The sequence below is a fragment of the Malus domestica genome, chromosome 16 (genome assembly GCF_042453785.1).
Source record: "Malus domestica chromosome 16, GDT2T_hap1".
Classification (NCBI taxonomy): domain Eukaryota; kingdom Viridiplantae; phylum Streptophyta; class Magnoliopsida; order Rosales; family Rosaceae; genus Malus; species Malus domestica.
Window position 1 is genome coordinate 5,241,033 of NC_091676.1, and position 139,650 is coordinate 5,380,682.

A 139,650-nucleotide genomic window follows, 5' to 3' on the forward strand; every position below is an offset into this window, starting at 1 on the left:
AGAAAAATAGCCCCAAAATCTTATCCTTGGCTAATTTTAAACTGTTGATGGGTCACCATATATATATTTATATACTCATTAGGTTTCACGTCCTATCACTTCAATATTTGTTTTTTCTCGTTTTAACTTCTTTTATATGTAAAAATAAAGCTTCTTTAATTCTGTCACTCTCAAATCTCAAATATATTATTTCATTTTTAATTTGCCTTATTAGTGTCCATCTATGTCTTTACCACACCAGCTACCAAATTTTTGTAGTTGTAGACTAACTATAATGTTTACAATCTCAATTATGAAAATGACTTTTATGAAACGGGTTTAACGTTTAGTCACCGTAGCGTCTGGTTCTATGGAAGTCGTCTTCCTTTATCACAAGACCAATTGGTAGACGTGCTGCTCAGAGTTTGGGAATTGGAGTCTTGGAGATGAGTTAAATCATAGCAATTAATTAATCACATGTGATTACAGCATGATTAACTTGTGATTTTCACTTATCGTAAACATGCATGTTCAAAGTTGGTTTTGAGTAGGCTGGTTGCTGACATGCATGGCCTACGCATGGCTGGTAAGTGGAGACCGAATATTTTGTTCATAAACAGGGTCTGCACGTCAATATCCCGTAAGCCCACATGCATTTTATAGCCTTCGGCTGTGGGGGAACGTCTGTTTTTGTTAGCCCCATATTTTCTGCTGTATACGGTTTCTTTTTTCTTACTTGTTTTCTTCTTTCTTTTTTCTTAGTATCATCACGCGACCGTGTCTTGCTGGCTCGATCGATGTTTTATTTTACAAGGCCAATGAGAATTAAAATTCCATGTAGTAATTGGGTGAAGAAAAGAGACATCAAACATGATCTTGCAACTTGATTTGTGACTCAGTTATAGTGCTCCTTGGGGACCCAATGGGGACTTTGCGAGGGAATCATTGATTTTCACAGACGTGAACTTCAGTTATAAATAAACTTTTAAAACCCTCAATCAAATAAACCAACTGGGATACTCAATTACATACATGAATGTATGTGGGAGGAGCTATGAAATTTCACAGGCTCTGACAAAAACTCATAAAAAGTTGAACACGGCAAAAAAGTGAGCAATCATCCAACACAACCAACAGTGTTCATATCCCCAGGCTCCTGCAGCAGTACTTAGAGTTTAGTCCTACAATCCCCTTCTTTGTTTGAGCTTGTCTGTCACCAGTCACCACCAGCATCGATCTTTACCTCAGCTTTTAATATTCCCTCATCCACCAGGAATAATGAGTGACACGAATCGAGTGGGGTTGAGGATGTACGATCTTTGGAGACCTTTTCTGAAGTTTCTCAAATATGATCAAGAATTAAGATCTTAATTAATTAGTAAAACTTCATTAGCTAGCCCTAATTAATCCTTGGTTTTTTCATGACGTCTTCACCCATGCATGCCAGCATTTCGACTAGCATCCATCAACCATGCATGTATCGTAGGACACATACGTAACCAAGGTGCACCACGCACATATGTACATACATATATGGCATGCCGATCGACTAAGCCAGAAATATGCGAAATATATATTATACATGGCAAGCAATATATATGTAAGCATTTTTGTTATGAAGTAAACCAGTTCTTTTGAAAAAAGATTGTTAAGGTAGCTTTAAAAAATATTTCTATATTTGAGAACATGACAATGCATGGAATTTCAATTTGAAATATTGTGACAGTGGAAGTGTGCATCACTCTTCACTCAATGCCATTGGTCTACCAATTAAGGTCCTAATCCATGGCTACCAAATGAAAGCAATACATTATGGTCCCTAGTAATAATAATCGACACTCCCAATCTAATCTTTCAAGAAAAATAATCCGTACTCCTAGTAGGGTTTTTTTGTAGGACAGCTGACACATTTTGCCAGTTCGATTTATTTAGTTTCTATATATTATTGAGACTTTTCAGTATACTTGGAATTCTTCTACATGGTGCTATTATTTTACTTAAATTATAACATGTATATTTATTTTTATTAATATATTCTAAAAGTAAAAAATATTAACAATATCACTCATCCATATTATATATAATATGTGAAATGGTACATTATAAACAAAAATTTCTCCCATAGCTTTGTCATATCCCTACATGCTCGGGCGGGTCACAAAAGGAACTGATCATCAAGCTAGGGTTATACTGCTCCATTGGAAAACTTTTGACCATATAGATTGCAGTTCTCTCTTCTTCTTTTTCTGCCATTTCTCTTGATTTGGTTTCCTCAGAAAAAGCAAACACATGTATGAGTGTGGGTTTGGGGGGTAAGGATCCGAAAGAATGAAAGAGTTGTGGAAGGTGGTGTCAAGTCGCGAGGCAGAAGGAGGACCTCCCAGTTAGGTGAGCAAAGCTCCTCTCTGAAAAAACACCATCTTTATTGAAAGAAGCTAAAGAGAGAGAGAGACCCCCATTCCTAATTATATATGACAGAGTGTGCTTAACCCTCAGGTCCCCTTTAGCCCTTTGCAGGTTTTATTTATATATATTGGCCACACTTGTTTCTGAATCTAACAGTAGCTTCACATTTTTTCATGATCAGGAACCAACTTCCTAAATTCATTTTTGTTAGCAACAAAACATGGATAAGTTCTTCCGAATAAATAAGCCTTATTTATGCAACGTAGTAAACAATGGAAATTTAAAAAAGGAAAAATTAGTATCCGGTCCCTAGTTCTTACTGTTCATTGACTAAGACCTTATTAGTTCTCAAATTTTGATTCAAGTCCCTAGCATTAATGTGATAATGAATTTACATGTTTATTATATAATTTTTTAATATAAAAATTAGTAATTAATTTAGGATTTAATACTCACACCTCTATTAAACTTCTAATTAATTTTCAATTCAAACATTTCCAAAATAATAATAAATTAAATTAAATTAAGTTTGTACCTATTAGTTTTTTTTATATATATAAAAAGATTCTCAATTTTTAATCTTAAATGTACCCATTCATATAATTTTTCAATTTTTTTAATCTTAAATGTACCCATTCTCAAATATATCAATTTGTTATATTTAAAATGTACCCTTTTTTTTAATATAAAATCCTTTCAAATTTTTTAATCCATGTTTAAACTTATATGGGTACATTCTTTTTCGTTGATTTGAGAATGTATCCATGTTTTGGTACAATAACTTTTTTTGTTAATTTTGGTTAATGTACCCATACATATATGTATATACACACACACAATATAATAGAGGGTATAATTTATATTTTATTATTTTTAATCCCATAAATTATGGGTTTTATTTAAAATCTCATTAATATAAACAATTACAAATTTAAATTTTTAATTTTTAATTTAAAAAATATAGTAACTTACATTATTACATTAATGTCAGGGACCTCAATAAAAAACTAAAAACTAACAAGGTTTCAATCAATGAATATTGATAGTTAAGGACCACATCCAAAGTGTCCCTTTAAAAAATAATCTTAAAACATAGAAATGAGGTGTCCACTGTGAAAAATATGAGAGAAACCTCAAAGTTTAACATTAAATGACAATCGTAATAGCAAAGTTAAAGATGTTTATTTAGCTACCTAAAACACTAACATAACTTGAAACCTTTCAGTTTTGACCTAATAAATTAAAGTTGTGGCCTCAAATGCATTGTCCATATATCACGACGAAGCTGCGAGTTGGACTTAGTCATCTGTTCTACACATAAAGAATCCCACCAAAAAAATGTTTAGCATATATATAAAAAAAAAACTTATCATTTAGTTTAGTGGCATCTATCTTTACTTTGTTAGATGAGAAAATTTCATAAACAAAAGTTGTTTATATAAAAACAAAAAGGATTTGAAAGTTAATGCCACATTGCCACGTTAATGAGAAATTTTTCATTGTGACGGGAACATGGGTGATACATCACGTGTTTTTATATAAATGGTGGGAAATTGTATTTTTTAAGTTATTAACTTTTTAGCACACATATTCCACCATTGATATAGTGACACGTGATGTACCACTCCATATTCCAGTCACAGTGAAAAATCTCTCCACATCAATGGAGAAAGCGCACGCACAAACACAAGGAGTATTATTCTAATCGAAATACTCATTAGTTTGTCAATCTAGTATTTCCACAAGTTCCAGGCCCACTTTTTTTTTTTTTTTTTTTTTTGAACAGCGTTCCAGGCCCACTTAGACGAGAGATTTTTCAGTGTAACTGTTACACGAGGTGGTGCACCACGTGTTTCTATATAAATGGTGTGTTATGTGTGTTAAAAGGTTAATAACTTAAAATTTAAAATTTTCACTACTTGCATAAAAACACGTGATGTACCATTCATATTCCTGTCACAACTAAAAATTTCTCCACTTAAACACACTCCAACATTGTGGCGGGAAATTCAAGAAGTGGAGCTGTGGGCTTGACTAGAGCAACCAAATCCTTTTTTGATTAATATGAATTTCTACCTTAGATTACAATATCATCCAAATCACAGGGGGGCTGCAATTCAAATCAAACTGGTCTTAGTCTTTGTTTAGCACCTAATTTCCTAAATATCTTAAATAATTAGACTCTGAGGTCGATCATATATATAGCTAGGTAGGTCATCAAGCATCTCTAATTCTCCATCATGAATCAAACAATGGGTGTTAAATAAATTAAGACTAAAGAAAAGCTCATAGCTTCATTTCATTAATTAAAATAAAGGTAACACTTCAATTTAGTGCATTAAGCAGTGAAACTTGTTTAATCTATATCTGGTGTTGGATTGCATCGATCATTTACGATTATCATGAAATGGTCAAAACATTAAGTTTGAACTATAAATTCATTAACCTCTAATAAGTTTAATTAGGGAAAATAGTAAGTATTCAAAGAAACCCTAGCTATACCAATATGTAGAATTTTATAGAATGAGTATAACATAGGCATGGGATGGGAATCTTGTAATCTTAAAAAGGATCAACTTTGGATCTCTATGTTAGGAGTTCACGGACCGAGGGATCCATATCACTCAATTTCAATCATGCGGCTCCTATTAATCCATCTCACTGACTCACTTCATAAAAATTCAAAAACTTGAACAGTCCGGATCTCTTTCTGCTCTCTTGAATGGACCAAATCTCTTAATAAGTTGGTCAGCAGGCTCTGGACATATAGATCCGGAGTGGATCTCATTCCCTTAAAAGGGACATAGCAATAAGAACCAAACTATGGGAATATAATTAAGGAAGGGCATAGGATTCCTGAAACCCTTTCTCTTCACAAGAAAGCATAGTTTATGTTAAAGATACGGAGAGAAAGTGAGGGAAGATAAAATCCAGAGGCTCTCTTGAAAAGGTGGCTCTAATATCCAAAATGGGTTCCCACAGCACACAAGCATGTAGGAATCCCAAGCAATAAGAACCGCAACGTTCACATAAAGCTAAAAATAGATAAAATTTTTCCATATGCTCCAAACTTTTTCTTCCGCACATGGGGCCTTTGCCCCTGTGTTTTTTCCTTTTCATTTTACATGGGATCGGCAGTCAAGGACTATTTTGCCACCCATGAAATAGTATCATCCTTTAGTTGTTATTTCAAAAACAAACCCTAGAAGGTGGTAGATATGCATGCTAGACCTTAATGTTTACTGTATTTTAAGAGTCAAAGTTCCCCAAATCATATTAATTTACTAACTGATTAACACTTGAGTGCTCTTATATATATATTTATATATATATGCGTGTATGTTTTTAATTTATCGGGAACTTGTTTGCAAAATTGGCAACATAGGATTCAAGAGCTCTCTTGATATCTGCATTCAAAGTTCTATATTGAATGCGCGGCTCCTACTCATTACAAACTGGAGAAAGCAACACGACACTACTGCAAATATTGACGTAATCAATTAAGACCAGGGAATTTTGCTAAGAAGTAAAGAATGAAATTATAAAGGACAAATTGTAAAAAGTTATTTTGTACTCTTTCTTGGTGCTTTTGTTGATTAACTATTCAACATCAAACTTTGTTTGTAGGGTAAATCACTCTCTCTTTTTCAGCCTTTTTCAACCTTCATGTCATCTTTTCGATAAGTCTAGCTTGATTTAGTTAAGAAAATACATTAAGGGAGCGCTAAGCCAATCCCAAATCGGGCCCTCTAACACAAACAACAAGACGAATTAACATGTACTTAATTACCAAAGAATTAAGCACGGTGCGTTTTATTGAAAAGGGCAAGCAGTTTGGCAAGTCAAGTTGTTTGACTAATTACTTTCCGAAAAATATTTAGACCAAGTGACAAAGGGATACATAATGTTTCAAGTGCACACGTCTTTACTCATGCCGAGGGGCCTAAACATGTTTAATTATAATTAACCTTCTTATATATGTACATTATCTATATATCCAACTTAACTAGTGTTTGTATTATATATTATTACAAATTGTTAAATATTAATAAAGTGTTTTAGACGAACTTCTTTCTTTTTTAGTGTTTTAAAACCTTTTTTTTTTTTTGGAGAAAAGTGTTTTAAAACTTTTTAAATTTGTTTTCTCTTTCCTTTTCTTTTCCTTGCCTTTTCTTTTATATTCTTTGAAAATGGAGACTAAAAGGATTGATTATGGACCCTTTTCGTGGGAGGTATGTAGAAATTGTTTAATCAAAATCGAACTTTTAACCCGGCAAAGGGTAGAAGAAGAAATCGGAGATGTAGTTTTAATCAGGAGCAAACGAGCTCAACAAACCCATAAAGCAAAGTTAGTAAATGTTTTGCCCCTCTTTTGGTGTTGGAAAGTTCATATATATGCTAGTGTGAGGATGTGAAAATTAAAGAGTCTCACATTGATAAAAGGAGAAATTTTGTAATTAATGGCTTATAAGAAAGTTGGGCTACTCCCCAAATTGTTAGTTAGTTTTTTATGGTGGAACTCAACTTTCTTCATGGTATCAAAGCAAGTTGTCCCTTGTGTAAAGCTCAACAGCCATACATGCTTTCTGTCACCTGATATGTATTGTCCATGTGCTAAGCTTGAAAATTCGTCACACGTAACGGCCCGGTGGTTGAGAGTATGAATCCCATATCGGAGGAAAAAGGGATCTTGCATGTGCTTATAAGTAATTTAACTATTTCTCATATTGCCAATTGGTTTTATGGTGAAACCCCAACTTTTCTTATAAGTCTTTTAAAGTTTCTTCTTTCACCAATGTGACTTTTTAACTTTCACATCCTCACACGCAACCTCACGAATTGAGTGACATGGAGCATGTGTAGAAGTTAAGTACATGCAATACATGGAGCATGTATGGAAGTTAAGTACATGCAATATTCCTTTTATTCTCGATGTGAGATTTAAACTCTCAATCGCTACTACACAAAAGTAAGGAATATATAGTTTCGTTTTTTTATACACGGTTATGTGAAAACTCAAATTATATACAAACTCGTTTATATGTACGTCAAAAGAAGAGGAGGACGAGATAGCTAATAACATAAAATGAAGCGAACTGTTCCACATGCATATTTTTTTTTTCATCTGGACAACCTATTTAGTTGATTAATGGATTTTAATTTAAATGTCAGAAGTAATTAGTATTTTTAAGAAGAGAAAAGAGGTGTGAAAAATTAATTTTTTAAGAATATTTAATAATGTAAATACGTATACGTGTGTGTGTCTGTGTGTCTGTATACAATTTGCCCATTTTAATAAAATTAAAATCAGCATTCTTAGCGAAAATAAAATGAAATGATGCAAAGCATAACAATTTAAAAGCTATAGAATAGCTCTCCCTCTTGACACGGCACTGTAAGATAAGGCCAAAGCAAAAGTAAGTTATGATAAGCTCATTGAATCTTTAGTAGCTAATGATTCACCAAATGCCCTTTTGTTGAGAATGGGAGCCTCAAAATTGGCCCATGATTTTCATTTTCTATTTTTTTTGCTTTGAAGGGGAAAAAGACTTAAAGCAGGGCAGGGAGAGCGGGGGGACACTTGGCGCGTAGTAATTGATTGGGTGGCCGCTCAGTTGGGATGACGGTGATGACTAACGAGTAACGACCCATATATGATGAGAGTTTTATGAAAATAATATGCAAAATATAATGAAGGGGTAAGGGGGAAGCCCTAGTGCCCACACCCCATCTAATCAAATATCTATCTCTTTGGGAACTTGGGCCTCTCTTCCCTACCAAATTAAGCTCCACTGCAGACAACATTATACCTTGCAAGATTTTGGTTTTGGTTTATGTTAAGGTTTAAGTGCCCTAGTGGAATGAGTATAATTAGGGTTTATGAAACGAAAGGAAAGTCTTTCCTTCGATTTGATATGTTTTATTTGGCTATTTGTTTTGTATAGTTTGGTAGCATAAATACATGTTTGTTTTTGTTTTTTTAAACAAAACTATAGATTTTATTTAGACAATGTATATGTAAGTTTGTGAGTGTCAAAGGATGTGGTTTTATGATTTCTTGACGCCCAAGTAGCTCGGTCAAGGAATTGTGGTGTTGAGGAAATCAAGAGACGTTTTGGTTACACAAGAATTCAATACCATATAGGACTATAATATTATCCTGTAATTTAGCAATCCCTAATAATCAGTAATAGGTCAGATTATATATAGGGATCTTAATCACTATAATAGGAGGTCCTTGCTACAAACCCACTTGTTAGCTAGGGCTCTCGGCAGTTTGAGCATAGAAGACTATACTCGAAACTCTAGCTGCCACGGCTGTTTCTTCCTCAGGTAAGTCTTCGACTTTAGTCACGAAGCATGTACTCTCTAACTGTAACTGTAACTCTATACATGGTTATGCTTATAACTTCTTACAATATATAGCATTTTAACCTTACTCATAAAAGAAATGAAGAATATAATATGAGCATTTTTTATTATACAAATGAGTGCATTGGTTAATGATGAATAAGGTAGAAGTGTTTAATTTAAACTTAAATAACAAAGGAGAGATATGTTTTTTTTTTTTGAAAGAATGTTATTGTAATTATGACTTTTGATCCTCAAAATTCATATCTATCAATAAACTATTTTATTTGTTAGATTATGAATGTGGGGAAAGGCAAATGCATAGACTTTGTCAAATTCAGTTTTTTCATCCAAAGTTTTCTAGGTTACCCGCAGGGCATTGAATTGAGAGGGACGAGACCACCTATTGTAATGTGCAACGTTGAAATCGTAACCATTCATACACAAACACATACCATCTTCAAATCTAGTATATATATATGATGTGCCAAAGCATGCCCTACTGGTTTCAGATTTGCAATAGCTTAGAAATTAAACGTATAATATTAATAAGGTAATTGACGACCAAAAACATAAGAAGGCATACATGCATGCTGAACTTTTTTTTACATGCATCCCATGAAGATGGGACCAAATGGACCTAAATTCTGATAAAACCGCGTGAAATTTGTCAAAGGTGACGATCATACCAGCATAACAGTAACCTAGCTAAGCGTCAAAAGATAATAAAGTGATTATATATGAGCCACGCACATATAAGTCGAGGCAGACAGGCCAAGAAAAAAATGAACTGTTTCACTTTCAAGTTTCAATCAAGGCTGAAAAATGACAAAGTGGAGGCACGATGGTGGAAGATGATCGAAGAGGGAGGGGATCTTTTCTTTTTGAATTCAAGCATGGTCGTGGGATTGTACGTTACATATATGCACGTACGTATTTGTTCTAAAATATTTAAAACTTTTAAAGGGTACCTAATATATTCATGTAGCGATATTGCAAATGTTTTTACATAGGGGTCCACAAAGGTCGGTCTTTTTTTCCTTTTCTGGGTCTTTGCCCATCAATTTTATGGCTGGCTGTGGGACAAATATTACCGACCCTCTAGGGACTCTACCCAGCTAAGTAGGGATGACAATTCTAACCGTTAAACCCAATAATCGTGGATAACCATCTGAATAGATTGGATTTAAGTATGAAAATTCGGGTACATTTTGGGTATGGGAAAAAACCGTGAATATTATTCGGTTATGGTTTTGGATATGGTTATAGGGGTTCCCAATCCATATCCGTACCCGAATCCGAACCGAATAATATATAATATAATTATATGTATATATATGTATTTCATTATTCACCGAATTCATTACCTTAGGAATACAAAAACTACATTGTGTGAGTTTTATTTTGTGGCCAAGTTCAAAAGTTTTGATATGAATCAAAATCTATGAGAATTTAATAGTATTTATATGAGATATCAAAGATCAACCAACATTATCAATGTTTAGCTTTAATTTTTATGTTTCACAAGATCCATTAATTAAATCATTTTATACATCAAATATTTAATGACGAAATTAATATTTACTAAATTATCATGCGTCAATTGGGTGAATATATATTTTATATTAATGAAGATGGATATAACCGTTAACCGATGGGAAATCCATTATCCGGTGGGTATGGTTATGGATAATACTCGATGGTTAGGCCATCTCCAACTGATGGCTGGCCAGATGGCTCGTTTTAGCCCTTTGGCCCTCCAAGATCCTCCAAGATATTAATATTTTAATTAACAGTACATAACCATATTTCCCTCCATCTCCAACCGAGGGCCAAAGGGCCAGAGGACTCGTTTTAGCCCTGTCACAAAAAACCGTCTCCAACCAAGGGCTAAAAGGCCATAGGGCCAAACATAATTTATTTTTTATAAAACTACAACTTAAATGTTGTTTAACTTTCATGTTGTTAAATGTTTTTTTTATGTTGTATAATTTTTATGTTGGTTAATGTTATTTAATGTTGTTTCATATTGTTTAATAATGTTGTTTTATGTTACTTAATTTAATTTAATGTTGTATAATGGCTTAGGAAGTTATAGGAAAAAAATAGAATTAAAAAAAATACGAAACAAATTTTGTGAAATAGAAGTTATAGGAAAAAATGGATATGGTTAATTTTCGTGGTTATGAGAATGGATATAGCATTTCCGTTCCCAAACTGATCCGTTGCCATCCCTACAGCTAAGCACATTCTCCCACTATCTCCATTTTACATGACCATTTTTAGATTTCGCTTCCAAAAAGTTTATGTCTAACTAAGTGATTTCCGTATTCTCCCTTTTAATTCTTTCAAATGATCCTTTTTTATTTGTTAAAGTGAGAAAAATGGTGTACAAAATCATTTCTTTGCGTTTAAATGTATTCATAACATATACGTGTATCCGCTTCTGCATATAAATATGATACATGTCTCACATCCCCTTCTTTGACTCTGATTGCACCATTATTCTCAAACAGTATGCAGAATGAGTAGCATGGGCATTCTTCCTTGAATCAATAGCATGTTTTTGGCGGGAGACTTCGTTGTCAAGAAAGAAACCATTGATATGCCCATTTCTGGTTTTTTGCCGTTTGTAGGGCTCCACTAATTGAAGATTTCAAAAGTCCGATAGGATTAGGCATTTATCTTTTACTGGTCCACGTGGTGGATCGCGGACTTGCCCACCTGGCAAAGGCTAGCAAGTAGAAAAGGTCAGTTGGGTTAAAGGAATAAGTAAAAGTTTAGTCTGTATAATATATGGAGAAATGTTTTCCTTTCCTTAGACAAAGGAATAGATGGATGTTTATACTTTGCAAAAACAACGTAAAATCAGAATAGAGAAATGCTAATTTTACTCTCAAAGTGAGACTTTCTATGGAATTTCTATTATTTCACAATTTATCATTAATTTTTATGTTAGCATTATAATACATTGGGCTAAAAACATAAGATGACAGAAAATTCATAAATAGTCTCACTTTTAAGAAAGTCTTCTTAGTATCTCTCATTCAAAATATTATTTGATCAATTTTTGGTTTACAACAAAATCTTATACTAGTGTGATTAAATTATGGTTAGAGCAGTCGAGTCGAATACAAAATTTCATAATAATATCTTAACCACTTATGTTAGAAGTTCAGCAACTCCTATACGCCAGCAGTACAGTGATCTTATCAATTTTCTATTAATTAGAGTAAGATGCTATCAAAGTAAAATGTAAGCGTGATATGGAAATGTGGAACTATTAGTTTAATGTGTGATTTAATATGATCACCTGCAATCAGTCGGCTACTTAATTTGAGGCCCACATGGATTTTCAGTCTAAAATAACAAAGCTTAAATCTAAAATTAGATTTAGCATGGATATGGTTAGGTTTCTGTCACTTCGCAGAGAGAAATGTGTGGTTATATTTTTCTGATTTCTCTCCTATTTTTCTCATCAATTTGAAATTGTTTGTCCTAATTCATGGAGTACTTATAGAAAAGGGTCCAAATTAACAGCAACTTGGTGGCTGCTGCCCTTTGGCTTTGATGATGACCCGTTCCTGGTTTTTCTTTTTGACTTTGTGTACACACACACATACACACACATATATATATATATATATATATATATATATATATATATATATATATATATATATATTGCGTGAGACGGTGCCCAATTTCTAATTAATTTGCATATACAAATTATGGTGTAAACTAGTCCTTAGGGCTAGCTGTATGATGAACTCTAAATTTAATTTAACGGTTTGTTAATTGCATTGATAATTGACAACACTATTGAGTTAAGTTGGAGTTGCATCATTTGCACATTCAATGATAGATATTAATATATACAGGGTAAGTTGGGGAGATTAAAATTTTTTAACTAAATGATATGGAAGTTGATAATTAGATTATTAGTTAAATATTGATCAACGTGCTTAATTCTTGTTGACGACACGTTATTTAATTTGTAAATTTAGAGTACACATTTAATCTACCTAGTATTACCCATATATATCATAAAGAGGGGTTTGGTTTGCAGGAAAATGGACTTGGGAATGAGAAATCATTTATTTTCCCATGTTTGGCATGTCCGGTCTTGAGAAAAGCTTCCAAGCTCATGGGAAAAAAAAAAAGGGGGGTGGGGGAAAGCGAAACCCTCCGTTCATCTTGGTTCATTTTTCCTTCCCATAGGAGACCAAGAAAAGCAGTAATTTCTGTTTAATTACATCTTCTTATGACAAATTTGCCCACTTTAATAAATAATAATGAGACTGTTAAGTAGGGGTATATTGGGAAAGATAAATATTTTTTATTATTATTGTGCCAATTAAATTAAACATGGAAAAATAAATAAAATTATACTTCCTAGCTACTTTCCCATGATTACCAAACAAGAAATAATCTTCAGATTTCCCATCCCCTAGAAAATTACATAGGGATTGATTTCCCATCAATTTCTTCCCGCGTACCAAATGGAGCCTAAGGAGAAAGAAATGGTGAGTTTGTCACGTCTAATGGCTAAAATAGCGCTTGCATATTGTACTTTGTTCTGTATAGCACAACATGTGTCATACAAAGTGTATTTGTGGCAACACACAATGCAACAGTGTATATGTACAACATAATGAATATATTATGTAATATTATTAGGATACTCCATCACATTAAACCGTATCTTTTTTAACTTATAAATACTTGGTTCAAGAGTAATTATGTAAGTAAACCTTTTTGATCAGAACAAATTAGGGGAAATCTATTGATGCAATCAAAATCCTCTGATATCTGATTAAAAAAACCTTTAATTAACATGATTCGTGAAGCATGCGTGCATACTTCTAGACAATTCCTACGAGGATATAAAAAATAATTCAAATTTTAATTTTCAAATTTTCAAAACGAATTCGCCTTTAATATTAAATGTGGAGTAAAAGAGAAACCAAAGGAAGCTGCATGTCAAGCCATTGAGAAATTTTTTAGCTTGCTGAAAACATAGTTTGTTATATCAAGTGTCATAATATAAGTGGTTAAATTTTTTTCAAGTATTCAACCAATTGTATTTGACACTTGATATATCGAATCGTGTTTTCGACACACTAAAAAATCATTTGAGGCCAACGTAAAACTGAAGTTTGAGTGCTGGGACACGTTCCCATCGGTACACACGCATGTGGGGGTTGGAAGTTTGGAACCAATGGAAACAGAAGGTTGTGGCACGAGTCTAACAAAGGCGTGGGAATGAAGAAAGGCCAATTGAAATCACAGTAAAATTGAAGGTGGTGGGAAAAGAAATAGCAAGATTTATGTGATGAAAATAATAAAACGAAAAGAGGAAGCATTGAATTGAAATAGAAATTTGAGGCTGCCCTTTTGAGTGAGAGTAAATAGTGTGTGACTAAATGGGAAGGTTAGGTCACGAAGATGGTCACGTCCCCTTTATAAAAGAAAATGCATTCAAAAATTTGAAAACAAATAAAAACGCTTGCAAATAGTCATTTACCACAGTGCTGGAAATATGTTGTGTCATTGCATGACTGCGTGGGTTCGAACCCCGTCGGTGGCTAATCTAACATTTAACTTACTAATGTTATCGTTTATTTCAAAAATAAAATAAAAATGCTTTGAAATTTTTAAAAAAATGAGTGAAGCGTGTGTAACATTCAATATTTCGCACTGGGTCTACAACATTGAATGGTGTCAAATTGTAAAAGGTGAAGGTAATGAGCTCGCCTCTCTAATGTAAACCAGAAGCTTAGATGTCAATGACTTGATTGAAATGAAAGTAAGAATTCATATCCGAAGTCATTGTTTGCCTCTGTTAGACACACTTACAAAAGTATAGGGGCCAAATTTGTATTTAACTCCTAAATACAAATACATAATGATATGAATAAAAAAATTAAAAAAATAATAGTGTGGTCGTGTGTGGCCCTGTGGGCTTAAGTCTACACCAGCATCACTGATGCACTAATGTCATCTCCTGGAATTCAGCGTTATTTTTCAAACTTGCGCTCATACCCGCGCACTATAAACTAAAGCAACCAAACAATCCATTGGTTTTTATTTATTAAAATATACGGTCCTTGAAAGTTTATTAGTTGTTGTAAAGATACAGAGAAACTTTGAAAAAAGCTCTCGCCCTCTCCTCCTCTCTCCAGTCCACCCTCTCACCGTTATGTCCAGTCCAGTCCAGTCTCATCCCAAAACTCGCACGACCCCTGATCGTATTTTCATCCCAAAATCTCTGTAAATTGTTTGAAATCGGTACAAATACGAATACCCGGATCCAATCCAATCTGTTTTTACAAGTATATGCACTGTTTGAGCATATATTTGTGATATAAACTCCGAACTCCAAAGGGGGTGCGGCTGAAAAGTTAGAATCCGAGGCCACTAAATCCAATCCCGGAAGGAGATTGGATAGCTTTTGAGGTGTGGCTTTCTATTGGGGTTTGGCTATTTTATTATATAGCTGAAAAAGACTCTGGCTTTAGTAGTATTATGCAACTTGGTTTGGATAAAGGGGTCATCTGGGAGCGTAAGAGAGAGAGAGAGAGAGACTGAGGAGTGAGCAACTGTGAGATAGAGCAACTGTGAGATAGAGTGAGAGAGAGAGGCGAAATTAAAAACCCAAATGCCGCAGGAGGAGTCAAAGAAGAAGGAGCGCCATATCGTTACTTGGTCTCAAGAGGTGGTCTTTTCATCTCTCTCTCTCTCTCTCTCTCACATTGGATTGTTTTGAGTTCTGGGTTTTGATCAAGACACCCAATTATGTTTCTTTGGTTTATTTCTGACATGGGTTATGGTTGTTCTTTTGAGTTGCAGGAGGATGACATACTGAGGAATCAAATAAGCCTCCATGGAACAGAAAAGTAAGTTTCTTGTTTTTCTCACCTGGGTTGGTTTTACAATTTTTCTTTACATTTATTCAATTAAATTATCATTTTATTGGTAGAAAATTAATTGAAGGCTATGTTTTTGTGATCAATTTCTGTGCAGTTGGGCTGTCATTGCATCTAAATTCAAGGATAAAACAACCAGACAGTGCAGGAGAAGGTAATTTCAAACCCAATGTTGACGTTTGAGTTGAGTTCTGCTGAGAAATCCTCTGTTTTTTCATTACCTACTCAATTATTGAGGTCTAATTGTTTTGACTGCTAATTTTTTATTTTTGGTCTGAAATTTGACAAATAATGTTCCAGATGGTACACATACTTGAATTCTGACTTCAAGAAGGGAGGATGGTCACCAGAGGAAGACATGCTCTTGTGCGAGGTACTTGATGACAGTAGCTTAGAATATCGTTGTGCGCTGTAGATTAGAGTAATTTAGAATATTGTCTCGTCAAAAAGATGAAATTCTTCCACTTTATGCATGCTTAAATGGTTTAAGGAGAAAGATAAATCATCAAAACTTGATTGTTGAGAAGATTTAATCATTTTCTGTAATGTGACCAAGTAGGCCAGGCCTGGTGATTGCACTGCATGTCTTTCCTAAAGTTGAACAGAAAAAACCACCACTGTTTATTCAGCATTAAATATTATTACCCTCATCATTGGATCATTGGATGTGGTAGAAACCTAATTGCTCAAGGTGATCGGATTGCAGGCTCAGAAGATATTCGGGAACAGATGGACAGAAATAGCAAAGGTGGTTTCAGGAAGGTATATTAGCTTTCTTTTTTCTCCTCCTGAAATACCTTAGCTCGATCTAACGACACAATTAAGATCATAAATTGTCCTCCTTATGCAGAACTGACAATGCCGTGAAAAACCGGTTTTCAACTTTGTGCAAGAAGAGAGCAAAATATGAGGCCTTAGCTAAAGAAAATGCAAATTCGTACATTAATCAAAATGACAAAAGGGTCATAATACGAAATGGATTCAATACAGATGGAACAACAGAAACAACAGCACCACCTAAGAAGATGAGGTAAAATTACATCTTTAATCTATGTACAAAAATGTTGATTTGGTTACTGCTCAATGTAGTAGAACTCATTCTTTGTGCAACGCAGGAGAAGCCACATCCCTATTCTCTCCAAAAATTGCACCTCTGGGGACAGACTACCTGATCAGTGTGGAAAGATAAATCAGCAGCTAAGACCTCCGTTTACTGTGTTGATTCAGAATGCTCACAATGTAGAGAATCTGCAAGACCAGCATAACGGGCATAGCACCAAGGAAGTCCCCGGGAATGGTAAATCACCTCAAATTGAAACTTGTTCGGCAACTCATCAGATTTCTTTACAATGCCTGAAAAGAACATTGCAGGAAATGTGTGAGAACATAAGCAAATTGTTTGTATTGGGTCAGCAGAAAGTTGGCCTATTTATCATTTGAAAATTCATTATGCATTGATTTATATGTTTTCAACTACAAAACTCTAAGGTCACTCTTACGTTCATTTATCAGCAGTACAAAATAGCAAGTTTCAAGGATCATTTCTCGAGAAGGATGACCCGAAGATAATTGCTTTGATGCAACAAGCGGAGTTGCTCAGCTCGCTGGCATTAAAAGTTAACTCAGAGAACACAGACCAGAGTCTTGAAAATGCTTGGATGGTGAGAAATAATTATCCATTTGCTGTGGTCCTGTGGACTGAGCAATTAACATTTAATTGCTTGGTTTTTAAAAATCGTAGGAACATATAAATATACATATAACTCACATATATTGCGACTGTGATATTCAGATGCCTTTAGTACTAGATTCCTCCATATCTAGTTCAGAGAGTAAAACAGATTCAAGTCTGGTGCCAAATTGAGTATGCATATCCTCTAACATACATCAAATGTGATATTCAGGTGCTCCAAGATTTCTTGAATCAAAGCAAAGATAGTGACATCCTCAGTTATGGAATTGACGATTTTGATTTTCAACTCGAAGATCTTAAATATCTGTTAGAGGACTTAAGGAGTACTACTGAGGGAAGCCGACCATCTTGGCAGTAAGAAATGTGACTTAGACTACTATTCTTATATGAGCATGTTTAAACCACTGTACACCATCTAATTGGTGACATATATATTTCAGGCAGCCAGATCTATTCGACGACTCTCCAGGAAGTTCAGAATACAGTACAGGGTCAACTCTTCTGTCCCAAACAGAATGCTATCAAGTGGAACAAAATGAAGTTGAAATAGGTTCACCGAATCAGGAGATTCGACTAGGGTCACACTCAATTCCTATTGAAGGGCAAAATGATGTTGGTGATTGTGAGAAAGGGATTGTTTCCGAAAAGCAAGGTAATGGATTAACATATAAGATATGTTGGCTGATCACATTTCCTACTCAATCAGATTTGCTGATAACCTATTTAATATTTCTTTCCGCAGAGATATTTCCATCATGTGATGAAGGAAGAAAAGACTACGCAGTTGTTTCTGCGTTGTCAAATACCGAGTTCACTTCTCCTTTTAAAGTTGTCCCATTGTTCAGATCCTTGGCAGCAGGAATTCCTAGCCCAAAATTTTCTGAAAGTGTAAGTTGTCTCAGAAGTTCAACTCTATTAAACAATAAGCTATTAGTTTTAATGGTTGCAGAAGAAGTGGTATTAGTAATGATGCTTAACGTTGTTTCAAGTCACCCCGCTGGAATCTAGGTGAAGCAATGCAATGCTTAACCAATGTCCAGGTGATGCTAACAAAACATATAGCAGAACACAAATATTCGATTCTAGGCATCTTAGACAGACGCGTGTTTGCATCAGTTAGAAAAAAAATAGGAGCTACAAAACTATGCTTTCATTTACAATATGCACCACGAACTATTGAAATCCAAGTACATTAGAATAGTTTGGCCACCATGCTCAGCCAGCCTTGTTCCAAAATTCTACCCGCAAGCTTAAATTTGGAAACCTCAGTCTCTGTGGCTTCTTATTTGCCTCATAGAACAAGTTCTTAACTTCTTATGGTACGAATGCATGACATTGTATGGATTAAGACTGACCACTTATGTGTTGAATATTTCAGGAGAGGAATTTCTTGCTCAAAACGCTTGGAGAGGACTCCCCCTGCCCCATCCCAAGCACCAATCCTTCACAACCGCCACCCTGCAAACGATCCCTCCTCCAAAGTCTATAACCAACCTTTTTGATCCACCACCTCATATATAGAAATTTTACATGGCCCATTGAGTTCGTGTCCATTTTGGATTCCTCTTTTCTTTGGATTCCTCTTTTCTTAGGATTGCAGCCATTCCAGCCTAAAATTTTACAAATGGGCAGGTAAAGATCTGCTTCCCAAAACCCAGATCTAGAATGCAATGGTGCATTTTAGCATTTGCAAACGTATCTAACATAGTTTTCTGCATTATTTTGACCTATGCAGAGTTACCTCCTTCAGAGTTCCTAATCGGTACTCGCTTTTTGTGTGTTTGGTGTGTCATTCTTTAGTTTGCCTCTCATCATCCGATATGTTTTCCGAGTGTTCCATTTTTTGGCCTTGATTTTTACAGTTGTACAGAACCTGCTATGTCCCTAGTCATTCAAGAGTGTAAGACTACTGTAAGTATACATAGTCAGCTTGCCTATATTTTCCGCTAGAGTACATTATCAAAACAAAACAGAGAGAAAGAGAAGAAGAAGAAAACAAGAAAAAAAATGAGAGAGGATTAACCAGTTCCAGTGGATTCCTGTTTATCGTTTTTCTGGCGTGGAAAACGGGTACATAATAGGTTGATATTTTTTCCTTCTTTGGTTTGATTTCCCCCCATGATTTCTGATGTAACAAAACTTAATGTAATTGGAGTGAAAATGGTTTTGGTTTTGGTGTGCACTTCTTTCTTTTGTTCTACTCTTTCTTCCTAGAATTAAGACATGAACTGATGAACACATCTCTAATCAAGCGGCTCGTAGCTCAGTTGGTCAAGATATTTACCTTTGCATCTGAGGTGCCGAGTTTGAATCTCCCCTCCCCCACTATCGCTTGTGTCAAAGATGAACACATCTAGGAAGTGTGAAGTAATGTTAGAACATTCAGCATCAGAAAACTAAGAAACCGACTCGCACACAGATGCAGGATGAATGAGTTTCATTCAAAATAAGGAACGGAACAAGAAATCCGAAAAGAAAATGGGCGTAAAAGTAGGCAAAATTTGAGCCAGGAAGAAGGAAGCCATTGGTTTTACTTACCAGAGGGTTATGGCAGGCGTGAAGGAAGCTCCCAGTCTTCGGTTCTTCTGTCTTGATAGTGTGTTGAAGTGGGGAAGAAGGGTAGCGAGACCAAAAACTGTGTTTGGTGGTGGTGGTGGACAAGTATGATTAGGAAGAAAGGAAAAGCAAAGTGGTAACAGAGGGAGGGAAATCTCTACAAAATAAAGGGCACTTGTAATCATTTGCTGTAAACTTTCTCGAGTGAAGGTATACGAGCACAAATTGGCACCTTTGACCTCTCAACCCCAACATAAAATTGTTTGATCTCAAGGATAAACCAGTAATAAAATTAATAACCTTAGTTAAATAATCCTTTTGGCCAGTCCTGATTTGGGAATAACGTGCTAAATTAATAATTCGCTAAATTCATAAGACAATACATTATAGAAAATTTATATAGGTCTCCCGTAATATATAAATTAATAATTTTCTGACACATAGTGCTTATGTTTCGACTACGAGGCCTTCCTAAAATATGACTCAATCATTGTTTGTTTATTTTTGAAATTGATGTCACCTTTGATCTCATCTCTAACTTTTCTTAACATGATAAGAAGGTATGGTGTGGATTTTTCATCTCGAATTATTCAATGTCATCGCCGCTCTGAGAGCTTTTATTTTTTGCGAAACGGGCTCCATAGTAGAACCATCGTCTTCGACTCCATTACCTTGATCACTTCCCACGACGCTCAATAGTTTGTTCGTCAGTCAACATCTCTGAAGTTGTGTTTACTCCAGGGTAGTTCAAGATGTCCTCGACATCCATCCCATTACGATAATTCAACTCTTTGATTGCCACCAAAACATTACTAATGAGAAACCGTACAAATATAAGGGGTGGCTACTACTACCTTGCAACTTCCATTACAAAAAGTTTAGAATACTCTCTCTATAGCTATAGAGGGTCTGTTCAATTACAAATTGCTTGATACGACTACGGAGGGAAAGAACAAGAGATGTAAAATTTGGGAAAGAAGGGTTGTGAATATGTAAGATCAAAATTGTTATTACATTGGCTTTCTCTTCTTCGGCGCTCTCTGCGATTTCCTCCACTTGTGGTAGATGTGATACGACAGCCCAGAAAACACCATGACGACAGACCCCCATTGCTTAGTTGACAGGGGATTGCCACTCAGCAACGAAGACACCACGATGCTTACAAACTTGCGGGTTGTGGTAATGGTGGTGTTAGCTAAGGAACCGAAACGACTTATGGTTAGGAAAATGAAGTTCTGCCCAACTGCACCACAGAGACAATAGAGAAAAATGTCCCAAGCTGCTTCCGGATGCTGCTTGCAGAACTGAACCGCCTCAAATCCGCTGCCATGTGGCCAGCCAAACATGTAGATCATGTTGTATATGGTACCCCATAAATTCATGCCTAGCATTATTTCCCAAGCGCTCGTCTTTGGATACCTGGGCAAACACAAAGCTATGACATTTGAGACTGAATTCTCCATATCAATCATGTACGGATGGCTCAACGTAACAATTTCACAGATCTATTTCTATAAACAATATATAGAGGATCGGCATAAAAACTCCCTCAAGCATTCTCGAAAGCAGGGGGTTGCAAATGTTGATAAACAGTTTAAATAACGCCAAGAATCCAGTCAGTGAATAACAGAAAGGCAACAACTAGTTAAATGGTAGGAGAAAGATGATGTTGTTCTGAAGTATACCTTGCTTTTATTGAATCCTGGGTAGCATTTGTGAATCCATCAAAAGCAAGATTGAGGAAACATAGTCCATATCCAAGGGGAGCATTTGGGTGTGCCAACTTGCTAATCGTCTTTGAGCTAGTCTGGAATTGACCGAATGAGAAAAACATAATAACAACAACATAAATTGCATAAATTGCATGAAATTCATTGAGGACAATTTATAGAAGGAAAATTGAAAGAGAAAACGTAAAAATTATTTAATTCTCGTTCCATTCTCAAGAAATACACACAAGCACACACACCATCCCTCACCTTCAAGAGTGCAAATATGGATACCCCTCCGGCAACAAGGAGAGTACAAACATATTCAGGAAAGCTGTATCTTTTGCCGTAGACTAGAGTACCCATCAGCATCACTGCATACAAATAATAACCATTTATTACTTATTTATGTACGAAATTTAAAGGTTGATCTAATCAGTATGATATTCCACAATCTTAATTGAACTTAATAATGAGTAACATGCTTGCTTTAGTAAGATATAGAAGAGTAATAAACTTGAAAATATCTGACCTGGAATCATTTTTGAGGACTTTGCCAAGACCTGCAAGTAAACAGAACAGCTTAAATATCCAAAACTATAGATCCTTTTAATTGGCGTTACTTAAAAACCACAAGAACGAAACTTTTCACAAAACTCCATTCTCCTCAATCCTTCAACAACCAATTCAACACCCTGATTAACTCAACTCAACTAGTCATTAATCCAAAATAACAGGGTCGGCCCTAAACCATTTTCTGCCAATGATTTTATCCAGAGGAAATGAACAGCTCCATAACATATATGACAATCATTTGCTTCCTCGCTAATTAGATCCTAAGAAACTCAAATCAAGTAAACTAGACCTAGGACACACAACCATCAATTCTTCCTATAACCATTACTATATTCTCTAATGTTGACCATTTACTATATATTCTCTAATGCTACCCATTTGGGCAACTGGATCCAAATTGGAAAGCAAACCTGAGCCGGGTAACTGATATACTTCAACGCTTCGATCCCCATAGCGGGTCCAATCGTGTTAGTAATCCCGGCACTCCAGTACGTCCACATAGGCGCACCTCCAGCATTACCGCTAGACCAAAGCTTTAACACTATTCAAAGAAACCCACATGACAATATTATCACCCAATTCGTTTCTTCAGCTCAAATCAATCCACAATACAAGAAATTCAAGATTTTTCAGGGAGATTGAAACTTACTTATATATGACCAGATTAGACAAACCACATTTTGGGCTAAGTTGAGGAACGCAAGGTGTTCGAACCTATTCCCATCTGGCCCGAATCGCTTCGTGGACCTAAAAACAAAGATCACAACATCACCAATTTTGATTAACTTCATCGATCAATTCGGAAAACAATTTCAGGAGCTGAAAATCTCCAAAACAAGGGTGCGTGATCTGGGAAATCCCCAAATGCAGATAGAAAGAAAAAATAAGACTTACAGGGTTTCCTGAAGCACGCCTTGGTAGATATAAGCAGACCAAATTCCGACGACGCAGAATCCGAACACCAACACGCGCCGGAGCCCCGATCCGTGCGTTTCCATTTCAGCCCCCAATAAGTAAATGTGGCCGGAAATACCTCCTGATCCGGCCTCCTCTCTCTTCCCCTCTTTTTTTTCAAATGAAGCAAGATAATTAGGGTTTCAGATGAGAAGGTTTAAGAGGAAGCCAGAAGAATATTAGCAGAATGATTCTGGGTAAATAACTCCCACAATTCAGGAAAGGCGAAGAGACCGTTGATATAGGCGGGAGCGCCAACTCTACGTGGCTTTGTCTACGTGGAGGGTTTCAATTGGTTGGGTGACACTGCGTCGCTTCTCATTGGCTGCGCAAACGCGGACCCTGGCAGTTGGCCGGTATTGCTACTTTCTACTATTTAACTCCTCAGGCACTGTATTACTTTTTACTTAAGTAAGAATGTCTTAGGTTCGATTCTCTTCAAGGGTGAAGCTAAACCGCATCATTATGCAAACTCATTGTAAGACTTAGCCCACTCTTCCATTTCTTTAATATAGATATTATCGTTTGTTAAAAAAAAAAAATCCTCCTCAAAAGCTAGTCCCTCTCTCAAATTACCGATAAATTACGTTGTTTTTTGGAGTTTTAACGAAACACTTCCTGTACTGTTCATTTTTAACGAAAGAAACATTTTTACTCTAAAAAGTCACTTCTTATACTATTCATTTACAACACATTTTTGTCATTTTGATTAAAACTCAAAGTTTTTAAGTCATTTTCATTAGTTTTCCTTTGTTTTTTTCTCCTTTGTCCTTATATTATAAATAGTAATTCGTTATTTAATTATATGTGCAAACAATTTTAAGTGACAATGTTTGAATGTTATATAGCGAGTGGTTTTTTATGATTAATCTAGTTGGAGCCATCCATTTGCACGCCACATCATCGTACTAGCAAAAAAATTGACAGAAAGACAATAGATAGAATGACGAAACAAATTTGCACAAAAATTTCGTTCCTCCCTACTATCGTTTGTATATTCACGAAAGTTCTTTGAATTTTCGAAAAATCACATTGTTTCTCCCTACCCATTTATTTGTTGATGCCAAGTATTCAAGTCGATACTAAATACATAGCTCTCGTAGCTCGAGAAGAACTTACATACACCATTGGAACACCATGCGTTTTAACTTTTTTACATAAATCGCTCGAGATAATAATAAGTTTGTGACACCGTCATTTCATGCAAATCTTTCTCCGGTAACTCGGTTGAATAGACTGAATAGAGCAGCAGGCCGGAGAGTACGCCAAGCCCTAGTAATGTGGCCCGAAACGCTTCATGAACCTAAACACAAACATCTCTGGGCCCAGGCGCCATCCTGCTGCAGTTCCTTCTTCTTCTTCTTCTTCTTCGAGGAGGAGGACCTAGACCCACGGAGGTGACAGGTCAGGTCAACATTCTTTGGCTACTAACACCGCCATGTGATTGGAGTCCGCTACTTGGAGTATCCGACACGGCTATGTGTCCCATGTTTTGGAGACTCACTTACTGTTGTCATATGACCATTCAAGCTAGAAAGTTAAAAGGGATGTGCTATCCACACATTTCTTTTTACTTCCTACACACTCTTTGTTAATTTTTGTCCCTTGATCTTCTTTAATCCATCTGATCCGATGGCTAAAAATTAAAAGAGTGTGTAAGAAGTAAAAAAAGATGTGTGTATATCACTTCCCGAGTTAAAATACATAACTATCATATGGAATGTTGTCCAAACGACATATCAATGTACATATACTTATTTTTATAGTTGTTGTTGTGACGTTCTATGTTAACAATACATTATTTGTTTTAAGTTTATTTTATATTTAACCATATATCATTAGTGGGGAATGTCATATTTTCGATGTTAGGTCATGTCTAATGGAGAGCACTAAAGGTCTCAAAGCTAAACAAATGACATGATTTGTTAAAAACCTCATATCAACCGATGACTGGGTTATAAGTCTGTGGAGCCTCACTAGACCATTATTTGGCTAAAGGGGCATCAGGTTGGCCAAATGTAGCCTTCTCCTTAGCCTTTTTCGGGGCTCGACTCCTCAGGTGCAATAATTGATTCAAATACAACAGCAAAGATATTTTAATTAACCAATAAACTTAAAACTAATAAGTTATTGAGGAGTTATGTTTAGTTTATTCGATTGTATATGATATATAAGTATGGTTTGACACGGTTAATTTAAAACTAATTTTTTTACAAGATTATAATTTTGGACGGGACCATGTTTAATCATTTCTGATTGAAATGGCTTTATAGTGACGTCATAATCATAGACACAATAACATGACACATGTCCTGGTTCTGGTTGGGCAGGTGGGAGAGGTGGTTACGGGCTGCTTTCCTCATCTACTCCTCTGAGTCCCCCCTATCACCGTCTTTCCATGGTACTTTCTTCCTCCTGCAGTAATCAGCACAACTGGACAAGTAACATTTCCCTCTTCCTCTTCTTTTTTTCTTTCTTAAATTGCACTTTCCAATTCTTTCTTTTTAAGACAACGGATAATAAGTTACGATTATTTATCTTTTTGGAATGCTAGAAAAATTAATATAGGTATTTTAGTCTTTTTTGGTTACAAGTATAGCTTCCACATCAGTAGCAGGTTTCAAACCTGAGACCTCAAGCTTTTAATTTGAAAAAAGCCTTGAAATCCGTTTTTTACCATTGAGCCACCAGCTCGTGGTTACTTTCCCATTGTTTTAAGGAGGCAGATTGTCTGCCCTCCTTTTACCATACCCTTCTCATCCCCTCATGTGTTGTGTGGTCACAGTTAAATCATGTCAACATTTTATATTGATTTTTTTATAAAAATAATAAGATAAAAAATAATAAAAATATAAAATATTGACGTGATTTAAACGTGACCGTACAAATAGGAAGGGATGAAAAATGTATGGTATTGGAAGAGCACTTGTTTTAAGATGTAGAAAAAAGTAGAACACAGAATTATCTGAAGGAAAGCATCTACCTACTATATTAGTAGTGGCAGTTAGGTCGAGTGTGAAAACGGTTGGCGCATGCAAAGAATTTGCAGTCAAGGCATATATCAAATTTCTACGCCATCAAGTACCTTTTTTTATATTTCAATTTGTCACATGTTGCCTCCTCTCTAATTATTAGCTATTGATTCTCGTTGGCCAACAGCCTTCACACGGCCCATTATTTACATTCCCAAAATACCCCCAATGATTTGTTAATTGATCCTATGTCCAGTTATATAGTTCTTTTATTTTTTTAAGTGCCGATTAAAGAAATGGGGAGACTTTCTTAAAAATATGACTTTATATAATTTTTTGTCACTTTATATTTTTAACATAATGTTTTATAATATCAATAAAAAAAATTAGCATTAACTTATAAAACGGCAAAAAATACTTAAAGAATCATACTTGAGAGCGTTCGACTAGCATTTTTCGTGCTAATGATTAACACAATTATTATATTTGAGAAGGTATCAATCCCAAATAAACAAATATAAAAAAGGGAATTGTTATTAGCACCTCAAAAATCTCATTCTACACTCCTCACAAATGTATTTTTCTTTCTAGTTATATAAAGTTTAGAGTGCCAAATGAGATTTTTGGAGTACTAATAACAATTCCCTAAAAAAATAAGAGCACTAACTGTTTTCATTGACTAAATAAAGAATGAAAATCAAGATACATTTTTAATCAACTAACACTTTTCTATCTCACACATACTTTATGAATTAGTAGTGTGAACTTGCAATTTGGGGTTGTAAAAGCTTTGTGGGGATCCTAACCGTTCATTGTACATCGTGTCGTTATTTTTTATCAAATACTGTTTGTGTTTAATTTTATATAAAAAAATCAAATTATTTATAATCTCACGATACACGATAAATAACTAAGATGTGGGGATTCCTAAGATCCTCACAAAGTAGATCCGGATGGGATCCAATTCCGTAAAAGCATATTAGATGTACACTATTTATTAATTAAGCACAAGTGGATGAAGAATATGTCGGATGAAATGTCATTTTCGTGATTATTTTGACGAGAAATAGTATCTCTTATAAGTAGTGCTACACTTACAATTTTTTTTTTTGTCGAAGCTACACTTATCATTTACTTATACCATCTTTTTAATAGAGGTAAGGTTTGTCAACGCAAGTAGATCCTATCTCTGTTAGATAGATAATACAAATAGCTGATAAGACTAACATTTTTTATCTCTTATATTTGGATTCTACATGTTTCTATCTCGTTTTATTTGTGGTAATACATTTTTGGTCAGAGCAATCACACAAATATTACCTAATTCATGAGCTAAGATCTTGAACTCCATGATTTTCACAAATGATTAATGTAGAATACATAAATTACATTTCTCGATAATTTGTCATGAAATGTCTTCTACAACATCTATCTTGAGCGGTCTGTAAACAAGCCATCAATGTGGAGGAAATTAGATTTTCTCTCTCTAACCTTACTTGCATGTTAAAACCCTAATATGTGTTTTTCTCCGGGATACACATTAGATGAGTATGTGCACTCTTATAAGCAAAGAGAAGACTCATTTCCTAATGTAGCCCATCATTAATTACTACCCATAACGATAATAAAATAGAAAACCATTTCTCATAATTTGACCAATAAGTTTACTTTCAAAACAATATTCATTAAACCGAATACATCACACATAAACCTTGTTATGTGGACCACACTAAAATATTAAAATATTCTTACAAGTCTACCATAACCACTTTGTCTATGGTGGTGAGCCTCCTCCTCTTGTGGATAGGTTAATCTTTGAGGATGATATTGGGTTTCTTCAAACGCATTTTGTAAAGAGTTAGTTGCTTTTCTTAGAACTTTTGACCCCAATTTTACCAAAAACAATTTCATGAGTGTTGTTATTTTATATTAAATATATATTTTACTTCACTATCAAAGTAAAAGGGATTATTCTTTTCTTCTTTGACTATTACAAAGTTGACTAAAGAGAGTTGAATTAATTAAGAGAACTTTAACGAAAAACTCTCAGTATTATTTATTTTAACGAAAAGTAATATTTTTACACTAAAAAGTCAATCTTGGTACTATTCACTTTATCATTTATTTTGTCCTTATCATTAAAATTCAAAAATTTCAAACAATTTTCATTAGTCTTCCTATTAATTAAAGAGTTGCACACTAATGCAAGCCATGTGCATACATATGCACTCAATCACTTTCCCACTAAACATGCCATGACATCCATCTAGAATAACACTTGTAGTTAAAAATCATATTATCATTCCTACAAGTTATACATTACTATAATATTTAATTTTTCAAGTGTCTACCAATCACAAATAGGTATTTAAATATTTTAGTGTCAGGCAGCCTATATACGCATGTTACTAATCGATTCTATTATAAGTCAACACTAACCAATTATCATTGACATTGTGAATAATTTTAATAAAAAAGGTTGTCATTTTAGAGTTCGTTTTGAAGTACTTTTAAAACGACTTGGAGAGAAAATATTTTTTTTTTAGGATTCCCTTACGTTTTTAATAAAAATTGATTTTAAAAATATTTTCACATAAAACGTTTTCTAGTTACCGTCAAACGTGTCCTCAATTGATCAATCTCATAACATTTCATTTTGGGAGGGGGAGGGTGTTACTAATGTCTGAACTCTGAAGATGAAGTATTCATGACGGTTGGACCACGTCAACCGATGTGGTACATGGATATAAGCATGACAGAGTTCAATGAAAGTACACAAAGGGTATTTTCGTTATTTTGATTAATGATGTCAATCTTGACATGGTACAAGTCCACACCACACAAGGGTACAAAAGAGAATTCACACACAAGTAAAGTCGCGTGCACGTCACAGCCCCCACGCGTTTGTCGCGTCTCTTAGTCAAGGGGAAGCAAACAGAGACACTCATTCCGCCCCCCCTGCCAATTTCTTCTCAGTTGCCATTTCTCGCATTGACACGCTCTTTCTCCTTCTTCTTCTCCTCACATTTTTCTGATTTAATTTTTTCCAACAAGGTCAGCTCGATCGAAGAAAACCCAGAAGAAGAAGAAGTCAGCTGCAGTTTCTTATACGGATTGAAATTTGTTTGCAATGACTTGCTGATTGTTCGGCTGGTGTTTGATAAAAGTCAGTAAAAGAAGAGCGCCTTTGAGCTTTTGGAGTGGCAAATGGGCAACTGTTTAGATTCTTCTGCTAAAGTCGACACCGCACAGAGCTCCCTTGGAACTTGGGGTAAGTTTTCAATGCTTTGCTATGAAAAAAACCTTGATTTTCATAAGCTGGTCTTATGTTTTGATGGGTATATATGTTACTTTGATGGGTATTTTTAGTGACTTTCTGAGAGTTTGTATTAGTTTAAAGCAGTGAAATTTTGGTGGGTTCAGTTGGTTTTTACTGGATTAGTAAGTGGTGTTCTTTTTGGGTTCTGGGTAGCTTAGTTCATCTCTGGAGTAAAATTCTGCTATGTATTGAAAGAAGTCTCTCTCTCTCTCTCTCTCTCTCTCTCTCTCTCTCTCTCTGTATTTCTGGAGATTGGTTAATTTGTTCTTCTTTTGTTATCTGTTAATTATTAATTCTTTGTTTTGTATGTTAGTTTTTGCAATGGATTATTAATTTTGAATATCATTTAGAAAGGTGGAAAATTTTCAGGGTTTTTTAATGTGTAAATCAATATGATATTTTGCCCTTTTGAGGAGAATATAGGAACACGTTGAAGACAGCTTTATATGATTTTGTCATTATTTGGTGATGCGCAATGTGCTTTTAGTAAATTTTATTAGCTGATAATTGCTACAATTTTACTCGGTTTGCATTTGCCCTGAAATGGGGGCAAACTGTGAAAGTGATTTAGACATTCATTTTGTTCTTTTACGATGATCATGTAAAGGATAGGCGTCAATGGCACGCTAAGGTCTCTAGAATCAAAGACTTTAGCAACAATTGGGCCCTGAGGGGAAAAGTTTGGTGGTCCTTTGTACGAAACAGAATTGGTTTTTATGCTTCACAAGATTCGTTCATCGTTTACTAGTGATCATTGGAACATGGAGCCAAGATGCTTAATTTAAGGTGTTTGGTGAGCCAGGCCAGCTGGTATCTTTCTTTGAGACCACCTGATCACTCAAAACCCTGTACCTTGATCGACAAGTTTACATTGGTCCTTTTAGAAACATTAAAAGAATTTACAATCAATCGTTTCATTTTGTTCCTCGAAAATTTTGAATTAATTTGCTTAAGTATCTTAATACTCTAGTAGATTTGTACTATATATGACATTTCTTAAGGAATGCTATAAGTTGGTGTAGGTTTACATCCTTTTCCCCACAAACTGATTATTGATTATTGATTACTTGACCTGGCAGGATCAGGGGCTTCCAAAGTTTCCAACAAAACTAGCCCTTCCTCAGCTCCCTCCACTTTGACCGTCCCGTCATATAATGGAAGGAGCAGTGGTTCAAGTCTTCCTACCCCAAGGACTGAAGGAGAAATATTGTCATCTCCAAATTTGAAAGCCTTCTCATTCAATGAGCTAAAGAATGCCACCCGAAACTTCCGCCCTGACAGTCTTCTCGGTGAAGGAGGATTTGGTTATGTTTTCAAAGGATGGATTAATGAGAACACGTGGACAGCTGCAAAACCAGGGTCCGGAATGGTTGTTGCTGTCAAGAAGCTCAAACCTGAGGGTTTCCAAGGCCACAAGGAGTGGTTGGTAGGTTTCTTCTTTAACAATTTTCTGTATGTCTGTTGCGTTTCAATTCTCATTCTTGGCTTATGTACTGATAGCTAATGAATTTCAGACAGAAGTAAATTATCTTGGTCAACTCCATCATCCAAATCTGGTTAAGCTTATCGGGTACTGCTTGGAGGGTGAGAACCGCCTTTTGGTGTATGAGTTCATGCCGAAAGGAAGCTTAGAGAATCATCTGTTTAGAAGTAAGTGATGTATTTCTTCTAGTTCTAACATTAATAGGAAGCATAGTTCCCCAGCCCCTCCTCTCACAATTGTTTAGTTATCTGGAAGAGTCCACTTTTATGCATATTTTCTTGCAAATAAACAACAGTTGTGTTGCCAATTTTAAGAAGAAACTCCTTTGTTTTGGCCTTGAAAACTTTGTAATGTTGAACTTTTCTATATGTTTCACAGGAGGGCCGCAACCACTTTCATGGGCAACAAGAATGAAAGTAGCCATAGGCGCTGCAAGGGGGCTCAGTTTTCTTCACGAGGCGGAATCACAAGTCATATATCGTGATTTTAAGGCTTCCAATATTTTACTAGATTCGGTATGTTAAACAAATAGGAAATCTAGCTCATCACATTAGTCATCATGTTTAATAATCATATGATTAGATTGGATAAATCATTGACATAAATGTTGCATTGTGGGTGCAGGAATTCAACGCGAAGCTTTCTGATTTTGGCTTGGCCAAGGCTGGTCCCACTGGTGACAGGACTCATGTGTCTACTCAAGTCATGGGTACTCAAGGCTATGCTGCACCCGAATATGTAGCTACAGGTATGTTTAATTACTATATGCAGTATTATTGGGGTTTTACTTTTGTTATATATGACCAGTGATCACTGTCAAACATCCCTGAGTCATAGTACATACTATATATCTTGTTGGGAAAGCTGATATTGCGAGTGTCTGAGTATGCTATAACTATGGAATTTTGTACGTGAACCTCTGACGTTGTACCAAATTACCTATAATCGGGATTGGTCATCTTTAACCTTTTGATTAGAGGATATCCACCTTGGTGCCCATTTGACTGACTAATAGGAGGTTGTTTCAATACTTTCTCTGAGGTGAAAGAATAATGATTCTTTGGACCTATATATAAATAGTGTGATTTCACATTGGGAATTTTTGCTCATATATTAATTCACAAGGTTGAGAAAGAAAAAGTTAAAGCTTTTGAGTTGCATCTGATAGTTGAACGGCACAAATTTGATTAATCTAAATTATTTGTCATTAAGATTTCCTTAAGGCAGAACTTTGGTAAACTGGGCTATGTAATGTAAGCTATTGTTGTAGCAGATACGATGCAGAGAATCTTAAGTGCTTGAATTCACTATGTTCGCAACACATTATAATGCTTCTGTAGATGTCTCACACGCATTTTCACTGTTTAACAGGTAGGTTGACTGCTAAAAGTGATGTCTATAGTTTTGGGGTTGTACTGCTGGAACTATTGTCTGGAAGGCGAGCTGTTGATAAAACAAAAGTTGGTGTGGAGCAGAATCTGGTAGATTGGACGAAACCATATTTGGGTGATAAAAGAAAACTATTTCGGATTATGGATACCAAGTTGGAGGGCCAATATCCCCAGAAAGCAGCTTATACAGCTGCTACTCTTGCTTCACAATGCCTATGCACCGAATCTAAACTCAGGCCTACAATGTCAGTGGTATTAGCCACGCTGGAACAACTTGAATCCCCAAAGACTGCAGCCAGAAACTCTCAATCAGAACAGCACACACTTCCTGTTCCTCGGAAGTCGCCAATGCGACAACACCATTCTCCTCTCAATATGCCACCAAATGCATCCCCATTGGCATCCCAAAGGCAATCTGTACGTGTTCGTTAACAGAGATGGTGTCTTTCTGTAAATTACTTGTCTCTTGATCCCATATTATGTTCACAGAATCGAGTTTGGGCATGTATTTTTCTCAGTTTTGAGTCATTCTGAAGAGGTTACTACCGCCTGTAATATCTGAAGCTATGTAGCTATTTTGTATTGGTAATCTGCTTGATGGTATAGTGTAAAAAGTTGGCTATCAGTTTAATTCTGCAGGATGACCGACGTTCTTGTCCTGTCACAACTGCCGGCGTCAAATTATCCTGGCGCCAATACATGCTAGTCTCGCGCTAGTAAATATTGTGTTATCTGTAATTATAGTTTGCTAATTCATGAACAAGTGCTGCCTTTGCTTTCACCATATAGTTTTAGTGGACATTCACGCATTTTAGGATAGCACTACGAAGGAAAACAGCTATCTATATGCCTGGCACCCATTTCGTAACATGGCCTGAAATCCGATTGCTGCCTGTGTTTTCATGCAACTCCTCCAAATCAGCTACGACCTCAGTCATCGTTGGTCTGCTCTTAGGGTTTGAATCGAGGCATCGGAGGATGAGTTCAGCAAACTTGTGAGCTTCTTCCACCGGGAAGTTGTTTCCAAGTCTCTGATCAATCACACGATGCAGTTGTAGCCGGTTGCGAAGATATGGTTCAGCCCACTTGGTAAGATCACCAGTCATCCCATCCGAATATTTCTTCACGGCGCAGGAGCCTGAAAAGATCTCTAAGAGCACCACGCCAAAGCTGTATACGTCGGTTTTGAGTGTTACATGCCCTGTAAAAATGAAAACCAAATTAGCCCTCTGGAGAAATGAAATGTCTGGCAGCATGTACTAGGTGTATAAAATGCCCTCTCGCGAAAGCTGATCACATGACACCAACTACGTGAGGTGATGAGAGGAACGCTGTGTTACACCGGTTGTATGTAGGAATCGTTGTACATTTAGTAACTGGTTGAATACCTGTCGCTATGTACTCAGGTGCGATGTAGCCTTTGGTACCAAGAACCCTTGTCATTATGTGGTCCTGGTCATCTTTGGGTCCATATTTTGCCAGGCCAAAGTCTGATAGCTTGGCATTGAAGTCCTGCAGTGTCGATTATCATCCTAAGGTTAGATTAATTATTGACAAATACATATGAATAGGACCCTTATGACTTTCGGTTACAAATAGAACTGGAGGAACACTATATTGACCAACCATATAAATCATGGTTCAGTGTTCCATTTTATCGACGTCTAAGTATTCTTACGCTTCAATTAAAATTATATATTGGTACGTAACTATTTGTGTATATTTTGCACAATTAATGTCAAAAAGTATGATGACATAGCCTCACATCATCCAACAGAACATTTGAAGCTTTGAGATCACGATGAATTACGGGCGCCCCGCGAGTGTGAAGACAATGCAGAGCCTTGGCTACGCCGAGTGCTAATTTGGTTCTTCTCCTCCCCTGTAACTGTGTAGCATTTTTCGCCATCAGTTGGGCCTCCAAGCTTCCTCCTTTCATGTACTCATAAACCAACATTCTGTGCTCACCTTCGCGGCAGTACCCTATTAGTTTCACTATGTTTGGATGACTTAGTTTGCTCATAAATTTCCTCTCATTCTGCACCACCAACATAAATCTCACACTCGCAGAAAGATAGATATTGAGAGAGAGAGAGAGAGAGAGACAGAGAGAGAGAGTGAAAAATGACTAATTATATTTAGACCCTCCACACTTCGGTGAATTTCAAAAGAGTTATGGGTTCCAGTTTTCACACGTTGCACCCTCCACACTTTTAGTAAACTGATGATGTCACAAACGTCAAACATGTTTCTAGGCTGAGTATAAGCCACAATTACAACAATGAGACTAAATTGTGTGATTATTTGTCAATTGAGGAGACGATGAAGCTCCATGATGATTAATTAGTTTTGGTCTCTATGCGCGGGAGTATACGCCAACTCCTAGTTGGGTCCCACACTTGTCACTTAATTAATTTAAGAATGATGATATAGCAAAAGGCATAAATTGATAAGATTTGAAACTCATGGTGTAATGTGAAAAAATTAAAACATCGTGGTCAAATTGAAAACTGTTCCAAACCTAAAGGGTGAAAAATGTATTTCTCATTGGAAAAAAAAAGAAGAAAAAGAAAAAAAGATATAATAACTTGCATCTTCCTTGGGAATGAGCTCATTCTCCTATTTGCAAATAACGTATCTTCATTGTACAAAATTTCATAATGAAACTGTTCAATTTCTTAAGATCATTTAAATTAGCTATCATTTAGTTATCCAAATGTATCGAATAAATTAAACGGTCTAGGTACCAAATATTATATGAGTTTTTTTTTAAGAATGACCTTCAAATGAATCCTAAGAAATTGAATGGTTTCGATTACAAAATTTCTACAGTAAAAATATGTTATTCATAAGTAAGAGAATAAGCTCATTCCCCAGGGATGGAATGCAAGGATTATTAAAAAATAAATTAGAAAACAACTGACCTCCCATTGTTCATCGCCTTGTAGTGCTGTCTTTCTGAGCCTTTTGACAGCAATTGGAAATCCCTCACTTGGTTTTGCGGCAGCATTCACATTACAATAACTTACATACCCTTTGTAGACATCACCGAATCCGCCTTGCCCGATCAAGTTCTTGCTGCTAAACTTGCGTGTAGAAGCTTTCAAGGCACTGTAACAGAAGCAGTATAGCCTGTAATCTCGCAACACTCCGTCCTTCTTGTTCACTCTCTCCAAATTCCAATCTTTTGGACTCGGAGTATTGGAGTTTGTCGTGGCCCTTGCATTTTTGCTACGTTTTTTTTCTGCACCTACACACCATCAACAAAAGAAGAGGAGAACAAAGTTTCTTAATTAGGGTTAGCAGAGGGAAGGTAACCAGCTACATGCTTTTTGGATTGCATGCATGCAATAACCATACCTATGTCTGAGACCGAGAAATTCCTCTCTTGAAGTGGTGATCTTCGTTTCTCACGTTTACTGATCATATTTTCTGTACCCAGAAATATATAAAACTAACCGAATGAATAAAGAAAAATTTATACAAAAGTCCCAAATATATTTTTTTTCAGCCAACAAAATGGAATATTCATATATGTACCTTGACCTTGTAAGGAAGTTGAGGAAACAGTTGGAGCTTTCTCTCGAACTGCTTTGTTAGTTTTCTTGGGTAGAGAAATTTGCAGCCGAATGTCTCCTTAGTTACCAAATAGAGAGAAAAGAAGAATTTTACTTTCAGAAACATTTTGCCTATAAATGTTCAACTTCTGATCATTAAAAAATACACAGAAATTAACAGTATGAGTGCAAACCAATGGGATGAGGTTGAACAACTGATGAGACGTCTGTCTCGCCATGGTGTTTCCTCAAGCAGCAGTTTCCCATGAGACCAGCTGATGACTATTACGCTAGAAGAACCAGAACCGAAAGATATGAATTAAGACTGTAATTATGAATATGTGTGAGGAAGCTGATGAGAGAAAGGGAGAGATTATAGAGATAATTAGATTAAGTGGTAGTAAAAACATGAGTAGTACTAGTAATACAACCTAGTAAGAGATGATTAATCAGGTGATGTGGGCTAGGTGGACAAACTATATATGTCCGAAGTTTCAAGAAGAAATATCTGTGGTGATTAGTACAAGAAATCTAGTCCCTTGTCACAAGTGTAAAAGGGGGATTGAATACAAAAAACAATACGTCCAGGTGGTTGATCTATGCCTCTAACAAACAGCTTAGATTGATGAGAGATATTGATCTTAACTTCCAAAGATATTGGTTGGTGGATTTATTGGAATATTAAAATCTTTACAGCTGGAAGAGGTGGTCTGGTCGCAACTTCACAGGGTCAGGTGGAGGGAAAAGACAGAAATTAAACTGTTCTAGTAAAAGGCGAGATGAAGATTATAGTAAATCAACCCAACTTCAGCTCACCATATTTTTTTCATTTTCTAATTGTTTAAGCAGGATGTGGTTCCACATCATTCGGGGTTCCTGTACTATTGAAAAAGTTAGAAATCTGTATAGCAAATGACAATATATGAAGTGTTAGTCATTGGGAAACCAGACAAAAATTTCCAAATTCATTTGTTATTAGGCGGTATCTGTTCGTACGCTTCTATGAACAACAGGTCTTGTATTTAATTTGAAATTTGCATATGTAGACTGTAGTACATGTATACGTCTTGATAATGGCGAAAATGTTATGTTTATGCCGAAAAGGGCATAAACTGTCATGAGAGATGGAAAGAGGCAGATAGACACGCGTATATATATATATCTCAGGCGCCTTCTTTGGACTCATTTGGTATTTGAACACATACTAAACAAAAGAAATTTAACAGAAGTTTATATCTGGTTCATTGGGCTACTAAGCCAGAAGAGTAATGGAAAAGTTTTTAGGGATATTGCTGTGAATAAGAAAACTAACCTTTTTCCAAATAAGATAAACAATAAAGCATGTTGATTACCTTGAGAAGTTGGGAATTGAGAAAATACAGAAAGAAGGCTAATAATAAACTCAAAACCCTATGCTGCCATGCATATGCTAATCTATTAGAGAAATTCATATTTGTTGCAGAGAGTCAATAACAATAACTTAAAACCTGGGTAGTACTTAATTAGTTACTGTAGTCATCAATTCCAAGCCATCACCTCCAGTCAGTTTTGTTGAGATATGATCAAATGACACCCGGAGTTCCCCCAAACACTTCAGTAGAGATGGTGCAATCATCATTTAATATACAAAGAACTTATGCATCGATCTTAATGAAGTGTTCGGGGGAACTCTAGGGGACACCTGATTCCAGATGTATACGCACAATAGTATTTAATTTATTTACTACGTACTGTTTTTGATTGCTTGGGTACTTATGAAATGTAAACCATGCATGCTAGCTATTTATAGTGGTAAAGCTGCAGCATTTGTTATGTTTGAGCAGAGACTGGAGAGGACGGCAATAATAGTAGTACTGAGCAGTGAACCTAGACATAAGTGTGGGTTAGATTGAACTTGAAGTTACGCACGTAATTAGGAAAAGAATCTTGAGGTTGTGATGAGACTGAGAGGCCATCTCATGTGCCAAAGTTCTTCCTTTTTTGCTAGATGTCCATCCATCTGCTTGTCCAAGTCTTTCATTTTCAGATATTGTTGGAACCAAATTTGCTCACCACCGTGAGTGGTGGAGATGCCCAAACTCGTTAACTTGTAAAAGAAACACACAATTGTACGCAAGCCAAAGACAAGGGGTGTGCTGGTCAAAGGCTCTTCGACAATCAAGTTAGTAAGTAATATTAAGACTCAAGAGAATAAGTATGCAGAGATTGCGTTAGATATAAGGGTGTATTTATACCAGGAGAGGACTTTTAGGATAGTAGAATCCTTATTAAACCAATAGAATCCTAGAGAATATCTAGGAAGTAGGCATTGCATTCTCTTAGGAGTGTGACTACTTGCGACGTACACCAATCCTTTGATTGTAATAAGGACTCCAAGATTATAGGAAACATGTTGATTCCTTGCTGGATTAAGTTCCCGAATCTTGCGGAACAAGCATGGTCTATCACAGCAAAGTCGACAGAATTCGCCCAATAATTTTGAAATAGAATGATGGTGGTATCGCTAATCCGTTTAGTCACCTCCGCAATGGAGGCTGTTAAGTCCATGATCGGACTTCTAAAGTTGGCATTTTTCGATCTGCTTGATTCCTGCCCTGAAAAAATCATAGTCCCACATGTATCTTTACCAAAATCTTGTAATACTGCGGGCATGTGATCATAAACCAAGGGCTTCTTATTCTTAAGATTAACCTAGAATACCACTTTTTAGGTAAGCACTGTAAAGTTTCTCCTTGTGGCCCACACGCCGATTCCTTCGCCATCTATCCATAGCTTAGCTTAAGATGATCATAGTTTAGCACAAGAAAAAATTGCTATGATGTTTGATATATCCGCTATTCCATCATTATATATCGAACTAACTCACATGTCCTTAAGGTACTAGCTAGCTAATGAGCTAGGGCACCAATTTTGCAAGTGTATATTGAAGATTTTATTTTGAATTTGTATGACCTTAAATTGATATTATGGGATGAAAGTGACTGAAGAGGATGTGTGCGCAAGAATGGAAGGGATGGCGATGGGGAGAGCTTATGACCACTCATTGAGTGCAACTCAACAATATTCCCTCCCTCTCATCTTCCCCACAATTCCGACCAGGTTCATCATCAATAGATTTCTGGGGATATCATGTTTCTAATATAATGGCTCTCCTTCATGCCAGAAACCCCAACAAAGTAAGAAAGAGATTATAGGCCAGTTAGCTACAAACTTTGTGATAAATAGTAATTAATTTCCCTAAATTGCCTTGCCAAGAAACCACAAAAACGAAAGAAAGAGATTATCAACTGTTCCCTGGAGTTCCCATGATCGCTTCATTTGGGGTAGTTCATATGATCAGTGCCCTTAATTAACTAACTTACCAGATTAAGGTTGCATAGCTTCTTTTTAATCATGCATCTGAAGTGTTTGGGGGAACTCCGTATGCCATTTGACAGTGATCAACATGATCCACAGCAGAAAAATAAATACTTTGATTATAACCTTGCTTTTTTTATTATGGACCTTATGGTATAAAATGTTGAACTAATTGGAATTTGGGATGAACTAATCGTCCTTCCCTCACTGCTTAACCATTTTTTTTATCAAAGAAAATTGATTTGTCATATTGGAGAATGATGAATTATACCGCTGCTGGGCTCTACTAATTCCAGGCTATTTTGTCAAGGCTCTCTATAAGTTTCTGGAGATCTAAAACTATTATTGATTGTAGCTTTATGGCTGTATTTTTCAGGCCGTTTTAACTTAACCTTGGTTGATTTGACGGAGCAACTGAAGAAACTTATTTTTCCACAGCCTCCCATAGCCACCAAATCGGCAAAGAGGAAGTAAGAAATAAAGAGAAGTTTGAGGATATTGTTTTGGTATTCGTCCAAAAAATAAGAGGATTTTTGATACAGGTAATTTGGTTTAAATTTTATTGTATTTCATTAGATTTTCTTCTAGTATTGCATGCGTTGGTGACATCGTGGTGGAATTCTCAATCGGTTTTAATTTTAGGGCATGCGTAGAATTTCTTTTAAAACGGTTAAAATTATTTTTTAATAATTGAAAATGTTTTTGGGAAAAAAATTATAAGTGTTCCTCTTGGTGATAGAAGCGCTTTAGAAGAAGCATTTTTTGGATGCTTGTTAGTTGTTATACAAAAGTGTTTTTTCAGGAAGCATTGAATTTGTAATAAAAAATTTAACTTGCTTCTAATGAAAATACTTCATAACAAAAGTGTATTTCTTAACAAAAGTATTCCCTACATAAGCAAATCCTAAACGAATCACATCTTTTGTGTCATTGGATCCTACCCGCGACTCGCAGCCATCTATCAATAAACCCTATATTAGCACATTTATTGCACTATGGTTCCGTAATTATTTCGAAATTGGGTAATCTTTACAATTCTAAAAGGTAATGCACCAAATTTGAAGACTAAATTTGCAAATTAAATGATGTATCACCAATAAGAATAAACACGTTCATCAACGTGTAAGTAATAAATTAATTATCAACTTCCATGTCCTTTTGTTTTCAAAACTTTGTTTACAAATTTATTCTTTCCGACATTACTCATTCTAAAACCAAAACAAATTAAAGTCGGTATCCCATGACGAGAATGAGACAAAACTTTTCAACGAAGAAACTCAAGTTGAAGTCGGTCATTCGTTACTTATTGAGAAATTTTATTTGAAGCCATCTAACCTCTTTCTACACCCAACTTAAATTCTAAATGTGAATTGTCTATTTTATCCTAATGCATAATTACCATCAAGTACAAGACGAAATTAAGAATAAAACTAAAATTTATCAATAAACCCATCAACCATATGTTTCTGAGCATAATCCAGTGCCTTCTTCCCACCCATCAGCCATATGTTTCTGAGCACATAGAACATATCAAGGATTTGATAACACATGTTTTCTGCTTGCTTTAATGCTTATATATTATGTCTTTGTGATGGTTTCTTGTTTGTTTTATTTTTATAGGCCTGCAGTTTCTCTCTGATGATTGTTGTATCATGCAGATTATTAACAACGAATATGCATATGTGGTTGGCGGGGATGTAGTCTTTGCTGTTGATGAATTTCCAAATTATGGCCAGTTATCTGGACAAAAATTGGAACACAATCGGGCTGGTGAACGAGTTGTTGTTGATTCAAGGAAGCGTAATCCAGCAGACTTTGCATTGTGGAAGGTCTGAAGTCCTCAACCATTTACCTCGTTTTTGCGGTTTTTTGTTTGTATTTTTAAATTAATGAAACTTCAAAAGGAATCTGCAGTCTGCAAAGCCTGGTGAGCCAAGTTGGGAAAGCCCTTGGGGACCTGGTAGACCTGGATGGCACATTGAATGTAGTGCAATGAGTGCACATTATATGACATTCAAGTTTGATATTCATGGCGGTGGTATTGACTTGATTTTTCCACATCATGAGAATGAGGTTGCCCAGAGACTACACCAGTAGGGACAACGATAATTTCCGAAAGGGCAAAAAGGGCAGGGTGGGAGGTGACTTTTGCGACGAGGGGGCCGAGGGCGGAGCCATCGAGTGATGAGGCTTGCTTCACGAAGTGATCAATGACCTCCTCTTGCTTTTGCTTTCTAAGGGTGTAAAGATAAATTTTTATATATTGAATTGAGTTTGCGAGGGTAGTTTAGATAGTAAATTTGAGTTTAAAGAGAGATTGATTCTTTAATTAAAAATAATATAGGTGTAGAGAATAAGTTCGGTGTAGAAAGATGTTGTATGGGTTCAAATATAATTTCCCTTCCTTATTTTCGCAACCAATATGGATTCCACCCACCACCCTGCCCCTCCCCCCCCCTCTCTCTCTCTCTCTCTATATATATATATACACATATTTGTTAGTCACTCAAAAGTACTCTACAACCTTGCTGTTCAAAATTGTACCCACCACCCATTCTCGTTTTGTGATTCCGGCTGACTAATTTCTATGGAAGACTTCGGATTCTACCACAAGAAAGTCCGCCTTCGATTTGAAATCTGAGACATTACCGCACAACTAGACAATCCTGGCGATCATGAGCAAAACCGAACTTCAATACAACAGCCGGTTCAATTTCTGGTAAAATTTGTGCAAATGTTCCATTACAAATTCACCAATACTGCCATAGACCGCACTGAAACCACCGTCAGAGAATATTATGATGGAACAAAAGAAAGAAGCTGTAGATTTTACGTTGACAAGTTAAAGAATTACGAAGACTCGTTCGGGATCTTTACTAACATGTTGTCGTTGATTGGAGTCAGAAGAAGACAAGAAACGATAGTGAAGCTAATGATAAAGGGTGGGCTCAAAATTAGCAATGAAGTTTTCCACAAGGGGCGTCAGGTACTAGGGTTGCACGTTTATGTCAAAAGTGAGTACCTCAGGGTTCGCTGTGAGATCTGTACACTAGAAAGGGGCACTCGTATGATGGAAGCAACGTTAGAGCAATTGACGAACGATGATAATAGTAATAAGGGCATGGTACCAGCGAGTTATATATCCAGTGATTAATAAGGTACTAAATAGGGTCAGAGTGGGTAGTACGTCTGCGGATGACGAAGAATCGTTGTCGCATGATGATGTGGAGGAGGAGGTAGAGAGAGAAAAAGAAGGAAAATTAGGGTAAGGGAAAGTGAGAGTTGCACTGTTTGTATGGAACAGTTTAAGGGAGGATCAACGGTGGTGTACATGCCTTGCTTTCATGTGTTTCATGGCAGGTGCATAGTGAAGTGGCTGAGAAAGAGTCACTATTGTCCGGTTTGCCGATTTCAAGTGCCTACCGATTCTAACCAAAAAGTTTGAAGTGCGTACTAATTCTGAACAAACAAAGGAAGTACCTGCTGATTGATGAAGATCATTGCTTAATTTGGTCCTTTTCCCTTAAAATGGTGCATTCTAAAATCTTGGATGAATATTATTGTAATCAAATTAAATATATATGATTTAGTTGATTTTATTTTCAGGCTTGTTGAATTGTTAATGTATCTTGGTTTCTTTCTGCTTTTACTTTTCTGAAACATGTAATTGATCAAAAAAAAAAAAAAAAAAACACCGCACTACTAGAAAGTTGGACTAGACTATCTTCATTGAGCTGAGCTCCCTAAATGGATCTCCAGTCACACTCCCTATTATGCTCCTATGATAACAATATCTCTAGGAGCTCCTAAACTATGTAAGGGGTGAGAATGGAACTCCAAACATTAATTTATTATTGTTTTAATGGTTTTTGAAATAAAATCTTTATTTTTGCATGGTTCACAATTATTATGACTCCCTGAATTAGAAAGTATAGTTGGACTAGAATTTTTTTTAGGAGGCTCTTAAAATCTAGTCTTTTTATCTAAATTTTAACTTAAAATAAAAAGCATGATTGGAAATACTCTAAAGCGGATTTCATAGCCATAGGTTGGTTATTTTTATTTCAATAATGATGTATACTGTGCCGTTTGTGACAACTTACAAGAAAGCCACGGAATACCAATTGTCAATGTGTTAAATAGACTTATGATTTTTTTTTCCCTTTAAATTTTATTGGACAAATAGAGATGTGAAGGAGGAGGGTACTAGGAGGAAATGAAGGATAACTAGTGCAAGTGATGATCTAAAGGAGGAGGGGTGCTAGGAGAAAAGAAGGAGAATTAGTGTAAGTGAAACTGATAGTTGCATTGTCTCTGTATGGAAGCATTTGAAAGGACACAGAGAGGCTACAGAGAATTTGGGTGCATATATAATATTTGAACTTTGCCAGAAGCGGTTTGCATGCCCTTCTCGCATGCATTTCATGACAAGTGCATACTAGTGGCTAAGAGAGTGTCACTATTGTCCGGTTTGCCACTTTGTTGCCTACTGATTAATAATTAATCTGGTTTCTTGGTTCCTTTATCATTGACCAAAATGTAACGTTTACAAACTCTGAATACATAATATTACTTTGATAATAATTTGAAGGTTGAATTGAGAGATAACATGAACAACATTCAATTACTAGGACATTAGAACACATATATAGCGAACCCAATTTCCACTCCCATTAAAAAATAAATAAAAAATAAAAAATAAAAACTGAACCATAGATAAACCTCAGACTGTCTAATCTGACTTGCTAATCTTGTTCAAATAATCACCATCCACGAGTAATTAATACAGCCAACTGCAAACAAATGAAACTTGTAAAGTGCATCCCGCCATTGTTCACCGGCTGTATGTGAAAAGAGAGCTCCATTTCAATAGCTAATTGAGCTACTGCACAAGAAAAGTCTTCAACGCATGATGAGTTATCAGTTGCCACACAACAAAATACAAGACTAGCTAACAAGCATGCATAACATTAACTAACATATATCTGTGAAGTTATTGCGCGTGTACGTATATTATATAGTTACGATGTACAATAATAAATTAAATGAAAAAAACACCAATACATGATTAAGCATAAAAGTGAGGAAGCTTAACATCATGAAGACATCACTCCATTCAATTAAGCAGCTAGCTTCCTTGGTTTATATATGGATCAAATGACTCCAAGGGTTCCCCCAAACACTTCAGTAGAGAGAGAGAGAGAGAGAGAGAGAGAGAGAGAGAATGAATTAATTAGGACTCTACATTAATTTCTAATGAAGTGTTTGAGGAAACTCTAGAGGCCATCTGATGTTAATTTTTTCTCTTAACTCGCTATCTTTGGTGGTCGTTCAATGAGTATCTAATGGTTCCTAACTCCACTATTTATAGAGAATTACTGCGTTTGCAATTCAGCTGAGTATGCACCTCGTTTCGTTTGTATTCAAGATCGAAGGTTCATAGAGACCTCTGCCAAACCATTTGAAGTACAACTATATCATCAATGAACCTAGACGTAAATGTGGCCCCAGATGGCAAGTTCAGAACTAAGGAATCGAATTCGATAGCCACATGCCGCCGACCAGTCTGCGTAGAAATTGTACTCTCTCACACATTATTCTGTCCAGCCTGTAAATTTCAGTTTTATTTGATATATATAGACAGAAGAAAATAGGATCCTCCTGATTGGTTCATATATACTATTCTACGATATTCTTAGTTTCAACATTTTACATGGATTTTTTCGTATGTGTTGTGGATGCTACAAGAAAAGTATAAGTTGATGAACGTACGAGGCAAATCCATGCGATATCAAATCCCTCTTGGCATCATCTGAGCATATCATGTGCTACTGAGCCCGAGCAAAAGTTATCCTATATGTACCTGGGCATGAACATGTCACTCCGTTCCGTTTATGATCAGATATCTAGGACAGATTCTTTTCCACAATAGCCACAGATAAATCAATGGTTACTAATCAAGTGTCTAGTGGTGGGATGCGCCTCGGAAATGCAAGATGCTTGCTAGATAGGAGAAATTTTTCAGTGTGACCGGTACACGGAGTGGTATACCACATGTTACTATACAAATATTGGGATATGTGTGCTAAAATGTTAATAGCTTAAAAAATAAAAATTTTCACCACTCCTATTAAAACACATGGTGTACCACTTGTGTTCCCGTCACAATTAAAAATTTCTCGCTAGATAGAAGGCTGGGAGTTATCGATCGAGCCAGCTGTCACTCGCTACCAGGGCTAGTCCAACGTTTTAGAAGATCCTGGGCAGGATTTAAAATGAGGGCCCTTGTAAGAACTATAGCTTTGTATGTAAAAAATTATTGGCTACGGTAATTTAAAAAAAAAAAGGGCCTCCGATTACAATCACCATCCACTAAATTATAGTAATTTAAAGTAAACTCTCATTTTTCCTCGCTCCTCCTCATTCATCTTTAACTTGACATCATTTCACCGTACAAATATCATAATCGAAATCGTTCATGCTCTTTAATAATATCCAGATTTCACTTCAAGCAAAATTTGATAGATTTAGAGACCATATAGTCATGTATATGTGTCAAACAAATCACTAGTTATGATAATAGTAGCATCCTTATATATGGATGACTAAATTGTACACAAATCAAATGAAAATTAGATGACCCTTAAACAGTGACCAAAAGAATAAACGATTCTAATTATGATATGTATTTGATGAAATGATGTCATATAAGTGAGAGGATCTTAGGTTCGTTTATCGCCAAATACGAATTTGGACTATAGTATTGTTAGCCATTGTAAGGTTTAATCCATTTCCCCACCTCTTTAGTGTAGATAATACCATTTTGTTCCAATAATAATAATAATAATAATGTCTTCACATCGGTTAAACTTTTCTTTGGAATCTGTTCAACCGATTCCTATGGAACGTCAAGAGGAGATTTCGGCCTTCACAACCGGAATAGAGGAGTAAAATTGAGTCCATTATACGTACGGCCATTTTCCTTCCACATTCCGGCAGTTACCTACTGAAACAAAGGAGGAACGTTGGGTGCGACCAGCCATGGTTTTCTCATCCGAAACTCATAATTTTTAAAAAATTTCAACCCCAAATGCTACACATGTTGGCAGTCCCACATCGATGGGGGAAGTCAACAAGGTGGCTTAAAATATGATTATCCTACTCTAATTAATACCGAAGTTTTTGTGGTACAACCCTACACCTGACGGTTTGGGCAGGTTGTAAAGTTGAAGACAATATCGATGTCGTTAGAGTGGGGCCCTCCCGGATCTGTCAATCTAAAAAATTCAACATGGTATCAAAGTCTACGGTTACAGACCTGTGCAAGCCAAATACTTGTTACTAGGAAGTGTGGGCTTGGAAATAAGCTTGGACTCTTAATATAGAGCAGGCATCTGAGTTCTTAAGATACACTTCCTGAAAAAGATTGAAAACAAGTATGGACTTTTAACATAGAATCGACATCTAAGTTTCAATTGCTGATGTGTGGATCTCCACGTATGAACCGCCAAATGGGGTTACACGTGAGGGGGCGTGTTGGCAATCCCACATCGATGGGGGAAGTCAACAATGGTGGCTTTAAATATAATTACCCTACTCTAATTAATATCGAGGACTTTTGTGGTAAAATCTCATACCTGACGGATTGTGCAGGTAGTAAAGTTGGAGACAGTACCGATGTTGTTAAAGTGGGCTCCCGGGCCCGTAGATCTATAAAATTTCAACAACATAATCATTCAATCTTTAAGTTTAGTCACGATTCAGTCTCATTAGAACTTAAGAGTATGGATTTAAATCAGGTTTATATCTTGATGTGCTATAATATGAGGCTGTGCTCACAGCATAAGATCAAAAGCACCATTTCCCTAAACAAGTTCAAAGCCTTATATCAGTTTGCCAAATCTTGTTCATTGCCATCCAAGCTGGATGGAAAGACAGTTCCAAACATGATAACTAAACATCAGAATACAGCTGATCTAGCTTCTCGAAATCAAAGTCAGATGGCAACCAAGGGTAGTTCCCGAACCACTTCATTAATGGGGTAAAAGAGTCCCCAATGAAGTGGTCAGGAGAACCTAGGAGACAACTGACGGATTTAAATTTCCTTTTCTGCATAATTAAGGGAATGCCAGCAACCCAGTACACTCTCTATGTATAGACAAGGATCAACTAAAGTTATTTGTGTCTATTGATAAAGTCGGTGGTCTAGATCAGGATAGTAGGACCACCAGTAGAGGGAAAAGGAAAAAGCCTGAGATGAAGTAATAGAAAATTGAACCTGGTCAGAATTGCAGTCAGATGGAGGTGAGAAAAAAAGTGCAGTGAGGCTCAACCGTTTTGTTGTGTTTCATATCCAAGCCTGTTCCTTTCATCATTTTCTTGGATGCAAAAAACATACATTCCAGAAGCAGGTCTTAGCACATATGAGGTTCTGAGTTCTGACAGCAATTCAATTTGTATATATGAATTGAAAAAGCTGAAAAGGAAAGGCTTTTCATTGAGGCAAAGTGCTGTGAAAAGAGGATAAAATGGCACATGACAGTGTCATCGATATTATTCACTACCTTCAATTTGGCCTCCAATGTCGTCTAGGTTCATAGATCGATTTTCCTCCTCCAACTTCCCTCCTCTTGAACAAAGACAAGGAATTCAGGACCACCCATTATATCACTCACTATATATAGTAGAGTCAGTTGCAACGATCATAACCAATAAACCATAACAAGTCTCGAAAGAAGTAGAAAGAAAGAAAAGAATAAGGTCTGCAATGCTATCAGGTGTTACCAAGAGTTCCCTTGACCACTTCATTGGGAAATAGTCTCTTTTGTAACTATAAATCCTACTGAAGTGTTTGGGGGAACTCCTGGTTGCATTTGATTTTACAAAGAACAAAAATTATCAGCTTCCTACAGTCCACCTCCACTTCCCGGGTTTGATTTCCCAACTTCCCATCGCAATGTACTTGGTCTATATGAACCAGCTGTTATAAAGGAAGAAGAACATTATCAGGTGTCACCAAGAGTTCCCTTGACCACTTCATTGGGAAATAGTCTATTTTGCAACTATATATCCTACTGAAGTGTTTGGGGGAACTCCTGTCGACATTTGATTTTAAAAAGAATGAAAAGGGTAATCAGCCTCCTACAGTCCAACCTTCACGTCCCAGGTTTGAGTCCCCATCACAATGTACTTTTTCTATGAAGCTGTTATAAAGGAAGAAGAAAATTAGCAGGTGTCACCAAGAGTTCCCTTGACCACTTCATTGGGAAATTGCCGTTTTTGCAACTATATATCCTGCGGAAGTGTTTGGGAGAACTCCTGTTGGCATTTGATTTTATAAAGAACAACGATCTAGTTTTCTTCATTGTTTTCGCAGCTAAATCATAAACTAATTAACTATCTAGTATTCTCCTCCTTTTACTTGTTTAAGTAATGCTTTTATTAGTAATCATTCTATTGTATGTGCAGTGTGCACACACATTGCTTATTTTTTTTCATGAAGCAGGCAATAATACCAGATAGTTCTCTAGCAGCAGCAGCAATGCTGCAGCGCAATGATGATCAATTCTCAGCTATGTCATAAACTTAAACTGGTCTTTATCTTTGTCATTTTGGCTTTCATTTTCAAACACTCCATTAACACAGCAGCAGCAGCAGTGCAACAACAAACGAACGTACCTGAGAAAGCAAATGGAAACCAGGGATTGAGTGACAACAATAGGACTCACTGGCCGGCTTCGTATTGCGCACTAGGCCATATTGCTTCTTTACCCAGGAACTTGGTTGGATCCAATCCCATAAACCTTGAATTCTACATAATAGTATATAAATGAAAAGCGAAACTGATGTCAGCCATTGAATTCAAAGAGAACAAAGCAACTTAATAAAAAGAAGTTACACATTCAAGTTTCACGTTGTCTTCTAAATCACATACTGGTGCAATACAATTTTTAGCTTCCACAATTGTAATATGAACTTATTTTTTGTCCTATTCGAAACAAATAATTAAAAGTAGCCATGGCTAATGAGGTCTGTACTAAGGTCTAATTATTAGGCTCAAACTGATGACTCAGTACAAGATTTCGCATATTCCTTTCTTTTTCACAATATCTCAGCAACCAAACAAGAAATTAGGGTTTTTGCTTCTTATTATTTCACAACAGTGAAAATAAGGAACTTTAGAGGAACTATGTATAAACCATACAATTTGATTTAACTGAAAGAACCAAAAAACGTACAATTTGATGATCATGCTTCGTCTCGTAAACGAGAGCAAAGTTGGGATTTTAAGTGCTACTCTGTTATCCGGCGTTTTCTGCACAATCGAGTAGATAAATTTGAGTACCTTCCAGTTTACGTTAAATTCGGAATTAATCAGAAGCCAACAAAGTAAATTAGGGTTTCATGCTCTAGACAAACAGTATACGTCGTCGACACGGAGACGATATTCTAGTAGATATGAACAAAAAAAATCTAAAGATCAACCAATCATGTCTTGTCACACAATTTTTAGTTGAATTGACAAAAAAAATTTAAAATATCATAACTGTAAAAAAAAAAAATTAAATAAATAAAAGAGACCTAAAACCCGATTGTATTTGGTGTTTTGGAACAATTTGGATACCTAGTACCTACTACCATATATTAATTTGGAGGAATCTGAAGTTAGGAAAAAGTCAAACCAGCACCAAAGAATCTCTTCCAATAGCCTCAGATCTATAGCGAAGCTTTTCCAAATTTCTAATAAATTACTGAATTTTATTTACTTTTCAAATTTAATAATAAACATTTTTTATTCATTTGAAGATCCAACATGCTTGACCCATTTGGAGGTGGTGGGTGACAGTGTCGTAAATGTAAGCATGTAGAAGTATCGCACTTTTTTTTATCAAACAATATTATCTACATTAAAAAGAAGATAGGTTTAACTTTACATTGGATTAGTAATAATATGGTTCAAACTTATCTTTGTCAAAAATCAAACCTAAGATCTTTTACTTACAAGTGAAGAGAAATATCATTATATCATAGTATTAATTGTAAATCAATTGAACTTTTAATTTTTAGTGGTAGTATCGTTTATTTATTTGATAGCATAATTGTAAATAAGTTGAACTTTAATTTTTAGGGGTAGTATCGTTTATTTATTTGATGGCATAATTGTAAATAAGTTGAACTTTAATTTTTCTTTTTAACACAAGTGGGTTGGGAATGGGTTAAGGGCAGTGTTTTAAAATACCCATCAAACCACATTATTGTTAGTTTATTGTGAGATTAAGCACATTTTTTTTTCTTAATGTAGATAACATCGATTGTTCAAAAAAAAATATCCATCAAGTTGTCGATGCTTCCATCGAAATATCCAAAAAATAAAGCATTGATAAGAAAGGGGGTGAAATGCAAACTTCACCCCCTATATCGGTGAGATATAGAAAAATCAATGAATATTGACGATATTTACCGATTTACTAAAGAAATTTTGTCAGAATTCATTGCAAATTTCATACTTTTGAATTTTTGTTGAGAAATTTTTTTTAAATTTCAACTAAATCTGAATGAGATGATATACTCACTTCATTGCAACTTTTCATAATTTCAACCAATATCAATAGTAATATACTCATAAATTTGCATGTCGTTGTTTCTACAAAATATTAAACACTGGTTGAAGGTGTGATGTAACTTTTTTTCTCGGTTTGCATTTTGGGTTAGCCACGAATTGATATTTGCGCTTATGTATTTGTTTTGTCTCCTTGTGAAAAATTCATGGTGTTTAAGATTTGTTTTGTGAGATTTTTTTTATTTTTTATATTAAAGCTCTCAAATTATAATCTGAAGGTAGTTGTGTAACATCTTAAACCTGATAATGTCACGCTTCGGACTCAAAATTGGTGGGAAAATAATTCCACACCTGGTATGTGAGTAAAAATTAAATAGATTAAAAGAAGCTAAAATGAAAAGGGGGTGAATAATTAAATTCCTCTTAAACAAATAAAGAATTCTTTACAAAGGTAAAATAAATAAATGTATAAACTTTCTATCCTCACATCTAATTAGATCTCATCTTATCTACCATGTTGATTGTATAGTTCATAACCCTGCATAACAGTAGAGGCGTGAGCTTTAACAGCTCAGTACGGACATAACTTACCACAGTAAATTGACATACTAAATTAAATCATGGTGACACAAGATTCAATTGTAACATATAATCAGTCATGGAGATTAAAATGTCAATGTGTGAATGCAATGCGACTTAACATCCTTTACTCAACTCATTAATCTGTATAATAAACATACGAACTTTCACGTCCCATACCTTGCATTTTATCTTGGTAGTGGTGGTTCAAATGTTTTATTATACAAACTAACCCTCGTAACTCGGTCATCCCAATTTCCCCTCTTGTTGGTCATCTTGTTTAACTCCTTGTTGTTAGTCTCAAATTACCTGAAAACCATGTGCACTTTGAGTTGACCTGAGACCTAGTACCTACCGAGAGTTAAACTCAACTACACAAAAAAAATCTTTTTTCCAACTACCCTCATTTCCACTATTCCTTTCTCAACTCCATAGTTCCAACCACTTCTCCCACAATGAGTAATTCACAAATAATCTCATTTCATCTTTTAAATGGATCACATTATATTCTCAACGAATTTCAGTATCAATTCCATAATCAATAGCAAGTACACACCCAAGAGACACATTTATCCAATTAACATCAAATCACATTAATCAACCAATAAGATCAATAATAATAATATAAAATTTCACGAAATATAATATAATCAATCTCCTTAAAGGTCTGCCATATTTTCCCCACTTGGATTTCAAAGCATTGCTCCAAAATATTAACACAAGAATCCACCACCTTGTCAATTCCTATTTCACAAGAACAAGTAAATCACTAAATGCATAATATGAATTCCAATCATAGTCAAAGTACTTTGAATTACTAATTTAACAGCAAACAATTCAAATGTCCTTTTGGTTGATCTAAAATAACATCATCACTGCAAATACGTTTGAATGGAATACATTTGGACCATAAGTGATGATGTGTTTCAATAGGTATAACTGCACCAGTACAATAAAATCATTGAGCTTGTAATTATACAAAAGCTTTACTCAATCTGATCTGCAATCTGAGGAAAGAAATCATGAGGCACACATATATAATATAAATATGTTTATGACTTTTAAGAAAAGCTTTATTTGGTATAGTTGAAACTACATATACATAGACATAGGCAGACACCTTCATGCCATGAAAGCTAGCTTGGTTTACTCAAGTCTATACAAACTTATAAACATGAATACATACAGTACACTTGATTAATGTAAAAGACCAAATGAAAGCATACTGATATTATATAACCTTGTGTATAACAATAAAAAAAAGGTCGTACCCAGTGCACAAGGCTCCCGCTTTACGCAGGGTCTGGAAGAAGTGAATGTCGGCTAACCTTGTGTATAACAATATTAACACAAATTAAACAACATACAGAAAACGTTTCCCCATCTAAGCATATCAGCCTTTTGCAAACAACCATCAGCTTTTGTATATATAACAGGGGCTAATATACAAGGTAAATTGACAGATAAATTGACTTCAGCGAATTAATCCATATCATACAGGGGCTAATATATGACAGATAAATTGACTACACCGAATTAATCCATATATCATACAAAACATCCCTTTCAGCTATTACACCAAACTAGGGTTTAGGTATCTGCATATAAAACTAGTTTTTGCATCATATAATAAGTATATTCATATAAAAGCTTGCACATACTGCATCTGCATATAAGACTAATTTTCCATAATAGCATCCAAAGAAATGACCATGAAAGGAATTAAGAAGATTAGGGAATAATTACCAAAGCTTTCCACGCATAGGATAACAACATACGAAATCACGTTTATTTCATGATTCAGACCCATCTTCTTCGACCGTCTTCTTCCTTTTCTCATCCAGGCCATCTGATCCCACTATTTAAATCAATTTCGGGATCAAAAATCTAATCCATTAACAGGTCTTAGGAAAATTCTTTTGGAGCCATATGATTCAAAGTGAAAGCAATTACATTTGAGGGCATTGTATTCAAGCTTTTGTTAATTTCAATTATGGTAATTGCACCATACGAGTCATTATATATCAATTCACCAAACGCAATTAGAATATGGTTGGAATACTCAAAGAATTTGAAATCTTCTGAAAGAGTTGAAACATTAATATATATTCTGCTTCAGTAGATCCTACGGATGCATATATAATCAATTCCATGTCTTCGTTGACGATAGTCTAAGCAGTTGGGACAAGATCAACGCATAACCTATATATCACAAGAACAATATATATCAAATAGCAGAACGAAACCAAGAAGCGTTAGAATATTTATGCATGAGAAAATACATAACTAAGAATGCAGAAACTAATAAATTGTGTAATTTGTACTCTTGATCATTACACCGCGGGTCTTGAAATGCATTTATCATATGACACCAGGAGTTCCCCCAAACACTTCAGTAGGAATACATAGGAGGAGTGGAGGACAATTGTTCGAAAACCATATCCACGATTGATCTCTCACCTCCCAATGAAGTGGTCAAGGGAACTCTAGGGGACACCTGATTTCTTTGTTGATGTTTAGCTTGATTGGATGATGAGGTAATGTCAACCACGTCTATATATATAGCCGTCGATGGTCATAGTAGTCTAGTACTTCTACTGTTCGAATTCAAATTCATTGGGAAAAAAATTGTGGGAATAAAGTTGTAGGCTGTGAACCTAGACTACTATGTGGGATAAATAAACAGTAGAATAATATGTTGTATGGACATGAAAGTGAAATGTCATTCCCATACAACACTGCCTTTTTTCCCAATCTGTCAATTCTCCATTTTCTTTTTTCGGCTTTTCCAATTGGATACGACTGTAGAGATCACCCGCACTAGATTTTCTGGCACCTAATGTGCATGCATATATGAGCCAATATCATAGTCACAAAACAGGGGATTAAATATTTTAATTGCTGTAGTTGCAGAGTTCTCTTCTAGTGATCAAAAGCTGGCCAAGTTGCAGTGCCAAATGCCAATGTGAGAAAAGTACCAGCTGCAGGCCCCAACACCTATTTATATATCGCGATCATCCTTTAAAAATAAATATGCCAAATTAATTTAAATTAGAGTGTACTTTTAGCTTGGAAACATGTTTATAGTAGGTACTTAATTAAACTTAAATTACAATCCTTGAATAATATTGGTGAAAAAGAAAAATATGTATTTGTTTTATTTAGCTGAATGAGAATATTTGAAACATATATGGAGGTCCCTCCAAATATCATTCTTCATCAACTTTCATATATCTGATTCTAACCCACAATTGTGACTAGATTCAATTGCTGAGGCCCAAATTCCATTCATAAATTTTTCTCATCTCAACTTTGGTATTTCATATTTCTGGGAATCATGATAAGTGAAAACTGAGAAGCTAATTGGTTATAAATATATACGGTATGCATGCTAGTATACTACTCACCCAGCTATAGCTAGAAACCAAATTAAGCAAGTGAAATCAGCTGTCCCCTGGAGTTTCCCTGACCACTTCATTGGGATGAATCATCCAAAAACCCTTCCACTGAAGGTGAAATTCCATGCAGCATGCATGCATCGCACTGAAGTGTTTGGGGGAACTCCGGTTGGCATCTGATCTTGACCTTTAGCTGATGATATCTATATATACACACATATATACTGAGCTTCGGTTGAAGGATATCTCAAATCTGAATATCCTGCATGGTCTGTTGGTGAGCATCAAACAGGTGAATTCGAAACAAATAATGGTGAGATCGTGCATGGAGTAGTGACGGGAGCTTCCTCATTTCGGAAAGCTTTGTTACCTAAATATACTGGCGGAGGCATACTAGGACTAGTGTAATCCTAGGCCTACCCTCACTTGTAAAAATAAGATTAGTATTACACCTTGCTTTGCAACCCTTCTCAACATTTTAAACAAATTCAATCATTATCTATTTTTAATCCAACAAATTTCATCCCAAAATTAAGTATAATATTTTAAATCGTCATTTATCATAAATCAATAACATTTAAATTGAACCCATCATTCACTTTTAATTTTAAAAAAATATCTTTCACTTATGGATTGGCAGAGTTATTCCCCTATTCTTCTTGAATTTCATATATTTAACCATTCCAAATCTCAAATTTATTGAATAAAGAACAATAAGGTTTGTAAAACTCTATTATCCTCTATAAAACATTTGTTCCTATTCTATCCTACCTCTTACTTGAGTTTTAGGGTTTGCAAATTTTTAGTAATTCTCTCTATTGAGTTTAACACTTCTTTCAATAGTATAGATGACATCATGCGGTCTCAAAATATGAAATTCGTCGAAGATAATTATGATTACTATAAGTAGATAAAATTACCTATGGATATCTTAATTTTGACTATTTAATTATTTGAATGTAATATTATGATGTTTGCATTTGTAATTTTATAACCACTATTCGTTTTTTCTTCTTCTATACTTGTGTGAGGCCTCTCCTCACAAGAAATCCTCAGTCCGCCACTGCCTAAATTGGTCTAACTTCTTACTCTTTTTCCTCTTCACTTGTAAGTAAGAGATCTTAGATTCAAATCTCGCCAAGGTGAATTTGAACCACATTATATTGCTAGCTCATTGTGATGCTAAACTCACTCTCTCCCTCTTAATGTAGATAATGATAGTATCGTGTTAGTATTAGAAGAAGAAAAAATCCTGATCACACCGAAACTGCAACTTACAAACGTGATATATTAATATACTATACTGGAACTATTAATTTAGGGTGGGGATATTCAAACCCAACATTTTTTTTTTTACCAGGATTCTCTCCCCTTCTTTTTCCATCCACTTTCATCCCCTCCTCTCACATTCTTTATTTTGTCTTTCTCTTTTTATAAAAAATTAATATAAGATGTTGACGTGACTTAACCGTAATCGTTCAAGCAATAGAAGAGGGAAGGAGAAGGAAAAAAAATGAGAGAGAATCCTAAAGTTTAGCGTTCCAAGTTTGCCCTACCGTATAAAGTGGAAATAAAAGAGTACTCCAGAAATATAGTATTATTTATTGAAAGTCATGAGAGAACGATGTTTTTCGAGTAAGAAAACATGAGCGAATGGAATTATTTGATTTATATTAGGCGACATACAGCGCGTGCGGCAGGTCTACCATTCAAAACCAAATAGCAATAGATGGAGAGGTCCAAAATTAATTTAAGCTATTATGCAGTGCCTTAGGCCATCTCCAACCGAAGGGTCCAGAGGGTCAGAGGGCCGAAAATAGCCCTAAAACCGTCTCCAACCGAGGGCTAGGCCAGAGGGTTCTGGAATCTGGGAGGGCCCCACGGGATCGGAGAGGGCTGGAGGGCTAGAGGGCTGGCTGCTTTCGGCCAGCCAGCCAGCCCCGGGCTGGCTATTTTTTTTTTAATGATTTCCTATTGCTGTCGGTTATAGCCGACAACATTAAAGATATTCTTTTTTTTTTAATAGTTCTACTATTAGTGTCGGTTATAACTGACACTAATAGTTTGAAATGTTTTTGAATATAACGGCTAGTAGCCGTTGTATTATTAGGCCTCTTTTTTTTTCTTTTTTTTTTTTAATGAATTTAAACTTCTTTTTTTTTTTTTTTTTTTTTTTAATGAATGTAAACTTCTTTTTTTCCCCTTTTTTTTTCCTTTTCATATGAATCAAATTTTGTTTCATATTTTTTTTCCTATAACTTTTATTTCACAAAATTTGTTTCATATTTTTTTTCAATTCTATTTTTTTCGTATAACTTCCTAGGCCATTTATACAACATTAAATTGTAGTTTTTAAATAATAAATTATGTTTGGCCCTATGGCCCTTTGGCCCTCGGTTGGAGACGGTTTTTTGTGACAGGGATAAAACGAGCCCTTTGGCCCTCTGGCCCTCGGTTGGAGACGGAGGCAAATATGACTCTGTACTGTTCATTAAAATATTAATATCTTGGGGAATCTTGGAGGGCTAGAGGGCTCAAACGAGCCCTCTGGCCAGCCTTCGGTTGGAGATGGCCTTAATTACTCGACGACGTGGGTGGGGATTCGTTTTTACAGTCTACAATGCATATATAGAAAAGTTAATAGGGTAGCATGTTGAACCACGAATTGGTGGTCAGTGGTAAAAGACGGATTGCGAGGCTTTCTTCAAACTAAAAATTGAAGGTCTCGGGTTCGAAACTTACTGCTGATGTGGAAGCCAAACTTGTGGCCAAGAGGATGATGAAATGCCTTTATGAGTCTTCCCGACCCTCGGAAGGGGTGGAAAACTTGTCCCCAGTTGTCACCCTTTAAAAAAAAATTTTAAAAAATAGCTTGTTGGAGTTCTAATGGGGGTATTTTTGGAACATGAGGGATACGGGGTGCAGCCACAGATGGTAGAAGGGTATACACAAACATTGCCAACGGCGACCAACAGAACTTCACTCTCGCACCTTCAATCCAGACAACAATAGCCGGAGCACGGGCGCCTTTTGATACAGATTCAGGGAAGATCTTGTGGACAGCTGCAATCCCTAGCAAAGAAACTTCCCAGGCACCTGTGGCAGTCACTAATGGTTTTGTTTTTGCTGGGTCTGTAGCTTCGAACCGTCCTGCATATGCCAATGCCATGGATGCGAGCACTGCAGACGTAGAATACTGGTGCTACAATATACGGGGATGTTTTGGCGAGCTACCGGTGCACATTCGTCCGGAGTGGGTGTTCAGCTGCCCTGGCCAGGTTTCACCGTTCTTGGACAGCTGGGACTAAACTGTTTGCTTTCTGCGTTGACAGTAATAAAATCATTGCAAAAAAGCAAATGAACTTTTGAATAACTAAACGCTGTAAATATCATAACTGCGAATTCGATCAGTAGCAAACTATCCAGTAGAAAACCCAAGTATTTAACAAGCAAAAGAGAATCATCCCTCGCATTTGTACATAATTTGATGAGACAGAATATCACAAACATCAAACCTAAAATAAAGTCTCCAAACTGTCAAATAACCCTAATGCTAAGTAAGAGAACAAACTCGATCGGCACATACAACACTGATCACTCAACACATCAATCTTGGTTTCAACTATACTTTAATCACAACAACAACAAAACCTGAAACTGCAAATGAGTTGGTATTTTTCTCTTTCCCTGCCCTTGATACACTTCCATGGAACAATACCTAGTCCGAAGTCACCTCCTCCACTCTGGTTGGATCGCCTTATCTGAAATTGGCATTACCCACAATAAAGGACAATTAGAATGCATACCATGTATTTCAACCCGATTCAAAGACACCAAGACAAATGATCAATAAGGAAACGGGAAAAATATTCAATACACAAAAAGTAATAAGTCAGTGTTTCAGCATAGCCTTCTATGAGCCTAGAAGGAAAGTTGTGACAGCTTGGCCTAGATTAAGCATTCATGTTGAACTCAACGATAATATACATATAATACTGAGACCAAAAGGTCAATGTGCGCTGTGACAATATCCCAACTTTCACTAGAATGAGCACATGAATGCTTAAAAGATATGATGTCTAACTCAAGCATGTATGGACGGAAGCATTTGCAAGAGAGTAAATCAGACACGCAACTGAAAAGCACAAGGAGGAATTCACAGCTTACCAAAACCATCCCTTGAAGACAATAAAGATCTGTCACTTCTGATTACTCCTTTTCCAGCTTGAACCAGTCCATGTGCCCGTGGGGAAGGAGAACTTAACTTAGTGTTGGTGGAAGCAGACAATGAATGCCGCCTGGTAATAACATTCTTCTCAACAATGTCTTGGTCAAACCTGGGGGAGCCCTGTCCTCTCAGCCTAGCTTTTGCTGAGGCAGTTGGTGCCATATAACTAGGGACTCTTGGTGTGTTATGAACCCCATTCTCCTGCTGTTCAAACTTCATAGGTGTGTTATGAACACCATTCTCCTGATGTTCAAACTTCATAGGTAGAGAAGCCCTTCTCTGGCTGGTTTTCGTATCCTCATTCCCGATAACATGATCCCTCGAGTTTGGCTCCTGATTTATTGCTTGAAATTCTTCACTTGTCCCATTGTTCTCCAATGGTTGCACGTCACCAGAAGGATGGTCATCTAACTTTTCCATAGGTTCATCTGCTGAAGGCAGCTCCACACTTCCTTCTAGATCGGACTGTTTTGACACAGCAACTGCCATATGTTCCATCTTCTTGGAAATTTCACTAGTGCCTTGCTCCGAATCATCAGGAGCAGCAGAAACCAAACTCTTCACAGTACTGTGCTTTGGTCTCTCATCACCAACTAATGACCGATCAGAAACCACCTTCTTGGAATCAGAAGATTTTCTCACATTACTTTTAACCTTCGCAACTTCTGAAGGGCTAGAAACTTTCCTCAAATTGCGTTTAGTCTTTTCAGAATCAGGGGTTACATGTTTTGAAGCATTTTCAACATTTGTACCGGACAGTCTCTGAACACTTCTTTTTGGTCTGGCCTTTTCAGTTTCTTTTGTTTGACTCTTTTCATGCTTCCTACGAGACCTTGAATCAGGGTTTTTCTTCGGTTGTACAACAGGTTCCCAAAAGCATGACCTGGTCCAGCGCTCAAGCCACACCCAGGATGAGTTAGGTTCCCCTGGACCATACTCCAGACGTAGAGGAATAGTAGTACCCAATGAAGCCAAAATCTGAAAACAAAAATAATAATCAAATAAACAGTTTTCTTTTTCTGGCAATCAAATGCCAACTTTGGCCCAGCAGTAAAAGTGACAAAGAGGTACAGGCACAGATCTGTCATCATGTTCTCCTTTTTAAGATCACCACCTCAGGTATTACTCAGTTCTGAAAACTGGTTTTTGGAGCCATAAGTTGCATGCCTCTCCTTATTACGTTTGGAAGAACATCATTACAAGTAATACAAGCATATAAATACCAGACTATTCCCCCATACACCTAGGTGATAAAACGGTACTGGGCTTACAATAGTAAGAAGGAAATGCCCCCCGTGATACATTGTGCTGCTTTACAAACTTAAGCTAATTTCAGTATACATCTTATAATGATCCAAAGAATTGATAGTAAATCTTACCTTCTGAACAAAAACAATTTTGGACAGCCTCTCCACCTGTGAATATGCACTTACTCCAGATAAATTAAAACATGTAGCACCCTGATTCATGACAAAAAGAAAAATTATTGGTAATTAGCATATACAATGGCAACAAATTGCATATTCAGTGGCAACAAAAGTTTAGGAATGAAAGAATATACAGACAGGCTTTTGCTCTTGTTTGAAAAAGTAACCAGAAAGTACATGATTTTTACACACCTCAACCAAAACATCAGAATGTCTAGCAAGTTGACCACGAATCAGAGCCTGAAACTTAACAATCCCCTGGACACAGAATAATGTGGATACAGCTTGTCTTCTAACCAAGTGACCACGAATAAGTGCTTGCAGCCTCACGATTCCCTTAAGAGTCCGATATGCACGTCGAGCCTTCAAAGTTTAAAGATAATTAGTTTCCATCAGTAGTTGGAAGGTTGGTCAAAAAATATTCTCCACATACTAAATATCATCTCACAGAAGTACAACAGAAAATGTTTGGAAATATTATTAAGCATAATTTTTAAGGAAAACTAATAAAAATGGCTTGAAAACTTTAAGATTTAACGATAAGGATAAAATAAAGAATAAAATGAATACTAAAATGATTGACTTTTTAGTGTAAATACTAAAAATGTGGTTTTTTGTTAAAGTTAACAGTACTAGAAACTTTTCGTTAAAGTCCCCCTTTTTTAAGCAAAAGCAGAACATCAAATGGGGAGGAAAGTACCACATAGCCCCTGTAAGCACTTTGCGCCTTTGTGGCAGCTTGCTCTTGCTTGATTGTCTCAAGATCTTCCTGAGAAGTCGAACTCAAGGCTTGGCCATCTTCCTTTGCAGATGACATTATAACCCCATCATTGGGCAATTTTTCAGCTACTGTGATCTCAGAACCCACTTCATTACTAGCAACAGCCTCAATCAGCGGTGGTGAAACCAATGTTGGTGATATCAGCGGAGCACTCACAGTTAACTCTGAAGAGAACAGTGACTCCCCTTTATTTGTAGATTTCTGTGAAACCAGAACAACATCATAAGTTACAAATTAGAACTTAACGACCAACAAGATGAAGGAAAATTAATAGATAGGTTCCAATGTGCATCTTAGTAATACCTCCCTTCCTTTGGAAAAAGTAGACTTGGATGATTTCTTCCCAAGAAGCAAGTTCTTGATCCATTTCCCAGGGGTTTTTCCCATTGCGAAAAGTTAAATGCAGCCCGCGATGCTTAATACGCAGAAAACTGCACGTACATACAAAAATTGAGCCATGACAGTACCAAGTTACCAGCTGAACTTGTTGAAATTAACCAAAAACCTAATCGCAAAACCCATTTGAAAACAGAAAAAGTAGGGTTCTAAAACAAAATGGTCTGCTCAGCTGAAATATTATTTGCCAACTAAAATTCAAACCCTAAAATTTAAATTAAAAAAAATGGAAAAAAAAGTCAAATATATACAGAAATGCTGAAACAGAAATAACGAAAATAATCGAACAAAAATTTTATATGCGATAAATTGTAAGGTTGGAGAAGAAAATAAGAACAGGAAAATTTGGGGGAATAAAATTCAAAGCTAGTGAAAGATCGAGGCCGTTCGATCTAAGCATTTCCAGGAAATGCAGCAGTGCTGAGAAACCCTAAAGCCTCCCGGCAGTACGGAACAAAGAAAAATGGGAGACGAAAATAAGAGGAGTACCACCATAAACTGGAGAAGGAGAAGACGAAGAGGGAGTAGTACGACGGCGTTTTGGGTGTGCTGCTCCACCGGCGACTGTGGGGTGAGCTCCCTCTGCTTTTTCACTGTTAATTTCACCTGAAGAACCTGCAAAATTAGAAACCGAAATTTAATAAGGTGACGACAAGAAATGGAAAAATATTCCCGAAACGAGGAGGGAACGACGACGTTTGTGGTGGGTTCGCTTTGTTTTTATGGAACGTGGACCCCAGCCCAATTTTGGGTTGACCCAAAGAAGGCAAGCAGTTGGCCCAAATTTAGAGCCCAAGTTTTTGTTAAGATTGTGTTGCTGTGATTGGATTTTGCAATTGGATTTTGGATTTCTGTTTGTTTTGTTTAACAATAGTTTTTAATGATTGTTTGAAGGTACATCAATCTTTTAGTATGATTGATTGAAAGAGGGAATAGTTGTTGCTGTTAAAGTTTCAGAGAGACGGTAGCGGTTCATTATTAATAACATTGGTATTGTCCCTACTGACTCACTCTTACAATCAATGGGTGTAGAATTTGTATGCAAAAGGCCTCGATTCAATTAGGAGTGGAAGCATGTGATATGAGTTGTGATATATTTCATGAGATGGACGATGTAATACTTTTTACTTTGTTCTACACTTGTTCATGTACTCTCACAAGGACCAAACATACTGAATTTGAGTACCATTGTACTTGATGTAGGTATAATTTTCAATACACTTGAGCATCTTTTATGAGAGTGGTCTAGCAAACTGACTACGATTATATTGGACAAATTGACCTAAAAAGAATGTTAGCGTCGATGCATGGGCGCATGTACTGTTCTAAAAATTCCCGTCTAGCCCCCCCTGCCTAGGTTCTAGACGGCTGGCCACCGTCCCTAATAATGCCTAGGCGTTTGATAATCAAGAAAATGCGTCTAGACCTGCTGAGGCATCCGCCTAGCCTGCCCAGACCCGCCTAGGTTGCAACTCACCTAGACATAAAATAGATAACTTTCATTTTGCATTTTATTTTATTTTTTCAATAAATTGTAAGAGACTTGTGTATATGGAATATTTTGATGGAATCTTTCACCCAAAAAAATCGAATAGAATAGCACCAAGTTGTTAAACATTAACACAAAAATACTCATTAAATTCAAGGATGTAGCTTAACTTTCTTCCATCAAAATATTGAAGAGATGCGAACGAGTCGTCGTTTTGCAAATTGCAAGCAAAGCTTTCAGCTTTGCTTCCAATAAAAAGAACAAAACACGTAAAACACAGATAAAAACAAGTAGTGTCAGGCTGGCCGCATCCCACTGAATTATTAATCACTTGTAAACAACTGAAAAGAAAATGGATTAGGTGGAACTAATACCTAAATTAATCCTAAATTAATCAAAGCATCCAATTCTTTCTCCCCCTGTGTCTTACTCGCACGCACACACCGACACAGCCTCGCACAAAACGACATATAATGCAATGCAATCCTTATTTTCCATGGATTGAGATCTTCTTACTTCAGAGTTCACGAGTTGAGCAATTCAGACCATTTAAGAGAAAGATTGATGTCCAAGTGTTAGAGAGAGAAATCGTGTACGAAGTAGGACAATGAAATTAACTAATAAGAACCGCAAAATTTAAATTAAACGATTTAGATTGCTCGATCAGCAGATTCCGGAGCATGAGATACGTCAATCCATTTTCCATTGACATGGACGCAGAGGACGTTCTGTCATGTAAATCATAAATGCACAGATATTTTTAGCAAGTAATTTGCATCGACAGAAAGTGACCTGAGGTAGTCATTTTCATGCACTGAATTCATTTCCCTGATTGAGAACTAGATTGCCATGGTACTCACCGACTCCGTTTGTAAGTTAAAATTTCATATTCAAGTCATATTTCATATATATTTGAAAAAAAAAAAGAAAAAAAAAACTAATATCTCATATTTGGATTTTAAGGCAAAGTAAAATATAAATTTGAGTTTCGATATCAATTTTGAGGAGAGATTTTTTAGTGTGTCAGGAATACGTCGAGTACATCAAGTTTAATAATCCAAGTGGTTTAGATACTTGAAAAAAAAATTTGCAACCACTTGTATTATGACACTTTGTGTGTCAGGGCATGTTCATGACACACTGAAAACTTTCTCGAGGTTTGAGTCCAAGGTAGAGCCCATGTCAAATAAAAAAATATTGTTCAACCAAGAAAAATGAGATTTGAGTTTTGAGTTCAATCATCTCCGGTGCACATAAACCAAATTGTTAAAACTCAAATATGATTTTTGAGTTCAATATTTTCTCCTCCAATGAAAAGACTAAAATCTTAAAACTCAAAATAAGTTTTAAGATTTGAGTCTTTGCATTAGAAAAAAACCAAAATATATAAATCCACCTACTTTTTGAAACCCAAATATGAGAACATGAGTTTAAAATATGAGTATTTGCATTAGAGATGCTCTTATTCATAATTCTCATAACGAATATCATACACTTCACTTTAAAAAAAACAAAAATACACCCTAAAAATACCGTATAAGCGTTTTTAGAATAAATACGCGTCATACATATTTAGATTTTAATAAAAAAAAATTCAATGTGTTATTTGAAATTGAAATTTTGCGCAGCCGATTCTACTGTTTGTCGTAAACTGTTGAACATGTTTGTTGATGAATAATTTTACGTGAAAACAAAAAGGCCTCGTGATTTCATCATGGGCAGTGGAAAAAGGCTGGCTTTTCACGAACCCCACGTGGCCACGGCGCCCTAGTAGGTTTGCCATAATGTACGTGGTCAACATCCAGCCTTTGAATCAGAGCCATGTTGACCTAAGTCGTATCCCATTTCCGAACAAAACACTGCAGAATGGTAGAAAGTAGAAACTCACAAACTTTGAAAACCCAGTTTGCTGCTTAAAATAACAGTTCGCGTACCGCAGGATCGGGATCGGCCATGTTGAAGTGTCCACGCCATCTTGTTACTAGATCGGTGTTTCAAGTCAATAACGTACTAGTTCGGAGAATGTTATTTTAAATAAAGATCAACTAGCATGGAACAGATTCACAGTCACATAGCATTTCGTTCAATTATAATAAGTGACATTGTATTATTTAACTGGGACGCGATATTTAAAAACCATTTTGTGTAAGTCCTCATGCAGATGGGGTTGGCTTGCATTGTCTCTTTGTTCTTGAACTTAGACCGAATCCACTAGTACTGTCTGGTTCTTGCTTTGCTCCGCTTCAAATTCTGCAATTTCAGTATTTTTCAGATCTGTCATTCTCTCCGCATTAGGTTTCCCAGTTCCCCTCCTTTCTGTTGAAATTCTAGTCCTTTTCCTTCATGATTTCATCACCCTCACCAATTTTTCTCTCTCGCTTTCAACTGTAAATTTTTTTCTTGTCACCTTACCTCACCAAACCAAGACCTTTCTGCTCCTTACCTGCTTCCTTCTTATTTTACCCACTCCTCATCATATTTCTGGAACGTTCTGCAGTATACCGAATTTAACGTTGAATGTGCGCTGAAGAATCTAACAGAGTTTAACGTAAACGGATGAACCTGAGCCACAGGGCAACTTGGACCAATTAGCTTTTCTGGGTTAATCTCGTTTTCTTCAAAAAAAATGAACAACTTCTGGGTTCCTATCTGTTTCTTGCTTCTCACTCTATCCATCTCCTCTCAAATCTCAACCGCTCAGCTCAGTCCAAGCGAAGTTCGAATCCTCTTCCAAGTGCAAAAGCTTCTCGAATACCCCGAACCTCTTCAGGGATGGACGAACTGGACCAACTTCTGCTTCCTCCCTTCCTCCCCCTCCCTCCGGATCGTCTGCACAAACAACCGCCTAACCGAATTAACCGTCACCGGAAACAAAACCAAAACCTCCCCTCCAAACCAGAGCACTCTGTCCAAATCCTTCTCCATCGACTCCTTGTTCACCGTCCTCACCAAGCTCTCCAACCTCAAATCCCTCTCATTGGTCTCCCTCGGCCTGTGGGGCCCGCTGCCGACGAAGATCAACCGGTTCTGGTCGCTCGAAACGCTCAACCTCAGCTCGAACTCCATCTCCGGCGAGATACCGGCCTCCCTCAGCTCGATCAAGAATCTCACGAGCATAAATTTGGCTGACAATCTCCTCAACGGAAGCGTTCCGGATCTCAGACCGCTAACATTTCTCCAAGAAATCAACCTCGGAAACAACACACTGGGTCCTGGATTTCCCTCTTTGGGAGACAGTATTCAAATCATCGTTCTCAGAAACAACTCCATGAGATCTGATATTCCGACAGGACTGAAGAACTTCGATCAGCTGACGAAACTGGACATCTCCTACAACAAATTTGTGGGTCACATCCCATCTTTCCTCCTCTCGCTGCCCTCCATCCAGTTCATCAATCTTTCCAAGAACGAGCTCAGTGGGGCCCTGTCATCCAACGTAACCTGCGGTAAAAACCTCATAGTTTTGGACATTTCCCAGAATTTTTTGATTGGGAAGCTGCCCACCTGCGTCGGATCGAACTCGAAGGCTTCGAACAGGACGGTTCTGGATTCGTGGAACTGTTTGTCGGGTGGGAACTCGAAGTACCAGCATCCGTATTCCTTTTGCCACAAGGAAGCTCTGGCCGTGAAGCCGCCGGCTGAAACTGCAGGGAAGAAGGAGGAGAACAGGACAAAGCTAGGTGTGTTGCTGGGTGTGATTGGTGGCATTGTGGGTGTTGCTGGTGTTGTTGGGTTGCTGGTTTTGGTCATCATCAAAAGGGCAGGGAAGAGGGAGGCAGAGGGTCGATTTGACAGATCCATGGCGGAGAAAACCTCTGTCAGAAGCTCCCCAAAGCATAATATTAATGCAAGTAAGTGGCTGAAAAGTGAAAAAAAAGTCTCTTAACTTTATTGGCTGAAATTAAATCAAAAGGTGGTTAATATTTGGATTTGGGTTTTTCAGGGCGTGTGCCGCAGATGATGAGGTTGCCGACACTCGGGCTCCCTCCGTATCGTGGTTTCACACTCGAAGAAATCGATGATGCAACGAACAATTTCGACGCTGCAAATTTGATGGCGGAAGGATCCCATGGACAGGTATTGCATTGAATTTGAACTGTACAATGTGGATGCACGTCGTTTATTTGATCAAAGAACGAACATTCTGCGCAGAGAATTTATGTTGAGACCTGATGTTATTTTGTGCAACATTAACAGGTGTACAAAGGTTGGCTGAGAGATGGTTCACAGGTGCAAGTGAGATGCGTGAAGTTAAAGCAGAAGCAGTTGCCACAAAACTTGAACCAGAGCATGGAAGGCTTGTCAAAGATGAGGCATAGGCATTTGGTCAGCCTTATAGGACACTGCACTGTCACGTACCAGGACCATCCCACCGCATCTAGCACGGTATTTATTGTTCTAGAGAACATCACCAACGGGTCCTTGATAGACCATCTCACTGGTAAAGAACAAACGTCCTGCACAGAGAAGAAGTGTAATTTGATTAACTAAAACAGTTCTAACATGCACACTTTGGTTTTGTAGATTGGAGAAAGAAGGAATGGATGAAATGGCCGCAGAGAATGGCGGTTACTATTGGCATTGCGAGGGGAGTCCAGTTCTTGCACACCGGCGTGGCTCCCGGGATCTTTGGAAACAATTTGAAGATAGAGAACATATTGTTGGATGAGAGTGTTTCTGCCAAAATCAGCAACTACAATCTTCCGTTGCCATTTCAGGTGGGAATTTGCATAAAGTAAAGTAAACGTGCTTGAAAGCTTTGAAAAGAAGGTGAAGAGTTTGTAGCCATTGACAATTGCATTCTCTAATTTGCAGGTTGGTTCAGAGGATCCTCGTAATGGACAAGGGATTAGCAGTAATTCCCATCTGAACAGGTATTTACTTTTCTTCATCTTCCTCTTGTTTTCTGCTGCAGCATCTGAATTATCTTATGAGAGCGGTAAAAATGTAGCGCCGAAGCCGAGAAGGAGGATATTTACCAGCTGGGCATTATTCTGCTTCAAGTTCTTACTGGTAGATTGATCAAATCAGCTACTGAATTGGATGAGCTTAGGGTTCAGGTAAATCTTATAGAAAAGAGTTCTTCGCAAATAAGCCCCCTCGAAACTTCATTTCGTAGTATAAATCACTTAATTTTTTTCTTTTTCTTTTTCTTTCTAATTAACAGTTAGAAAAGGGCTTGATGGAAGGACCATCGACACTACGAGAAATCGTAGATTCGTCGATGATGGGAAGTTTTGCGTACCAGTCGCTGAAGACAGCAGTTGAAATCACAGTCAATTGTTTGAGCAGAGATCCAAGCAAGCGTCCTTCGATAGATAATGTTCTTTGGAATTTGCAGTATTCGATTCAAGTTCAAGAGGGATGGACTAGCAGTGGAAACCTCAGCGCACAAATGTAGTAGTAGTTCTTTCGTTGGATTTACAGTTCTTCTTGTTACTTGTTAGGCAAGGTATATGAATAAATGAAAGGCTATACAATTCAACTAGTGTTTCCTGTTTTGCTTAGCAAAAGTATTAAGCTTTTGATTTGATTTGATTTTATTTTATTTTGGTTGACAAATGTAGATTAAATGTTATATTAGCCACCGACGAAGTTCAAACTTACTTGTTATAAAAAGACTCAGACTCTAACTGTAACAACCATGAATTGATGGTACAAAACATCCCACGTGTTGGTCACGTGACAGATGATGTGACAGGCTAATGCATACAACAGTTGCATATCAATTTCGTTCGGTCCTTGCCCCAAACTACACAATATCATAAAACAAAATTAAATGCAGTTTTAGATGGAAGAAAACTGCAGGGCAGGTCGTCCGACATATTAGATATACAAGGCCTAAACGCCGCTGAATAAATAGACCAAGCAAAATATTTCACAATACCCGAAGGAGTATGCTATCCACATATTTTATTTTACTTCTCATCCACCCCTTGATAATTTTTGTCTGTTGATCTTCTTCAATTCATCCGATCCGACGGCCGAAAATTAAAAAGGTGTGTGAGAAGTAAAATGGGATGTGTGGATATCACACCCCAACCCGAAAGTCGAGTCCTTCACAACACAAATGGTTTTCAAGTTTCAAAGTTATTTAAACAGAGGCTGATTCAACTGATTTTCGAAAGCTCTCCATCAGGAGTTAGCTTGTTAATCGGCAGTCCAACTCTGCTCAACAATCTCGCGGACTCTCCTATTGTATTCACGCTTGTTCTCGCTAAACATCCGTGCAGCTTCTGAATTTGCTGGAGAGTTTGGGTTTGGATCACACAGCAAAGACTGCAATAAGAAGAAAAAAAATATCTTAGGGCCCAAGACATGACATGACATCTGCACAAAAACGCCATTAAAACAGAGGGAACTCTATCTCCACAATCTTATATTTCATTTATCTATGTTGATTAAAAGCAATATATCCACATAAACATATGAATGAGTGTACGCGAGTGTGTGGATGTATGAGAGAAAGTAAAGTTCGATAGTTGTGTCGTTTAAAAGAGTATAGTCAGATTGTTTTGTGTTAAAAACAATTCCCATGCATATAGTTATGGTAATAACAATGGGGGAGGTGCAATAAGAAGTGGTAACCAAGATTTGAGAGAGGTGCAATAAGAAGCGCCTGCTTATCTACATGGTTTTAGGATTCTTGTTCTTTGAAATGAGAGACGAAACAGACATGGACACACATGAAAATTTCTTCAAGAGAAGTAATAGCCATAATTAGGTGTGAAGGTGCAGCTGAACGCGTTGGGAAGATGGTTGAAATAAAACAGAGAAGATGGGATATTTTCTGAGGAAGAACTCAATCAGTACAACCAATGCTTCCTTGCTCTTGTAGTGCTCAAATAGATGCTACAAAATTTAGTTTCGGATTGGAATAAACAAGATGGAGCAATTAGATTTACAAAGATCAGAATAGTGCAACGTAAAAGACAGCGACTTATCCTTTCATATATGGTGTCTGGCCACTTACAGACATAGCCCATGACATACTCAAACAATAGTCTCAATAAATCAAAGCACTAGAAGTAACCAAGCAATGAATAGAACATAGTCAAATACCTGAATAGAGGTAAGTATAGCTGCTACATCATAGATAGGGCTCCACTGATTCTGTAGGATGTCCAAACAAATGCTTCCATCCGCATAAACTGAAAAGGGGCAAAACAAACAGAACTTAAGACTTGAAACAGCAGAAATATATCCAATTAATTGCATTCCGGTTAACTTGTTAAAATATGTATATTTGCAAATACGAGTGAACAACCAAAGCAACAAGCTGTGAGGGTGAAAACGATCAGTTATTCAATCTCAATTAACAAATGTTTGCAAACATAAAAACAAATTCCAAATAATTCCATTTCCTCAGATCCTTTTTCACCCATGAGAAGCTAGTTTCTAAGTAAATGGGTGTACAATGATTAAAAAGAAATGATGAAAGACATTGTTTTTCCCAAAAAAGGTAATGACAGGATATGCCGCACAGGAAGACTAAATCTTGATAAAAGCACAATACCAGAGAAGAAACTGTACCATGATTACATATGCACAAACCCAGATATTCCTTATAGGTATTAGGTGGGTTCTCATTCACAAAATCCAAGAGGAAAACTGAGATAATAGACACCTCCAAGCACAGTAAACTCCTCTACTAATTTAAGAACCATTGAAAATAACAATTTTTGCAGTTTGTATGTGCATACAAATGTACTAACTCAAGTAAAAACGTAAAATGTGCATGGATGTATGTATGTGCAGTTTCTGTTTGAACTTACTATTTGGATGAAACATTCGAGAAACAAAACGCACTGTTGGTGGCTTATTTGGATAGTCCTCTGTGAATTGGAGTGTCAACTTAAACGTACCTGGGAAACACAAAAAAATAATTAAAGATGTAGCTTAAAAGTTACAACTGGAAGATGAGAAATCCAATTGCAACATGATATGAGTTCTTCTTGGTTTTTACCTCCATCCCATGGGGTGTCATCAGGCCTGCAGTTCAAAAAATGAAGTGCATAAATAAAATTGTACGGGATCTCAAGAAAAACAATCTAAATAAACTGAAATATGCAACAAACCACAATCTCCATCCAAGACGTACCCAAATATAACAGCATTCCAAAGCATAATATTGTTGTCTTGCGGAGCACCACTTATACCCGCAGGGGGATCCTGCTGCAACCTCTTGAAATCCCTCATCAGTCTCTTCCTTGCAGGAGTCGACATCCTCACCGCCTATACATTTGGGCAACCAAAAATCAACACTCAGTCCCAGTCAAATCCTTTTCCAAACATTTGTGTGCCCATATAAAAACACGCAGGCATCATTGACAGCAAGAAATCAATTCATAACTTGCATCAACGAAGAATTGCGGAAAGTGCCAACCAAGCAACATGTGTAGCCATTCGAGCAACATAACCGAGGTTAAACACAACTTACCTAAAGATTAAACCTATAAATGAACACAAATTCAAAGACTCGAATCCAAAAAGCTCGAGTAACCTCTAAAATCCTAAACCAAATATATATTTACAAAATATATTTTATTCCTAGACCTAATTGACTGAATTTTGATGCAGCTGAGCTCAAATAAAGTCTAAATCCAACATAACTGGATCAAATTGCACAGAAAATCTTAGTCAACCGGTTGCTACCGTACAAGTTCGACCTATCAACAAATATAAAAACCCCAAACATGCATGATCAAAATCCGAGATCCATATCCCAATCATCTAATTGCATCAATCTAAAATTATTTACGATAAAAAAAGAAAGCAAACAAAAATGTAGGGTTTATTTTCTTGTAGTAAAAATTACAATTAAGAAATTAGATCTTCCACGAAATCAAATTTCAAACGGACCACAAAATCGGAGAAAATTTCCATTACTGCATCTGTTATACGAAAAGAGGAAAAAAAATAAACCCAGAAATTAAGAAAAACCTGTTAGCCGACGGCGAGAGAATTTGATTCTCGGAGACAGATGTCCAGAGCCGCGGGAACGGAAAGGAAGGTTTGGCAGCTCAGGAACTTTCTCGCGAAACAAACAGATGGACGTGAAGATTGAGAAACGGTGGCAGAGGAGGATTTCCGCGGTGGCCGGGGGATGGAGGGAGGAGAGAGAGAGAGAGAAGTGGAGAGAGCGCTTTTAGGTTAAAAGTATTTTAAGTTGGGAATTTGGTTTTTATATTTACAGGCAAAAAATTCTTCTTCTGTACTGGTGCTCTTTGCCAACTAGCAAGATGCATCATGACAATGGGGTGTCATCACCAATCGTCATATCAACTTCATGTACAGTGTTGGAGGGGTTTTAAGGAAAGGACTCTTTTTGGATCCCTTCCACCCAATCAATCAATTCGAATATTTGAAATTTGATTCAACGGCTAAAAATATGAGGATCCTTTAAAAATTATGATAACTTTAATCGGTGGATCAAATTTCAAATGTCCGGATTGATTGATTTTGTGGATTTGGTCCGGATTTTTATATGTGCTCGAGTACGATTTGGTACAGTAAGTGTTATAATATAATTATTTGGATGCGTAAAAAAAACTCCAACTACTTGTATCATGACACTTGTGTATTGGACTGTGTTAACGATAACCAAACAAGCTGGACTTTTGGAGTATATTTGTGACCCTGTTGAATGTTGCTTTGGCAGGAGAAAGACATTGTATTCTAGATGTTGTTGATGAACTCGCACCTGAATTATGTATTTGACATAGGCGTTGTGACGACTACGAATGCATTTTCATTCATCAAACTTTCATAATTGACTACTTAGTACTAACTTTTTACATTTATTGTCATGATGTCAACATATTAGACTAACAGCTAGTTGGTATATTATGTAACGAATTTTAAGCATTGGGCCTAGAATTGTGACTCAATTGGAGCTTTATTCCTTTGGACCAAAATTGTCGTGTAAAGAAAGTTATAACAATTTTATCTTTTTTTTTCCTTTGAAAAGGGGGACAATGAGTGGCAAGTCACGGTTATCCACTCGTTTCGGGGGCCGGAAAGACTTACATAAGTATTTTAGCCTTTTCTGGCCATAAGTCTTGTTTCCACATCAACAACAAAACTGAATATTAATCCACATTACGACGAGTCAAGGAGACAAATACTCACGAATTTTAATTTAAAAATCAAAACTCCAATTAGGCTAAATTTAGGGACATCAATTTTCTCAATATATAGACGTGATTGGATTGCTGTATTTACCTGTAAATTTGAACAACTAACGTGAACTTAATTATAATGAGCACTTATTGACACTCTACAATATTAAGTGAAGTGTTTTTCTTTAAAATATGATACTTATGAATGACTTGTGCGTGAAAACAATAAATAAATATATCGAGGAAACTATTTTCCATGTTGGCATTGCAAAATTTCCTCACTTGGAAAGATGTGTTGGAAGTGAATTGGCAAAATTAAATTAACAAACGTATGAATATCGGACTAAAATGATGGACCGACCATGTCAATGGTATTTCTAGATGTGGAGCCCATATACCACTATATACTTGATCTAATAAACTAATAATCTTAAACCACGGTAAGTGGTGCAATGAAATTACGGTAGAATTTCAAGTCAGATTTGCTTTTTAATTTTGAAATTGAGGCAAGAAATTGGTTAAAGCGCAAATTATTTTTTAGTTGAAAATTTTGAAAAAACAAATGTCATATGAGTGTCAAGAGTGAACTGAATGTCTTTAGCATATTTGGGCCCGTTAGAGATTAGTAATTACTAATTAGTCATATCTTAGAGGTGTGGGATACCTCAAACTTCAGAAGAAGAAAAAAAAAAAAAAATTAATAACCTTAGCAGAAAATTGACAAAAATAAAATTAAAAAAAAATCTTAGCCAAAAGACCAAGAACCTATATCGATATAAACATGCACGTTCGTTATCATTTCCATATATATTTCTTAATTTTATCAAATAATTCCAACCAAGCACTTGATGTGTAATGTGGGAATCATTAATCCCAATTTAATCTTTGGTCAAAATGCATAAATGTTATGGTGAGTTTATAGTTATTGTTAATTACTACCAAACCTCCGTCCGTCAACAAAAAGCTAATTTATGATTAATTTTTATTAATTAATTCTTCTTCAATTTATTTAAAGGAAACTAATGAAAATGATTTGAAATTTTTGAGTACAAAATAAAGGGTAAAGCGAATAGTTGACTTTTTAGTGTTAAAATGTGGTTTTCCGTTAAAGTGAACAGTACTGAGAGCTTTTCGTTAAAGTTAATAAACCGTTACTCAATACTATGATCTAGTGATATTTTTCTTTACTTGTAAGTGAGAGGTCTTATGTTTGAATATCGTATATGGCGAATTCAATACCAAATTAGATTGTCAATTGTGTGGCTTAACCAAACTCCTCATTCCTTTAGTGTAAAATATATCATTATACTAAATAAATAAATAAACCACCACGGCCCACAGGTGACCCAATGGTTGAGAACTAATTCCATACCCGTATTCCACATGGCACGTCATTGGTTCGATTCTTGTAGCATGTGCATCACATGATGGTGGCCAAGAAGGCTGAAATGCCTCTATAAGTCTTCTCGACTTCTAGAAGAGTGGAATGCCTTGTCGAAGTCACCAGCTCGTCTCCATTTAAAAAAAATGAAGGTATAAAATAAATTGAACAAAATAAAATCAAGGGCTTATTTATAAAAATAAAAATAAATAAAATAAAAAAAGAAGCCCATTTTGGAATATGCTTTGATATTTTTTGTTTGAACAAAAGGGCATTGGAAAGAGTGAGCTAAGCCTCACAATGAATTAGTAATAATATAGTTCAAATTCAATTTTGACGAGAATCGAATCTAAGACATTTTACTTATAAATGAAGAAAACTACTACTAAACAGTAATAGTAAGAGTCGAATCTACTTTGATATTTGATTCCTAGCCAAACTAGGGGCTTTATGGTCAATTTCAAGTGATGGCAAAAAGCACATGCTACTGCCTAGGGGTGGGCACTTGGAACCGAAAACCGAAACCGAAACACGAATCGAATCAAACCGCACCAAACGGTTTGGTTTTGCGGTTTTGAAACGGTTTCGGTTTCAAAACCGAATCGCGGCACACAAAACGGTTTGGTTTCGGTTTTGAGTTTTCAAAACCGCACCGAAACCGAAACCGCACCATATAATAAATAAATGTTATATAACTTATATTTTAAACTTTTCAACTAGGTTATAACTTATAGGTTTGTATTATGGCAAACTTAACCTTTCAATTGGGTTGTAAAGTATTGTGAATGGTGATCAAGTTCAATTTTAGTAGATGTGATGCATAAGGATTTAAAGTTTAAACCCTTTGATGCATTGGATGTTGTCTCAATTTTAGTAGTTGTCATTTGTTGCAGTTTTGGTACAAGTTAGCTACACTTTTGGTGCAGATTTTTGTTTCTGTTTTGTGCATTTTTTTGGTGCTGTTTTGGTGCTGTTTTTTTATGCAGTTTTACTGCATTATTTTTTGGTGCAATTTTGTGCAGTTTTGCTGTATTTTTTTGGTGCAGTTTTGTGCAGTTTTGATGCAGTTTTTAGTACTGTTTTGGTGCTGTTTTTATGCAGTTTTGCTGCTTTTTTTTTTTTTTTGCAGTTTTGACTCTTTTTTGCTGCAATTTTACTGCATATTCATTAATTAATATACGAAGAAAATAAGACCGTCTTATGCATAAATAGGTGTATATTTTAAATTGTACATTTTTTTTTTCTCAAAAACCAAACCGAAACCGTTTAAAACCGCACCGCACCGAACCGAACGGTTTGGTTTCATTTCGGTTTTGGCTTCCAAACTGCACCGCACCGCACCGCAAAATGTTTCGGTTTCGGTTGTGGTTTCACTCGAAACCGCACCAAACCGCACCGCGCCCACCCCTACTACTGCCACAAAACGATAAGAAAATTGTGGATGGCTTCATACAGATGAAAAGATGCATGCACAAACATTATGCTGGCTCATATCAAGTATGCATGCAAGATAGCTTTTACCCTTGATGTTGTCATGTATAAATTTCATACGGAAAAACTTTCATCGTACCATTACGTGACGCTAGTACATTATTTATACGAATATATGTGAGAAAAATTTTAATTCAAACACTTGATAATATATTTTGTGATTAAGAATATACTACATTGTCATTTGCATATCTAATCACTTAATAAAATCTTATCACATTATCATTTACTTTTTACTGAACTTTTGATGACAAGTGTATCAACAACTGCTATACAATTAGACGATGTCAAGTATGGACAACGTGTCAATAGTTAGTAATGCATCGACATGCATGTTGACATAAAGTGATTAACAGACCACGTGATCAGACCGCCTAACCGAATCTCCCCACCATACCAAGTCATGTTGCCATGTGGCATGTGTACATGCCAAAGCCATACCCATAAACCTTCAATATGCCATCATCATGCATTCTATTCTTTATTGTATATGCCCAATGAGTACGTACCAATTGCACATCAAATCTTTGATTCTCTGTCCCCACGTGCTATGCTTGTCGGCCGACCCAAAATGGGAAAAGGATCTTCGTCGGATCATTTTCTTGGGATTCTAGAAATTTCGTGATCGTGATTGTTTATCGTATATTATGCGATGGGTTTTTATTAGATATTATTTATATTTAATTTTAAATTTTAAAATAATTTCTTATTGTACATTGTACGATGAATGATCAAGATCACGAGATGCCTAGGATCCACATGAAAATGATACGGCGAAGATCCTTTTCCCCAAAATGGGCCGAGGGAAACTTTAAAGCCCATTTCTCAGCCCAATTTCCCAAAATAAAAACGAAGGCAGGTGAATCTAGCGGCGCCGCCCATTTTTGAATCCAACCAATGAGGCACGAAATTGCTAAGCTAGTCGCGAGTGGGTCGTACAGAGAAGCCCTCTGCTTACACGCGCAGCGCCACTCTGCTTCTCTGCGTCCTCACGAATTCACGTTCCCGCCTCTTTTCAAAGCCTGCGGGAAGCTCCGATCAGCTCTGCAGGCACAAATTCTACATACCCATCTCGTCAAAACCGGGTTTTCGGCCGATGTTTACTCCGCCACTGCTCTGACTGATGTGTATATGAAACTTCGTTTTATGGAAGACGCACTCAAGGTGTTTGAGGAAATGCCTGAACGGAACTTGGCTTCGTTGAACGCGGTGATCACCGGGTTTTTGCGAAATGGGTACTGTAGAGAGGCTCTGCGGTTGTTTAAGAACGTGGGGGTTGGAGGGTTCAAGCCCAATTCAGTTACGATAGCTAGTATGATATCGGCATGTGGGAGTGCAGAACAAGGCATGGAAATGCATTGCTTGGCGGTGAAGCTGGGCGTTGACAGCGATGTTTATGTTGGGACGTCGTTTCTGACGATGTATTCGAACTGCGGAAAGTTGGTTTTGGCTGAGAAGGTGTTTGAGGAAATGGCAATAAAGAATGTTGTGAGCTATAATGCTTTTGTTTCAGGGCTCTTGCAGAATGGCGTTCCTCATGTGGCGTTGGATGTGTTTAAGCAAATGAGAGCATGTACAGGTGAAAATCCCAATTCAGTTACGTTGATTTCCGTTGTTTCTACCTGTGCTAGTCTTTCGTATCTCCAATTTGGCAAGCAGGTTCACGCTTTGGTTGTTAAAATTGAGATGGGGCTTGATGTTATGATTGGAACAGCACTTGTGGACATGTATTCCAAGTGTGGTTGTTGGCAGCTGGCTTATGCTATTTTCAAAGAACTAGATGAAAAAAGGAACTTGTTTACATGGAATGCCATGATCGCCGGAATGATGTTGAATGCGCAAACTGAGAATGCCGTTGAGCTATTTGAACAGCTAGAAATTGAAGGATTTGAACCCGATTCAGTTACTTGGAATTCAATGATCAGTGGGTTTTCACAACTAGGGAAGGGGATTGAAGCTTTCAAATATTTTAAGAGAATGCAATCAGCTGGTGCAGTCCCCAGTTTAAAATCTATCACAAGTCTTCTACCAGCATGTGCAGATTTATCTGCTCTGCAATGTGGAAAAGAAGTTCATGGGCACGCAGTTAGGACCTCTATTAGCAATGATCTATTCATTTCAACTGCTCTTATTGACATGTACATGAAATGTGGGCAGTCTACTTGCGCAAGAAGAATTTTTGATGGGTTTCGAATAAAACCCAATGATCCAGCATTTTGGAATGCAATCATATCAGGGTATGGAAGAAACGGTGGGAGTGAATCTGCATTCGGAATCTTTGAGCAGATGTTGGAAGAAAAAGTACTACCAAATGCTGCAACTTTCACGAGTCTTCTATCTATGTGCAGTCACACTGGTTTGGTGGACAAGGGATGGCAAGTTTTTAGGATGATGAACAAAGATTTTGGTCTAAAACCAAATCAAGAGCATTTTGGTTGCATGGTTGATCTTCTGGGTCGAACTGGCAGGTTGGATGAAGCCCGAGAACTAATACAAGAATTACCAGAGCCTTCTGGAGCAGTTTTCGCTTCTTTGCTAGGTGCCTGTGAATGCCATTTGGATTCAGAACTGGGGAAAGAAGTGGCTGTAAAACTTTCAGAATTAGAGCCAGTGGACCCGGTACCTTTCGTGATCCTTTCGAAGATATATGCTGCACTTGGAAGGTGGGAGGATGCAGAAAAGATTAGAGGATTGGTGAATGATAAAACACGAAGAAAGCTCCCTGGCTTTAGTTTATTAAGACTGCATGAAAAGTAGATACACGAAACAAACTACCGTAATTCAATGTCTACAGTTTTTTAGTCCCAAGCCAAAATTTTGAGACTATCCCTGCATCTCCATATAAGTTTCCTCAAACAGACATCTCACTGATTCAACATCTCCTTCACCGCAAACCCCATGTAGTTATCAAAGTGGTTTGGTGGTTCATAAATGAAGCAAGAGATCACATCTCTGAGTGTAATGACACCAACAACCTCGCCTTCCTCCCCAGCTACTACATGGATCCTATGAATGGACTTGGAAGCAAAACTTTCAACAGATTACCAAGAGTTGATTCCAGTTTGCATGTAATCGGTCGCATGACTTTTCCAATTTCACTGGTCGTCGTGGTGGTGCTCATGAAGTCCCTAACAGTGAGCTTCCTGAAAGAAAATGTCACACAAATTAAGCACCCCATCAAGAATGATTTGCGTCTGTCAAGTGATCAAAGCAAGCACCGGTTTTTTTCTTTGACAGAAATCAGTGTAAGAAGATTAGTTCAAATTCACAACTGGATGAGTTCAGTTTCATAAGAAGGTATTTTAGATCCTTCCTACAATCTGTGTGAAGTAAATGGTGGGGTATCCGATGGTGAATGTTCAACCCTGGAGTTGAGAAGATTAAAGCACTCTACAGTCCATCGTGAGGACCAAGAGCACAATGTAATTTCTACAGAGATTGTGCGGGGTAAAAGGTTCAAAGTTTGAGTAGCAAGTATCTAATATCTCTGATGCTTACATTACCGACTATGTTTTTCTTGGGCCCCTCTACAACAGGAAGACCACCAATTTTGTTATCTCTTGTCCTCTTGAAAGCTTCAAGTATTAGATCATTGCTCGTGATGCTAATAACCTGGCCAAGAAACAAAGGAACAATGATATTGAGACTCCAAAATCACTAGCCATTAAAAATATTGTTTTGGTAACCAGGCAACCTTACCTCATCAGAGGACATGAAAGGAAGTCCAAAATTGGAGATAGGCTTTGCCGCAATGCAGTCAAACCAGTCCCTTCCTCTGCATCTCTCAAGACCCTGAACAAGTCCTGACTGAGTAATGTAGTTCTTAAGGGTGGGTTGGCCTGGTTCTATTACAGGTACATTCCTCAGCCTATATTTTGAAAGTAGTAGCATAACGGTCAACATTGAACTATCTGTTGCAACTGGAATGAAAGGCGCCCAGCGGAAGGATTTAAGTATTGACCTCACCTGAAACATACACGCACATATCACATTCGAGTAATTCAGTCAGATAACTCAAAGGCAACCAATACTACTACACAGGATGTTCTTCGTAGAGATTGCTTACTATGGTTGACTTGAAAGGGTTCATCTTTCAGTATAACGTTGTAAAAGTCTTGGCCTAATTCATCAGCAGCTGTGGGAGCATCTTTGGCTATTCCTTTCTCTGCAGCCGCGCCACCAGCCATTGCAGCTCCAACAGCAGCAGCAGTTAGCCCTGCAACTGCGCAGGACCGGTCACACCCAATGCTAGAGCCCCAACGCCCCCCTCCCCCCCCCGGGGCCCCGCACCGATTCCAGCAGCGGTTGCTGAAGTAGCTGATATAGCAACTGCAGCTAGCTCTGCACTCTCCAACACCCAAAGAATAGTGGCAGAGTAATCTATGAGTCCTAGGTACCTGTCTCTCCAATCAGAACTTGCGCCTGCTTCTGGGGTTTTCACAGGAGCTGACAAAATGTTGTTTTCGGACAGAATCTTAACCGCGTCGCCGACGGACGTGTCTGCCGGAATCTCAATTACTGCAAATCAAAATGTAAGAAGGCACTGTTTTTGGCTAACCATTTATCTCATTCAATTCATAACAAAACCATAAACACTGATATCGTGGATTAAACAGTAATGTGCGTCACCTTTGCCTCCAGGTACAGCCGGGAAAGATGAAACCGGAATTTTCGCAAATGCATTTGTTAAAACCCCCTGCTGGGCACGAGGTAATTTCTTCCTGGATTGGATGGTTTCGAAGTAGGCATCGTAGCTTGAAAGTTTGCATCTTTCTTTCACCTCCTGTGCTTCTGCCATATTTACGCTGGAGACAGAAATCGAAATCTTAATTCGATGTCTTCACACGAAGTCTGAGATTCAAAATACGAGGATTCTGATAATCTAGTTCGAAATTAACCAGGATTAATTTGTTTTGTACAAGATTTGTTTCCCAGTGGATTTAGAAACTGCTGTTGGGCTCTCTTCTTTGGAAACTTTGAGGATTCTCTCTTCCGAGAAAAAGTAACCTCTGCATGCATGAACTATATATTTGACACGTGTCATCACCCGAAATGTTTTCTCGTTGCATTAAGAAATTATTAGGTAGTACTGTGCTGCCACGTCATCTGTGGTACTTCCATTTAAAATTTGACATAGTGTACTATTTTATCACGGTTGGACTTATAATTTATCTAAGACTAACTCTTAAGAGAGTTTAGGGTTGATCCAATATCATGAACACATGAACTTCTCTCGCCGATTCTTCATAAACTACGTAAAGCCAGTAAATTCACCCAATTAAGTGTTTTCCTAACCCACTGAAAGATATTTACAAATTTGTAAGAGACGTCGTTTTACTAACATCGCTGCCACCAAAGGTACTCAGAAATTGCGGAAATGACAACACCAAGATAATTATTGGATTGGGATTTCAAATTCGTTGTTATATTCATTGGGTTTTCAAATTAGTACACCAATATGATTAATCCACAAAACACTTCAGTAGGTTTTTAATAGGGAACTCTAACGGAAAACCACATTTTTACACTAAAAAGTCAATCATAGTACTATTCATTTTACCCTTCATTTTGTCATTATCGTTAAAACTCAAAGTTTTTAAGCATTTTTCATTAGTTTTCCTTTTTTCAACATGATTAATCCACACCACAGCCATGGCATGGAGGCAAGGGATTGGGAAGGAGACTTGTCAAGGATGGAGGGTGGGATTGCTAGTTTTTTTTTTTGCTTTTTTTCTTTCAAGTATTTAATTTATTTTAAAGGGTAAATCTCAGTTTATTACTCTCAAGTTTCGTGGATTTCAATATTTGGTACATGAAGTTTTTTTCGTCTCAGAATCATACCTAAAGTGTTAATTTTGAGACAGTCTCATACATCTGTTAGTCTAGCTGTTAAATTTTCCATTAACTGATGACGTGGCACCCGTGTGGACAATGATTGGATGCCACATGGAAATAAAAATAAAAAACCCACCCGTCTTCTACCTCCCCCAACCCCTTCCTTCCCTTCTTTCATGGAAATAAAAATAAAAAACCCACCCGTCTTCTACCTCCCCCAACCCCCTCCCTCCCTTATTTCCTCTACAACCCATAGCCTCCCTTCTCTCTGATTCGAGGTCATCTCCCGCCACTTCGACCTTATCGCCCAACTCTCTTCCCTCCACCACGCCGATCACGCCTTCTCCACCATCCGATCCTCCATTGCCGCCCTTCAGTCCTTAGTTCACCACACCCGATCCGAGCTCTCTGACCCCCTCACCTCTATCCGCACCCTTACCATCCAGCTCCAAAATCTCCATGCCTTCTCCAATCTTCTCCACCACTCCATCAGAGCCCTCCACCTCTCCAGTAAGCTCCGATCCCTCACCTTTAACGACCCCAAGCGCCTCAATCTCACCAAGGCCGCTCAGCTCCATTGCGAGATCTTAGCTCTCTACAACAAATACGACATCGCCGGCATTGATGTGGTCGATTTCAAACTCGAGTGGGTCAAAGATGTTGGAATTTATTAGGTTTATTCAGGAAATTAATTAGAGATTTGATTTGATTTTGTAGTAGGTTATTTTTGGTATTTACGCATTATGGTTTCTTAGGTTTATTGCTCTATAAATAGAGCTTGTAATTTAGTTTGAGAATCAAGTTATTCACAATGTAGTCTCTTAGGGGGCGTTTGTTTGCCCTCACTAAGTGGGACTGGACTAGACTGGACTAGCTGTTAGTCCAATACTGTGTTTGTTCCATGCTGGGACTAACATTAATGAGACTAAAGGAGACTAGTATGGACAAAACCCTTCACTAAGAGGTCTTAGCGAGACCCCCCAATAACCATGGGACTAGCTAAGACTATCTTCTCTCATCCTCGTCATGCTCAACAACCACTCCCGATAGACTCCCCGTCATTTCCGGTCACCTAGATCATAATAAAATATTAATAATTTATATATTAAATAATATAATATTAGAATTTGTTATTATCCAGCTTCTTAGTCCAACACTGCACCAAACGCTTCACTAAGTTAGTCCAGCTTAGTCTAGTTTAAGCCAGTCCAGCTTAGTCCTTGAAGCTAGTCCAGTCCGAGATAGTCCGGCGCAACAAACGCCCCCTTAGGGTTTTATAGCCGTTTCGGCATTCTCGGTTAGTTTAATAATGTTCTTATTATTTTGTTAGTCTTATTCGTTTCGCACTCTGATGTTCAACTTGGTATCAGAGCAGGTTTGATCCTCCGGAGTTAAATATGTTCTTGGTAGCTAATTTGTTTGTCTTGTCATCTTCTTCGTTGTGATTTGTTTTTCGTTGTGCCCTAGGTTAGGGTTTTGCAGTTTGAAAAAAAAAAGAAAAAAAAAAACTGAAGCTTTGTTGCATTGAACCACCAGAGCCACGCCACACCGGGATCCGGCCCATCTACCTGGCCTACCACCTCGTCTTGCCATTCAATGTTCTTGTTCCTGCCATCCACAATCGTTCTTGTTCCTGCCATCCACCACACCACCGCTACATCTGTCTCGCACCGCTGCCACCCGCAATATGAGGAATCTTTGCGTCTAACAGAGGTTGCTTTGTCGTGTCTGCCTAACGGAACTTGCATCCACATCTGCTTGTTGGCAACCTCATGACATATACCGTCATGAGTTTGACGGGGTGTTAGAATTTATTAAGTTTATTTAGGAAATTAATTAGAGATTTGATTTGATTTTGTAGTAGGGTATTTTTGGCATTTACGCATTAGGGTTTCTTAGGTTTATTACTCTATAAATAGAGCTTGTAATTTAGTTTGAGAATCAAGTTATTTACAATGTAGTATCTTAGAGTTTTGTAGCCGTTTCAGCATTGTTAGTTTAATAATATTCTTATTATTTTGTTAATCTTGTTTGTTCAACTAAAGAGACCGGAGACAAGTTGCGTGTGGAGGCAATGAAGGTATTGGAGAGAGGGATGAAGGGTTTGAACCAAGCCGAGGTGGGGACTGGGCTGCAGGTGTATTACAATTTGGGGAAGCTGAGACAAGCTATAGATCAACTGATTAACAAGTATAAGGGTATGAGGATGAAGAGTGTGAGTGCAGCATTGGATATGAAAGCAATTTCGGGGTTGGGAGGAAGCAGGTTTAGGTCGGGTGGGATTAAAGGAGGCGGGGGCACGCCGCAGATTGGCGATGGTGGAAAGGCGAGGGAGGCGATTTGGCAGAGGATGGGGAGTTGTATGGATCAGCTGCATTCGATAATGGTTGCGGTGTGGCACTTGCAGAGGGTGTTGTCGAAGAAGCGCGAACCGTTTGCTCATGTTTCTTTGCTTGATGAGGTTATTCAGGTGAGAGGATTTGTCCAATTGTGGCAGACGAAGACCAACCTAATTAGTTTGACCTGGTAGCCATAGTAACGGCGGCCCGACGAAGATTAGCCCAAGAAAATAGAGCCAGGCCCGTCTCAGTCCCCGACACCCAATTCCTCTAAATTATAAGGAAAACTAATGAAAATGGCTTGAAAACTTTGAGTTTTAATAATAAAGACAAAATAAAGGGTAAAGTGAATAGTACAAAGATTGAATTTTTAGTGTAAAAATGTGATTTTTCGTTAAAGTGAACAATACCGAAAACTTTTCGTTAAAGTTCCCTAAATTATAATCTTCTTCATCATTGGCTTCCTTCCACCTGCAATTCCAAAACCTTCAAACTTCTTCATTTCGGATCAACCATGGTAACTCCATCTCCGCCTTTAACCATTTGCACAGTCCTCAACGAATCTAAGCGCATGGTCAACGCCCACTCCTGCCACTTCCTAGCCCTTTCAGTCCTCTTCCTCCTCCCTCTCACCTTTTCCTCCACCCTTTACCCCACAATCCAGAACCTCCTTGCCGATCGAGTCCCAGACAACTCCAATATATTCCTCGAAATCTCATCTTTCGACCCCCATTAGCTCCAACCTATCATCCCCGCCAAAACCCTTCTCATCGCCTTTGCTTTCTCCCTCTTCGCCGTCGTCTTCTCTCTCTGCGCCCTCGGGTCGATCACTTAATGAGCATACAAGTTGGAAAAAGGTGGGTGGTTTTTTTTTTTTGAATTTTTTTTGAAATTTTAATTTCTACGAGAACTCTTAATGACATGTGACGCTTAATCATTGTCCACATAGGCGGTACGTCATCAGTTAACAAGAAACTTAACAGTCAGACTAACGGAACAGACGGAACAGATGTATAAGACTGTTCCAAAACTAACAAGTATGACTTTGAAACGAAAAAAATTTCATATACTAAATGTTGAAAATCATGAAAATTAAAAATGATAAACTGAAATTTACCATATTTTAAATTTTCTAGAATAAATTATGTCCGATAAAATAATACAAATGTCAAATTTTAAATTTTAAATGGGAGTACCACAAATAATGTGGAAGTACAGTACTACTTAATAATTTCTCCGTGCATTTATGACTCGCCACTTCTCATGGCATGAGTTGGTAAGCCTTCAATTAGGCATGGCCCTAGATATACAAAAAAGACTTTCTTGGATGCTCCAAAGTATTTCAACCGTTTTGTTTAAAAGTATAACGATCAGAATTTAACGGTTAAATCCGATACTTTGGAGTATTAAAAAAATGGTAATTTTGTATAAAATCAATAACAAGTTACAATATTGACAATAGATTAACAATATTTATGTTAATTATAAGTAGGTCAATTATGTATTATGATACTTAAATACATTTAAAATAAATAATAATTACAAAATCTGTCACTACAACTGTCACCCACTTGAATTGACACATTGTTTCTCATATTTTTATATTTTGGAATAGGTCAATACAAATTTAGTTTCCTGATTCTGTTTTTCACATTTGGATTCAGACGCTGCGTTGTATGTCCATTTCCTAGTTCTTTTTTTGCTATCACTCATCGTGCGACTCTTGATTTTTACATTTGGATTCAGTCACTACAATGCAGTGTTCGTTTCTTGGTTCAGTTTTTATATTTGGATTCAAACACACTGCAATGCAATGGCTATTTCTAGGTTTTTTTATTTTTTACATTTGGATTCAGACACTACAATGCAGTATTCATTTCCTGACTCTATTTGTTTTTTTCTGACATTTTGATTCAAACACCGTAATGCAGTGTCCGTTTTCTGGTTCTGTTTTTTATACAGTATCTGATTTGGGCTTCAATTAAAACATGCCGAAAGCCAATTTGTCTTTCATTCTCCATCCCAAACCTCTAACCCAACAAAAAACCCAAAAAATCAACTTGCACGTTCCAAAAACAAGACCCAAATTGAAAATGTGTTCATTTCCTGACTCTGTTTTTTTTTTTTTTTTTTTTTGGAGAGAGAGAGAGAGTTCACGTACAGAAAAGAGAGGATTTTTGGGAGAGATGATCATAAACCTTTATATGATTTAATTTGGGGCAAAAAAGTAATTTTATAACTATTTATATGGGCTAGAAACCCATGTAACATTCCTCATTGACCTATGTCTAATTAACAAAAATATTTCATTGATTAAGTTCAAAATAAAAATTGACCATTGATTTATAGTTCATTAGTTTTTATTGACGTTTTACTAAATTTTCTCTAAAAAAATCTAACGGTTAAAATCCGAGTTGAACGCTTCCAGTACCGGATCATCACCATTGGTGCTAATAACCTGCCCAGATGCAACGAAGAGCGGCGGAGTATTCTACAATTCCCAGTTACCTCCCCCTCCAGTCTGCACTTGTATCTGCTTCCGGGCTTCTCACGGGAGCTGACAAAATGTGGTGGTTAGACAGAGCCTGTACTGCATCAGCAATCGATGCATCTGCTTGGACCTCCATCAGCAAGTGATGCCTCTGCATGCATGAAGCGAGCTTTGCCAAGTGTAGGCACTGAATACCTGTTGGGCTTCTAATTCCCGAAATCATGATGTGAATACATAGAAGAAAAATGGCATGAAATTAAACTATCAAATCATGATGTGAATTCTATAATTGTATAAAGTTTTGAGAATAGTTATTGACACTTCGAAAATGTCGTCTTGCATCCTTTTTATGAATACACAAGGGAATATACGGATAACATTTTTGAAGTGTCAACAAACAGTCTCCTAAAATTTTACAATTTGTACTAGTTCTTACATTGTGTATATAACACCTTATGTAATTTACATTACACCATGCCTGTAACTAATCAAGGAAAGATAATGAATAAAAAATCACAAAGATTTGTTCAAGTACCTTGATGCACACCCTATTCCATTTTGGCTTGATGGGATATTGAATTCGACGTCAACGACTCACTCGGCTTCAATTTCAGCCCAGAAGAACTTTCTACAATAGTCCCACTTTTATGGTTTTCTCTGATCCCAGTAGTGCTGCTAGTACCCCCATTGCCTAGAAATGATGTAAGTGCAGCTGCCAAAGCCGATTGAAAGTTCGGGTTCAATGTGATTGCCTTTGTGGCTGTGGCTATTGAGTTGGTTGACATCTGAGGATGATGAAGGGGAGGAGGAGGAGGAGAGGCGTTTTGATTTTGTACGTGGGATTGGTACAATTTATTATGTTCTTGAAAGATTGGTTGCTTTCCGATGTTTAGGGCTGATCCAACTTGGTTAATTCTATTCCCATAATTCCCATAATTGAAATATCCAGAGGCTGTGTGACTGATGCTGTTCCAAGGAGATTGCAACTGCAATGTGTTATTGTGGTCTAAAGAAGACGAGAAGTTGAAAGATGTTGAAGTATATCTTGGGTTGGAAGAAAAGCTGCTGCCCGAGGCCAAGGGGAATCTTCCGAAATGAGAGGGAGTTGGGACGGTGAGATCAAGGGTGATAGTTGGGTGGGAATTGTTGGTTGAGACTGAACTGTTGGGGAAGTAGAAATGTTGCTGTGGTAGCCTTGAATTTTGAGAGAGAGTACTAGTACCACTGAAGTTTAGTCCTTGGAGATTAGTGGAGGCGGAGATGGGCGCGGTGGCGGAGTTGAAGAGGCCTTGTTGGGAGGTGGATGAGTGAGACTGAAGCATGGAAGCAGCGGCGGAGGTGGTCGAGGCCATAGCTGTGGCTGACATTGAAAGTGGGTGGTTGTGGCTTCCTTCGTAGGTTGTGATTAGTATGGACATGTCCTTGGAATTTCTTTGCACCTGAAAAAATTGAACAAGCTTAACTAAGAAAGTAAACCATAGTGGTGCAAGCAGAATTTAACGAATTAAGCAGAAATATATACCTGTTTTCTCACAGGGCAAGACGGTGAGACTGTGCAACGGTAGTACGCTCTAGGGCATGGATTTCCTTTTGCTATTTTCTGTCCATATTTTCTCCATTGACATCCATCATTCATCTATATGATATATATATATATATATATATATATATATGTAAGATATTGATCCATAATCTTAAGGACAAGAATAAAATATGATGAAGAATCATTTATATAAAATAACAGTCGCATAATAGTTTTATATTGTTAGACCGTGAATCTATATTATTTGTCAGGTTAATTTTTAAATATGCATGTCACCTAAGTCTGCGTATTTGTTAAGCAACGATGTTACCTTATGTCTAACAACACCTAATACCTACTTACCGAACGTTTAATTAAACACTTTGCTGGCAGTAACTTTCAATGCATACAAGCTAGGTTAATTTATGAAATGCATGAAACACTTGGTTGAAAGGTTAAGTTTTGATATACTAACCGTGGGAGCATCGCATCTAGCTCTGACAGAAACCCTAGCTTTCTTTAAATGGGTTTGCTGTGAAACCTCATCCTCTCCACTTCTCGTCGTCTTCAACGTCTTACTAGGCGGCCATATCTCAGTCTGGTCGTCTTCCTTCGGGCCTCCAGAGCTATTATCAGTTGACTGATCAGCAGCTGGTTCAGATCTGCAGCCCAACTCCAGTGCAAGTCCAGCTCCATGCAGCATTTTATCATCATCGTCGTCATCTTTTCCATTAGTAGAACTCAACTGGCTCCGACCATCCTTTCTGGGCTGATCAATACTACTTGAGGTTCTCCCAAGGCTAAGAGATACTAGGTCATCAGCTTCTTCAATATTTTGCTCATGCGTAAAATCACGAGCAGTACTGCTACTACTAGCATCGGTACATTTCTTAGTTTCTTCTTCATTTTGAAGAAGGCCATGAAGATGCATCTGCAGATACTGGTAATCCCTCGAGATTTGGGATAATAACAGCTTTAGCTTTTCGTTTTCTTCCCTAACCTTGACCATTTCTGCTTTTGCTGATTGCATTTCATCCTGCTAGGGCAACACAAATGGAAAATATACAAATATTTATTAAGATTCGAATATAAGACATCTCACTTATAAGTGAAAAAAAATATTAAAATGGAAACTAACTAATTATGATTTACATTTACCGGTTATAATATGTTAAATAGGACTTGCTAAAAAATTTGTGGGGATAGAGTTCAAAAAGCAGAGATTAGATTGTATTAATATCATCCACATGTTAAAGTACATCTATATCAGATGGAATCTTTGTTAATTAAAAATAGGAAAAATTAGGTTCTTATCCTTCTTTTTTCAACTCCATTAATTGAAATCTTATTTCTTTTCAATTTTTCATCAAGGTTCCTCGGTTTTAATAAGCTTCATTAATTATTTCAATAATAAAATATTTTAAATGTCAAGATAATTAAATTTTATTTCTAAATATATTCATTTAATATTAGAAACGTTACATTTAGTATATATATTTATGCTTAATTTTGTATCATATATATATTTTTTAATTTGTACCCATTTTAATTTGCAACTTTTTTTTAAATCGTACCAATTTTATTTTCAGTTTTAGTTTGTATACATATATTAATATATTTTTGTGTACATATTTTTCAAAATTTATTTGTACTCATTTTTTTAACCTTTTATTTGCACCAATAATTTACTAATAATGTACCCATTTATCTTTAAAAATGTATTTTTGTAAGTACCTTTTTTTTTTTTTTGTAAAATGTACCCGTTTTCTAATGTAAGACCTATTTATTTTTTTAATCTAAAATGTACCAATTGTTTTTTTAATATAAAATGTACCTTTTTTTGTATACAAAATGTACCCATTTTTTTTTTTATATAAAACGTATTACCTTTTTTGTATAAAAGGTATCAACTTTTTGTATGTAAAATGTACAGTATAAAAATTACCAATTTCTTGTATGCAAAATGTCAATAATATAAGTATTTTATTTAATATAATTTATCTTAATGACAAATCATGTCATTAAGATAAATTATACATTTTTATATAAGTATAATTTATTTTTTAATATTTTTAGTCCCACAAATCTTAATTTTATTTAAATCTCATTAATATAAGTAACTACAAATATCAAAATTTTATTTAAAATTATAATAACCTACATAGAAATGCATTATTGCATTAATTTCAGGGACTTCCATAAAAAACTGCAAAACCAACAAGGTTTCAATCAAATAACATTGATAAATAGGGAGTGCATCCAAAGTTACCCTTAAAAATAATATTAGACCACACCATTTCATTGACTATATTAAGATATATGATCCGATATCAGATGGAATCTACATCTATATATTGACTTGATGGGTCATGTGTGGTGAACATGTGTGACGAATTTTCAAGTCTAACACGTGGATAACACAAATTGGATGACGTGGAGTATGTGTGGCCTTTGGACTGCAAAGGTGGTCAACCTACTCTAATACAATGAAGAAGGTTCTATCATACAATATAAGAAGTAGCCCAACCTCTTATATATAAACCTTTCAAAATTTCTTCTTTTATCGATGTAAGACTCTTTTACCTTCATATCCTCACATGTGGTAGATTCATCTTAATTAAGTCATAGGTTCTTATGATAAGTCAGATCTTATCACATGACATAGATGATTGAGATATCATCAAATATCAATGGCGGATTCAAGACACCATTTTTTTTTTACATATACATTTAACTAAATAACTTTTCTTTAATTATGCATAGTATTGAGTGGTTCGATAAAAATGAATATTATGGCTAAAATATCCAAGTGTTATATAATATTGAAGCCACACCCATATATATGTAAGATCAGTTATATTTCATAATAAAATAGAAATTAAAATTAAGATCAGCTTAACATATATACCTAAAGAACATATTAAGGAAGATTGATGTTTTGTTTTTACCATTAAAAAGGAGAAATTACTGTAACTCTAAAAATATCCACATGTGCTTAATTTCCTTGGTTTTTCACCCTTTACTTATGGATTTTATCGTATATATATGGCCAAAATTTAGCATTCAATTTCATAAATGTTGACTTTTATAGAAAATTTCATACATAACCAAAACTACACTTGATTACACCCAAATACTCTCAAACTTAAAAACAATAAACCTCAAATCCACATGTGCTTATTTTCCTTGGTTTTTTGCCCTTTATTTCCCTAGTTTTACCTGTTTGTGGTTGACAAGGGCTCTATCTTTTCCAGTAGGAGGAGGCTTCAAGTCTGGTTCAACATCCCACCCATAATTATGATATATTCATGGAGATTGAGGAAGATTACAATCAATAAAACTCTATGAGAATTATTTCGTGGTATCATGGTGGAATATGAGAACACTAAAAACAGTCGAAACATCATAAGACAGACGTCACAAACATATATATGCACATCGATAAACAGTGAAAATTTGGAAGATTAATTAATAAATCTCCCGGCGGCCTTCACTACAATAATCTTAATCTCATATTAACTACCAAACTTCATCATCAATCCAGTTAGAATATATTTACTAAACTCGCTTAACTCAAAATGTAATGATTATTTCACCAAATACCAAGTTTTGGTATTGGTCGATTATTGTAAAACAAGTTTAAGTGATAGCCCAACTCATCTTAAATTTCAATTTGAAATATAAATATATGTATATGTGCATAATTAAATGAAATATTTCACCTTGGTTGTCTCCATGGGAGTACCCTCTTCATGATCACCATCCGATTTCACAGTATTGTCTTCCACATCTGTTTTGCCAAGAAAAGACTTTTCCTCATGAGTATTATTATTCTCCATTAATGCTTTTGAAGGCCTCGTTGGTATTTCCATGGCTGCAGTTTGGCTTCTTGTATATGCGTTGGGAGAGATATATAAAGCCTGCAGATCTTGACTTTGTGTGTCTGTATTCCATATATAACCATACCAGTGCTTATCTTTAATTTACATATACACAAAAATATATATTTTAGTTATAATAAAAAATATATTATACATATGCATGTGTATATATATATATATATATATAGGAAAAATTAGTATCCGGTCTCTAGTTATTAATTATGTTCATATATATATATATATATATGAAAAATTAGTATCCGATCCCTAGTTACTAATTATGTTCATTGACTGAGACCTTACTAGCTAGTTTTCAGATTTTGATCAAAGTCCTTAGTATTAATGTGTTAATGAATTTAGATGTAAGTTTAATAATTTTCAAAATAAAAATTAGTAGTTGGTTTAGAGTTTTACTACCACCCTTATTAAACTCCTAATTAATTTCCAATTCAAAATATTTCTATAATAAAAAAATAAATATGAATAAGTTTTTACCCATTAATTTATTTTTTTTGTAAAAAGACTTTTAATTTTTAAATCTTAAGTGTACACATTCTTATAATTTTTGTAATTTTTTAAAGGGTAAATTACACTTTACCACCTCAGGTTTGAGGTCTATTGCAACCTCATACAACATCTTCAAAACATTTCACTTTCATACCTCAAGTACTATTTTATTTCAATATAATACATCTGTTACATTTTCCATCAATTGATCCGTTAAGAGTTGACGTGGCTGCCAAATTTGTACCGCATGGCAAATAATTTTTTATACATTAAAATATTATAATAATTTACCCTATTAAAAAAAAAACTAAAAACCTAGAATCCCTACCTCCTCTGCAACCCCCCACCCCACCTCCCCTCTCACCCCTAGAAACCCCTTACCTCATTCATTTCTCTCTCCGATTCTTTGAGCTTGTTCTCTTGGTTTGTTCCGATTCCCAGATCAAACCCCATCTTTTTTTTCCTCGATTTATTCTGATTCTCGCATCAAAATCCTACCTTTTTTTTTCTCTGTTCTTGCTCTGTTCTGGTTGGATTTCGGCGAAGAAAACAGCGATTTCTTCAGAAATTGGGACATGGGTTTTTTTAAGAAGTCCCAGGTGGTGGACGGAGGCATGGAATCTGAAGACAAGAAGTGGGTAATCGTTGGAATCTCTGTACGAACTTGCTTAAAGCCGGTAAAGAGAGTGGAGGAGAGGGAGGTGAAGAGAGTGGGGGTGGGTTTTTGGATGGGCGGGGAGGTGAAGAGAGTAGAGGAGATGGAGGTGGTCGGGGGAATGGGATTCTGGGTTTTCAATGTTTTTTTTAATAGGGTAAATTATTATAATATTTTAATGTATAAATGTTTTCTTTTTGCCATGTGACACAAATTTGGCAGCCACGTGGCACAAATGTGGCAGCCACGTTAGCTCTTAACGGATCAATGGATGGAAAATGTAACGGATGTATTATATTGAAATAAAATAGTACTTGAGGTATGAAAATGAAATGCTTTGAAGATGTTATATGATATTGCAATAGACCTCAAACCTGATGTGATAAAGTGCAATTTACCATTTTTTAAATCTTAAATGCACCCATTCATAAATATATCAATTTATTATATGTAAAATATATCATTTTTAATATAAAATGTACCCCTTCTTTTATATAAAATTCATTCAATTTTTTTAATTTATTTTTTTAACTTACATGGGTACATTCTATTTCGTTGATTTGAGAATGTATCCATGTTAAGTTTAATTGAAGAAATTTAATAATGTTATCAAGCTTAATATCTTCTTTCTTTTTTTTTTTTTTTTTTGAAAAATGTACCCATGTTTTGGTACAATATTTTTTTGGTTAATTTTGATGAATATACCCAAGTTTATACATGCATACAATATATTGGAGAGCATAATTTATCATTTAATATTTTTAATTCCACAAATTATAGGTTTTATTTAAAATCTCATTAATATAAACAACTACAAATATCATTTTTAATTTAAAAAAAATATAATAATCTACCTAGAAATACATTATTGTATTAATGTCAATGATTTTGATCAAAAACTGAAAACCAATAAGGTTTCAGTCATAGAACATGGATAGTTAGGGACCGCATCTAAAGTCTGTCATATATATATATATATATATATATATATGTTATTAATGTCAACAATCCAAACACATTTTTTTAAGGAGGAGCCGGGTACTAGCCAAATAACCCCCAAGAAGCAAGTCGATAATTTAAGTTTAAACCATTTTTTTCCCAGTTTAATTTTAAACCATTGTACTTATTTATAATTAAGTAAATATATATGTATAAACAAACGTAGCTAGCTAGCTAACAAACTAATTTCAACTTCAACGTTCTTGAGCGAGAGAGGAGAAATTTTGTAAGTAATTAGAGAACAAGTCACATCGAAGAATTGCCTGCAATTGTATGTAGAAAAGTCAAGTTGAAGAATTGCCTGCAATTGTATGCAAAAAAGTCACACGACTGCATAATATTATTCTCGTTAATCTCATCCAGCGTCATCAAACTTTTAATTCCAGTGACTTCCTTCGTAGCCCTCTCTCAATCTCACAGGCCCTCATTCAGATTTACGGTGCAAGTTCAGTGCAATTTTTAATTTTTTTTACACCATTATTGTTTTATTCTTGAAAGTTTTTCAGAACCAGAGGGGAAGTTTATTTATTTTTAAACAAATGTCACAGTTCACAACTTAAAGAAATATGGGTGGTCAACTACTGTGTTAGAATTTTCTATATGCACGTCGTATGTATTGTGTACGTGATCATCGTGTTCAAAAACCTATCAAGTTGCAGACAATACTTTTTTTGTGATAGTTTCTGTGTGCTAGTCAAATTTGACATGAGAAGGCAGTCAGTTATGGTGAACTATCGGGTTTGTTTGATGTGTCTAGCTAGCTTCATGTGTGCGCGCACCAGTGTTAGCTAGGTCAACCAAGCAAAATGATTTTGTTATTGTAATGAAATGGGAGAGAATATTTTCACTAAATACTAGTAGTGTTTTTATGACTTAATCAATATAGATAGGGGTGTGCTATCCACACACCCCTTTTTACTTCTCTGACACCCCATGTTAATTTATGTCATTTGATCTTTTTCAATTCATCTGATCCAAATGTCAAAAATTAAAAAGGTGTGAGAGAAGTAAAAATGGGTGTGTGGATATCACATCCCTATAGATAATAAGTATTTAGAGGACTGTTCATAGTATTATTTTATACAACGATATATTAACACTACAACATGAGAATATTTAGAACGAGCCACTAAGCTGTAATATTTAGTGACAAGGACTGCACAGATTGACATTTTTTTTGTATAAGATAGTTTTGAAGATAGATTGATAAATTTTGAAGTTTTCTTAATAGTGAAAGGTGAAGCTCAATATAAAATTTGAAGGTAAATCTTAAGTCGGATCCCAATAAATGCACTCGTGAGAATTCAAATTCAGTTATTAAAAATTACAAATCTTTTCTCGCGTTTCACTAAACCACCTATTAAAGTTTCAAATTTGGTATTATCCAATCTGCAACGTGCCACCATCATAACATAAATAACTTGGGTTGCATCAAGTAATTAATTTCCATTATAAAATTAAAACATATTTCTGTAACAATTTTTTTAAAATAAAACATAATTCTGACCCTTCGAAAGCCACAGTTGTCGAATGTCGACATAGTTGTCAACTTAGAGTGTATATATAATGTATCAATTGGCATTTAAAAACAAAACGATGACCATGCATGTGTCTTTGGAGCATATATAAATACAATGAACTTCGCCTTATTTTTGTTTTTTTTTTATATTAATTTATTTGCTTATATAGTAAAGTCCTCGGTGTACGATGAACACATCAAATTAATACTTTGTAAATAGGTCGTTTACAAAGACATCGATCTTTGCCCATGGCCACTATATACAAACTATCCACCTGTATTTTTTTTACTTATTATACACCATTCTCAATTTTCAATCGTCATATTGAATGAATTAAAGATATTTAAATGACAAAACTAACAAGGAATGCGTAGAAAGTAAAAAAGAGTGTGTGAATAACACAACACTATAAAGTTCATGAGTTGGTAAAAGAATAAAATTAAGGTTGATGCTTTTCACACATTCTTTTATCTCTAACACATCTTGTAATCGCTTGAACATAGCTTTATATGTACATTTAAAATTAATTAGCGCTTCAACGCTACTTATTATACATGTATATGACAAAAGGAAGTGGGCCGGAGGCCACAATAAAAAATAGAAGATGATGAGTTTAGTCCGGTTTAAGATTGAGAGACCCTGAAACTCTTGTTTTTTTATTTTTGGTATCAAGAGTTTCATTCCGTGTAGAAACTGGAGATTGGATAAGCCAAATTTAGTGGACTAATTATCGTAATTTAATTAGTAAACGAATAGTTCAAAACTGCAGCTTTCATTTGCCAAAAAAGTAAAAAGCAAACGACAGCAGCCAGCAAGGTTATTATATTTTAATATCAGCAGCCACCAGATGAAAATCAACTTAAAACTTAAGAACTTGTTTCACTAGGCTATCGACGATGGCTTAATGAAGTCTAACTTGTTACACAGTATAAGCATTAATATATTATTAAATCTGGTTTTAGTTGTCTGATAAACATGATTACAAAATCCATCTAATTATGAAAATTAATAACTGGTAATTAAATACAAAACTAAAAATATGGTCAAGGGTGTTGTGCATGTTAACAGCTTAAGCCAACCGTTGGTTCACATGAACATGATTAAGGAGCCACTCACTAATGAATCTCAAGAAACTTTGATTTTTTATTTTTAGCTATAAGAAAATTTTGAAAATTTTAGTTAAGTAGAAGATTTAGAAGTTTTGCATGTCGTTGGTAGTTAAGAGAAACAAATGGAGTGTCGTAGATTGGCTCATTTCGCATTAAGTTGTGACATATTTATAGCTTGGATCGAAGAAACTCCTTTGTGGCTAATGCCATTTTTTGGAAAAAAAATTGTATGGGGCTCAACTTGCACAGAAGTTTGCTGAGTGACGCTATAACCCAATTAAAACTCGCAATGTTGTAAGTTTTAAATGTCACAACCCATCTCGGAGAAGTATATTAGTTAATTATTGACGGTGTGAAAAGACTAAAATGACCTTAGGCGTTGAGATGTGTTGTGTGTGACATGCTATTAGAAGTGGACTAATATGTTAAATTCCTAAGTTTTTGGGACCAATTGGAACTAAAGGAAATTAATGGTGATTGGTTGGTTGTTTGTAAACCACACACACACAAAAGTACCACTTTCTCTCTCTCTCTCACTCCCGTGCCCTATCTCTCAGACTCTCTCTCTCTTCCTTCTCCGTACGGACCACACCCAAACCAAGCCAAATCTTCACATATCGAGGGATTCAAGGTCACCATCTTGTTCCTTGTGACCTTACAAGTTGAATGGTACTATTCTCTAGGATTAGAACCTCCATTTTCCTCGAGAACCCGAGAACCCAAAAATGTGCGTTGTTCATGCACACGTAAAAATGAAGGTTTCAGTGATTTTGGAGATCATAGGGAGCTTCTAGACGTCTCCAAGAAGCTCGAAGTAGTTCATTGATGTGTTTTGGACGTCGGGATCGTGAGTTTCAAGCTTGGCCGGATTTTGTGGAATTTCTTCGGCGAGATCCCGTGACTTTTGGAGCTTCAAATTGGTAAGGTTGTGTTCTTCATGATTAGGGCTTCAATTTGGTGAAAATTTCTTGGAAAATGGTGTTGAATTGGCTGAGATATGAAGGTTTTTCGATTTTCCAGTTTTCCGGCGACGGCGAGGAGTCCGGCGAGCAATCGAAGAAGACGAGCGAATATTCCGTCATAGTTAACAGAATATTTTGACGTCGTTAGGTAAACTTAATAGAATCCGTTAGCTTTTAACGAAATATTCCTAACGGGGTTAGAGAATCCGTCAGGATTCCCTGCACGTGGCCGCGCGTATTGCCGTGCACTCGCTGGCTTGTGGCGATGTGTGCGGGGTCATAAAATTATTTTAAAAATTCCTGGGTGATCGTGACGTTGTGTAGGTCACTGTGGTATATTCATATATCCAATTTGAGCTATGTATGAGAAGTTATTACATAGTTTGGCATAAGTGCATTAAAGTAACGTTTATATAGTTGCTTCTCCTATAGGCGAGACCTATCCGGAGGACGAGTGTAGCCAGGCTAGGCATGGGGGTTACGACCCGGCTTTATATCAGTGAGTGGGCAGTTATTTTCAGTATATATATGTATACTTGACGTTTTTCCCAGAAAACGTATTTAAGGAAATGTGATTGAAATGCCATGCTATGCCTATATTTTATTTTAGTATTTGCATTATCATAATTATGCATATTGTTGCATGGTGTTGTGGAAGCTCAGGTAAGCTCAGGTAAGTTATGTTTGGTTATGTGAATTGTCGATGATGTGATATGTGATTGAATATTGTTGAGCTCATAAAACTGCACTTATGGTGATTGTGATTTAGCCAGAGATATGACACATGCCTGTTTATTATGTCACCTCCCGCACCATATGCTTACATTGGATCCAATTTAGGTGCACAGTCTTGTTGTACAGACCTTATTTATGGTTCCGACTCATAGGTGACTAGCGATTTATCGCCCGACTATTATGTGAGAGTAGTATTGAGCATAATTATATTACACCCATTATCATCGTATAGACCTTTGCATTTGGTTCCGACTCTTGTGCAGTATATTGCCGTATAGGTCATTGTAGTGATTCCGGTTAGATCGACTTTTGAGTTATGAATTCAGCCGTACAGACTACCACAGGGGTTCTGGCTAACATGTTATATTTCTATGAAACTATTCTTACCTGATTTGCTTATTCTGTTATATATAGGCATGTCATGCATACAAATATAAATTTTAATTTTTGAGCATGATTTGAGATATATATAAATTATGTATTCTATTTTCTAGGAAAGTATCTATATACTTGTTTTACGACGAGGGGTTAGTATATTCAAAGGAAAATAAGGATTTTGTGTAAATGTGTTTTACTGACCCACTCAACTTTGTTTTTCGTCCCTCCAGTTTTTAGATAGTAGAGTTTGGTGGCCACGAGGAATCCAACGGTGTTCTGATAGAATCCAAGTAGGATTCACCTTAGGGTGTTGTATCTTAGTAATTGTCCTACTTGACTGCAACTAGATCTTCTTATTGCTCTGAAAGTGTTTCTATACACTTAGACCTCACTAGCATCCTTTCTTAACTGGAATTGCTAGTTGCTTGGTTTTAAATTGTTCGTTTTTCCTTAGTCTTTATCGCTTCCGCTTTGGGCACAAGGCTACGTTACGCTCACGTGACGGCCAACACTTCTCGACTTCGGTCGGGATGTGTCATTAAACGTAATATTTTATCTTTTTTTTTTATATTTATAAATCTCATAATTAATTTTTCAACTAATTATATACACCATCAGATTCATATAATGGTTTATTTTTCTCCTCCTCTATTTTTTTTCTTCCCTAATTGTCTCTACCGTCTACAGTTATCTTCCCCACTTTGTCTTTCCTTTCTTCGTAAGAATCTGGGAAAAAAAAAAAAATTAAGCCACATGAAATGAAAACGAAAAAGTCCAACTAAGATTTCATTTTTGGAAAAAGCTGTGTGAGAGCAACATTTGGTTGAAAGTTTGTTAGATAGGATACAAGAGAAGTTGTATTTTGCTTGCTTCTGGGTTCTCTGTGTCATAAACCAACACAGATTTCCTTGCAATTCCCAATCCATTATTCCATCAATCACATCTTGCCCTCAAATTTTCCATGAACGAATGACGATTAAGTGGTGGAGAAATTTTGGTACATTGTTAAGACTTGAGAGTTGCTGGGAAGGACAACCAGAAACCTCGTTTGGAATGAAATTCATCTTTAACTAGTAAATAAATCAAGTGGTCGCTATTATATAAACTCAGCTCAATGGATGCTGATGATCATTAATTAAGACCTCTAGTATAATATAATAAGATAGTTCTAGAAAATTGCCAATGGGATTGGAGATTTTCATAATTAATGCCATGGATCATTCACTTAATTAATTGTGTATATTTAATTAGATAAATCTTAATCTAGCAAACTTCCATAATTCTACTTTATGCCAAAATTTAGATTATGATGAAATTGGTCCATCCATTGTCATGCCAGTCAATGTCCAACTATATAATTGAATCGTATCATGTACATAAATCAAATTATATAAAAGTTAAAACAACAACATATTAGTCTTTAAGGTAGTGGTATGACATTGATACTTGTTTGTAGTTGTTTGGAGGATATTTCAAGTTCGGGTCACATAAATCGTAAATAATATTTATAGTGATTTTGATACATTTGTGACTAGCTCAATCTAGTAGTAGGTGTATTATATTTAGAGGTATATGCTGATTTTTCCTCCGAATTTGTAAAGAGCTACCAATTTCCATCTGAACTTTAATTTTAGCCAATTACTTTCCTAAACTTTCATAATTGCCAAATTCCCCATAAACTTTAACTTAGCTGATTACCCTCTGAACTTTTTATAATTGACAAATATCCCTCTGACGTTAGATTTTGGTATTTTTCATCCAATTTTATTTCCATATTGGTCATGTGCACGACACATGATAATTGTTTGAGGGCGAAAATGTAATTTTATTTATAATGTGGACAACATATTTTTTTGTCTTCTTCTTTTCCGCTAGTTCACTCCGTACACTATTTGTTTAAATTTTATTCCTAATGTGGACAACTATGAATCTTCTCCATAGTTTTGCTTTTTTAGCAACATGTTAGGGTTGTGATGCCATTTCATTAGCCTTCCTTGTGATTTGATTCACACGACCATCTTGGTTAACCTAATTCAATTCGAGATCCAAATTTAAATAAGAAAAGTAATTACTCATCTCAACAAATTCATTACTCGAAACTAACCAATTATAAACGTGAATAATTGGTTAAAATTAAAGTTCAAGGAAAAATAAGGGGAAATGCTAAAGTTAATATGGAAGAAATTATAGCTCTTTACAAATTCCGGATAAAAATCAGCAAATACCTATTATATTATTTTTGAAAAGTTTCCCTTTTTTTTATCTTATAAAAAAAAGTAAATATTTAAAAAAGTAGGTTAGCCATCGGATTAATATAAAGAGCGACCAACAATTGTCTTTCTTGTCTAATGAAATGTCACATAATTGCATGACGTTTGCGGAGTGGGAGATTTAAACCAATATAATAGTCAATTAGTTCATGCTTAAGGGAATACAGCTAATTGTTTATTCCATTTCTTACAACATGATTTGTGATGAAATGTTGACTCGTCGCCATCATATTATAGAAAATTTGTTATACATCCAACATATTATAGAAACTTTGATATACATCCAAAAACATTGACGTATTTATAAAACTAAAAAATTGAATTTTCATATTCAAATTTTGGACTATCTTTCCACGTAAGCAACTTATGACTCATTTAGAATTGCTTTTAAAATAACTGAAACAAAAAACATTGACGTATTTATAAAACTAAAAAATTGAATTTTCTTATTCAAATTTTGGACCATCTTTCTACGTAAGCAACTTATGACTCATTTAGAATTACTTTTAAAATAACTGAAACCGCTTTTAATAAAAATGTTTTTGATACCAATACTTAGTAAAAATACAAGTCTGCAACCCCCCCTCCTCCTTAAACCCTCGCCACCTACCACCATCACCGTCCCGCCATAAACCCATGCCATCTAAAAACCAAACATACAAGGTGACAAATAAGTTGCAGTGCAGAGCTGTATCTACTTTAGATGGAGTATAAACAATAGCACTATGGACCGGGGAGAAAAGAATGTGGTCAGCTACTTCATTCTTCAATCCGCACTAAAGTTTACGTTAATGTCGTACCCAAAATTTTGAGACTTGCATAATAACAGGACATACACAACAAACGATCAAGATCAAACCAACATCATTTGCACTTAAAAGAGTTCCCTTAGTGTCCTACTACCGGCTCCATTCAAAATCTCCTCCATATTTAAGACCGGAGTTATTGGCACGGCTCGAATCTTCTGGTTTTATGGAGTTTGCATATGCATGCCAACCTAAAATGTACGGCAAGATAAACTGCAAAGAACAGAATACATGAGTCCTAACCAGTAAGGATTCGGCATGTGTATGTGGTCTTATGTTTATACATGGATAATTGGGTGGGTGGCCGAGTGTGTAGAGAAGGAAAGAGATAGAGAGATCGTACATTGAAAGCTGATTTGAGAACAGCAAATTCCGCTCTGGTGATAGGAATATAAATGCTCTCGTCCAAGTTGATAAGCTTGTTTTGAACACCTTGATTATGACATAATGATAAGAGCAACATGTAAATGTTAAAAAAACTGAGCCCCTCCAATAAGTATAGTACATGGCTTGCATACAATAATATTGTACTGAGTTAACAGAAACTATATGTTGCAAGCAGACTCGCCTTCAAAACACAAACACTAAAATTCATCCATATATTGCTTATCCATTGCTTAACCATGCAGCATAATGGTGTTTAGTTTTAAACTTTACGATTGCAAAGTCTATAGGCTGATGAATAAATGAGAAAAGTTTGCCTAAAGCATTGATGTACGAACGATTGACTATACTCAAAATGTTGACTGAAAATTAAGAAATTGCAGCATCAAATCACATATTATGGTATAATAAGGTGAAGATAAATGTAAAGTTCGCCACCAAGATTTCAAGGAAAAGATGATTACTCAGGTTAAAGAAATGGCCAGATCCGTCTGGAAGAGGCTCCACCTTCAACACCTTCCTGACCTTGCCCTCATCACTGCAAAACAAAACAATTTAGTACATATTTCACTTACATTAAGAAACATCAAGTAGAGATGCACGGAAGTATAATCATGTGTACTTCTGGACATCAGATGTTCATATCATGAGGGATACAATATCAAGCTTATTGCAGTCACAATGAACAAATACTTATCCCTAATCGCTTGTCTGGATAAGTAAATAATTTCAAAGAGAAAATGAAGATGTGTATTGAGCGCAACACGTGACAACCCTGATTATTGCGGTCACTCAGATTCAACTGCATGCTGATTAGGAGATCCATACACAAATAATCCAACACAGGCAACATCATTATACCACAAAGAAAGGGAGAGAGTGAAGGAGTTACCTTTTCCCCTTAAAAGGATCATGGAAAAATTCAAGGGACTCCTTTGAGCCAAGGCTAACCAGGCTTCCAATTTCTGTCACTGATAGCGAGAATACCTACACAAACCAATTGTCTCTTTGCATATATTAGCGATCCTCACAATTATAGTAAGTAGTGACCACATACAATAAACAAAAGGTCTTAATAATGGTGGCCTGGTAACCATACACCTCAATGTTTGTAATGGAAGTATTATGTAACGACCAGCCAACAATCAAAGTTACAGGATCCCACAATTAGGAAACAGAGGTTATTCAAAGTCAGTATTTGACCATTGACATTACTAAAAGCTTTCAGTTTTCTTATAATTCTAAAAAATCCATCATTCAGCGTAACAAAAGCAGCATGGATCACCTGCTTTCGGCTCCAATCATATACACGAACACCTGCTGCTGGAGCAAACTGAAGTAGCACAAAACCTTCCCGGGAAAGTTTGAATGCCCCTGACTGTCCGAGACAGCAAATCATCAAAGAACAATCAATTAGACCCTCCATAACATAAACAGTCTTGTATTAACTGTTGAGGAGTCATAATATGGCCAAAGAACCATATTCTTACAAAGTACAAAATAAAGCATCAATCAAATCAATCATACATCTAAAGGGGTGAACTCGGGAGCTTTGGGCTCTACAGTAAGAGCGGCCTTTCCCTTGTATATCGAGTGACCAACGTAAAACCTAGGCGCCATCCCAGTCGCTACACACACAAACCAAAAAATTACATTTATTAATCACAATATAAACAAAGAAATTCTGCCTAGCCATCATTAAACTGGTTCATCAATTTGTAAGCTTTAACACTCAATACCCCTGTTTGGTTGCACAGAAAATAAGTTCCCGTTCGGGACTGGTCTAATAAGCACTTCTGCTCATAGGCGCAGAAGTGCTTTTATTATAAACAAGTACAAATTTTTATTAAAAATTCAAGTGCTTCCTCGCACATAGCATGTGCTTCTCCAGAAAACATTTCTACAATCTAGAAGCCCTTTTAGTTATCAAAAAGCACTTTCAGTGGTTCTACAAGCCCCAAACAGGCCCTAACTTCAAAATGTTCAAATTCAACCTTGTCCTTCACACTAATTGAAGCTCCTAATCTAGCCAAACAGCTACAAAACACTCACTCAAGTGCAAAAGTTTCATACTTTCTTAGTTTTATCTGTTCAGAACGAGTAACTAAACAGTTCCTTACTCTATCCATTTCCGAACCATTTTTCTACAGCAGCAAAAGGGTAAAATAGTCCGAGGACAGAGAAAGTACCTCCGGCGGGAGTTGGCGGAGCGGGAGAAGGTTTGTTCGGGGAAGCGGCGGTGCTGGTTCTCTGCTGGTCGAAGTACTCCGACTGGCGACATTTCAAGGAGAGTCTCTTCCTCGACAAGATCGGACTCGGAGCAAAGCCGAAGGTGTTGGTGCTGAAAACCCTAGCTCTGCTCAAGAGCTGCGAAGAGAGGAACTGGCTAGGGTTTTGGTTAGGCTTTTGTGCAGTCGCAGGGGAAGATAGCAAGTGTAGTCTCAGCATCCTGAACACTCTCACTCTCCTCTCTCTCTCTTCCCTCTTCTCTTTGTCTGTCTCTCCGTCTCTTCCCGGATATGCTTTAAAACGATGGCGGGCCGGATTTGGGCTGGCCGCTTATCATAGACTAGTGGGCTGGTTGCCGGTTGATAATATCTCAAATTGAACTTAACAAAGTGCTAAAGCACTTCCTCTTCCTTCAAACAGGAGTTAGTTTCAATTCTCGTTAAAAATAAATTATAATTATATTATTGCTGGTTTATTATGAAGTTAAGTCCACCTAGGGTTGGAAAAAATTCTCAAAAATCTTGAACTAAACCAAAATTTCCAAAATTTTTGAGATAAAATACTGAACCAATTCCGAAATTTCGGTACGTGATTCAGTATTGTCTATTTAATCTTTTGGTAATCTCATACCACATCTGCCGGTACGAACATCCCACAAATGTGTCTAATTCTTCAACACGAAATCAAAAAATTGAATTGTTAGTTTTCAAACATATTAGGTTTATAACTTATTTTGGTTGTATGTTAATTTAACTTGGTATGAATGATTGCTATTTCAATTTGTATGAAATTTAGGAATACCAAACCATCCCGAAATACCGAAAATATTTTGGGAATCCCGAAAATTGGGAATACTGAAATTTGATTTGGGATTGGTTTTCAAATTCTTGTCCCGAAAATTTTCGGTTTGAGATCTTATACCGAACCACCTCTAAATCCTACTCCTCTCCAGATAATATGGTTCGTTCAAAAGAAAAAAAAAAAGGTTTAAGCTTGAGATTCCTTCGGTGGGACCAACCTAATACCAAAAGCTTATGAATAAACAAATTAAGCCATAGTAGTTTAAACTATCGTTTATCGTAAAATAGAGTAATTTATAAATTGTTTAAGCTTGGGATTATCTGGGTGGGACCAACCTAATGCCGAATGCTTTTGAAAAAACAAATTGGGAGAATATGATTATCTTCTCTTCCCTCTCTTCCTTACATATTTTAAAAATAAAAATAAAAAATATTAGAAGAGAAGAAAATCCAACTTGCAAATTGGGCCAAGTAAAGAGGCTCATCTCACTTATCGTGTCCACAAAACATACCCAAATCGAAACGACGCCGTGACACCAGGAAAAAGGTCAAAGTTTCGTTGTCTTGTCTCATCTACAAATACGGCGGCGTTTAACGCAAACGTGGAGCTTCCGCTTGCCCTTAGAAAAGGTCGTCGTCTTCAACTCACCATACCCGCGCCCCTATTTTCCGCAACCCCAAAAATCCATACACTCTCCGCACCTTCTTCTTGCAGTTTCTGATCGAACACGAACTTCACCATGGCTATGCAGAGCGGAATAGGGTTTTCCAAGATCCTGATCTTAGCAGGGGCAGGTACTGATCCCTCGCTCGTGTTCTGTGTTTTTCTTACTGGGTCTGTTTGGTTGCGGAGTTAGCTGTATTCGATCTGAGTGATCGTTTGTTCTCTGCGCAGGGTATACAAGCACCATCCTGCTTAAGAACGGTAAATTATCCGACTTGCTCGGTGAACTTCAGGTACTGTTTTTGCCAATTTTGCTTTCTGCTTAATTAGTGGTGCCTTAAAGCAATATATATATATATATATATATGTTGGTGTTTGGTTGCTGAGAAAATTTGATGGATTTTTGCATTTATGGTTTCGTGGCAGTCTTTGTTGAATGGATCCGGGGAACACACAGAAGGTGACTATGATTCCTTGACAGCACAGGTATTGTGGAAATTGGTGTAAGTTAGTATGGAATGATGTTTTGTTGCGTCGAATTTGTTCGTATGGGTGTATGAAGTTTCCTGTTTGATTATCTTTTAGATTAGCCGACTAACAGCTGAGATCAGGCAAATTGGCTCGTCGCGGGGCGGCAGCACGGTTTTCGTGAATGGGAACGGTAGCCAAATTGGTATCTCACATTTCTCTTGGGTGTTTCTAATAAATTGTTAAGTTGCTTTGTGTTTTCTTCCTTTTGTGTGTAAACACTTAATTAATGCATGACCATGCCCATTATTTTACGGTTAAAGTTGCTACAACTACGATTCGTTTATGCATTATGCATTATGCAGTTCATGATACGAAACAAACAATTTCGAAGTGGTTCTTTTTTTTGTTTTCTTTGAAATTCTTCTTCTATTTTCAGGTAATATGACATCTCTAATAATGCCAGCAGCTACCTTGGGAGCAGTGGGTTATGGTTACATGTGGTGGAAGGTATGCCGATGATATGATATGCTTATATTATTTCCTCAATCAATTCCTTGAGTTATTTTTTTCTTTGAGTAAACTAATATTTTTCTCTTGGCAAATGGTTAGGGTCTAAAACTCTCAGATATTATGTACGTGACAAAGCGTGGCATGGCTACCGCTGTTGAGAACTTGACTAAAAATCTGGATAATGTGAAAGAGGCCGTTGCTGTAAGTTTTCCCCTGTCTGACAAAAATGAAAATCCTATTTTGTGTGAAGTTCTATAAAGGAGATCATAAGTCAACTTGGCTTGCAGAACTCATATATATTGAATGGATTATTAAACAGTTCAACCGTGTTTGATATTCTTATGCTGGACAGAAAGCAAAGAAGCACCTGACGCAGAGAATCCAGCATGTTGATGACAAAATGGCGGAGCAAAATGAGCTCTCAAGGTCAATTAAGGAAGATGTATGTCCTTTGCTGCATATTGAATCCTCAACTCATATATTCAAAACAATACATATGAATTTTCAAAGTTTGAATGAGGCTGATTCTTGTTAGATTTCCGTAAGTAGTGAGTAAGCAAAATCTTCTGATATGATCAGAGTTGATTTACATAGAATAATTTTTCACAAATGGTTTTCGGGGATGTTTTTAGGTATTCACTATTTATACGGGATGCGTGATGTCTTAAATATACACATTTTAATATTTAACAAGCCCTATTCCAATTTAACCTTAGATGTATGGTATGCGTTCTTTCTTTAGTATCATATGGATATTTTGTAATCAGTAACATCATATAGCTTTCTTTTGATTACCATACTTTAGAAATATATTTTACTTTCTTATTAGCGTCGTCTCTCTATTTGGTTACAATTTGTGAAACAGGTTGCTGGAGTGCAACATTCTCTCACTGATATTGACTATGACTTGAGTAGATTGCAGAGCATGGTTTCTGGTTTGGTGAGTTCTCCTTCGAGATTATGTTGGTTTAGGTCTTTTGTTTTTTACCTTTCTTTCTGATGCACACACCTTTTCCATTTCCCTTATGTACTCGTTGTCCTTTACATATCTCTTTCTTCTCACACACACGCGCATTTTATTTGAATTAGTAATAACTTGTTTTCCTTTTCCCTTTCTCAGGATCATAAGATTGGTTCTCTTGAACACAAGCAGGTAAAACAGCTTTACTTCTATTGGAATAGTTGAGCCATAATTAATTGATGAGAAACTGTAGAATTTGTTTTTTAGGGTGACATGCTTGATCTAAATTTTTATTGTGCATAACTTGGCTCTTCCTTCATCTGTAAAACTGAAACTAACTAATTTGTAAGTCAAATTTGTATTCGCTTGGAGAACTTTGAATGGTTCTTGCATTTAGTTCAGTACATGCATCATCTATTTGTCTACTTGAGGTCATACTTACATAAATGTGTTGTGCAGGATCTCGCAAACCTTGGTGTTATCTACCTGGTCAATTTTGTGGATGGGAAAAAAGTTGAAATGCCTAAAACTCTGCAGGTTTGTGCCCATCCATGCATGAATTTCTAATACCTTTTGATTGTAAGGCATAAAAATTGTGTTCAATGTATCAAGGTTATTTTTAATTAATAAGTTCATATCGTAGTCAAAGTTAATGTGGCAAGGGAACATCTGATATTGTTGATCTACCTGTTATCAATTCATTGCAAGCTACTTATTACTCTGGTTTTGGATTAATTTATCAAAGCAGCATGGTGATCGCAAAGTTGCTTTTCGCTCTGTTCTTTATCTTTTACTGTGGTCCTGTACTTAATTACTAATACCACCCGGACGGTGTATTTTTTCCACTTGCAGAAGCAACTTGAAAACTCTGGGAAGTCACGTGGTCGTTTACTCTCATATTCAGATACTTCAGGCTTGATGGTTTGTTCCTAAAAATCCCTTTTCTTCTGGTTTTTGATTATATGCTAGTTGGAGATAGTGAACAGAGGACTTAATATTTATTTGTTATTATTATTTATAGTTGATAAAGCCATGTAATACTGTAAGGCAGGTTCTCCCATTGTTTTTCAGAAGACTAGAGAGTAATCTATGGCAGTTAGATGCCAAATTAGTGCGTTGACGGAGCAAGATGCTTTAGCTTTGCATTCTCTTTGTTTCCATTTCATTTTACACCATAACATTGTGAGCAAGGAAAGAGGTCAAATATGGCTTCATTTCAAGCTATTTCCAAGTAGCTACTAAAAATCTTAGGCCTTCAAGTTTTTCCCGTTTCCTACAAAATGTATCTAGTTTATATGGGAGGATGAGTTGGTCACGTTGTTTTATTAGGCTTGAAAAATGGCATCGCTCTATCTCAGGGGGGTGATTCCGTTCAATTCTCACCTATAGTTTATAATGTGTGCTTTTGGTTTCTGACACTACTATGTCAGCCACTGGAATCTTGATAGCTAAAGCATTAATATCTGCTACTTAATTGTAATTCATGCCACTTACTTGCAGGGTCTCAAAGAAATTGCGGACTCTCTGTCTGAAACATTAAATCCATCAACTGATGCTATTGTGAAAGATGATATTGAAACGACGGGGGAGTATCGGAAGAACAACCTGATAAGGTTTGAATAGAAACTCAATTATCTAGTATTTGCATCATTCTTGAACAGTGCAATGGTGTCAGTCTGTTTGTATCTGTATCTGATGCCTTCGACCTATATTACCAAGCAATATTAGCCATGCTTATTTTGGACTCAGCTCTTTTTTATTTTTTCATATCTGTGGGAGAGAGCTGCATTTTATTCTCTTTATGTGTGTTTAATTTTTAACTGCTGTCTGGCGGCGGTTGCTAATTAACATTTAGTTCAAGACAATATCATGTTAATGAGGCCCGAAGGTAGGCATTGATTTAAGATTCAATCCGCCTTTTATCTATAAGGTAGCGCTGGAGCTTAGATTAATGATCTGGGGCAGTCCCGTAGATAGACTGCATGCATCCTGTTGAGTGTCGATTGATATTCTTCCTTCGTGCTTAACTCCGCTATCTTTGCAGGTCGGTGTCGACCAGATGTTGATTGCAATATTCTAAAGAAGGTGACGGCAACGCCTTCTTTGATGTTCTGTAGTTATAACGCATGAGACAGCTAGGTTTATTTGGTCCAGTTCAAGTTTGATGTACAAAATCTCAGCAGCCGCTGAGTTGTTTCGCATTTATGTATTTCGATGTTTTATTTTTGAAGTTTCGGATTGTGGATAGATGAACTAAACACTAGAGTGGAGCTTATGAACCTTATTTTGTTGGCATATATGAAATTGAAATGTTGGAGAACAGTGATTGAGTTGCCATTATAAGACCGAAGAGACGGTATCGGTATTAATTTCGGGTTCTTTGTGTTCTCGTTATGCAGTCGTTTAGTTTTCCTACCTAACCATATGCTTAGAAAATATGTAATTCATATTCTGTTACTATCAAATTATCTATTTCCCTTATTTTCCTATCAAATTATATATAACCAAATAGTAAATCACATTTGAGTGGCAGAAGAAGAGTTTACCGCTCTATAAAATTTGGTTCGGTTGACTAGAACAGTGTATCTATTTTCCTACTCTAAAATGCGAATCTCGCTTCTTGTAAACTAGGCTGGAGTTCTCATACATGTAAAATAAAAGGAAAATTAATGAAAATGGTTTGAAAATTTTGAGTTTTAGTGATAAGGATAAAATAAAAGGTAAAATGAATAGTACCAGGATTGACTTTTTAGTGTAAAAATGTGGTCTTTCATTAAAGTGAACAGTACCAGAAGTTTTTCGTTAAAGTTTTCTATAATAAATTGCATTTCTCGAAGGACATTAGATTGCTTGCTTTTATTTATAATGTTCTTGATAAAGTCGTATTTACCCCAAAACCTACTGGGTGGTCTTACATTTCTCACAAGATCAAAAGTAAACCACTGAAACTAATCTCCCTCGTTTTTTCTTTATATTCCAGGTGGCTCTGCAATATGGAAAATTCAGGGATTTATTCACACCAACTGCGTAAGAATTTAGTCTTCCTAGCATTACTCTAAAATTCTTGTAACAGTTTCTCTCCCCTCTCCCCGTAATAATAATTATTAAAGAAAAAGTGTTACATAGGTTTCCCGAGGACACTTCTAAAGTAAAATTTGTTAACTACCTTGAGATGCTCTAATTAATGCTCCAATTAGGGAAAGTTTTTAGTTGTGACGGGAACACGAATGGTACACCACGTGTTTTTATGTAAGTGATGAAAATTTTTAATTTTTAAGCTATTAACCTTTTAACACATATATCCAACCATTTACATAGAGACACGTGGTGTACCGTCTTATGTGACGGTCATACTGAAAAATCTCTCCCCAATTAGTATACTCAGTTTACATTGAGATTTGAATTAAGGTTTATATCCCTCTCACTTCATTTTTTTTCCCAAAAGATAACAAAATAGATTAAGAAAACAATGCAACGTATATTTAAAAATCCGTTCTTTATATACGTGCACGTTCAAAAAAAGAGGAAATTAAACAACATCAAAAAAACCTAGCAGGGTTTGCCGACAGCGCAGTTTAGAGCACCGGAAAATTTTGTGAGCGTTGCGACAAAGGTCCCTGGTTTGAAGGGCATCATGTCCAACTTTGCTGGGTGTTTGCTGGCTCCTGATCCAGATTCAACAAAGAAAGCTCCATTCATCATCAAATCTCCCTCAGATCTCCATTCCCAGTTCTTCCACTCTGCCTCTGGTGTATTCTCCCTATGGGTCACCTATACAATTAATTAAATCCAGAAGTCAAAATGACATATTAGATATGAACGAACGTATTATGCATGTATAATAAACGGTTATATTTGGACTATATTTACTCATTACTTTTTCGATCGAGCAAGCACACGTTTTGGTAAAAATTAACGTCCACGCTCGAGCTTGAACACACTTAATTGGGGCTAAGTATTTACTAATTAATAAAAAATTAATTCATGTAATCAAACTGTATATTACCTGTTTGGTGACCCCGTTAATGGGAGCAATGAACCTGTTACCCTGGCTGATGATGGTAGGGTTCATGTTTCCTCCGATGGCATACATGATCCAGTGGGTGTAGTCGTTGTTCACCACGTGGAAGAATCCGTGCCGGACCCTTGGCATCCTCTGCACCAGTCCCTGACCAAAGTGGTTGAAGGCCAAAGTAATTTGCATGATTTTGTCTTGAGTGTGGGCGTTGTTGGCACCAAACAACATCGCCTGCATGATTTTGTACGTACCATTAATTAGTAAATTATTGTAGTTATTTACATAAATTAATATTATATTATTAGGTTAAGTTAGTTAATTAGTTTTTTTATACGGGCGAGAAGAGGAGGGGAAATTCTAACTCGAAACCTCGGATGCAAGAGTAAAAACTTTTATAGCAGAGTGTGCTACAAGTTTTTCTGAAGTTAGTTAATTAGTTTAAGATTAAAGTAATTCCCTTTTAAGTACCTCATCGTGGTCCGTGAAGTGGGAGTTGGAGATGGTGATGGAGGTGGAACCCATGACGGCGTCGATGAGCCCATCTGCGCACCTGGACATGGAAACGTGATCGATCCAGACGTTGGAGGCACCAAAGAGGGAGATACCATCGCCGTCACTCTGGGTCCTTAAACCTATGTGGTCGACAGAGTCCCTGATCATGCCACCGGGTTTGGGGACAATCATTTTTATGTGAAGGTTGGTGATGATTACATTCTTCACAAACTGCAGGGTAATGCCAGCACCCTCTTCTATCACAACATTGGCTCCCCTAGCATCAATGGTCTTGTCACTAGTCACCATCAGCTCTTGCTGCAGCCTAATCACCATGCTTTTTGCGAAGATGATCCACAGAGGCCCTTTCTGAATCACGGCGTGGCGTAGAGTTCCGGGTTTAGGGTTTTGCACGTCATCATCTGTGCCCATTGTTACCACGTAAAAAGGACCATCCTTACCTCCGGTGGCCTTTTTACCAAAGCCTTGGGCGCAGCCTACGATCTTCTTTCGGTTGTTAGCCCAATAAGGGTCACACCTCCAGCAGGCGTCAATTGGGTTGGTCGCCATGCATGGACCCTTATAAGCCTTGTTACCCCTCAAGTTCCTTCTTGTGGTGTTTTCCTTTAACATAAGCCTGAATATATATATATATATATATGTATGTATGTCATTGATAACAAAACATATACATATGTGTATAAATGTATGAAGTAACAATTTCTTGTTGGACTCATGTTGTTAAACAAACGTTTATATGTATTGTCAAATTGTAAATCTGCATGCAATAATTAGACCTACTTGCCAACTTCATTATTGAACTCTTCAGTGACTTGCTCAGGATTTTTATTGTAGGATTCCAGGGCCTCCTTTTCAGCTTCTTCGGCTCGTTGTTTCCAGTACGCATCTAAATCTAATACCTGCGTATCTTCATTTGGAACATCGGTTGGATCATCGTGGCTCGAAACGAATACAGCAAAGGACAAGAAAAACAAACATAGAAAGAAATAGGACGAGTTAAACATCGCTGCCATTGTTGTTGGTTCTTCGTGGGCAGCCGCAGATTCCTTGCGACGAGGAAACTGTCCGGTTGGGCGAGGACAAGGTTGCTCGAGGGTGTTGAAGCAGACCCAGCCAAGCCAAGCCAACAGATTAAACCGGTCACAAGAGATAATTAATTAACCAACTGGCATATCTATTGGTTTGTCTTGGGGCGGGGGATGTCTTTTAATATGAGACGAGACTCACCTAAATAAGGCATGCAGCTAATTATAATTAAGCGTCTTAATCTAACATTTGGCGGGAAGTGTGGGTAACCGTTCCCATGCATCTGTTGACCGTTAAAAGTAGCAATTGGGCTTCCCTTCCCTTTCGAAAAGTTCTTTATCTTCTAGCTAATTTTGGATGTTATCACATAAAGGACTGGTATACCGCATTCTCGTATCATACACATGTTAAGAATACAGAAAGGTCATGCATGCAAACTCCCAAACTTGGAGAGTACTTACACATAATTGATCGTTTTCTATTAGTGTTTTCTTAGTATATAAAACATGTTAATTACAATATGAGAAATATACTAATGAGATATATACCTCTGCTATACACACAAAAAATTCTCCCCAACTAGGCATCGAAGTCAAGTAATTATTAGATCATTTCAAAGCATCGAGGGAATAAAGAGACTAAATACAAAGTATGACAAGGATATAGATGTTATGTCCAGTTAAAACTTATATCATCGTCTTTTAAATGTATAACGAATGTACTGATACACATTAATTGCTTATCACATCATGTAGAACAATGTAATATCAAAATTATTGATTCAATAATTAGGTCGTATTAATTTTACTTTTAAGCATACAAGTCATGACACAAGGCTCGTTGGTTGAGGAGTTGAGCTATTAAATATTCATTATAACAAATTAGTTGGTCTAGCAGCACCTGTCTCTACTTGGTGGAAGCAAGTCTCGGGTTCACCTCAAACAAATGCAAGGATAATATTATATATATATATATATATATATATATATATATATTTGTAGTAAGTTTAATATTAAGGTTTGACCTCTTGTGATTTGTAGGTGTTAAAAACTTAAAAAGACCGTTGTAAAAGTATTGTTTTGGTTAATATTTAAATATTGGGCTTGAATAAAGGGAAGTCCAATGATGCCAATTAAAGGAGACTTGCCTGAAACCCAACATTGAGCCCAAAAGCAAATTGAAGCCTTCTCAGCCAAGATACAAGTCACGTGTATATGATTGAAGTGACAAGTGATAGAGACTAACCTACTATCAGCCAAAGAACACTTTCTAGTAGTATTACAAGTAAAAAGTTGATGACTCACTACCCTCCAAGTGTTTTCGGGTAAGCACACAACCAGAGACAATCGGGCTAAACTGCTAATAAAAAGGAAGACAGACCCCAGAGATAAAGACACTCAATAAATCAAACAAACAAACATACAAACTCTGCTCCCAAGCCAGATTTGCATCCAAAAGCTAAAATCAACCAAGATTCAGTCTTTTTAGCAATAGTTTCCTTAGAGAAGTTATCTTTTCTCCAGTATAAAAGCTCTGCTACCATTCCCAGTGCTGTAGTATCGATTCTCTTGTGTAAACTTGTTTACCATTCATCCCTTTTTAGGATATAACCCCTATAATTTCAAAGAGAAGTGACTGCAAGAGGTTCAACCTTGCCAAACAAGGTGAAATCTTGCCCCAAGCTCTATGTTTGTTTTCTAAATTAGTAGATCTATTGCTTAATGCATTCTCCAGCATGTATTCAAGTTATTTCCACCTGTTTTTCTATTTTAAGAATCCCATTTGCATCTGGATCTGATTAGTTTAATGAACATGTTTTCATTAAGAGTGGTTTAGGACCAAACAAATGACTTAAGGGGCTCTGGACTCCCTTCATTCAAATGTACAAGACCATGAACTAAAAGTCATTGTTTACAAGGCAAGAAAAAGAACTTAATACAGACTTAACCCACCTATGACAATCCTTTGATAACAAGAAGTTGGAGTAACTTGGGGCGCAAGTAATTGACTTAAAACACACTTGTTCTACATCTGCTATACTGAGATAGCAGTGGCACGCTTAGCACTTAGTTAGTTTTGATTGCGAGCCTCAAGGCCTACACCTAAGACCCCACAAAGGCACCTTTCAGAACTAGCTTGGTTCTCTTCTTGTAGCACATCAACAAGCAAGAGCCCGACTACACATCCAAAGTGCCAATCCCTTGGGTAGCTGTGCTGAGGTCCGAGGAACCTTCTCCAGAGAAATCTTTGCCCGAACAAGTATATTTGTAAAAAAATTGTTGACGAATATGCATGGTTATAATGAACTTATTGATGTTGCTGATAACTGATGTTTTGATTAGAACAATGTTTTAAGGAATCATCAAGTATACAATAAAGTTCATATCCATCATCCATGTTTATAAAATAAAACGATCTAGATGAAGTGTTTACAAGTGCGTAAACTAAAACTAAAGTTAATTTAGTTAAAGTCAGGGAAAGTAAACATGTTTAAGGCACCATTTCAAAGGGGTTGGTCCCTTGAGTTGCTCAAGGGCAGCAGGCTCTCCTCCTGTGACTCTAATGCAGGCAAAACACCGCTGTTTGAAGAACAGGTACAGGGATTATTTCGCATTCCTTCGTACAATATCCGCTTAATAGTGTCGCTGTTGTTCTGTTCCGGAAGGAGGTTTAAATCATTCTTCTCACTCTCTTCATTATCTCCATTTAAATTATTTTCCACCAGCTCTTTAAATACTGAGGATTGAAGGATGAGGCCAAGAGGTGTTGGGGAAGGTGATGACATGGTGAAGGGGCTAACGGGCATAGAAGGCTGCTGCTGCTGCCTAGGGAAAATGTCGCGATTTTTTGAGGTGTCTATGTCATCTACGGTGAAGGAGTTGGGTTGGAACATGGACATCTGTCTTCCTTCCTTGCTCGGGGGGATGCCATCAGTGGAAGATGGCATGGGGAGAAGCTGATCTGCATTCGATTTCAGTTCTTGAGGGCCAAGGGAGTTGGCCCTTGGCCTCTGCCATCTGATTATGTTTTCAAGTCAAAGTTGGTCACTGCATTTATGCCTCTGTATTCTATTGCTGCAATAACATAAGCATGAGCAGCCTCTTCCTGGGTGCCTTGATGAAATAAAATAAGCCTCATAAACCACTTAACATTCCCAACGTACTTTGAAACAAATAGATTTAAATGTCAGCCAACGATTTTAACGCTTATTTTTTAGCCTTTTACACCCCTTCTGTGAGCGCAGAAAAAGTATTATACTCAATTTGGGGCATAGATGACAAAAGGGGAAGTGTGGAAATCGCCACCCTAGAGATCAGTTTGAAACTCACCATAAGTGCCGAGGTAGAGGTACTTGTTTTCGAAAACTCTCCCTATCCTTGCTTCCCATCTCCAACATGTGCCACATCAACACTTAACGAAAATTTTAATAGAATTGTGACGGAAGAATCACATTGATTTGTGACACCTATTCCAGGGACTACATTAATTGATTTTTAATTTTAGGGACTACCTTGATGGTGATGGTCAATTTCAGATACCATTTGTGATAAAAACCCTAAAAATATTGTTTATCAATGGGCTAGAAACATAAAACTGAGCCACGCATAAATAAGACAAACTTGAAATAATAATATTTTAAGATAGAAAAAAAATTAATAGTTGTTTGAAAAGTGGGCTGGAATGGAAAAAATTTAGTAGCATATAAGTGTCATTGCCACATAGTGGATAGAATGTTATGTTTCTACCTATAAGTTGTGAGTTCGAAACTCCTTATCTCTCAAATTCTTGTAACAGTTTCTCTCCCCTCTCCCCATAATAATAATTATTAAAGAAAAAGTGTTACATAGGTTTCCAGAGGACACTTCTAAAGTAAAATTTGTTAACTCCCCTTGAGATGCTCTAATTGATGCCCGAATTAGCATACTCAGTTTACATTGAGATTTGAATTAAGGTTTATATCCCTCTCACTTCATTTTTTTTTCCCAAAAAAATAACAAAAGAGAATAAGAAAACAATGCAAATTTATATTTAAAAATCCGTTCTTTATATGTTCAGAATTTTTTTGTGTTTGAAAGCAACATGTACTACATTCATTGGTATACGTCCGTGCACGTTCAAAAAAGAGAGGAAATTAAACAACAAAAAAACCATATGCATTATTTTTTGGGTAAATCACTAAAATGGTCCATGAGATTTATATAACTCATCACTTTGGTCCTTGAGATTCCAATTCGATAAAAGTGGTCCTTGAGATTGTCCACCATCCATCATTTTGGTCATTCTGTTAAAAACTCCATTAAGTGTCCCGAAGCTCTTGGCCGAAAGTTTGGGCAATTTTCAAAGCTTCATAACTCAATCGTTTTTTAAACAAATTCGACCCATAATATATCAAAATGAAGATAGGAAAGTGTAGAATAAGATTATACCTATTTTGAAGCCCAATGGTTGACAGAGATGGCCTGAAAATAGCCTCAAAATTGACTTGTCCGAGCGAAAACTGGATAAACTTTAAACGTTCATATCTTCTTCAATACTCAACAAAATCAAGTGATTCAAAAACGAAAATCATACTTCTCGATGAGACAAAAAGAATGGTACCTTTTTCAACTGCCATATCTCCATGGTTTGACCGAAACGTGGCTCGAATGTGGCTAACTCGAGACCTAGACAGCTACTTTCAAGCAGTTTTCAGGCCAAAACATGGCAAGTAAGCCATCGAAAAATGTACCATTCTCTTCATCTCATCGAGAAGTATGATGTTTATTTTTGAATCACTTGATTTCGTTGAGTATTGAAGAAGTTATGAACGTTTAAAATTTACCCAGTTTCCGGCGAGTTTTCAAGTTTTCACTCGGACCAGTCAACTTTAAGGCTATTTTCCGGCCATCTCCTGCAACCATTGGGCTTCAAAATAGGTATAATCTTATTATACACTTTCATATCTTCATTTTGATATATTATGGGTCGAATTTGGTTAAGAAACGATTGAGTTAAGAAGCTTTGAAAATTGCCCAAACTTCCGGCCAAGAACTCCGGGACACTTAACAGAGTTTTTAAAGGAATGACCAAAATGATAGATGGTGGACAATCTTAGGGACCACTTTTATTGATTTGGAATCTCAGGGACCAAAGTGATGAATTATGCAAATCTCAAGGACCATTTAGCGATTTAGCCTTATTTTTTAAGCAGCCGCTGAGTTGTTTCGCATTTATGTATTTCGATGTTTTATTTTTGAAGTTTCGGATTATGGATAGATGAACTAAACACTAGAGTGGAGGTTATGAACCTTATTTTGTTGGCATAAATGAAATTGCAATTTTGGAAAACAGTGATTGAGTTGCCATTATAAGACCGAAGAGACGCTATCGGTATTAATTTCGGGTTCTTTGTGTTGTCCTTATGCAGTCGTTTAGCTTACGTACCTAACCATATGCTTTGAAAATATGTAATTCATATTCTGTTACTATCAAATTATCTATTTCCCTTGTTTTCCTATCAAATTATATATAACCAAATTGTTAATCTACAATTGAGTGGCAGAAGAAGAGTTTACCGCGCTATAAAAATTGGTTCGGTTGACTAGAGCAGTGTTTGTAATTGTTAACCCACATCTGAGTGGCAAAAGAAGAGTTACCATGCAATCGAAATTGGTTCGGTTGACTAGACCCCGTGTGTAACTGTTAACGCACATTTGAGCGGTAGAAGAAGAGTTACCATGCTATAGAAATTAGTTTGGTTGATTAGAATAGTGTATCTATTTTCCTACTCTAAAATACGAATCTTGCTTCTTGTAAACTAGACTGGAGTTCTCATACATGTAAAATAAAAGGAAAACTAATGAAAATGGCTTGAAAACTTTAAGTTTTAATAATAATGACAAAATAAATTGTAAATTGAATAGTACCAAGATTGATTTTTTAGTGTAAAAATGTGATTTTTCATTAAAATGAACAGTACCGGAAGCTTTTTCGTTAAAGTTCCCTAAAATAAATTGCATTTCTCGAAGGACATTAGATTGCTTGCTTTTATTTATAATGTTCTTGATAAATTCATACTTACCCCAAAACCTACCGGGTGGTCTTACATTTCTCACAAGATCAAAAGTAAACCACTGAAACTAATCTCCCTTGTTTTTTCTTTATATTCCAAGTGGCTCTGCAATATGGAAAATTCAGGGATTTATTCAGACCAACTCCGTAAGAATTTAGTCTTCTTAGCATTACTCTAAATTTTATAGTAAAATTAGGATAATGCTAAGGAGATCAAATTTTCTAAACTAAATTGCAAATCAAATAATGTGTCATCAATAAGAAATGAGCACGTTAATCGACACTTGGTTAATAATCCAATCATCTACAACCATATTATTTGGCTTGCAAATTTACTTTAAAATTTTTGTTTTCTCTAACATTACCCAATTTGTTAACTCTCTTGATCGGACATGACCTTTGTTAATTTCTTCAGTTTACATTGAGATTTGAATTTAGGTTTATATCCCTCTCCCACTTCCTTCATTTGTTTCCCCATCATTATTTCCCCCAAAAAATAGCCAAAAGAGAATAAGAAAATAATTATAAAAATGTGCGACAATGGCAACGCATATGTAAAAATCCACTTTCTTCGATCATATGTTTAGAATTTTTTTTTTCTTTCAGTTTGAAAAAACATGTACTACATTCATTGGTGTACGTGCACGTTCAAAAAGACGAAAAAAAAAAAGAAATTGAACAACAAAAAGGAACCTAGCAGGGTTTGTCAACAACGCAGTTTAGTACTGGTTTGGTACTGATGTGCATTTTATAAAAAGTGGATAAAAAAAAATTAAGCTCAAAAAGATGTTTGGTAAACACTTAAAAACAACTTATTTTCACAGTTTTAAATGAAAAAAACTGAAAACGTGAAGCAGCAAAAATAAACTTATTTTCACAACACAGAAGAAACAAAATTTTTTCAAAACACAACAATACCAAACTAGCCCTAGGAACACCAGAAAATTCTTGTAACAGTTTATCTCCCCTCTCCCCGTAATAATAATTATTAAAGAAAAAGTGTTACATAGGTTTCCCGAGGACACTTCTAAAGTAAAATTTGTTAACTACCTTGAGATGCTCTAATTAATGCCCCAATTAGTATACTCAGGGGGCATTTGTTTACCCTTCTTAGCCTTCACTGAATTAAATTGGATTGTAGTCTTGTGTTTGGTGGCTTGTGGGACTAACATTAATGGCACTAGATGGGACTCACTTTGACAAACGACTTCACTAGCTGGTCTTAGCGAGAGACCCCAACACCCACGGGTTTAGCTAAGACCTTCCATCATCCTCTCTCGCCTTCGTCCACTCTCGCTGCATCCTTTATCGCCTTCGTCTGCTTCACTGCCCCGAGTTCATCGACCTCGATTTTCTACGGCATGGGCTTCAATGAAAGCTGGAACTTGGAAGATAGAAATTTTTTTACGGCTGGGTTCATCCATCTCAGTCTCCAATTTTTTACGGCATAGACCTTGACCTCGATTTCGACGGCTAGTTCATCCATCTTTGTCTTTAATTTTCGACTGCATCGACCTTGGCCTTGATTTTCCATGGTTGGGTTTATCCATCTCGTCTTCCTCCACCCTTCCCTTGCCATCTGTGACACACCCCGATCCTAGAATCAAGGCGTGCTGGCCGTCACGCCTTGATTCTAGGATCGGGGTGTGTCAGTTTGGTATCAGAGCCTAGGTTGCAATCCTGTATAAATTGTTAACGTTCTAATGATCTTTTGATGTCTTCTGTCAGAACTATGCCGCCTCGTAGGGAATCACGCCGTGCTTCTAAGTCCAATTTCCCTAATATAACTCAATTAGGGAAAGCGATGGCCCATGCCTTTCAGAATGCAATCCGTCCTCCTCCTCCTCAGAGAACACCCCTGGAGACTATGTATAATCTAAAATTGGACTGTTTCATGGGTAATGAGGGTCATGAAGGGGCAGAAAAGTGGTTAGACCATATTGAGAAGACTTTCCAGGTGATGCAGAGTCAAGGGAACCTTCCTGCTAATAGATGGGTGGAGACCACTACTTGGTTTTTAGGACGAGAGCCAGCAGGTTGGTGGATAAATCAGACTAAGTTTATGTCACCTGAGATGGCAGCTGACTGAGAAGTATTCAAAGAGCATTTTATGAAAAGATTTGTTCCGCCGGAGTACATTGATCGTAAGAAACATGAGTTTACTCATCTGAAGCAAAAGGATATGTCGGCGCATGAGTATTACAGGAAATTTACAGACTTATCTCGTTATGATCCTGATACAGCTAGTAATCAGGCAGAGATGCTTCGCCGTTTTAAGCTGGGAACTAAGAAGAAATGACGGACTTTTGCTAGTGCGCTTCCTTGCACCGATTATCATGAGTTTTCTGAGATTTTGGTGCGGATGGAAGATTCCGACAACCTTCCTAGTAATAGTGAGGATGATGAAGATAAGAATGCTAATCAGAAGAAAGATGATAGGGGTAAAGGTATCTCCACTCAGGGACCCCATAAGACACAAAATTTCAAGAGAAGTGGAGTGAGCTCGAGTTCTTCCAGTGGAGGATTTAGTGTCACAGGCCCGATGAGAGGTGGAAGATTTGTTGGTGGACCCAAGTTTCAGAGACAAAGAGATTTTGGTGGTGCTGGTGGTTATGGTGCTCCGTTGTGCCGTCGTTGTAATTTCAGACATCATAGAGAGTAAGAGAAATGGTAGTGGTAGTGCTTGCTACACTTGTGGAAAGATGAGACATATGGCTGCTCAGTGTTCCCAGAGTCAGCAGAGATCTCAGCAGTCTACTATGCCATCTCCAACGCCGATTCAGCAGAACTTTGGATCAGGCAGTTATGGTCAGACGGGTCGTGGTGATGCTTACCACTACCAGGGTGATACTGCTCTCTATGCTTCCGGACAGTATCAGTATTCCCAGGATCCTTATTCTCAGACTGGGTATTCCCAAGACCCTGGAGGTTATACTTTTTATTCTTCCATGCCAGCTAGTGGATCTTAGTGGCATCGGAAGGTCAGCCTCGACAGGGAGAGGTTGCTGCTAGCAATGCAGGACCGCCTAGGCAGTCTAGTCAGTCAGGACAGGGACGTACTTCTCAGGGGCGAGGTAACCAAGGTAACAAAGGTCGTGGTGGACGACAGCAAGCTCATGGACGTGTTAATCACATCTCATTACAATATGCTCAGAATCATTCGGACTTGATTATGGTCGTGGTGCTACACATCTCACTACAGCAAGCTCAAGGTCGTGGTGCTACATATTCTGTGATTTCTCATACGTTTGCTCAAATGACACAACATCACCCTACACCTCTAGGATTTGATTTAGAGTTTGCTATGCCTAGAGGGGACAAATGTTATGTTGATAGTGTTTATCCAGGGTGTCTAGTGATGGTAGATGGTGTAGTTATGTCAGCTAATCTTATCCCGTTAGATATTGTGGATTTTGATGTGATTTTAGGGGCAGATTGGTTGCATTATAATCGTGCCCATATAGATTGTTACGGGAAATCTGTTACTTTTCATCGTCCTGGATTACCAGAGGTTACTTTTGTGGGTGAAAGAAGTGGGGTGAGACATGGTGTTATTTCTATCATGAGAGCAAAGAAGTTGTTATCGAAAGGTTGTCAAGGATACTTAGCACATGTGGTGTTAAATGATGTTGTTCCTAGCAGTGTGGAGGAAGTTGGAGTAGTCAGGCACTATCCTGATATGTTCCCAGATGATTTGCCTGGATTGCCGCCAGACAGAGATGTGGAGTTTTCTATTGATTTGCTTCCAGGTACGGATCCTATATCTTTGACTCCATATAGAATGGCTCCAGCTGAATTGAGAGAGTTGAAAATTCAGTTACAGGAATTAACTGATAAAGGTTTCATTCAACCTAGTACTTCACCTTGGGGAGCTCCAGTGTTGTTTGTAAGAAAGAAAGATGGAACTTTGAGATTATGTATTGATTACAGGCAATTGAACCGGGTAACGATTAAAAACCGTTATCCCTTGCCTCGTATCGATGATTTGTTCGATCAGCTTAAAGGTGCGTGTGTGTTCTCTAAGATTGATTTGAGATCTGGTTATTATCAGTTGAAGATTAAAGAAGATGATGTACCTAAGACGGCTTTCAGGACCCGTTATGGACATTATGAGTTTTTGGTTATGCCATTCGAATTGACTAATGCACCTGCAGCTTTTATGAGGCTAATGAATGAGGTATTCCAGCAGTATCTTGATAAATTTGTCATTGTTTTTATCGATGATATTCTGGTATACTCTAAGTCTAAAACAGATCATATTCGACATCTTAACTTGGTATTAAAGAAATTGAGGGAGCATCAGTTGTATGCCAAGTTTAGTAAATGTCAATTTTGGTTGAATCAAGTGGCATTTTTGGGGCATGTAGTATCGGCACAAGGAATTCAAGTAGATCCTCAAAAGATAGCAGCAGTGGAGAATTGGGAACAACCACGAACCGTCACTGAGGTACGGAGTTTTCTGGGTCTAGCAGGTTATTATCGACGGTTTGTTCAAGATTTTTCTATGATTGCTTTGCCACTAACGAAGTTAACTAAAAAGGATGTTAAGTTTGATTGGGATGAGAATTGTGAGCAAAGTTTCCAGCAGTTGAAATATTGCCTCACTCATAATCCAGTATTGGTACTTCCTGATGATAGCGGTAACTTTGAGATTTACAGTGATGCTTCTTTAAATGGTTTGGGATGTGTTTTGATGCAGCATAATAGAGTGATTGCCTATGCTTCTCGACAATTGAAGATTCATGAAAGGAATTATCCTACTCACGATCTTGAGTTGGCAGCCATTGTCTTTGCTTTGAAGATTTGGAGGCATTATCTCTATGGTGAGAAGTGTAAGATATTCACAGATCATAAGAGTCTTCAGTATCTTTTCACTCAACATGATCTTAATCTTCGTCAACGGAGGTGGATGGAGTTACTAAGTGATTATGACTGCACTATTGAGTATCATCCGGGTCGTGCAAATGTGGTAGCTGATGCACTAAGTAGGAAACCTCAAGGTTGACTCAATGCTTTGTATGCTTGTCGTGTTCCTCTTCTTATAGATTTGAGAGCTACTGGAGTAAGATTGGAGTTAGAAGAATGAAGAGAAGCTTTTCTTGCTAGTTTCCAAGTCAGGCCAGTTTTGGTTGATCGTGTACTTGAAGCTCAAATGGGTGATGAAGAGATCCAAGAAATGATCCAATTAAGAAATGAAGGGAAAAAGAAAGACCTTAGAATTCGAGAATCTGATGGCATGCTTATGCAAGAGAACAGAATGTATGTGCCGAATAATGAGGAATTAAAGAAGGAAATTTTAGATGAAGCACATTGTTTGGCTTATGCGATGCATCCAGGGGGAACTAAGATGTACCATACCATTCAACCATTTTATTATTGGCCGGGTATGAAGAGGGAAATTGCAGAGTATGTAAGTAGGTGTATTGTTTGTCAGCAAGTCAAAGCTGAAAGAAAGAAGCCTTTTGGTCAGATGCAACCACTTCCCGTTCCTCAGTGGAAATGGGAAAATATAACTATAGATTTTGTGTATAAGCTTCCGCGTAAACGAAATGGATTTGATGGTGTTTGGGTGATTGTAGATCGGCTTACTAAGTCAGCATACTTCATTCCAGTAAGGGAAAAGTATCATCTGAATAAATTGGCTAAGTTGTTCATCACGAAGATTGTGAAGTATCATGGAGTTCCAGTGAATATTATTTCTGATTGAGATTCAAGATTTACTTATAAGTTTTGGATAGCTTTTCAGGAAGCTCTTGGTACGAAATTGCTTTACAGCACTGCTTATCATCCTCAAACCGATGGACAATCAGAGAGGACTATTCAAACGTTGGAGGATATGTTGAGATCTATAGCGTTACAGTTTGGTGATTCTTGGCATGATCGCCTAGATTTGATGGAATTTGCCTACAATAATAGTTTTCATTCAAGTATTGGTATGTCACCATTTGAGGCACTTTATGGTAGAGCTTTTCGTACGCCATTGTGTTGGTCAGAGGTTGGCGAAAGAGTGCTTGAAGGCCCAGAGATTGTGGATGAGACTACTCAAAATGTTCAGGTGATTAAGTCTAACCTGAAAGCGGCCCAGGATCGACAAAAGAGTTTAACAGATAGACATACTACTGATCGAGTTTATGATGTGGGTAATTTGGTATTCTTGAAATTGTCACCTTGGAGAGGTGTAGTGCGGTTTGAAAAGAGAGGCAAGCTAAGTCCTAGGTACATAGGACCTTATGAGATCACTGAGAGGATTGGTGAAGTTGCTTACAGATTGGAGTTGCCTCCGGAGTTATCTAAGATACATAATGTGTTTCATGTCCCAATGCTTCGACATTATGTTTCAGACCATTCACTTGTAATTCCTCCTCAACCTTTGGAGATTAATCCGGATTTGACGTATGATGAAGAACCAATGACTATCTTGGATTGGAAAGACAATGTTCTAAGGAATAAGACAATGAGCTTAGTAAAAGTATTGTGGAGGAACCACTCAGTGGAAGAAGCTACTTGGGAGACAAAAGATCGAATGAAAGAGATGTATCCGAGGTTGTTTTATGAGTATTAAGTGGATTGTTTAGTTGTATGAATTTCGAGGATGAAATTATATAAGGAGGGTAAATTGTCACAGCCCGTCCCGGGATTTTATTTATCAAGGACGTGAAATGACGGAATTACCCTTGACGGGTGCTAAGGTATGTGTGTGTGTGACATATTATTTGGACTAAATACACATATTCCATAAACTTTGGAAAATTATTTAAGTTGGATTAAAATTTGGGTTGTAAATTTGTGTGGTTAGGGAATGAAGTTGTGACTTGTTTTTGGGTGGACCACACAACACACACGCGAGACAACCCTCTCCCTTCCCCTATGCTCTCTCTCTCTCCTCTCCGTTTCAGTCTCTCTCTCTCCCTCTCGAAATTGTACGGACAAAGGGCCAAACCCTTGAACTTTCACGGATCGACGCCAAAAAGGTAAGTTTCTTCATCCTTTCGACCTCCTGAGTTGAATGGTACTAGTTTTAGAATGGGAAACCTTAGAAATCACGTTAAAAACCCGAGGTCCGATTTGAGTATTGTTCATGCATTCGTGATGTGTTGATTTTCAGGGAATTCTAAGCTTATAGTGAGCTTAGTGAGGTCCTAAGGAAGCTCGGAGTACTTAGTTTGAAGGTTTTGGACGTCGGGATCGTTGAGTTCGAAATTGGCCGGTTTTCTTGGAATTTCTCCGGTGAGATTTCGTAGTTTTTAGAGCCTTAAAGTAGTGTAACGTGATTCTACATGCTTAGGGCTTCATTTTGATATAAAATACATGAAAAATGGTTGAGAAATGACGGAGAATAAAGAGATTGAAAAATCTCCAGTTTTCAGGCCACCGGAAAAACCAGTCCGGCGAGCCCAAGGTAGGAGACGCGCGTGGACCCATGCTTGTCCCGGCACGTGGGGGCGCGTGACAAGCCCAAAAATTATTTTAAAAATATGTCGACGTCCGTGATGTCGAGTAGGTCACTGTGGTATATTCATATACCCAAATTGAGCATCGTATAAGAAGTTATTACGAATTGTCGGTTATGTGCTTTAAATAATGTTGTTTTAGTTGTTTCGCATATAGGTGATACCTATCCCAAGGACGAGCGGATTCAAGGGCGTCACGGGGGCTACGACCTTTCGACTTATCAGTGAGTGGGCAATATTTCTGTTTATACCTATATACTATAGATATTTTTCCCAGAAATTAAGTTTAAATGAAAGTATGTTTTTAAAATGCCATGCGTGCATATTGTGAAATATATGAATTGGTAATTGTTGCATATATATATGTGTGAATTGGTGATGTGAATGCACAGGTGAGTATCAGGTGAGTTTTATGTTATTCATGTGAATTGTTAATAATGTGAATTGTGTTGAGAGCTCATAACATGCACCCTTGGTGTTAGTGCTTATATTATTCACCGCACCGCATGCTCACCTTGGATCCAAGTAAGTGCATGTCGTACAGACCATGAGAGGGTTCCGACATACTAGTCGTATAGATCACTAGAGGTGATTCCGACTAGTAGGTGACCTTAGATTATGCGCGCAGATGATTGATGAGAGAAGCACTAGAGTGTATTCTTACACCATTCTTGTTGTACAGACTACTTCAAGTAGTTCTGACTTATGTGCAGAGTAGTGCCGTACATGTCACCGTGGTGACTCCGGTTGGTTTGGATATTTAGCTAGAATTAATCGTACAGGACCAACTGCAGGGTCTCCGGTTGATTCATTATGTCACCTGTTATATTGATGCATCCATATTCTGTCATTGTCATTTATAGCATGGCATACTTGCTGGATTTTAATAAAAATTGATGTTTTGAGAGATATGAACAAATATTATGCTATTATGTTATTTTCTGGGAAAGTATACAGGTTTTACAGCGAGGGGTTAGAAATGTTTTGATGAAATGTTTTTGAAAAACTTTGGTTTTACTGACCCACTCAATTTTGTTTTGCGCCCCTCCAGGTTCTAGATAGCAGCGTTGGTGACCCACGAGGATTCCCACGGCATACTGACAGACTACATAAATATAGGACTCACCTGCGGGTGTTGTAACTTAGTTATGGTCCTACTTGACTGCACCTAGTACTTATGCTTTGAATTTGTGTGTTTTACACTTGAACTCACTCTAGCATGCTAGTTGGATATTATTGCTAGTAGTTGGTTTTTATTCGTTCGTATTTCTCATATCTTTTGCTTCCGCATCGCACTTTTGGTTACGTCACGCTCACGTGACGGCCAGCACACCTTGATTCTAGGATCGGGGTGTGTCAGTCTGCAACTCCAATCCCTACCCACACCCATACCCAGCCTCACCCACATGTGCCGTCCGCAACTTCAATCCTCACCCATGGAAAAACAAGTGATGTTGGATGGGAAAAGAGGCAAAGGGAAGAGAGAGAGGGATTTGAAAGGAAAAACTAAGGGAAGAGAGAGAATGAGCTGAACAGGAAAACTCACCAGGGCTGCCATTGAATTGGCGGTGCTAAGCTTGAGAGGGAGGGGTTGGGTTTTTTGGAGGAAGGCAAGTCTCCATTTTTTGTGATTTTTTTTGTGATTTTAATTCGAATAGTCTATGCAACAGAGGGAGAAAAAGAGCGAAGAAACTTGGATACACAGAGGAGAGGGGAGAGAGACGGCAGGGGATAAAAAATAAAGAGAGGTTAGCTGGAAAGAATGATTATAGAAAATAAGAAAAAGATAAATTAATAATAGAATATTAATAAATATATATTAAGTAAATAATAAAATATTATATATATAGATTAAATAATATAATATTAGAATCCTACTTCTTAGTCCGACACTGCACCAAACGCTTCACTAAATCAGTCCAGTTTAGTCTAGTCTAAGCCAGTTCAGCTTAGTCCCTAAAGTTAGTCCAATCCGAAATAGTTCGATGCAACAAACGCATCATCACATTGAGATTTGAACTAAGGTTTATGTCCCTCTCACTACAATTTTTTTTTTCCCAAAAAATAACAAAAGAGAATAAGAAAACAATGCAACGTATATTTAAAAATCCGTTCTTTATATGTTCAGAATTTTTTTGTGTTTGAAAGCAACATGTACTACATTCATTGGTATTAAAAAAAAAAGAGGAAATTAAACAACAACAAAAAAACCTAGCAGGGTTTGCCGACAGCGCAGTTTAGAGCACCGGAAAATTTTGTGAGCGTTGAGACAAGGGTCCCTGGTTTGAAGGGCATCAGGTCCAACTTTGCTGGGTGTTTGCTGGCTCCTGATCCAGATTCAACAAAGAAAGCTCCATTCATCATCAAATCTCCCTCAGATCTCCATTCCCAGTTCTTCCACTCTGCCTCTGGTGTATTCTCCCTATGGGTCACCTATACAATTAACTCCAGAAGTCAAAATGACATATTAGATATGAACGAACGTATTATGCATGTATAACGAACGGTTATTTTGGACTATATTTACTCATTACTTTTTCGATCGAGCAAGCACACGTTTTGGTAAAAATTAACGTCCACGCTCGAGCTTGAACACACTTAATTGGGGCCAAGTATTTACTAATTAATAAAAAATTAATTCATGTAATTAAACTGTATATTACCTGTTTGGTGACCCCGTTAATGGGAGCAATGAACCTGTTACCCTGGCTGATGATGGTAGGGTTCATGTTTCCTCCGATGGCATACATGATCCAGTGGGTGTAGTCGTTGTTCACCACGTGGAAGAATCCGTGCCGGACCCTTGGCATCCTCTGCACCAGTCCCTGACCAAAGTGGTTGAAGGCCAAAGTAATTTGCATGATTTTGTCTTGAGTGTGGGCGTTGTTGGCACCAAACAACATCGCCTGCATGATTTTGTACGTACCATTAATTAGTAAATTATTGTAGTTATTTACATAAATTAATATTATTTATTAGGCTAAATTAGTTAATTAGTTTCTTATACAAGCGAGAAGAGGAGGGGAAATTTTAATTCGAAACCTTGGGTGCAAGAGTAAAACTTTTATAACAAACAAGGGCGCGCTACAAGTTTTTCGCTAGTTAGTTAATTAGTTTAAGATTAAAGTAATTCCCTTTTAAGTACCTCATCGTGGTCAGTGAAGTGGGAGTTGGAGATGGTGATGGCGGTGGAACCCATGATGGCGTCGATGAGCCCATCTGCGCACCTGGACATGGAAACGTGATCGATCCAGACGTTGGAGGCACCAAAGAGGGAGATACCATCGCCGTCACTCTGGGTTCTTAAACCTATGTGGTCGACAGAGTCCCTGATCAGGCCACCGGGTTTGGTGACAATCATTTTTATGTGAAGGTTGGTGATGATTACATTCTTCACAAACTGCAGGGTAATGCCAGCACCCTCTTCTATCACAACATTGGCTCCCCTAGCATCAATGGTCTTGTCACTAGTCACCATCAGCTCTTGCTGCAGCCTAATCACCATGCTTTTTGTGAAGATGATCCACAAAGGCCCTTTCTGAATCACGGCATGGCGTAGGGTTCCTGGTTTAGGGTTTTGCACGTCATCATCTGTGCCCATTGTCACCACGTAAAAAGGACCATCCTTCCCTCCGGTGGTCTTTTTACCGAAGCCTTGGGCGCAGCCTACAATCTTCTTTCGGTTGTTGGCCCAGTTAGGGTCACACCTCCAACAGGCGTCCATTGGGTTGGTCGCCATGCATGGACCCGTATAAGCCTTGTTACCCCTCAAGTTCCTTCTTGTGGTGTTTTCCTTCGACATAAGCCTGAATATATATGTATATATGTCATTGATAACAAAACAAAAACATATACATATGTATATATAAATGTATGAAGTAACGTTTTCTTGTCAGACTCTGGTTTTAAACAAAATCTGCATGCAATGATAGACCTACTTGCCAACTTCAGTATTGAACTCTTCAGTGACTTTCTCAGGATTTTTATTGTAGGATTCCATGGCCACCTTTTCAGCTTCTTCGGCTCGTTCTTTCCAGTACGCATCTAAATCTAATACCAGCGTATCTTCATTTGGAACATCGGTTGGATTATCGTTGCTCGAAACGAATACAGCAAAGTACAAGAAAAACAAAAATAGAAAGAAATAGGACGAGTTAAACATGGCTACCATTGTTGTTGGTACTTCGTCAGCGGCCCCCGACACCTTGCGACAAGGAAACTGTTGGGTTGGGCGAGGACAGGGTTGCTCGAGGGTGTCGAAGCAGACCCAGCCAAGCCAAGCCAACAGATTAAACCCGTCACAAGAGATTATTAATTTACCGACCAGCTTATCTATTGGTTTGTCTGGGGGGTGTCTTTTAATATGAGTTGAGACTCGCCTGAATAAGGCATATGCAGCTAATTATAATTAAGCGACTTAATCTGACATTTGGCGGGAAGTGTGGGCAACCGCTCCCATGCCTCGGTTGACCTTTAAAAATAACTATAGGCTTCCCTTCCCTTTTGAAAAGTTCTTTTTCTTCTTTCTAATTTTTGATGTTGTTGCAGAAAGGGCTGGTATGTTACACTCGCGTCAGATACAGGTAGGGGGGCTAGGGGACTCCTTTTTCACCAAGCCAAATAGTCAATCAAGTATATTTCTATACTGTATGCATGGATAAGTTTAAGCTTTGTCGACTTTGATTGAAATAAAAATGTGGAGCTAGATTTTTCAATATATACTTGCCATTCTTGCTATAAGAAAGACGCACAACATTTTTTTAGAGTTGAATAATTGTTCTTATGACTTAAATATTTGATGAAAAAGTTGGGACCTGAGATCGAGCCAGGCCATGCAAACTCCCTAACTTGGAGGGATACTTTGCACAGAACTGATTGTCTTGTATAGTATTTTGTTAGGGAGATAGTTCAAAAAGGTGATATTGTTGTTCGATACATTCGTACTGAAGATCAGGTTGCAGACATTTTCGATCACCAAAGGCTTACACAGTCCAATTTTTTGTGAAACATTGTCATAGTCTGGGTTTGGGATCTTCCAGTCTTGGTTTCAGATCAGTTTTATATATTTACGAGTTACTTCCATGCCATGCAAAGGACAAGCAAAACAAGAAGAGACAGATATACGATGGTTTAAACAACACTGCTGCTGTCAAAATCTAATCCAACTAGGAAAAGGAGGAATTATTCCCGTTAACCACTGCAGTTCATTAAATCCTTACAAGGCTGTCCTAATATTATGAAAATATCGCTTTACTTTCTGCTTTTGCCAGGAAATGTGTCAACTTTCTAATCAACGCGAGACTCGCATGATACCAATAATATGAACCACGTATCGACGAATATATCAAGTATCCCACTACATGAAGAATACTCAAAAAGTTAACGAGTCCATGGATAAAGTTGACGGACTGGAGCAGTGTGAGACAGAAAATAAAAGTTCATGGGCCACGAGTGACAAGCACGCACCAATTTATACATTATTAGTTAAACGCATCGTTATATATATAATAGTTACAGTGCAAGTTATAGAATGAAATATACACCACCATATGTTTTTCCATATAAGGTATGTTTTACACTGAATCATCAACAGCATGTGTAAGATGGAGCACTGCTTTTCGAACCAAAAACCATGCTCACCACTTCCACACTCAGCCGACTGACCGCGATTCTGTACTGCTGAAGCACGTCTGTCCGCCCCACCCGCCCCATCCTCAGTTGAGCGCGTCTACAATCCCTTAAATTCAGGAAATGTCTGGCCAAACAACTTCAATTCACGGTTTTCAGCCAGACCTCTAGAGAGAAGTACATATTGCTCTATCTTGGCATCCTTTGATTTGCTTAAGATGTAAAATATGAGAGCTTCCTTATTGAATCATCTGGTACTCAACTTTATATACTTGTAGTTACACACATACCGGTGCGGAAAAAACTAATGATGCTTCCCAGACCTTGTAGTCTCCTCCCTCGAGGCTTTTATTCCAATTTTGAGGTCCACTAGCAGGTTCGTAATGACCTGGTCCGATTTTTATGGCAACCTTTTCATCAATGATGGCAGCATACACGTCTCTTTCTGCCTTGGTGATTTTAACCTACAATGAAAAGTGAAAAATGAAACCGAAGCTTCGACGATATCTTGATCTTCCACAAAAGAATGAAAACAGAAATCTATTTTAACTTATATTTCCTTATAAGTCAGACCGACTTGATTAGTGATACTTACTAGACTCCGACAGTTGAGCTTGTTCCGGTTTCTGAGAGAGATCAGAGCAGCAATTTCAGATTGGTAGTGAGAGAAAATGTGGTCATAGAAAACTGTAGGTGTTCCCGGATGAGTCAAAATGTAAGCATATCCTTGCATTTCTTTTCCTTTGGGAAACCTCCAATGACCCTTCAAAAAGAAAGAATAAAAGAATTTGTATCTCGATACTTTTAAATATTAATATGATTGACTCTAAAATAACAGAGAATTCATGATCAAAACAGTTCAAACCTGAGTAGAACCAGTATCATGATTCTCTATGAAAGTGACAGCACGAGATGGCCACCATCCAAGAACCCCTGGAGGCTTACCCTTCTCATCTGACAATCGCCAATACTCGCACCTTTCCAGCGCCTGTACAAGTACAAGTAATTCCATGTGAATAAAAGTAGCATCCGCCATACAAACATGGAAAGCAAAGTCATAGAAGTTTTACAGTTGCAATTAAAAATTACAAAGATGCACACTTACTGCATGGAGAATCCCTTTTGTTGTGACATCAAATGCACCACAAGTTCCATTAGTAGCGTTGATCCAATCAACAATTCTCTGCCTGTGTGCATCTTGATTGCGATCCATTTCCCCATACGTATAACTTAGGGAATCCCAATACTCGCCTACAGCAAAGTAGGGCTCACTAGCATCCACGTAGTCCCTGACATAGCCACCCCAAAATCCTCTAACAAAATCCAGCCTCCATCCATCGTACCCAATATCGTTCCTGTGACGGTCAGTCATACATTTATATCAACATAATAGATAAACTTTCAACATAACATGCACCATAAGGGAGATTGCACTTCAATTGGATAAAATACAACATGTCCAAAAATTTTGCAAGGTACTGGTACGTCCACAAATTGATATTCTACGTCATAATGGGCATAAGAACATGTTAGGAATTAACCTTAGCCAGCATAACCATTCTCTGATATCCTTCCTCACAAAATCTTGTGAATGATCAATGTTTGGGGCTGCATGAAAACTATCTCCACTACTTTTGTTGCCCCTTCCCTGTATAACAGAGAGAAAACATTTTCAAAAATCTTAAAAAATAGCTACATAAAACAATTTTCCCAAAAAACGTGTTAAGCAAACATTGGCATATAAACATTTGATAACACCTACATATATCATGCACACTTTACTCAAATAGAAAGGCATCCCACATCACATTTGCTTTCAGTAACATAAGGAGATTACAGAGTGCTTTCCAAAATAATCAATCTATAATGAAATGAACAGACATAGGCAATTAGTTTTTTTAACTACATATGTGAAGGAACTCAAGAAACACAGAAGATTATCTAACAGGTAACATGTTTCGCTAAAGAGTATTATTATTATTATTATCGAAACCAAATACTAATCTATGGTCATTGGCCACCATTTGGACTGTGCATGCATTATGTATGGGGTTGTGCAGTACTGGGCACCGTGTTTGGAGTTGCAACACTGGGCACCGTAGACATTCTACAAACAAAGTTTAAGTGTCTTTGGAAGTTTGTCACGTTACAACATCATAAACTACAACATCACATGCGCACATAAAATAAACTGCTGTATCACATTCTAACAAGTCCATAAACTACAGTTTTGCATGTACACATGAGCGCACATGAAATGTACTAAATAATAAATATCATGTCTCTTTTGGAGCATATCAATGACACTATCTTGAAATGAAATTCAGATAAAGGTCGTACCCAGTGCACAAGGCTTCCGCTTTACGCAGGGTCTGGGAGAGGTGAATGTCGGCTAGCCTTACCCCCATTTATGGAGAGGCTGCTCCCAAGTCTCGAACCCGAGACCTACCGCTCATGGGCGAAGGCACTTGCCATCGCACCAAGTGCGACCTCTTGAAATGAAATTCAGATGAGCAAAAAAAAGTTAAATACCTGAAAATGTGGATCATCTGCAACAACTGCACGATCATCCCAATTTAAACGACCACCAAATATATTCCAAACACCATTTTGATTCCGATAATGTGCACAACGGTGATTCAGAACAGCATCTCCAAGAACTTTTATACCAACGTCATGGAATACCTTCACGGTCTCCTTCAGTTCGTCCATATTTCCGTATCTGAGAAGTGGGAGAAAGGAGCAATCACTACTTTTACATGATACTCCCCATAGAGATACTAACTAGCATCTCTTAAATGAGAGTTCAGTATCGAAACTAATAAATAAAAGTAACCCTCTGAACCAAATAAGGAATTTTACTACAATAAATGATTAAGAATGAAACCTTAAAACTCAACAAATAATTGGTGTGTTACTAAGTATGTGCAATGTGCATAAACCAAGAAAACAGAGGTATGCCGAACTACTTTTTCATTTGCTCAAAAAAAATTACAAAAAATAGGTGTGTGTGTGTGTGTGTGCGCGCGTGTGGTGATTGGTGAACTGTGAAGACCATGACAAAAGTATTATGTAACATATGTTACCTGGAGTTCAGATTATATAAATCCCTGGGCATGTACCCTTCAGGTGAAACAGACTCTGTGGGAGGTGGAAACCAAATCACAGTGAAACCTAGTGAAGATAACAGTGCAGCTTTACTTTTGAGTTCCATGTACCATCTTCCAGATTTACTAGATTCCCAGTTAAAACCTTGGCACAATATTTCGAAACCTGTTCCTGTCCCTGAACATATTTTGGCAGGGGCGACCTTCACTTCTTCAGTTTCTGCAATGGTTTCCTCAGGTAAAGTTGGAACGGTAGTTCTGAAGATACTATACGCTTCAGCAGCCAATTTTTCTATTTCTTGAAGAATGGCTTCTTGTGCTTTTTTGGATCTTGTCCTTGGACTTTTATCAGAGAAAACGTCACTCACCAAGTTCCTCATTTCATTGATTAATCCATCGGCATATGCAGTACTTTCTTCTACTGCTTCTGTACTTCCGTCAGGTACCTGAGCATCTTTAGATTGAATCTCTGATTGTACAACATTTGCGTTTTTTGAGCTTGAAAGGGGGATGTAGAAGTCATTTCCCACACATCTCAACCACGTACTTTCATTTAGTTTCAAAAGAAAAAGAAATCCTGCGAGTCCTTCTTCCAAAGTAAACAGTCCCCAGCATCCATTTCCACCCTCTTTTTGCTGCACACAAGATGTCCATGATAATAACAAAATTGATCAAGAAAATAATTCATTCTTGACAAGTTTAATAGAAAAATTCTTTAGTAAGCACAAAACAGATAATAAACCTTGCTTTTAAAGCTTTTCTAGAGAAGCAGAAAGAAAATGAAAGTATAATTAAGATTTACGATTATACAAATTACTGTGGATGCTAATAGCCAGAACATATATGCATTCACCAGTTCTCTATCATGTATATCATGTACACCAAGTACGTATGCATTAAAAATTTCTAACAAAGTCCTCCTATAAGTTACAGAAGGAGTCTTGTCCAAGGAAACCGTTTCTCCTGAGGTTTAGGAATTAATATTGTAAATAATTATGATTGTATTCCTGATTTGTAGAGATTCTTACTTGTTCGCTAAGCATACCCGATTGGATAAATAGGCCTTTGTGCTATGAATAAAATAATCAAGATTACAATTTCTATATAGTATAGGCCTCTGATCATACACATGCTCGCAAAAACAATACCCTATCTCTCTACTGTTCAAAATCATGCTTCAACCAACACAGAGATATTTGTATGCGAGAAGAGTTAACTAAAACGAACAATGTAGCACCAGTTTCATGATCTTCAAAATTATTGGAAGTTGTTCAGTGGATCACTAAACTCTGATTTCCAGTTATTATGTTGTTCTGCAAAAGTATTAGAAATTGTTCCTTTCCCCAAAAATTCAAACAAAAATATAACAGTGATCCCATAACTAGAATACAACATAATGATTTTATACAAAAGAAGTCAACAAACATTTGGTGTTTATACCACGAGAGAGAATGGTCAACTACAAAACTATATATAAAATATAAAGAACAAGAGAGGAGGGAATAGAAAAGAAAAGAAAAAGTCTTAGAAACCTGTAATCGAGTCCGCAAAGCCTTGTCCTTGAATACTACTGTTTCTGGTGGATGCGGGGCAGCTGGAATTTCCCATGTTTTAGTATCATCTCTGCAAACTCCCCAGTGAACAACAGCATTATCAGGTAAATCTGTTTCCAAGTATAGTAGATTCTTAGCTGTCTCAGGGCACTTGCTAACGGAAACAGTTACTGAATTGTTTACAGAAATTTCTTTTGCAATTGGCAGTTCTTCATAGAATCCTTCTACACACGTAGTTTTCTGTTGAGGGTGTCTGGATTCACTGCCGCTGCTGTCTTGATCTTTGGAATTTGATGATTCTGCTTTGACGAACACGTTGGATAGTTTTCCCAAAACTCCTAGAATCGAATTGGACACAAGCAATTTTCAAATTTTCACTCAGTTCAGGTTGGACAACTGTGGAGAAAAAGTGAAAATGAAAAACTAATCAACCATAACCCATCTCCTCCACAGCCAAAAAGGAGTGGGTATTTGTGGGCTCTAGAATTTTAGCCACGACTGCAAGACAGACGCTTGGCTTAACTGTTGACATTGGTTACATATGAATATAGACTCACACCAGAAAAACAAAACCTGTTTTTTATTCATTTAACTGCACTAAGGATAAGTGGAAAAGGAATCATTTTTAAGAATGTATAGAAACATCGGAGTTTCACTCTTAAGCTGAATTAGGACAGTCTCCTTTTGGGCTTTTATTACACCGTTTCTTGGAAAATCACAAATTGGTTCAGATTTAACAGTATTACAAACAAAATAAATCAAGCAAACCAGAGAATAGAGTGGCATTGACAACCTGGCCACATGCCAAAGCCCTTTGTCGCTCCAACTACATTGTCATCGTCTTGTGGGTAGGCGACAAGAGGCACTCTAAAGTCACTCCCTCTGTGCTGATACCAAGCACCAGTTTCTTCATCCTGCAACACCAAAACACCCCAACAAGAGCAGACACTGAAGATGGCATAATAACATAATAGCCGGTATAATATAAAGGGCTTACTAGTTGAAAATCACAACCTTGAGAACAAAATTTATCGCTGCAATTGCGCTGTTGGGTTTAACATCAATCTTCACTTCATAAGATGTATCGCCTCCCACAGACGACAACGATTCCTTCAAGGGTGTCTCTATTGCATAGTCCTGAAAATCCTCATGTATATCAAATTCATTCCAACCAACAGCTCTGCAATCAAACTTAAGAACCCAATTACATACCTTGATGGGAACTGAACCAGCTGGTCTCATTTCACTAGGAGGCTGTTCCCATTCGCTGCACAATACAAACAAACATTTTAGAGAGAGAGAGAGAGAGAGAGAGTAATTGCAATCTACTATTAAAGTCTGAAGATTTTACCAACTAACATCGTCCACAAAAGAAACTCCCCAATGAAGAACCCATTTTCCAGGAAGATTACAACCCACAGTCAGCACCCACTTCTTTTCATTCTTCCCATGATCTAATTTCACAAAGATCTTTCCCTCCACCTACCATTTCAAAGAGGCTAAATCAGATAATTCAGAAGGAAAATTTGACTTTCTGTTTGGTCGCCGAGAAACTGTGCGAAACAAACGAGCACCAATCGAAGTTTCCAGCTTTGAAAACACTGTTCATCTAGAAATCACAGAGCTTGAAATTTGAGCTCAGTAATTGGGCTACAAATTCAAAAAGCGTCGACAACCCACAAGCAAAAGAAACAGCAAATTCAGAAATGGCGGAAAGAACAAACCACTTCCGTCCGCTTGAGAGGGAAGGTCTTCTTGTAGATGGGATCGGTGGATTCGGAGGTCTCGACAGTGGTTGTATCGGTGGAGGCAGCTCTGACTCCGAGAGTGGGACCCCTCCTGGGAGTGGGAGGCTGGAAGTAACAGAAGCTGCGGCTGTTGGAGACTACTAGCTTCTTAGGAAAAGCAGTGAAAGAAGAGCTGAGCTTTAATGGATGATTCGACTGCGGACGGCGGTGGCTGGGTTTTTGTCGACCGTAGTGGTGGAGGTCCTGGAGGAGGGGCTCTATCCTAACCGTCGACATGGTATGAGCAACGGCCACTCGGGAGACTGAGAACATGAAAGCAACGAAATTTATGGAAAGAATGAGGGAGGTAGTGGTGGATCTCATTTTAGTTTTGGGAACTTTAACAAAATGCTCCAGTACTGTTTATTTTAACGAAAAATCATATTTTTACACTAAAAAGTCAAT

General features: G+C 36.9%; 16 protein-coding genes, 2 long non-coding RNA genes and 1 other non-coding gene across 26 annotated transcripts; 6 read left to right on the forward strand and 13 right to left on the reverse strand.

Moving 5' to 3' along the window:
• Positions 1–14,732: 14,732 nt before the first annotated feature.
• On the forward strand, positions 14,733–19,540 carry LOC103402919 (transcription factor MYB124). Of its 4 annotated transcripts, none has more exons than XR_524119.4 (13): positions 14,733–15,454; positions 15,589–15,635; positions 15,763–15,819; positions 15,966–16,038; positions 16,372–16,427; positions 16,516–16,695; positions 16,781–16,962; positions 17,178–17,326; positions 17,570–17,712; positions 17,799–18,010; positions 18,101–18,246; positions 18,737–18,990; positions 19,094–19,540. XR_524119.4 is itself a non-coding variant. In XM_008341703.4 (12 exons), the coding sequence occupies exons 1-12, from the start codon at positions 15,398–15,400 to the stop codon at positions 18,845–18,847; spliced, it is 1,413 nt and encodes a 470-aa protein (XP_008339925.3). In that variant the 5' UTR covers positions 14,733–15,397; the 3' UTR covers positions 18,848–19,540. The 4 variants fall into 4 exon arrangements, 2 of the variants coding, with proteins under 2 accessions (XP_008339925.3, XP_017179295.3); XR_011577457.1 differs by having other exon boundaries at positions 14,786–15,454; positions 17,181–17,326; XM_008341703.4 differs by having other exon boundaries at positions 18,737–19,540.
• LOC103402918 (uncharacterized) lies at positions 16,585–20,104 on the reverse strand. Its single transcript, XR_524118.4, has 3 exons — positions 19,897–20,104; positions 19,643–19,711; positions 16,585–17,018 (listed from the first exon to the last, which is right to left on the reverse strand). It is a non-coding gene; the product is annotated as an uncharacterized lncRNA (long non-coding RNA).
• A 583-nt stretch (positions 20,105–20,687) lies between these two features.
• LOC103402920 (UDP-galactose/UDP-glucose transporter 3) lies at positions 20,688–23,500 on the reverse strand. The gene is made up of 7 exons (XM_008341704.4): positions 23,094–23,500; positions 22,849–22,946; positions 22,610–22,740; positions 22,156–22,186; positions 21,894–21,997; positions 21,600–21,721; positions 20,688–21,333 (listed from the first exon to the last, which is right to left on the reverse strand). Exons 1-7 carry the CDS (start codon positions 23,195–23,197, stop codon positions 20,925–20,927), a joined length of 999 nt encoding a protein of 332 aa, XP_008339926.3. The 5' UTR covers positions 23,198–23,500; the 3' UTR covers positions 20,688–20,924.
• Positions 23,501–28,979: 5,479 nt separating this feature from the next.
• On the forward strand, positions 28,980–32,949 carry LOC103402921 (probable serine/threonine-protein kinase PBL3). Its single transcript, XM_008341705.4, has 6 exons — positions 28,980–29,396; positions 30,524–30,870; positions 30,959–31,094; positions 31,306–31,442; positions 31,552–31,675; positions 32,299–32,949. Exons 1-6 carry the CDS (start codon positions 29,333–29,335, stop codon positions 32,748–32,750), a joined length of 1,260 nt encoding a protein of 419 aa, XP_008339927.1. The 5' UTR covers positions 28,980–29,332; the 3' UTR covers positions 32,751–32,949.
• A 121-nt stretch (positions 32,950–33,070) lies between these two features.
• LOC103431916 (probable serine/threonine-protein kinase PBL3) lies at positions 33,071–35,745 on the reverse strand. The gene is made up of 5 exons (XM_070815450.1): positions 35,679–35,745; positions 35,243–35,568; positions 34,084–34,356; positions 33,707–33,830; positions 33,071–33,519 (listed from the first exon to the last, which is right to left on the reverse strand). The coding sequence occupies exons 1-5, from the start codon at positions 35,743–35,745 to the stop codon at positions 33,161–33,163; spliced, it is 1,149 nt and encodes a 382-aa protein (XP_070671551.1). The 3' UTR covers positions 33,071–33,160.
• Positions 35,746–37,435: 1,690 nt separating this feature from the next.
• On the reverse strand, positions 37,436–37,563 carry MIR395C (microRNA MIR395c). The gene has a single exon (NR_120942.1). It is a non-coding gene; the product is annotated as a microRNA MIR395c (primary transcript).
• A 3,003-nt stretch (positions 37,564–40,566) lies between these two features.
• On the forward strand, positions 40,567–41,574 carry LOC139192815 (uncharacterized). Its single transcript, XR_011577233.1, has 3 exons — positions 40,567–40,782; positions 40,891–41,061; positions 41,147–41,574. It is a non-coding gene; the product is annotated as an uncharacterized lncRNA (long non-coding RNA).
• Positions 41,575–58,171: 16,597 nt separating this feature from the next.
• LOC114821990 (protein IQ-DOMAIN 29-like) lies at positions 58,172–62,294 on the reverse strand. Of its 2 annotated transcripts, none has more exons than XM_029095740.2 (7): positions 62,094–62,294; positions 61,509–61,636; positions 61,125–61,406; positions 60,617–60,787; positions 60,377–60,457; positions 58,937–59,975; positions 58,172–58,530 (listed from the first exon to the last, which is right to left on the reverse strand). In XM_029095740.2, exons 2-7 carry the CDS (start codon positions 61,590–61,592, stop codon positions 58,499–58,501), a joined length of 1,689 nt encoding a protein of 562 aa, XP_028951573.2. In that variant the 5' UTR covers positions 61,593–61,636; positions 62,094–62,294; the 3' UTR covers positions 58,172–58,498. The 2 variants fall into 2 exon arrangements, with proteins under 2 accessions (XP_028951573.2, XP_070671913.1); XM_070815812.1 differs by having other exon boundaries at positions 62,091–62,232.
• A 2,893-nt stretch (positions 62,295–65,187) lies between these two features.
• Positions 65,188–68,578, forward strand: LOC114821960 (probable LRR receptor-like serine/threonine-protein kinase At1g14390). The gene is made up of 7 exons (XM_029095583.2): positions 65,188–66,941; positions 67,034–67,167; positions 67,288–67,531; positions 67,615–67,808; positions 67,906–67,964; positions 68,042–68,150; positions 68,258–68,578. The coding sequence occupies exons 1-7, from the start codon at positions 65,717–65,719 to the stop codon at positions 68,489–68,491; spliced, it is 2,199 nt and encodes a 732-aa protein (XP_028951416.2). The 5' UTR covers positions 65,188–65,716; the 3' UTR covers positions 68,492–68,578.
• Positions 68,579–68,720: 142 nt separating this feature from the next.
• LOC103402923 (ubiquitin-conjugating enzyme E2 2) lies at positions 68,721–72,370 on the reverse strand. Its single transcript, XM_029095584.2, has 6 exons — positions 72,034–72,370; positions 71,192–71,325; positions 71,057–71,082; positions 70,866–70,955; positions 70,153–70,241; positions 68,721–69,369 (listed from the first exon to the last, which is right to left on the reverse strand). The coding sequence occupies exons 2-6, from the start codon at positions 71,314–71,316 to the stop codon at positions 69,241–69,243; spliced, it is 459 nt and encodes a 152-aa protein (XP_028951417.1). The 5' UTR covers positions 71,317–71,325; positions 72,034–72,370; the 3' UTR covers positions 68,721–69,240.
• Positions 72,371–76,956: 4,586 nt separating this feature from the next.
• On the forward strand, positions 76,957–81,136 carry LOC103402922 (pentatricopeptide repeat-containing protein At2g02750). Of its 2 annotated transcripts, none has more exons than XM_008341706.4 (2): positions 76,957–80,615; positions 80,725–81,136. In XM_008341706.4, exon 1 carries the CDS (start codon positions 76,981–76,983, stop codon positions 78,838–78,840), a length of 1,860 nt encoding a protein of 619 aa, XP_008339928.3. In that variant the 5' UTR covers positions 76,957–76,980; the 3' UTR covers positions 78,841–80,615; positions 80,725–81,136. The 2 variants fall into 2 exon arrangements, with proteins under 2 accessions (XP_008339928.3, XP_028952165.2); XM_029096332.2 differs by having other exon boundaries at positions 80,731–81,136.
• Positions 78,948–82,496, reverse strand: LOC103403291 (SNF1-related protein kinase regulatory subunit gamma-1-like). The gene is made up of 8 exons (XM_070815451.1): positions 82,340–82,496; positions 80,713–80,874; positions 80,374–80,601; positions 80,160–80,299; positions 79,783–80,049; positions 79,587–79,695; positions 79,217–79,226; positions 78,948–79,113 (listed from the first exon to the last, which is right to left on the reverse strand). Exons 1-8 carry the CDS (start codon positions 82,494–82,496, stop codon positions 78,948–78,950), a joined length of 1,239 nt encoding a protein of 412 aa, XP_070671552.1.
• Positions 82,497–86,444: 3,948 nt separating this feature from the next.
• On the reverse strand, positions 86,445–92,199 carry LOC103425576 (WRKY transcription factor 72B-like). 3 transcript variants are annotated; one of them, XM_070815839.1, is made up of 5 exons: positions 91,993–92,199; positions 88,746–89,309; positions 88,271–88,384; positions 87,284–88,187; positions 86,445–86,954 (listed from the first exon to the last, which is right to left on the reverse strand). In XM_070815839.1, the coding sequence occupies exons 1-4, from the start codon at positions 92,140–92,142 to the stop codon at positions 87,297–87,299; spliced, it is 1,719 nt and encodes a 572-aa protein (XP_070671940.1). In that variant the 5' UTR covers positions 92,143–92,199; the 3' UTR covers positions 86,445–86,954; positions 87,284–87,296. The 3 variants fall into 3 exon arrangements, with proteins under 3 accessions (XP_070671940.1, XP_070671938.1, XP_028952290.2); XM_070815837.1 differs by lacking the exon at positions 86,445–86,954 and having other exon boundaries at positions 87,021–88,187; XM_029096457.2 differs by lacking the exon at positions 86,445–86,954 and having other exon boundaries at positions 87,021–88,187; positions 88,746–89,306; positions 91,993–92,198.
• Positions 92,200–101,811: 9,612 nt separating this feature from the next.
• On the reverse strand, positions 101,812–104,954 carry WHY3 (single-stranded DNA-binding protein WHY1, chloroplastic). The gene is given in 7 exon segments (NM_001294042.1): positions 101,812–102,305; positions 102,436–102,524; positions 102,941–103,014; positions 103,369–103,463; positions 103,762–103,854; positions 104,004–104,104; positions 104,666–104,954. Coding segments are annotated over 7 exon segments (831 nt in total). The 5' UTR covers positions 104,925–104,954; the 3' UTR covers positions 101,812–102,185.
• A 1,063-nt stretch (positions 104,955–106,017) lies between these two features.
• On the forward strand, positions 106,018–110,433 carry LOC103402926 (uncharacterized). Its single transcript, XM_008341711.4, has 13 exons — positions 106,018–106,300; positions 106,401–106,462; positions 106,596–106,655; positions 106,755–106,842; positions 107,077–107,147; positions 107,250–107,351; positions 107,503–107,592; positions 108,016–108,090; positions 108,271–108,303; positions 108,571–108,648; positions 108,964–109,032; positions 109,612–109,724; positions 110,156–110,433. Exons 1-13 carry the CDS (start codon positions 106,246–106,248, stop codon positions 110,175–110,177), a joined length of 918 nt encoding a protein of 305 aa, XP_008339933.3. The 5' UTR covers positions 106,018–106,245; the 3' UTR covers positions 110,178–110,433.
• Positions 110,434–111,374: 941 nt separating this feature from the next.
• On the reverse strand, positions 111,375–113,805 carry LOC103402927 (probable pectate lyase 3). The gene is made up of 4 exons (XM_008341712.3): positions 113,423–113,805; positions 112,598–113,258; positions 112,118–112,360; positions 111,375–111,882 (listed from the first exon to the last, which is right to left on the reverse strand). Exons 1-4 carry the CDS (start codon positions 113,653–113,655, stop codon positions 111,661–111,663), a joined length of 1,359 nt encoding a protein of 452 aa, XP_008339934.1. The 5' UTR covers positions 113,656–113,805; the 3' UTR covers positions 111,375–111,660.
• Positions 113,806–116,171: 2,366 nt separating this feature from the next.
• LOC103403292 (uncharacterized) lies at positions 116,172–116,615 on the reverse strand. Its single transcript, XM_008342112.1, has one exon. It carries the CDS (start codon positions 116,613–116,615, stop codon positions 116,172–116,174), a length of 444 nt encoding a protein of 147 aa, XP_008340334.1.
• A 12,653-nt stretch (positions 116,616–129,268) lies between these two features.
• Positions 129,269–131,510, reverse strand: LOC103402928 (probable pectate lyase 3). The gene is made up of 4 exons (XM_008341713.4): positions 131,109–131,510; positions 130,316–130,976; positions 129,834–130,076; positions 129,269–129,603 (listed from the first exon to the last, which is right to left on the reverse strand). Exons 1-4 carry the CDS (start codon positions 131,339–131,341, stop codon positions 129,382–129,384), a joined length of 1,359 nt encoding a protein of 452 aa, XP_008339935.2. The 5' UTR covers positions 131,342–131,510; the 3' UTR covers positions 129,269–129,381.
• Positions 131,511–132,622: 1,112 nt separating this feature from the next.
• LOC103402925 (alpha-amylase 3, chloroplastic-like) lies at positions 132,623–139,573 on the reverse strand. Its single transcript, XM_008341710.4, has 13 exons — positions 139,183–139,573; positions 138,810–138,940; positions 138,671–138,725; positions 138,473–138,595; positions 138,252–138,372; positions 137,438–137,796; positions 135,885–136,540; positions 135,331–135,520; positions 134,340–134,446; positions 133,904–134,153; positions 133,664–133,786; positions 133,394–133,561; positions 132,623–133,262 (listed from the first exon to the last, which is right to left on the reverse strand). Exons 1-13 carry the CDS (start codon positions 139,567–139,569, stop codon positions 133,077–133,079), a joined length of 2,856 nt encoding a protein of 951 aa, XP_008339932.3. The 5' UTR covers positions 139,570–139,573; the 3' UTR covers positions 132,623–133,076.
• Between the last annotated feature and the right edge of the window lie 77 nt (positions 139,574–139,650).

What these genes read in the sequence shown, in the direction of transcription:
- LOC103402919 (XM_008341703.4), top strand. Translation starts at nt 15,398, where the DNA reads ATGCCGCAGGAGGAGTCAAAGAAGAAGGAGCGCCATATCGTTACTTGG. An exon ending in CAAGGAAGTCCCCGGGAATG is followed by an intron (nt 16,963 to 17,177) that starts GTAAATCACCTC and finishes TTCATTTATCAG; the next exon opens with CAGTACAAAATAGCAAGTTT. An exon ending in GCCCAAAATTTTCTGAAAGT is followed by an intron (nt 18,247 to 18,736) that starts GTAAGTTGTCTC and finishes TGAATATTTCAG; the next exon opens with GAGAGGAATTTCTTGCTCAA.
- LOC103402920 (XM_008341704.4), bottom strand. Translation starts at nt 23,197, where the DNA reads ATGGAAACGCACGGATCGGGGCTCCGGCGCGTGTTGGTGTTCGGATTC. An exon ending in GGCGTGCTTCAGGAAACCCT is followed by an intron (nt 22,947 to 23,093) that starts GTAAGTCTTATT and finishes CTTTGTTTTTAG; the next exon opens with GTCCACGAAGCGATTCGGGC. An exon ending in ATATCAGTTACCCGGCTCAG is followed by an intron (nt 22,187 to 22,609) that starts GTTTGCTTTCCA and finishes GTTTACTTGCAG; the next exon opens with GTCTTGGCAAAGTCCTCAAA.
- LOC103402921 (XM_008341705.4), top strand. Translation starts at nt 29,333, where the DNA reads ATGGGCAACTGTTTAGATTCTTCTGCTAAAGTCGACACCGCACAGAGC. An exon ending in GAGCTCCCTTGGAACTTGGG is followed by an intron (nt 29,397 to 30,523) that starts GTAAGTTTTCAA and finishes TTGACCTGGCAG; the next exon opens with GATCAGGGGCTTCCAAAGTT. An exon ending in ACCCGAATATGTAGCTACAG is followed by an intron (nt 31,676 to 32,298) that starts GTATGTTTAATT and finishes ACTGTTTAACAG; the next exon opens with GTAGGTTGACTGCTAAAAGT.
- LOC103431916 (XM_070815450.1), bottom strand. Translation starts at nt 35,745, where the DNA reads ATGATCAGTAAACGTGAGAAACGAAGATCACCACTTCAAGAGAGGAAT. An exon ending in TTTCTCGGTCTCAGACATAG is followed by an intron (nt 35,569 to 35,678) that starts GTATGGTTATTG and finishes GATGGTGTGTAG; the next exon opens with GTGCAGAAAAAAAACGTAGC. An exon ending in ACCTGAGTACATAGCGACAG is followed by an intron (nt 33,520 to 33,706) that starts GTATTCAACCAG and finishes TCATTTTTACAG; the next exon opens with GGCATGTAACACTCAAAACC.
- LOC114821990 (XM_029095740.2), bottom strand. Translation starts at nt 61,592, where the DNA reads ATGGGAAAAACCCCTGGGAAATGGATCAAGAACTTGCTTCTTGGGAAG. An exon ending in GTGCTTACAGGGGCTATGTG is followed by an intron (nt 60,788 to 61,124) that starts GTACTTTCCTCC and finishes TAAACTTTGAAG; the next exon opens with GCTCGACGTGCATATCGGAC. An exon ending in AAATTGTTTTTGTTCAGAAG is followed by an intron (nt 59,976 to 60,376) that starts GTAAGATTTACT and finishes TTTTGTTTTCAG; the next exon opens with ATTTTGGCTTCATTGGGTAC.
- LOC114821960 (XM_029095583.2), top strand. Translation starts at nt 65,717, where the DNA reads ATGAACAACTTCTGGGTTCCTATCTGTTTCTTGCTTCTCACTCTATCC. An exon ending in CGGAAGGATCCCATGGACAG is followed by an intron (nt 67,168 to 67,287) that starts GTATTGCATTGA and finishes CAACATTAACAG; the next exon opens with GTGTACAAAGGTTGGCTGAG. An exon ending in ATCTTCCGTTGCCATTTCAG is followed by an intron (nt 67,809 to 67,905) that starts GTGGGAATTTGC and finishes TCTAATTTGCAG; the next exon opens with GTTGGTTCAGAGGATCCTCG.
- LOC103402923 (XM_029095584.2), bottom strand. Translation starts at nt 71,316, where the DNA reads ATGTCGACTCCTGCAAGGAAGAGACTGATGAGGGATTTCAAGAGGTTG. An exon ending in TGGAATGCTGTTATATTTGG is followed by an intron (nt 71,083 to 71,191) that starts GTACGTCTTGGA and finishes TTTGAACTGCAG; the next exon opens with GCCTGATGACACCCCATGGG. An exon ending in TCGAATGTTTCATCCAAATA is followed by an intron (nt 70,242 to 70,865) that starts GTAAGTTCAAAC and finishes GCCCCTTTTCAG; the next exon opens with TTTATGCGGATGGAAGCATT.
- LOC103402922 (XM_008341706.4), top strand. Translation starts at nt 76,981, where the DNA reads ATGAGGCACGAAATTGCTAAGCTAGTCGCGAGTGGGTCGTACAGAGAA.
- LOC103403291 (XM_070815451.1), bottom strand. Translation starts at nt 82,496, where the DNA reads ATGGAGCTGAGCGGCCTTGGTGAGATTGAGGCGCTTGGGGTCGTTAAA. An exon ending in TGGTAAGGGTGCGGATAGAG is followed by an intron (nt 80,875 to 82,339) that starts GTGAGGGGGTCA and finishes TAAATATGGCAG; the next exon opens with AAGCACAGGAGGTGAAAGAA. An exon ending in CTTTCATGTCCTCTGATGAG is followed by an intron (nt 79,696 to 79,782) that starts GTAAGGTTGCCT and finishes TTTCTTGGCCAG; the next exon opens with GTTATTAGCATCACGAGCAA.
- LOC103425576 (XM_070815839.1), bottom strand. Translation starts at nt 92,142, where the DNA reads ATGGAAATACCAACGAGGCCTTCAAAAGCATTAATGGAGAATAATAAT. An exon ending in CTCCCATGGAGACAACCAAG is followed by an intron (nt 89,310 to 91,992) that starts GTGAAATATTTC and finishes GTGTTGCCCTAG; the next exon opens with CAGGATGAAATGCAATCAGC. An exon ending in CTTGCCCTGTGAGAAAACAG is followed by an intron (nt 88,188 to 88,270) that starts GTATATATTTCT and finishes CAATTTTTTCAG; the next exon opens with GTGCAAAGAAATTCCAAGGA.
- LOC103402926 (XM_008341711.4), top strand. Translation starts at nt 106,246, where the DNA reads ATGGCTATGCAGAGCGGAATAGGGTTTTCCAAGATCCTGATCTTAGCA. An exon ending in CAAGGTCAATTAAGGAAGAT is followed by an intron (nt 107,593 to 108,015) that starts GTATGTCCTTTG and finishes TTTGTGAAACAG; the next exon opens with GTTGCTGGAGTGCAACATTC. An exon ending in GTTCTCTTGAACACAAGCAG is followed by an intron (nt 108,304 to 108,570) that starts GTAAAACAGCTT and finishes TGTGTTGTGCAG; the next exon opens with GATCTCGCAAACCTTGGTGT.
- LOC103402927 (XM_008341712.3), bottom strand. Translation starts at nt 113,655, where the DNA reads ATGGCAGCGATGTTTAACTCGTCCTATTTCTTTCTATGTTTGTTTTTC. An exon ending in TTCAATAATGAAGTTGGCAA is followed by an intron (nt 113,259 to 113,422) that starts GTAGGTCTAATT and finishes ATATATATTCAG; the next exon opens with GCTTATGTTAAAGGAAAACA. An exon ending in ACTTCACGGACCACGATGAG is followed by an intron (nt 112,361 to 112,597) that starts GTACTTAAAAGG and finishes AAAATCATGCAG; the next exon opens with GCGATGTTGTTTGGTGCCAA.
- LOC103403292 (XM_008342112.1), bottom strand. Translation starts at nt 116,615, where the DNA reads ATGCCATCTTCCACTGATGGCATCCCCCCGAGCAAGGAAGGAAGACAG.
- LOC103402928 (XM_008341713.4), bottom strand. Translation starts at nt 131,341, where the DNA reads ATGGTAGCCATGTTTAACTCGTCCTATTTCTTTCTATTTTTGTTTTTC. An exon ending in TTCAATACTGAAGTTGGCAA is followed by an intron (nt 130,977 to 131,108) that starts GTAGGTCTATCA and finishes ATATATATTCAG; the next exon opens with GCTTATGTCGAAGGAAAACA. An exon ending in TTAACGGGGTCACCAAACAG is followed by an intron (nt 129,604 to 129,833) that starts GTAATATACAGT and finishes TTAATTGTATAG; the next exon opens with GTGACCCATAGGGAGAATAC.
- LOC103402925 (XM_008341710.4), bottom strand. Translation starts at nt 139,569, where the DNA reads ATGAGATCCACCACTACCTCCCTCATTCTTTCCATAAATTTCGTTGCT. An exon ending in TTATATAATCTGAACTCCAG is followed by an intron (nt 135,521 to 135,884) that starts GTAACATATGTT and finishes CCCACTTCTCAG; the next exon opens with ATACGGAAATATGGACGAAC. An exon ending in AGCTCAACTGTCGGAGTCTA is followed by an intron (nt 133,263 to 133,393) that starts GTAAGTATCACT and finishes TTTTCATTGTAG; the next exon opens with GTTAAAATCACCAAGGCAGA.